The sequence below is a fragment of the Cydia splendana genome, chromosome 24 (genome assembly GCF_910591565.1).
Source record: "Cydia splendana chromosome 24, ilCydSple1.2, whole genome shotgun sequence".
In the NCBI taxonomy this organism is placed as follows: domain Eukaryota; kingdom Metazoa; phylum Arthropoda; class Insecta; order Lepidoptera; family Tortricidae; genus Cydia; species Cydia splendana.
Genome location: NC_085983.1, coordinates 150,916 through 290,628, shown reverse-complemented (window position 1 = coordinate 290,628; position 139,713 = coordinate 150,916). Strand labels below are relative to the sequence as shown.

Here is a 139,713-nt window from a genome sequence, read left to right as displayed (position 1 = left end):
CGAGCTTGTTGCAACAGTTACTCATGTAAGGTTCTAAAAAATGCAAAGCTTTTTCTACGATAGGTACAAGAAACTGATATAAGAAAAGCAGGTGTCTTTCGCATTGAATAGAATAATTCTTTATTATTATAAGTACGTATTAGTACAATAATTACTTTTTGAACAACATTTTAGTATAGGTACCTAGAAATTGTAATCTTCACAAAATATCCAACATGTACGTGAATAAACACATGCTAATATTATTACTCCGTGTGCAAATACAGAAAAGAGCTACTGAAAAGTGAAATGTTTTTTTTTTTGAGTTTGATAAAACCTCGCATTCCATAATTTATATAAATAATAAGGTAAAAGTATATTATAATTGGCTAACGATACTTCGTTAGCCAATTCTCATGTTCTATCATAATTTTGAAATATATAATGGATGATGGTACATACAATATTTTACCTTGAGATGTAAGTCCCCCCAGACACCGTTGACCGCTTACCATCGGACCATACATTGTTACCATCAAAGAGTAGGTAGTGAAAAAAAAAATTATAATGAATTACATATTTTATTTTAGTTATTAAAATCGTTTAATTACATGTCACATATCCCATACACAATAAACTAGATGAGGTAACAAATTTACAAACATAACATACACTTTACACAACTGTTTAAATCTAGGGGCCTATTCGACTATATATCACATCATATATCCTTGACGTCACGCAAGTGGTCACTAAATCACGGCGTTCTACCAGTTGAATAGGCCCCTGCATGGATACCCACACACGTACATACCAAAAATTCGACGTATTCTATTATTATATTATTGCTTAGGGGCTGTCCATAAATTACGTCATCGATTTTTGACGATTTTGGACCCCCCCCCCCCTATAATCATCCAAAAATCATGCATCAAATGACCCCATTTCCTCCTACTTCATGCTACCGTCATCCGATGTCCAGACCCCCCCCCCCCTAATTTGAAATGACGTAATTTATGAATAGCCCCTTATCAGTCAAAAGCGTCGTGTTTTTTGGAAAAAAATATGCTCTAAACGAAAGCTGCCGTAACCATTCACAGCATGACTAGCGTGAGCAATTCAAATGTCAAAAAAAAATGTGTGTTATAGTATGATTCAAATTATAAAACAGCTAACATATTAATTTAGTCAGACTTTTGACCTACTATTAAATTATAACTTCAGAACTGTGATGTCTTTAGTTAGGCGAGAGTTTTTGTTGAGGCTAAACTATCGGTTTGGCACAGTAAGGTGTATTCGGTTATTTCCGAAGACTGTACACTAAAAAAGGATTTATCAAATTTGAAATTTTACGTTTATACGTGAGCAACTAAGTTTTTAATGATGAGAATAGCCCATTTATTGCAAGTTATTGCAAGTCTAAGACGATAGTTATTCTAAGCACTAGCTAGTAGGTACAGCCTTGTATATTCTTAATCGCGCCTCGGACAATGCTGCCAGCAAGGTATCTCCGTTCAACTGGACCGAGCACACGTCTATCGCGGGCTCCGCTGCCGGCAGCGAAGCCCCGCGTGCCCCGTCCAACCCGTGGAGAACTAAAGCACCAGCGGACTCAGAGTGAGACGCCATCCAAGTCGCTCCTTCAGCGCGAACCCAAGCAGACCTCGACATTATAGAACTCCTAACGGATCCTTGAAACGTCTGCTCAACATGGCACGTCACATCATCGTCATTCCTAAACTGACATAAGGACAGTTTCGCCCGCTCGCCATTCGCAGGCCTACACGACACTAAAGCTCTACGAGTCTCGTAATCATAACACATCGACATAAAGGGACCTTCCACAGGCAACGCCCGCGGCTCCCACTGCCCGTTACCCCGCCACGACCACAACCAGCACGAATTTAAATTACAGGACAACAGACCGAATTCTGTAGGACATAAGGACACTACTGGTGACATGTCTCCCGGCGCTGATAACTGCTGAATGTACGAACTAGGATTCCTAATATCATATTGCTGGATGAAACCTCCGACACCACCCACGTAGAATTCATTAGTTCTTAAACAGTCCCAAGCACAAGACCAAAGCTGAACACCCGCTTGGACAGTAGTACTCGGGATACCTCGCTCCACTATTCTCGCACAGCTATCCAAACCTACGCTTAGAAGCAAGTCCTTAGGTTGCGAATATGATATGTCCCTAATAGGTTTGGGGTGTAAATGCACGAATTGTCCCTGCTTATAGTCCACGCAACTCACTTTCCTAATGCCGTAACCGGGAAACAAGCCATTAGTGCTTTTCTGAGACACGTACAGCTCATAAGTCCGGCAGTTGTACGTCATAACTCTACAGCCACCATCTTTGCAGATCTCTAAATTTTTCTCCAACGCGAAGCGCCAAGATCTCTTCACCTGTGGTTTAACTTGTGCTTTTAACAACTTATTCCTAAGAGTTTCTAATTGCTGAAGACATGCACGATGCGCTATTTTAGACTTCTGCAATTCTAGTTCCATTCTGCTCTTTTCTGCCGTCGCATGTTCGACTTGCTTCTGCATTGTTGTGATCTCTGAAGTGTCAACAGCTATGATCTTCCTCGCGTAGATGTTTCTCACGTCTCTCATGGTGGCTTTGCTTTTGCAAGTTGGGCAGCAGCGTTCTTTATTAGTTTGAGCTTTAAGCCAGCGCTCGACGCAGCGTGAACCGAAGAGATGTCCACATTTTAAAGCTACTAATCTATGGTCGCCTGAGGTACACCAAGAATCCAAACAGATTGGACATGTTTCTCCATCTCCATCGTCTTGCTGAGGTGATCGTTTAGGGGAACTGACCTTTCTGATCTTCGCTGGCGGTTCATCTGTATCCTCTCCGCGTTCGCTGCATTCCCCACGTACACTCACCTCAGGTAATGAGTTAGATTCTTCAGTGGACATGGCTGTGCTGAACATGCTGTTTTCATTGGAAACGAAAGGGCTTGGGGCTGCATTGTCTCGCCTCGGCCACTGCGCTAAACTGGAATCGCTCTCTTCAGGATCGAAGGTGTAAGTGGATGGTGACGGGAACACTCCGTCTATGGAGTTAGAATTGTTGTCATCGTTGGGAAAGCTGCCGTTGCTGTTTTCCCGGGGGGTGAAGGTGCCGGAGTGCTGGAGCCGCATGGGAGAGGGGGCGCGGAGGACGGGGGAGGGGGTGCGGGGCGGGGAGGGGTCCTCGGCGGGCTCGAGGATGCTGGGGCTGTCCCGCGCGGGGAAGTAGGGCGGTGACGAGCCCATGGTCGAGCATAGGGACCTGAAATTAAATTGCTCATATTTTTACCAGCTCAGTGATTTAGATTGATTAGGTATGTTTATGGAACAAAGATTTTGATTTAGGGTAAATGGCTGTTTGTTTGGCAGTCAGCTCTCGTATTAGCCACGTGGCAGATCAACAACGTCCTTTAAAAAGCAACTGTATTGTGGTGGTTTTAAGGTTCAAGTCTATGTGCTTCTAACATGTTTTGGTAATGTAGGACGATCAACCATCTCAATGTAGGCGAGCGCTCGTATTATTACATGAATTTGAACCTTAAGACCAATATGATACAGCAACTTTTTAAACAACAAAGTTGCTTTGCCACGCGCTTAAATCGGGAGCTGACCGCTTGCACATTGCACAAAAAAAAACAATGGCTTTTGTCTTAGGCTTGGCTTCTGTCAATCATCACTTGAGAAAATTCATACTTAGGTCAATGTGACTAATTCCGTCCTAGGGGGCTATTCCGTTCACTAGCGTTTTCTTCAACAATGAACAAAATTGATATGATTTCATAGACAAAGCAGTGATTGCTTTTAGGCGGAGGCGGGGAAACCCTCCCTCCAACTTTCCCCCCGAGGAAATGCTTGGTTTCTGAATTATTCATAATTTCATAGTTATAATTTGAGGTTATGACAGTGCCAAAGATTGGGTTATTCACAGACGGTCTAGAACGCAAAATGACTAGTGTAATATTTTGCCTATATCACTTTTAGTCTACATTGCGAACAGTCCAGAACGCAAAATGCCTACATCATTTTCGTCGTTTTATCTTTACGTTGGCGATGTCGATGGAGCCCCGCTGTCGCGGGGCTCCTATTCTGTGCTATATGACCTTCGGCCTTTTGAAGATAACTAACGAACCTAACCTACCCTAGTGATATAAAAAAGTGGTAATTTTGCGTTCTAAACCGTTCGCGATGTAGACGATAAGGGATATAGGCAAAATATTCACTAGGTAGTCATTTTGCGTTCTAGACCGTCTTAATATTCAATGATCACCCAAAAAAAAACTTTTCCTGCGGCAGCTAAAATTTAAAACAACCCCTCACAGCGTCAGTTATCCTCAAATAAGGCGACTTATTTTAAGATCCAACCCATTTAAACGTGTGTTGAAGTGAATGAAATAGTGAAATGTATGAAAGTGCGACCAAAACAGCAATGTCAGAAACCAGTTTAGGCAAATAACATGAGTGAACTAAATCATGATTCTGATCATCTCTTCAGTAAAAATAACATCGATCACGCTGGATAGCTAAATGATAGTCATTAAAAGCAATGTTAAAGAGAAACTTACCTTTATAATAATGTTATATATAACAAGCTTTCCAATGACTCCAATTCGACGCTACGGTTTTCTCCATAAAATAGCCGTCTTTAACGCTTCTTTGCAATAGAACGTATATCACTAACACTGAATAAGGCTTTCTCTCAATAAATCGCATAAAATTGTCACAAAACGTTTAATTGAAATAAATTAACTCGAAAACAATCGCGAAAACGCGTACATTACATACATTTGATTTTGCATGACAGTCGGTTGCGGTTGCAGCTGTTTAGGATAGTCGCCTTTTGATTAACTTTTGCTGTTACTATTGGTCAGGAAGGATGACAATGAAAATTTATTCAATCAGCAGTAAACGTCATTTTAACTCAACCAATAGCAAGCAAGTGCAAACAATATGCAATCATTGTTTACAAAAAATTTAATAATCAGAAAGAGTACTACTCATTTTTTAGTTATTGTTAAATCAACAATTTCTTTTTTATTATTTTAAAATAGAATTTTGTAAAGGTTTCAAGCAATATTTTAATGAAAACACTCCAAGAAACTTTTCTAATCGATCAAACGTCATCTATCCGTTGTCTATGGTATTTATTTATATTTTTGTGCAGTTGGCAGCAGTGTCGAAATAGCAGAGGACGAGGAAACATAACGGGTCTCGTTCGTCCTGCTTTTTTTTATCAATTTACAACTCGACGAGCTTATTATCGTGATCTGTTTGTGTAAAACGTAATCGGTGAATATTAATAAGTGTTTAGCGTTAATATTTCAGTGCCGTGCGCGTTTCATAGTGAGTGAAAACGTATTACAAGTGATCGTCCATGATGGCGGAGTGTTTTAAGGAAATGTTTGTTTAGGATTATAAATCCGTCGTGTTTTCGTCCGTAATGACTTTATTAAACGGTAAGCATGGATGAAAACGCATTTCTAACTTAAATACCACTCTAATGTACCTTGATCAACATTTAAACATACAAAAAAAGACATACATTTTTTCATGAACAAAAACATATAATAGTTTGTAAATGCTTAAATGGGGGGTTGTATGTAGGTGAGCGTTGGTCAATAGGTGCTGTAGCTATGGGGCAGGCCTGGCCTGTTGACATTTGGCTGGTGTTACAACAGTGCTAAGTAGGTCAAGTCGGGCCGCGGCGCGCGCAGCGGCGACGTCACGAGCTGACGAGGGAGGGGTGACACTATCACTTTCAGGTACATGTGACCCATATATCTATTTGGGACACCTAAAACCTAGGTCAGTTCTAGCATGCCTAGAAAGCTATTTATACTTGCCTTTTGAATCAGGGCTTGAGGGCTAAAGCAACTCAAGATGTCTGAAAGGTACTGAGGAAATGATGTTTTTCTGTCAATTTTAGTTTCAATTTAAAATTATGGCACAAAATTAATTATATGAGTTCTATAGGAAATAAAACCAAGTATAATTATTATAGAAACCTGTATTTGCTGTGGAATTTGTTGAGACAAGACAAATTAACTTAATAATAACAACTTAATTTTTCATAGTTTAATTGCTACAGGGTAAAAAAATTTAAAAATTGAATTCAATCCCTGCGGCCCTGTTACAATTTAAATAGGTTAAAAGCAATGATTCTTATACAAGACAACAGTTTCAAGGCCTATTTACTACCCAAATATCTTTGTACAAATATCATGTTGTATAATATAATTACAATATTTATAATATGGAGAATATTAATATGGACATAATATATATACATACATATCATTACAATGAATAATAAAACAAGGTATAGTATATCATATTAAAATAAGTTTATAAAGTTATAAACATTGATAATCTGCATAGTCAAAGTTTTTTTATTTTCAACTTAACACATTCCCTGTGTACCTAGGAACCAGAAATTGAGTCCTCATGTGCAATGTGTTTTTTGTCAGAAGGTTCATAGCCAGCATGTGCATGCAAATAAAAAAGACCTAGCTCACACTTGTAAATTTTGGCAATTCTTTAAGTTTATATGGGGTTGTGCATCATTAGTGGTGCATGCATGTATCATATGTACCCTAAAATGCTACACATATGATGCATGCATGGGGAACGTGTTAAATCTGCAATTGGCTGTTCTAGCCATAATCAGATGGTTTGTTTCTTTTTTTTTTTAAGTTGCTATTTAGGAGTGTATATCATAGTTTCGGACACGTACTCTCGGAGTATCCTGCTGTCGAATGTTCGTTGATTTGACTGTCGCTGGATCGAATGTTCGCTGGGTCGAAAAGCGTAGAAAAAAATTTTTTTTCAGGGTACCTCCCGAACATGTGAAGCTGAAGAGGGGGTATTTTTTTTCAGTTAACCCTTAAGGTAAAAACCTTTTTTTTAAATCGGTCCAGTCATTTTGGAGTTCATTAGTTACAAAAAGAAAAATTGTAAAATACAAATGTTTTCTCTTTAATATTAGTATAAATATAGCTTTGTTTTTTAATCTGAACATGACACTAAAAATCATTAGAAGTAAAAAAGGATGATAAAATAAAACTCTTGATTACTCAATCATTTTAAATTTACTATGCCATACCCAGCGAACATTTGATCCAGCAACATTCGAATCAACGAACATTCGATACACAACAAATCGAACCCATACAATTATAGATTACGATTTTTCGATTATGCATAATTCGGCCACAAGTATTTCGACCCAGCGAACATTCGATCCAGCAACATTCGAATCAACAAACATTCGACAGCGGGATACTCCGAGAGTACGTGTCCGAAACTATGATATACACTCGCTATTTAGGGTGGTGTTCCACTGAGCACCATCACCAGTTTACGTGGGGGCTTATTGTCTCTGGTCTAACACTAGGATGTGCCATCTTTTTAGCCTCGGTATGTAGTCTTGTTTGTTTAACAGGTTTCTGGCTAACTCGTTGCAGTGGTTTTGCAGTCTTTGCTTGTACTTTCTGCAGTATTCGTTTACCTCTTGTTTTATAGTAGGTATTTCTGTGTATTCATGTGTTTCACTATTTCTAACCAATAATGCACACGTGCATAGTTAAAGTAGCTCTTCTTTATTATTATTTTTCCTAACCTATTTGAGTGTCCCACTGCTGGGCAAAGACCTCTCCAATTGATTTCAAAAACTCCCATTTTAGTGTTTCCTCCTAATGAATGAAAATACATCATGTTTTATTTGTTGTTGTTCATTTCAAACCAAAACTTAGTTCTCTCTCTCTTCTCCAGTGCGTATGCGCCCACTGTTGGGCATACGCCTCTCTAATTTTCCTCCACACAGCCCTGTTTGCTGCTTCTCTCCTCCAGAGTGGGTCTGCAATCATTAGGGTTCCGTACCTCAAAAGGAAAAAAACGGAACCCTTAATAGGATCACTCGTGCGTCTGTCTGTCTGTCCGTCTGTCACAGCCCATTTTCTCCAAAAGTACTGGACCAATTAAGTTGAAATTTGGTACACATATGTAAATTCGTGACCCAAAGACGGACATCTTACGTAAACAAATGAATTTTAAACATGGAGGCCACTTTTGAGGGGTAAATGAGAAAATTGAAAAAAAAAAAATGTTTTTTAAACTGTAATAACAAAATATTAGAAAAGTAAATTACTATTGATAAATCAAATCATCCTGATATATTCCTATTAGAAAAATAGCACAATGTAAGCAGCTTCGAGGTTACGTTGAGTACGTATTCATATTACTTAGAAAAACTTGAATATTCTTGCTTCTTGCCTTATAAAATACCATATTGTGGTTTATTTACATTTTGTTAAATACGTAAAGAAATACACTATAGCATAATATCACATCGCCGGCGCGCACGCCTACACCTATACCTAGTCTTTTTGTTGTTGAATTTTGATTATTAAGTGCAATTTTTGGTAGCTATAAATTTGTCATTTGTTTGATTATTGATCTTACCAACGACTCCCATGAGTCTGATTTGTAATAAAGCAAAAAATTGAAAATGACATGGTGTTTTTTGAAACTTTCAAAATTTCTCGAGATACTCGAGAAACTCGAGAAATCCTGGTCGAGAATTCCCGTGCCTCGAGAAATAAAAAAGGTCAAGAAACCAGAAACCCTAGTCATAAATCGTAAATCGCAATTTTATTATGTTTCTTGCTGCTACAGAACCCTTCATGGGCGAGTCCAACTCGCACTTGGCCGCTTTTTTTATTATCATCCTCCCATCTGGTTGGAGGTTTGTGATTCAGCGTTTTAGAACGAGGCTTCCATGCTAGGACACTCTTGCTTGCTCCACCCACCTCCCATTATATCGGCGACATATGTGTCTGGCCCAGGCCTTTTGAGTGTAGCTATCCACCGACAGATTCTTTGGTCCGTCGTTGGATCTCCTCATTTCGTCGGATTCTATCACAGAGAGATATAGAGAATCGTGACATCATGTCCTTTTGAAGATTTCTACATAGGCTGTATAGTCTATTCCTCGTCAAGTGCAAGGCCTCATGTAGTTATAGAAGAAATAGAAATAGAAATATTTATTTGCTTAAACATGGTAAATGCGTACAGATGTCAAAAGTAAATTAATTTAGTATCACATGTTTAGCCAAATCTGGCATGCAAACTTAAAGCTAAATAAAAAAACCCTTTATGACAATGTCAAAACTAGGTAAACAATACTAAATCATTAATATTACATGCAGTCAAGTAGAGTTTAATTATTACATATTATATATTATAAGTTTCTTTAACAATGAATTTAAAGTCACTATAATTAAAATACATTTAGTTAATAGAGTAATCCAGAAAATCTTTTAAAGAATAAAAGCATTTATCTTTTAACCATTTGTGTAATCTGGTAGTAAATAATTTGTCAGGTAATTGTCTTATCTCATATGGCAACTTATTGTACACAAGAATACTCATCACATAACAGTTTTTCCTAAATAAAGAGGTCTATAGTTATCTGGTAAAAAAAAGGTCTGGTCAAATTCCTCAAAACCCCTCACGTAATTAATGGACGCCCCGGCCCTTTCTTACTCTGGTACGAAATGACAAATGACAGTACACTGACCATGTTGCAGAGACTCGCATTTTTAAAGCTATTAAATCATCTTGTTACAAAATCATCTTGACATGTCTTTTTTTTAAATATGCTTTAAAAAACTGCTACTAGTACTTATGAAACCTTTTGGAATGTAAATATATGTCGAACGTCAGAGAACGCCACTGATGTCTTTTTTTTTTAAGGGGTTTTGTCACGCAGTGACAATGTCACCCCCGTAATGAGATCTAATAGTAATAATGATGTAGTAGTGAAGTATTACCAACACCACTACATCACATTTAAGTATAGTTTGCACATCAACCTGGCCTCGTCCGATAGTGGCGATGCCAGGACGATGTTGCAACTACCTATGTTACTCGTAATTGTTACATATTAGCTGTAACTTATTTTTCAAGTGTTTTTCAAAAAAAGACATGTCAAGATTGTTTACCATTTTTCTAATGCTAAAAAAACTAGGTATAGTGCAGCTCTATACTCTGTATCTTTAGGTATTTTAATAAAAGTAAACAAAATCTACCCTCAAATGGCTCCTTATGCCAGTTGAGGGTAGGCGAAAACATTCCACAATCAAATAATGTAGGTTAAAGTCTGGACGTTCAGTGACTGATCCAGGCGGTTTTGTATTTGGTCGGTTAACCAATAAATGTTACAACTACCCGAAAATGTACAAATTGTTTGTTTACTTTTATTTAAATACCTAAAGATACAGACTAAAGTTGTCAATTTTCTATTGGTTCTTAACAAACACATCCCTCGTTAACATCCTGCGGAAATGCAGTTTTAGTTTAGACGAGCTTTAGCCTATAACACTGAAGTTGCACGTTTCCAATGATCTTCAAGATATGTGTATGTGTTTGTTGCAGAGGCAGCATGGGGCGGCACAGCGCGGTGATGCCGGGCTGATGAGCCTCCTCTGCTGCCGCCGCCACCGCGCGCGCACAGACATGGGCGCCGCGCTCTCGCTGCACCCCCAGGTGTGTACTTGAATAATGGACCTGACAAAAGTCACCCTAAAATATGACATTTCCTGCATGGTCATTAAATGTGACCCACAATAAAAACCTTATTCCAAAACCCTTATTTATCTAATGAAAAGTTCCTAAGTGGGTGAGGTGTTCAAAATTACCTTGACACGCTCTCATTCTCTTAATAATAAAGTCGCGTCAAGATCATTTTGAACACCTCGCCAGCTTAGCGACTTCTGCTTCTGCTGCTGACTGTACTGAGAAAAATAATTGCCAGTAATTACCACCACCACCAGCATTGTGTGGTAAAAGGTGAGATAAAAATTCCCAGTTGTTACCACTAGTAGTAACTAGTGGGAATAACTCCATTTAACTAGTGATAGCCATTAACGTATATATCTATGGACTGGCCTTACGGGCACTAAAAATGGTACTAGTTTAGCGGTGTGACTCACGAATTCCAGCCAATCGTGCAGTCTAACGCAACTAGTTGCGACCAATAGCGCGCGTGATGCGAACTCATCAACCAATCCCGTTGTACCGGTGTCACACCGCTGTACCGGCCCCTGTCATGCCTCATTATTATTGTCCGTAAAGCCAGTCCCTAGATATCTATGTCAATGGTGATAGCATTCGGCCGCGGCCGCGAGTCATAAGACATCGGTTACACGCTAATTCTGGCGTCAGTTCAGTCCATCATTCTGGTCAAAATGACGAGAGAATTATCCTGTAACACTCGGACTGATGGACTTATGGTCTGGACAGTCTGGACTGATGAAAATTTAATATTTTAGATAATATTCGTCAGTCCATTTTGAATGACAGAAAACTGATAGGAGACTGATCGTGTAACCTGTTCGTGTCATTCTCGCGTCAGTCACCATATTAGACAAGACTAAATGACTGTGTTGCGTTCTGTGTCCAAACGGCGACTGTGTCGTAATTTTATCAGTCTGTTGTCAGTCTGGACTGATCGTGTAACCGTGTCCATTTTCCATCATTCTGGCATCAGTCAAAACTCGAATGGACTGATGGACTGAACTGACGCCAGAATTAGCGTGTAACCGATGTCTAAGGAGTGTCATAATTAATGTTTACAAAGACATTAGAGCTGATGTTCTCTAGAGGACCTTGTTTACGTTGACGTTGACGTGAAGGTTTATGTCCGCAGGAGGGCGAGGGCTGCGACGGCGCCGGCGCGCCGGCCGCACCACCCACCATGGCTGACGTCATACGGTCCGTATTGTTGTACATCACGACATCAATTTAAACTGTCACCATTTTGTTTTTTTTAGACTTTATTTACGAAAACGGGACTTGGGACATTTTATATTTAAAGCTATACACTAGGCTTTTTCTCCAAATATTTGCCCTAAAAATTCCATTCAGTTACCGCCATACAAAGTCTATGAAAAATGAACGGAATAGCCGGGTCCACACAGAGCGAGGCATGCGCGCGAGGCAATTTCTTCGCGCACAAAACGGCATGTGTAGACGTGCCTCGCGCGGGCCGCCTCGGCCGCTCTGCGTGAACCCGGCTAATGGAATAAAAAATTAAGGAACATTTTTTCTCTCGTGATTCTGAGTAGAAATGTGTCCAAAAATATCTGAAATAAAAAAGAAACACCATAACAGACAGGCATAAAATGTGAATGTTTTGCAGAAACTTTAATGTGTCAATCAGATCTACACTACAGTCACCTGCAATAATATATTATTCTTCGAAGGCCGCAAAAATATCTGACACGACATTTTTTGTAGAGTAATAAAATAAGAGCGTGTCACATATTTTTGCGGCTTTCGAAGAGTAATATATTATTGTATTGCAGGATTTGCAGGTGACTGTAAATAATACATAACACAGATAATTATATGCATACTCGTATTGAACAAGTCAAACAACAAAGAACTGTTTATGCTAACCTTGTGTACCATGATGTATTGTGTTGGTTATAGGGAGAGGAAGAAGAAGGCGGGTGGTGCGGGGCTCGGCACGCTGCGGCGCCGCATCGCCGCCGCCGCGCGGCGCCCGCGCGACCGCCCCGACAGAGGTACGACACCTCTCTACACTCCTACCGCGGTTTCCATTCCACACTGCAGCGCCAGCATGGACCTGCCTACCACTTACCTACGGGCCACGGAACGCATGCCCCGAGCGTGCACGCCAGACGTATGGGGCTCGACGTCAGTGCGTTCCATGACCCGTGGTGAAGAGCCTATAATAATGCACGCGGTTAGCCGGCTCCAGGCCTCTCCGCGCGAGGCAATTTCCTCGCATACATAACGGCCAGTGTAGACGTGCCAGAGGGTATTGCCTCGCGCGCACGCTCGCTCCATGTGAACCCGGTTGTTGCATGATCGGAAGACTGCTACTTCTCCTAAAAGCTAACCAGAAAGAAAATGAATAAATGAAATATTAATCGTCTGTTTGTGTTGTTGTCCCAGGTTGCGAGCACGCGCGCTTCATCCGTGGCGTGGTGAGCTCGTGGCGTCTGGCGGAGGTGTTCCTGCTGTGCGAGGAGCTGGAGGCCGGCGCTGCGCTGCGGGACCTGGTGACGCAGGCCGAGCTGGCCCGCGAGCCCGCGCCGGCGCTGCACGCCCAGCTGCACGCGCTGCAGCAAGACAGGTACCTGCAGCCGTGGCCACAGACAGAGTTGGCGAGGTAACCTGATCCGGTCTGCAGCAGGACAGGTGACGCACTTAGACCGAAAATACATACAACATCGATATTTCGTCAATCGCTCAAATATACAAGAGCAATGAAAAAGAAAGAACAAAATTTAATCGATGTTCGCTGTAGGCCCGCTGAAGGCACCAGGGACCTGGTCAATTGGTCATGCAAGCTGGCGATAGGATAGGAGCATCTCATGGTGACACTAATTACTTAATTACAAATCAACTGACATGACAAAAGCCTTTGACAGGGTATGTCACAAAAGACTTTTGGATAAACTATACCACAACGGCATTAGAGGTAACTGTTTAAATTGGTTTAAAACGTATCTTAAGAGCGCTATTACATTTCGGCGTTGAGCGAGTTTAGGTATTTTACGCGCTGCGGCAGGCCGTGCGAGCTCAGTACGCCGATCCCTTCTACCACACTCGCACTACAATGATGGATTAAACATTCTTGATCCTTCGCGAAGCATATTGAAATCAACCATAACAACACTAACTGTACTTAACTTTTAAAGTTCTAAAACTGTTATTTGGTAAGTACGAAAATACTAAATGCAGTGCAAATGTACATAGGGGCTGTTCATAAATTACGTCATCTATTTTTGACGATTTTTGACCCCCCCCCACCCCTCAAATCATCCAAAAATCAAGCTTCGGATGAATCTGTTTCCTCCTACGTCATGTTACCATCATCCGATGTCCAGACCCCCCCCCCACTCCTCCCATTTGAAACGACGTAATTTATGAATAACCCCATACTTGTACTTATGAAGGTATATTACTCGAAAGAAATTATAGGTACCTACTCGCTTATTTACATGTTTCGTCATTGCATTTGGTACCTATAGGTTGTAAAGTTTGTATCAACGAGGGTTTAAAAACGAACTGGTACTGAGGATCTGATGATGATTAAGGTGGTCACGGATACCAATCAACCATGTAGTAACATGATTAGGCTCGTTTGATTCGTCTCAACAAGATCTTTGACACTGAAGATACACAGGGTCTGATGATGGAGCTGGAAGGTGGCCACGGGTACCAGTCTATCATGTAACTAAACAACTTCGTGTTTGGGCTCGTTTGATTCGTCTCAACAAGATCTTTGACACAAGACAGTACTCAGGCTCTGATGATGGAGCTGGAAGGTACCATTACCAATCAACCATGCAACTAAACCACATCGTGTTTAGGATCGTTTGATTCGTCTCAACAAGATCTTTGACACTAGGTGATACTCAGAGTCTGATGATGGAGCTGGAAGGTGGTCACCGGTACCAATCAACCATGCAACTAAACCACTTCGTGTTTAGGCTCGTTTTATTCGTTTCAACAAGATCTTTGACACAAGATAGTACTCAGGGTCTGATGTTGGAGCCGGAAGGTGGTCACCGGTACCAATCAACCATGCAACTAAACCATTTCGTGTTTAGGCACGTTTTATTCATCTCAACAAGATCTTTGACACAAGGTAGTACTCAGGGTCTGATGATGGAGCGCGAAGGTGGCGACGGGTACCTGTCTATCATCATCAGCTCCATCATCAGACCCTGAGTAGTATCTTGTGTCAAACATCTTATTGCGACGAATCAAATGAGCCCAAACACGAAGTGGTTCAGTTACATGGTAGACTGGTACCCGTGGCCACAGTCCAGCTCCATCATCAGACCCTGAGTACTAACTTGTGTCAAAGATCTTGTTGCGACGAATCGAACGAAGCCAAACACGAAGTGGTTTAGTTGCATGGTTGATTGGTACCGGTGACCACCTTCCGGATCCATCATCAGACCCTCAGTACTACCTTGTGTCAAAGATCTTGTTGCGACAAATCAAACGAGCCCAAACACGAAGTGGTTCAGTTACATGGTAGACTGGTACCCGTGGCCACAGTCCAGCTCCATCATCAGACCCTGAGTACTAACTTGTGTCAAAGATCTTGTTGCGACGAATCGAACGAAGCCAAACACGAAGTGGTTTAGTTGCATGGTTGATTGGTACCGGTCACCACCTTCCGGATCCATCATCAGACCCTCAGTACTACCTTGTGTCAAAGATCTTGTTGCGACAAATCAAACGAGCCCAAACACGAAGTGGTTCAGTTACATGGTAGACTGGTACCCGTGGCCACCTTCCAGCTCCATCATCAGATCCTGAGTACTATCTTGTGTCCAAGGTCTTGTTGAGACGAATCAAACGAGCCTAAACACGAAGTGGTTTAATTGCATTGTTGATTGGTACTGGTGACCACCTTCCGGCTCCATCATCAGACCCTGAGTACTATCTTAAGTCAAAGATCTTGTTGAGCCGAATCAAACGAGCCCAAACACGAAGTGGTTTAGTTGCATGGTTGATTGGTACCGGTGACCACCTTCCGGCTCCATCATCAGACCCTGAGTACTATCTTGTGTCAAAGATCTTGTTGAGATGAATAAAACGAGCCTAAACACAAAGTGGTTTAGTTGCATGGTTGATTGGTACCGGTGCCCACCTTCCGGCTCCATCATCAGACCCTGAGTACTATCTTGAGTCAAATAAATACATATAGAATGTCAGGTCGTTTCAAATATTTTTAATCCTGTCCGGTAGTTTATTAAACTGTACCATTATAAATTATAATACTATAAAAACGGTGCTAGGATCAAAGTCTCTCGTTGCGGTTTACACGCACACAGTATAGCGTTTTACACGGCGCCCGCCGCACACAATGATAAAAAACCTCGTCGTCGCCGTTGAAAATGTGCGGAGCCGAGCGACACACGTCCTGCCTCTACAAGCTCTGCCGCGGCACTGAGCTGGCGCAGCGCGCGTCATCGGTAATATAGAGTAGTTTTCAAAAAATTGCCAAAAAATTATAGTAGAATTTCATAAACACTAATGTATACCAACAGTATAAGCAAACGTTGCAGATTGCTTGAGTATGAAAATGACTTCGATATTAAGTAGATTTTCGTAGGAATTGACACTTGTTTCGGAGAGAAAATCGAGTTCGTTTTACTTTGATTTTCTCTTTCTCAAAGGTATGTAGGAAAAATATAGTTTGATATGCCTAAAGTACAGGGTATTAGTAATACAAAATAGCCAGGTTTAGCAGAGTAAAATTCTCAACATTTCCAAATAAGAGCTCGCCATTCAGTGCTTCACGGGGTTTTTCGGAAACGACCATCAGAAAAAAAATCATTACTAATTTAATAAGTCCTTTTTCTAATATTTACAACGACATTTATAAAGATAAGAAGACGCTTTTACTGAAACAAGTACTCATTGTTTCTAATAATGAGCGCAAAGTCCTGAATTTCGTCGACTAGTATCATCAATTTTGCATTATTTCGACTTTTCTTGTAAGAGCGCTCTTAAAAATAGACAGCAAAGAACTGAAGTAATGGCCTATTCCGAGCACACAAAAACTTTTGAAACCTACAGATCCTCATACAGGATAGTAAAAACGGGTGTCCCACAGGGCAGTTTACTTGGACCATTACTATTTCTCCTTTACATCAACGATTTGCCAAAAGTTACTGATAAACACAAAATTCTTCTGTTTGCTGATGACTGCTCAATAATGGTAAGAAATGATAATACTACACAGTATAAAGAAGAACTAAATAAAGTATTCAGAGATGTCAACAAATGGCTAGAAATAAACAAACTTCAAGTTAACCTAAATAAAACCAAATGCATGGAATTTTACGCTACCCAGGGAAAACCAGATCAAATCAGTATAAAGTACAAGGACACAGAAATAGAATATGTTAACTCCACAAAATTTTTAGGTATAATGATAGACTCTAACTCCAATTGGCTTAACCACTCAGAACTTATAATATCAAAATTAAGTAGATTTGCCTATGCTTTAAAAAGACTTCGGGAAGTATCAACAGAAAATACAGCACTTCTTGCCTTCCACGCCTATGTCATGTCAAATCTACGGTATGGAATAATTTTATGGGGTAATGTTGGGAATAAAGACCAAATATTTAGATTACAGAAAAGATGCCTACGTGCTATATATGGTCTTAATCAAACTGAATCGTGTCGTACGCTGTTTCTCGAGAACAAAATACTAACTTTTCCAGCCCTGTACATATTTGAAATCAGTATTTTTGTTAAAAAAAACCAGAACATGTTTGAAGGTAGAAATCCAAGACCACGCCTTCAGTCTAAATATGGTTATGATATTGGATATCCTGGGTCAAATTCGGCATTTTTTTCAAAGAGTGTTATGGTTATGTGTCCAAAAATATATAATAAATTACCAATTCACCTAAAAAAATTGATGCCTATGGAATTTAAAAAACAGCTTTTTAATTGGCTAGTGGAGAAATGTATTTACAGTATTTCTGATTTTTTATCGGAATAAAAATGAAAATGTTAACTAATTTGGTTTTGTGTAGAATAAGTTAATTTACATATTAGTGATCTCTGATCTCAATTAGATTTAAGTTTCCATATTGTACGCCTCTCTGAGGCAGGACATGAAGACCGTTGTAATTTAGAATAACATCCTATGTAACTCATGACCAACAATAAATAATTTGATTGATTGATTGATTGATTGAACTTCTTGGCATTTTCAGAAGTATTTAATGTTAAAGTAGCTTTGGGTTTGTTAAACATTACACAAGTTCCTTATAAAATACAACTCTTACCTCGAATCGCGTCGATATTTTGAAGACATACCTATTGCATACCTACACAGTGAGATTATTATTATATTATTATATTTAGCTTTATTTTCCACACAACTTCTTGTATTATATTTTTTAGGTATTTGTTTTAATTTTTGTTATGTGGCCCCTCTATGGGTAAGAGCCTCCTCCATTCCTTTCCATTTCTCCCTGTCTTTCGCTTTTAGCATCCATCTTTCTCCTGCAATGTCTTTTATGTCATCGGCCCATCTTTTCTTTGGTTTTCCCACCCTTTACTTAAAACACTTTGTTGAACTATTTGCAGGCGTTGGTGCGACGTGGAGCTGGTGGGCTCCGGCTGGGTGTTGCCGGCGCATCGCGCGCTGCTGGCGGCCCGGTGCAGCTACTTCAGGGAGCTGCTGCTGCACTACCCCAGGTATACATGTAGTTGTGGATGACACGACTTGGCAGCCACTGAGGAACAAACACCATCGCCCACACTGTTCACTGTCCATTGGTGGACCTTATTACTTTAATCTCTTTAAACAGCATAAGGTCCACCGATGGACAGTTAAGAGTGTTGCTGTTTGTATAGTCACCAGACTGACGACCGGTCTGGTCTAGTGGATAGTGACCCTGTCTGCTAAGCCGATGGTCCTGGGTTCGAATCCCAGTAAGGGCATTTATTTGTGTGATGAACACTAATATTTGTTCCTGAGTCATGGTTGTTTTCTATGTATATAAGTATGTATTTATCTATACAAGTATGTATATCGTCGCCTAGTACCCATAGTACAAGCTTTGCTTAGTTTGGGGCTAGGTTTGATCTGTGTAAGATGTCCCCTAATATTTATTTTATTTATTTATTTATTATTTATACAAACCACCACCAACACACACATCGTCACTCGTCGACTCGTCGTCGTACATGGCGACTGGCAGGGTCGCCATGTACGGATGGACGTTTTAATAAATAAAATAGAATATTGATTACATGTGTTTATTGGTCAAACACAACTTACAGACTAACTCGATTACATGATTGATACATAGCTTATATAATAAGAATAAGTACATAAGTACACATACACCACAGGGATTGTTATGTCATTTAAGGTTCTTGCTAAATTGGAAATTCTATAGTGTAAGTATTGAACAACTAATTTAGCTAGGACCCTAAATGGCGCAACAATCGCGGAGCGTGGTGTTACACAAATGTTTAAGGTTGTTTTCAAGCAGGACATGCAATAGTTACTGTATACTTCGGGCCACTTACACCATTCACTAACCCGGGGTTAACCGGTTACACTCATGATGTAATATGTTCCCCGCAGCGGTCCATGCCGCGTGCCGCTGGAGGGCGCGATGGCGGAGCTGCCGCGCGGGGACGTGGAGGCGCTCGTGGCGGCGCTGTACGCCGGCCCCCACGCACAGCACTACAGCGGGACGAGGCACGACACCCGTAAGTATATCCCCAGTAATATGTTCCCCGCAGCGGTCCATGCCGCGTGCCGCTGGACGGCGCGATGGCGGAGCTGCCGCGCGGGGACGTGGAGGCGCTCGTGGCGGCGCTGTACGCCGGCCCCCACGCACAGCACTACAGCGGGACGAGGCACGACACCCGTAAGTATATCCCCAGTAATATGTTCCCCGCAGCGGTCCATGCCGCGTGCCGCTGGACGGCGCGATGGCGGAGCTGCCGCGCGGGGACGTGGAGGCGCTCGTGGCGGCGCTGTACGCCGGCCCCCACGCACAGCACTACAGCGGGACGAGGCACGACACCCGTAAGTATATCCCCAGTAATATGTTCCCCGCAGCGGTCCATGCCGCGTGCCGCTGGACGGCGCGATGGCATGGCATAACAAAAGAAGAAAAATGGTATACAAATTAAAATAAAATTGTCCTCCTGAGGCGCAGCCGTGCGTGCTTAGGCCTGGTAAGACCATTAGAGAAAGACAGCTGCTAGACTACTAGACTAGAGTACTATATGCTATGCCCAAGTCATAATTGTCATCAATAAATATAAAATAGTTATTTGTTTTACAAGGGAGCAAAGTTGTTGTTTAACCTCTCGTGCTAATATTGATACATGAGCAAGCGAAAGATTCCAAAATTCGTTGCAAGGGTTTCAAGGCACGAGGGTTAAACAAATTTTGCAACCACTTGAAACACCAAATTTTTCACCACACCAACACAAGGAAAATACTGACTGTAAAATATCAAACAAAATCAAAGCAAATCGATTCAAAATGATTGTTAAATATTCATCATTCATAATCATCATTTCAAAGTAAATTCTACCAGAAAACAACTCAAAATTTGCATTTGATTACTTTGCCTCACATGTGAATAAAATGCAAATTTCTTATCAGTTTTTGAACAATCAAGAGATCATTTACCAGCTGGTGTGGTGAAAATGCATTTTTTATTTTCATGGTCGTATCACGACAACGTGAAAACGCTCTAAGGCATGTCTGCACATAGGTACCAATCTGCTTACGCTTGATAGTGTATATGTTTGTCTGTCTGTCAGATTGCGAGCGCGGGTTCAGCTCGGACGGGAACCTGGACATCATCAACGTGGAGAGCGGCGGATGTGAGTTTTACAAATTTATCTTGTACCAATTATTGTTAACCATATCTATTCACACTCTTTGAACAAATTGTCTTTAAAACAGCATTTTAAATAGGCAAGAAAATTGATTACTGAGGCGTTTTCAAACTTAAAAAACCGGACAAGTGCGAGTCGGACTCGCCCACCGAGGGTTCCGTACTTTTTAGCATTTATTGTTACAGCGGCAACAGAAATACATCATCTCATCTGTGAAAATTTCAACTGTCTAGCTTTCGCGGTTCATGAGATACAGCCTGGTGACAGACGACGGACAGTGGAGCCTTAATAGTATTGGACCCTATTACTAAGACTCCACTGTCCGTCTGTCTGCTTTTACCCTTTGGGTACGGAACCCTAAAAATCGTATACTTATATAAGCAAACATAATCCATTCTTTAAAGGGACCGTCTACTTATTATGGTTCTTTAAAAATGGATTCAATAGATTTGTGAACAGAGAGAGAAGCTTTCTTACAGTGAATACACACACATATTGACGTATATGACGGAGGGCATGGGTTGTACAGGATGGCGGGTGGGCGTAGTACCTCGATGTATTACTTCACAGCTAAACCAGTATGCTACCGGTGCATGAAATAAACTTTCGGACTTGTTAACCATACTAGTGCCTACTATATTTCAGTACTAAATTATTAGAATATCTAGTCACTGTTGGAATGTATTTGGATTGCACTCAAATAAAAGGATCACATAAAATCGTTCAAATCTTTATTCAAGTCTATCTAGACCGGCTCCAACCCTACACCTCTGACCCGAGAAGATTTAATTCCTTCTCAATTTGAGAAGGGTATCCCAATAGGGACCGGTAACAAACTCGGCGGGACACATCTTTTCAAAACAACACTTCTTCTCTTTATTTTACAAAGGCAAGCTTCTAATCACGCGTAAGAAATCAAAATAACACTTGGAATAAAACACTTAGCTCAAAGGTTAAAGAACGTTAGAATCTATAAGCTTTCAGAATAATCCTTCAGGTATAAGCCTTCAGGAACGTGGCGAATTAGGCACGAGGTTGGCTAACGTTCGATCTCTAGCGCGGCTCGATCAATTCTGCTGGCGGAGTCTTACCGCTCCCGCCTCAAAGTAAAGTAGGCAAACCTGCTTGACCGGTCCACCAACATAACGACAAAACTGCCAACTCGTACCTAACTTCACCCAAGTTACATCACTCGACGTTCCAAAGCCTTCTACCTGTCATCTTGAGCTGTGGTCACCTATAAGTGGCTAAGCATCTGTTATTGTTAAATGTCCTTGTTTCTATGTAATTGTGTAGATGTATTATCCGTTGGTGATCCTTAAATAAATAAAATAAAAAATAAAATCTTAGTTCAACAATACGCCAATAGAGGGCGTTACGAGTACTCTTTACGCAACTTTATGAATTTCGTTACAACCAAGTAATACGTAGCCAAACATTGCTAATCGACTTTATACAGGCGTCTAAAACAATGAACTGTAACGCTGCAATACGTTCTTCTGGAGTCACGCTCCGACATATATATAATATTTCCAGCATGCTCGTGCTCGCTGGGGTCGGCGGGCAGCGTGCGGCGGCTGGCCGAGCGGCTCGGCGCGCGGCTCGGCGACCTGCACCGCGACATGCGCTACCTCCTCGACTCTGGTCAGTATCCACTTTATTACACACACAAGAAAGTACAGTCAACTGTAAACATATGCAGTGGCGGATTTGCAGACTTTGCCGCCCTAGGCCCCAGGCCTTGTAGCCGCCCCTTTCTCAGCATCAGCACCCATCATATTAACTACATTTAGGTCAGGCAACGAAAAGGTATAGAGGGAAATGCTTGGGACACATTTTTAACTTAGTAACTTTATTTGGACTCGTTAGGAGGTGAACATATCAAAAGTCCCCTTGAGCGGGGGTAGGGGGGTTTGGTTTGAAGGTCACATTTTTCGGGTTTTCGTTTATTATATCTCAGAAACTATACGTCCTTGTGACATGATAATAGGAACATAGGTTCTAGGAAAAAAATAAGCAAATACTTATTCATTTTAAGTGACAGTTTTACCAATAACATTGACTTTTTATGTACCTACAAAAACATTAAAAAAAAAATAAACATATTTAAGAAAAACATTTTTTGTTGCCTATTTCCTTGAATAACTGCTAAACTATTAATCTTAAAATTATTAAAAAAAATATTTGAGATTCTTACAATGAGCTCTTTGATTTAATATGTAACACGATATAGTTTGAAAAACTTTATTTTTAAATTTTCTCATTTACCCCCCAAAAATGGCCTCCATATTTAAAATTCATTTATTTACGTTACACGTCCATCTTTGGGTCACAAACTTACATATGTGTGCCAAATTTCAACTTAATTGGTCCAGCAGTTTCGGAGAAAATAGGCTGTGACAGACGGACAGCCAGACGCACGAATGATCCTATAAGGGTTCCGTTTTTTTCCTTTTGAGGTACGGAACCCTATAAACGGGGAACAAGGCGCGATGATTATGTCGTTAGGGGTCATCCATTAATTACATCACACGTTTAGGGGGAGGGAGGGGTCAAGATAATGTGACATTTTGTGACAAGGGGGGGGGGGAGTCACAAACTTTGTGACGTCACTTTAACTTCATCAGTAACCGAAATTTATTTAGATTACTTTATCCGCTATACAGTGAAATAACAAGTTTTTGGAACGATAATCGTTTTTATTCATATAATTTTCTTACCTTATCAGTTTTCCGTTATGAAATTACTAATATTTAGTTTGTCAAAAATATTTTTATAAAATATTAATGGTAACACTTAATTCGATTTGCCGATTTCGTTGTGAAAATGTGACGTCACACCAGGGGGGAGGGGTTTGCCAGATGTGACCAAGTGTGACAAGGAGGGGGGGAGGGGTCCAAAAACTTAGAAATTCGTGTGACGTAATTAATGGATGACCCCTTAGAACGCATAGTTTCCGAGATATAAGCGAAAAACTGAAAATTGTGACCTTCAAACCCCTCTCTCTACCCCCGGCGCAAGGGCTACGGCCGGGGACTTTTGATATGTTCACCTCAGTGTGGGCCGAAAGTTAATTCAAATTGAAAATGCTGGCCATTAACCATTATAAATTGAATCGTAAACTGTAATCGTCCGGTTACGGTGTAAGGTTCAATTTATAATGGTTAATGGCCAACATTTTCAATTCGCATTAACTTTCGGCCAACACTGTTCACCTCCTAGATAGTCCAAATAAAGTTAGATACGAAGTCAAAAATTGTGTTTCATGCATTTCCCTCTATAGATACCTTTTTTTGAGAATTCGTTGCCTGGCCTGATTTTGAGTTATTTTTTGTTATCATCAGCGAATTTTTTGTCACAATTTGCCGCCCCTAATATCTCGCCGCCCTAGGCCCGGGCCTACTGTGCCTTATGGGAAATCCGCCACTGAACATATGGGTGTAGCCAACTTATCAAAAATATGACCCATAGTTCTTAATTCGCTGACATAAGAGCTCTGGGACATATTTTTGAGATGATTTGTGCACCCATATTTTTACAGTTGACTGTATATATATGTATATATATCGATGACGGCGACCCTAAATAAACATCATGGACGTTGTCTAGCGTGAGCCCTTATGTGGCTGGCCAGGCCGAACTTGGTCTTAAATACTCTATTGCACACACTGTTGCTGTTGTTGTTGTTGTGTAGTTCACTGTACACAGTGGGCAAAAGGGGAAAATGCGGTTTGGAAGGTTATAATTTTTTTTGACAAAATTGGTAAAATTGCTCTCATGTGTGTGATGGCCTCTCGTTCTATGTGTAGTGCGACATAAAATTGTAAAAATTAAACAAAATGGAAGAAAAATTTCCATACTGAATTGTAGCCATGTTTAGGCATTTTACGTCGAAACTGTGACAGTTACTTAGGAAGTGGCGCCCTCAATAATTTTCTACAATTTATTGTCGGACTATAAACCTTTCCTAATGCCGTGTAAGTAAATATTCTTTATTGTGCACCATAAAGTTAAAAAATACACAGAAATCGAAATACAAGCTTAAGACTAGGTAACAACACGCGGTCGCATCGCTAAAAAGCGATCTCTTCCATACAACCTTTGGGTAGCAGGAAAGTTGAGTACTTACAACTTCCGACCTGTCGTGTCTGATTAGTCTGTGGGTCAAGCCTTTATTTCAATTCGGTTTTGTGAGCAGGCGAGTACGCGGACGCTCGGCTGGTGTTCGCGGCGGAGGGCGGCGCGGCCTTCGGGTTCCGCTGTGCGCTGGAGCTGCCCTGCCACCGCGTCATACTGGCCGCCAGGAGTCGCTTCTTCAGGTCAGTCATTTGCAATTGCGTCTGTTAAAACGAAATTCCTATGTAAAGGTTTTCACATTATATGATGGACGAAATGTGAGACCCGTCTTGTGTATCCACAGGTCCGTCTGTCCACAGGTTTATTTTTGATTCGATTACGGCGCAGTTGTCAGAACTTGAGCACTAGAATCTACAAACTAAATTCAGTTATTGTAAAACTGGGTCGCTATTGTTCCCCAAAAAGTTTGAAGTCATAATGTATTGTTTGTCCGCATTTTCGTTAGTTATAATTCATTTGGTTCAGAAACGCGTCACTTTTCAGGATTACCAGAAAACAAACCTAACCTATCTATAGGATAACCTTACGAAAATCCTGAAAAGTTAACGGTTTCAGTTTTATGACTAACTAGACGGGCCCGCGGCTCCGCTCGCGTAAATGAAATGAAGAGTTTGTCTTAAGTTTAGTTAAATACCGACATTATTATGTATTCAATCCTGCCAGGGTTCATAACTGTGATAGGGACTTCTTATTTGTAACCGTTATTTGGATAACTTAATTCGCAAAATGATGTGATTTGATCAAAGGCAAGATTGTATTTTTTCATCTACGTAGGTATTTATTTAAAACTTGTTTCAATAATATTCTTTATTTCTATAAGCCCAGTCCATTCAGCAAAAACCTTCATAAGATTAATTTCCGCCTTAAGACGAATGTGGACGACCACCGCCCATAAATCGCCTTTTCATACAAACGTAGGTAGTCCCTATTTTCCTTTCTGGATATTTTTAACATTACTTACTACGGTGACGCAGCGACCCAAAAAGAGTCCTTGCCTCCGACACCAGATCACGCCATGTTTCTCAGTCTTGCGATAGCTCTCGCCAGTCGCCATGGCCGAGGTTGAGCAGGTCTTGAGCAACTACGTCGTTTCAGCGGTACCTAGGACGTCCACTCGGGCGTCTTCCATTTTCTTGTCCCAAGTACGCTCTCTTCACGGGACGATCCTCTCCCATTATCTCTAAGTGCCCGAGCCACTGAAGCTTAGCCGCTTTGTTCTCTCCAATACCCAAATATATCGGAACACATCCTTATTTCTATAGCAGCAAAGTTATATTACGATATATTTGGCCACTTTAGCTGTCACTATCTATTTGATACTGACTGTACATTTGCTTCATGAATGTGTAGTCGCCATTAGATAAATATCGTAGCCACCAAGGTCGCTCAAAAATATCTGAACATGCACTTTAACTACATTATAATTTACATTGTTCAGATATTTGTGAATACCTCAGCCGCTCCGATATATCTGACGGTGACTGTTCAGCAAGAAGAAAAATCCTACCTGGTCGAGTCGTATCGTATTACGCGAGAAAACAGTTCCCGTCATCCCTTGAACTGATGGTGAAGCCCATGTGAAGCCCATATTAACTTGCTATCAACTTTGTATTTATGGCCCTTCTCGGCAGCCCGTTCCCCGAACGAATGGCTTCTTCTTCTTCTTCTTCTTCTTCCTCGTTCCCTCAATGCTGAGGATCGCGACCACATGCAACATGTCCCCACTGATTGCGGTCATAAGCCAAGTGAACTGCACGGTGCAGACTGCCGCCACTCGCCTTCTTCATGGCGTCAGACCATCTCTTACGAGCCCCACCCCGAGCGCGTTTACCATTCATTCGCCCCAAGATGATACACTTCTCCATATCATGCATTGATGATCTCATAATGTGTCCGAAAAATCTAAGGGTTCGTTCATGGCATGCTTCGGAGAGCCGTGTGGTAATACTGAGTTCTTCCAAAATAGAGATGTTAGTTCTTCTAGCTGTCCAAGGTATACGCAGCAGTCTTCGCCAACACCACATTTCAAAAGCGTCAATCTTAGCCACATCACAGCTGTTCAGGCTCCAAGTTTCGGCACCGTACATAAATATCGAGAAGACAAGAGCTCGAACCAATCGCACCTTAGTCGTACGTCGAATACCTCTGTTCCTCCAGATCTTGTCAAGGTTAGCCATAGCACTCTTAGCCATACCAGCTCTACGGCGTATTTCGTCAGTGCTGCCACCGTCGCAGGTTATTAACGACCCAAGATACACAAACTCGCTGACTTTTTCGTACTGGCGGAGTACGTCGGTAACTGGAAGTATATTTGCCCTATCCACTACCATTATTTTAGTTTTAGAATGGTTTATCTTAAGGCCCAGCTTAGCGCTCTCATCCTCAATTCGCTTCAAAAGAGCCGCCATTTCTACTTCACTAGACGCAACTACTGTAGTATCATCTGCATACCTGAGGTTACTGACCAATCGACCTCCAACTGCAACACCTCCTTCCCAGCCGTCAAGTGCCTTCCTCATAATGTATTCGCCGTACAGGTTAAAAAGCTTGGGTGACAGAATGCAGCCCTGACGGACGCCCCGTTCTGTGTGGAAATCACTTGATTTGTGATTCTCCAGCTTCACGAAGCATGAACCCTCCAGGTACAAATTCTGTATTAGGTAAGCGAGATGTTCAGGCACGCCCATCTCCACCAGCACATTAAACATGATTCTCCATTGCACACAGTCAAACGCTTTAGCGTAGTCAATGAAGCATAAGACCATTGGCTTCTTATACTCGCGACACTTTTCGATAAGAATTCGGACGTTCAGTATTTGTTCGCGAGTACCCTTACCAGCAACGAAACCCGCCTGTTCACTGGGTATCTGGTGATCCACGAAGGGGGAGAGTCTAGCGTTGATAATGCGCAGGAGTACTTTGCTGGCATGCGACATCGGTGACAGTGTTCGGTAGTTTTCGCATTTCCTTGTGGATCCTTTTTTATGCAGGGGCACCACCGCCGATTGTGTCCATTCCTTTGGCCATTGACCACTTCTCCAGATCTTGTTGCAGACTTGGTACATGATCTTCGTACCCTCGCTGCCCATATTCTGCAACATAGCCGCGGAAACGCCATCAGGACCCACAGCTTTGTGCTTCAGTCTTTTTATGGCATCTTGCACTTCTGCGAGCAGTAGGTCAGGTTCCCTGATGTGATTATCCCATCTCCTCTCATAGCTGAGTCCCTCTTCATCCCGATAGAGTTCGTAACAGTAGGTTCTCCATCTCTCCAAAACCTTATCTAGCTCTGTTAACGTGTTACCTCTGCTGTCATCAACTATCCAACTCTTTGGTTTGAAGGTACCAGTAAGTGTTTTTACTTTCAGGAAGAGATCCTTGGTCTGCGATCTGTCAGCATGTCTCTCAATGTCATCACATATGTTGTTGATATGCCTGTCCTTGTCGCTTCGAGTGGATTTTTGGACTTCGGCATGCAGTTGGTTATAACGATACATCTTACTCTCAGAGTCAAGACCTTCACTCTTCAGCAACTTCCTTTCCTCAATCAGCTCCCATGATTCTTTGCTAATCCACTCTTCCTTCCTTTTCACGGTTTTAAATCGCTCCTGACTCTCCTTTGCGGTATCCAGAATGATCTTTTTGAGACCATCCCACTCGGCTTCGCTGGAGTCAAACGGGTCCCACTCTAGTGATTTGATCTTTGTGTCGAGTGCAACGTGAAAGTGGTCTAGAGCCGGTTTAGTAAGACAAATATTTTTCTGTGGTTTCTGTCGAGTACTCTTTAAGCGAAGTATGAAGTCCGCTATAACAAGTTGGTGGTCACTTCCGCAATCTGCTCCTGGGAGAGTTTTGGCATTAATCACAGACGATCGCCATCTAGACTTGATCGCTATAAAATCGATTTGATTTCTATAGCCTTGTGGGGAAGTCCAAGTGTATAATCTCCTTGGATGGTTTTTGAACCAGGTATTCATAACAACCAGCTGATTTTCTACGCAGTAATGAAGAAATTTTTCGCCTCTGTCGTTCCGCTTGCCCAGGCCAAAACCGCCAACAACTGTACCCAACAATGGATCTCCCATAGTGCAACCAACTTTCGCATTCCAGTCACCCTGCACAATAGCGATTTCTCTAGATGGTATCGTGCTCAAGAGGGAATCAATCTCTGCATAAAATTGGTCCGATGTTTCTTCATCTGATTGAGAGGTAGGTGCATATACCTGTATAATATTGTTCGGTACTGGGCTTGCATCGAGTTTTACAGCAATCACTCTATCACTTTGGGTCACATATCCTTTTATACAGTTCTGTAGTTTCCTCCGGATGATGAAGCCTACTCCATTGTTACTATGATCTTCAGCTCCGATGTAATACATGGTGTTCCCGTTTCTAGTAGTGAAATGCCCGCTACCGCGTTTATGTACCTCACTCAGCCCTAAGATGTCGATCTTACACCTTTCCATCTCCTTCTCGATAACTTCCAGTTTTCCTGGTTTCAAGAGGCCTCTGACATTCCAGGTCCCAATGCGAAGATGTTTACGTAATGGGGCCTTCTTTCTTCCTGTACCATGACCAGTAGCATAGTTTCCACTTACTGTCTGGTGGTCCGCAGTCAAGTGGCCGGTAGCAGACTTCCCACCATGCGACCCGGAATCACAATGGCGCCGAGGGTCAGTCGGATCACATGACATCGCACATCTATTATGGGGACTTTGCATAATGGTTTTCTTGGGAAAAATAGTGCAGTAGTTTCCCCTTGCTTTCTGCACCAGGCATTTTGAAGGATATTTGAGCCCTCAGGCCGCTGAGGCCTCTTCCAGCTGGTTGCCCGGCCAGGTGTATGGTTATACCGCCATTTGCTCGGTCGCCAGAGCCTCGTTCGTTATCTAGCAGGGGGCACCGCGATGATTGATGAACCATCGCCGTTGGCTATTCGTACGAACCACCAACGCGAGCAGGAGAGGTTGACAATTGGGTCGGTCGAGATGTTGTTACCGTTCGCCCCTTACCCCCCACGAATGGCAATGGTTGCCGAAGCCGTAATAGTCAGTCTGAATAATATAACTCGAAAAGAAATTTAAAACAACCAAATGCAAATTAGTAATATGTTAATAATAATATGAAAAGTCATAAATATGACATAAGTTTTTTATTTTACTTCGAGTAAAAAAACGCCGAAATAACTGCATACCAACATAACAAACATAATTTAGGTTACTTGAACTACCGAAACGAAATCAACCGAGAGTTGCCGAAAATGGCCGATCATCATAAAATGAAGATTGTTATAAAAATTTCTTTTGCTTATTGTAAATTAAATACGCATCGAAAGCGATAGTTTTTATGCTCTAGTTCTATTCTCATATTTAGATAATAGATTTGAACAGGTTTTTCTTATCATACGTGCGTCGTATTCGAGAAACGTGTCAAAAACTTTTTTAGAAATTTGTAAGGCGCCATTTCGCTTCTTCCCTCGTTTTTTATCCCGTTCTGGTTTTTCAATTTTATATGACTAATGATAAATATAACATACTGTAACACGGCTGTTTTGTAAGGGGGTAAAATAAATAAAAGAAAAGCTCCGGCTTGTCGAAAATTGGAAACAGCCATGTTAACAAAATAAAATTAAATCAAAATTAGATTAAATAGACTAAACGGAAACCTTGCTGCAGGAAAGCTAGGAGGAGAAACAATTAAACAAATTTATATCTAACAAACTTTATTAATCTAATCATTTATTGTTAAATGCTCAGTGGTAAGCTGGGTCGCTTCACAGGTTCTAGTTATAAGGGATTACACCCATTAATTAAAAACTAAAAAACTAAATTTCGAAATACCTAAGTTTTATGCACCAGAACTTTCAAAACTTCAAACTGAATAAAATTAAATTATAATTAACCATTTTAAATTTGTAGTTGGTGCCGGATGTCACTCAAAAGTTATGCAACAGACCGACCTCAAAAACTGCTGCTGGAACTGCAGCAGCGGGGGCGTACTCGCCTTTCCCCGGGAAGCTGGCCGCTAACCTGGTTGGAGCCGGCCGCTGCAGATGGCGTGGTACATATCCCACAGCCTCATTTTACAACTTCTAAACATCTTCAAATGAATTTCAAAAGAAATTGAAGGCTCTTCAAAAGAATTCGAAAGCTCTTCCAAAAAATTCACAAGCTCTTCAAAAAAAAGTTCACAAGCTCCCGGCTCCTGTAAACCGAGAAATGGATACATTAGCCGACGCCTTAATGGCCGCTAAAGAAAATATGAAACAATTGGAAATTTAGCTCACCGCACTGGAAGCTGTTAGGACTTCTGGCGGAGCACTCCCAACCCTCGAGCAGGAGTCAACTCTGTAAAGAACCAAAAACCTGGTTAAGGACGAACCCACAACGTTTCGCGCCATTGTGGAGTTGATCACACCTAAATTCCATTTGTACTTACTCAGTGGAGCACACCGAAGGACTCGAGCTGCTTCCAGCATTTCGACCAACATGGAGAATGTGTGCTCTCACCACAAATAGTACTCATGCGAGCGTGCGTCCCCGGAGGGGTCCACACATCAAAAGTGCATGTCATCTCAAAATGACCTCCTCATATGTTGAGTACAAAAGGCCAAAACAAAAGTAGGGTGCCAATCCCTTGAAGACACAAATCCTACGAAAATTCTGACTGATTTATTTAACAATTCACTCCTGAGCCTAAGAAATATATTTTATCAATAAATCTAATAAAGTTTCATTTCAGGGCCCCCTTTTTGGAGTCTGTAATTCCTATGTTTTATTTAACATCTAAATTCTCTCTTACCTAAAAAAACATATCTAAATCATACAAAGTTTTCCTGGAGTGACAACCTAAATATCTCAAGTTTTAATTATTTTTACTCGTATGACAACCCCGACAACAGATAAGCATAAAGAGGTGCATCTGAATGCAACAGATTATGCAAATAAGTGCAACCAATCGAGTTAGTTTGGGATATTGTTAAAATCATCGAAATAAGAAAAGGAATTCAACCCAAAAATATTAATTTAAAATTTAAGAAAATGTCTACGTTACAAACACATACAATACATTATTTGTTACCCCCTGCCCCCTGACCCCTGTAAAACTAGATGTCATAGAAAATATTTGAATTTATTACGTGACCATAGAGATTTGATTGCCTAATTCTAATTTCAGTCTGCACTGAAAAAAAAACCTGGTACTGGTAACCAGAATCTGGTTAGCTGTACTATATTGTCTTGTTGTATATGTGACGACAGGACACTTTGTAAACATAACCAGACCATTCTTGTTAAATTAAATTTGTTAATTCTATGAAGTGTATAGTAGTGACGACCGGTCTGGTCTAGTGGATAGTGACCCTGTCTGCTAAGCCGATGGTCCTGGGTTCGAATCCCAGTAAGGGCATTTATTTGTGTGATGAACACTAATATTTGTTCCTGAGTCATGGTTGTATTCTATGTATATAAGTATGTATTTATCTATACAAGTATGTATATCGTCGCCTAGCACCCATAGTACAAGCTTTGCTTAGTTTGGGGCTAGGTTTGATCTGTTATAAAAAAAAAAAAAAAAAGAAAAAAAAAAGTAGTGGGTATAAGACTTTTAGTAAACCCAACTAGCCGGTCTGTTAATGGTTACTAAATAATACAGTAACATATACATTCCTGTCCTGTTGTTATAACAAGGTATTCAGTATATGTAACTGAACGATTTGTGCGGTGTACTGGTTTTATATTGTTCACGTTACCAGAACGCACTGTGCTAATGGGGCTTCTAAGCGAGCCATATGTTCACTGCAATATGTGGCCGGCAACTATTGGTGTCCTCTTACTCACATGTTAGAGAGGGACACTAATAGTTGCCGGCCACATATTGCAGTGAACATATGGCCCGTTTAGAAGTCCCTTCAGCACAGTGGGTTCTGGTTACGTGAACAATATATAACCAGTACACTGCTCTTCTAGTAAATACAGACAAGTTTTACACACTTATTTTTTTTTATTTTATTGATCAAATAAGTAACACAGCATTACAGTAAAACCAAGGCACTGTGACACTACAAAAGAAAAAAACATTTTGTCTCCACAAAGAAAACAATAGACACAAAAATGACATACAAATTAAACATTGGATTTGGGCGACGACGTAACAGCGTGGCTCCGTAGCGTCGTCTGACTCGGCGTAGGATTCGGCAGGTTGCCCCGGAACCGCCGAAACACCACACCCTTCGGCCAGAAGTCCGCGCTTGCGATGGTGTCCTGCAGAGGCCGCGGCACGCGCACTACAAATGAACTGAAGTGCACATAGTGACGCGACTGTAGCTGGTGCACCCTCACCACCTCGTCGGCCCCGGCGGAGTAATGCAGGCGAGACACGTAGAGCGCCTTACTCGGTGTCGCAACTCGTAGGCCAGAATTAACCGGCTCCGCAGTGCCACACAGAGTTTTACGAGGCACCCTGCGCGCCTTGCGTTTCCTTTCCACCAGTTTGAATCCCTCCTTATCCACATCGGTGCGGGAGGACTTTTCCTTAATCGGAGCCCGCACATTTCACTGTGTCAGCAACACGCAAACAACACGCACTTATACTATACACTTGTACTAGTTTACAATAAAATTATGGACAGGATCTACGTAAATAAAACATCGTCCGGCCGGAACGTAAGACGCTGGCGTAATGGCTGCCGTTCTGTGAATTGCGCAATTCCTTTCTCCGCCCCCCGCCACCCGCGCATACACCGTGGTGTTGGCACAACTGTTTGATTCGTTCAGACTACAATGCATTATAGTAACCACAACATAATAACTTGTAACGTGTACACTCGTATCTTTATTTTTACATATCAATAGTTAGTGTTACGATGCATATATTAAACGAGACAAACGTTTAATATTTACAACACTTGCATCTTTACATATACAACGAAATTGTAAGCAGTACTAAATTGCATTTAACTAGAATTAAACAGTGATGTTTAAAAAACAAGTTTTACACGATACAACATTTTTTGTTATTACTACCGGATTTTAGTAGGTATAACTATATTTTTAATTACTATACGTTCTGGTAGTATTGTAGAAAATTAGTTTTTTCGGTGTGTCCGGAGTGCGCCTATGACATTTACGTGCCCTGAACACAACGGGCTATGAGAAATATGCTGATAGTATGTATGTTTGTATGTTTGTGGCAGGAGCGTGATGTCGCGGCGCACGGCGGGCGGCGCGGTGTGCGTGGACGAGAGGGTGCTGCCGCGGCGGTTCGCCAGGGCTCTGCTGCACGCCGCCTACACCGACCAGGTTGGTTGTCTCTCACTCTCTCTCTCTCTCTCTCTCTCTCTCTCTTATTAGTATCTCTAGTTCATAAATAATGTTAACATTTCTTGACAGGTGGACCTCACGCTAATCGGTCGAGCTTCCAACTCCCCCACAAACACCATCAGCAGTGCAGCGGTGAGTGTATTATATATTATAACTATGTACTACCAAATACATTTCAAACAGGATCAATCAAGTCATCAACTATATGCACTTTGATCATACATTATTTTAGTCACAAACAGATTTGTAAAGTTTTTATAGATGTTTTGTATACATACATACATAATTTTAAATATTTATTTATTTATTTATTACTATTCGGAGATCCAACAGCTGTTAACATGTTAATAGGTTTTATAAATGTGATACGAAAAACCAATTACAGGTCTCACCAGTAAATACAGATTAACAAAAACAATTGGTGGTTAGCACATTGTATTTAACATACATTAGAATTTATTACTTACATTTATTTTTAAGATTCTTAAGACACTAACCAAAAAATGGATCATTTGTTATCTGACAATAAATAAATTTTCACATCACCTATTCGAAAAAGGGCGTTTTCTTCCCCGCTAGGAGGGATCAAAGTGGCACTTTTCTTCCCTGCTAGGAGGGTTCAAAGTTGTAGTTTTCTGTTCTAGGACACATTTTTTTTCACTTTAAACTCTCGCGTTTTGTACACATATTTAATTACACAAACACATATTTAATTCAGCTGAAACGTCGGAATTAAAGGTAAAAACAATGAAATTATATCGCGGTAGACCCGTTTGTGTAATGAAATACATTTTGTTTTTAATTTTTAATTTTTTTAGCTTAAATAGTGTTTTGATACATGATAATTTCCTCATTTATTTATTTTTTTATTTTCCTCATAGTTGATGTGAAAAGCAGCAGTATGTGTCACACGGTATCAAAATTATTGCGTCTTGGGCGTTAACACTTGAATCCCTCATTACGCTCAGGAATCAATGTACGCCCTTGACGGAAATATTATTATTTTGATCCCTTGTAACACAAACTACTATTGTATTTGTATGACGTGTCCTCAGGCGTGGGCAGGGGTGCCGGGTGGGTCGCAAAATGAATTGCAATAAATATGTGACGTCCCACGGTCAAAGGTACCTTATGGCGGGTATGGAGTTATGCATACCCCAGTAATCTACAATAAATAAGCTATCGATAACACAAAAGATCAACCTTCTAGGTTGCGTAGTTACAGAGATATGATTTTTTGAAAATAATGTTGTGAAATGAGCAACTTTACGATAGAGAAGTTTTAAGTTTAGCCGCCTAAAAAACTATGTTCCTGAAGTAAGTTACATAGTTGACTACAAATAATAATGCCTTATATATCTGAGATTAAAAAAATATTGCGACTTGTTCTGTAATGCAAATAGAAACTTTTGATATCGACTGATTTATGTGTATACTAACCAATCTCTTGAAAATAAAGTTTTATTTCATTTTCACGATTGATTGCAATGAGCTCTCAAGATTTAAATTTTATCTATTAGAAAACGACACTGACAGACAGTTTAAGCAAAAAACAATACCGATTTAGAGGTGAAAATGTATTTTCTGACTTTTTCATATAAAATCACAAAATTGAATATTTTTACTTTTAATGTGACACACAATCAATTTTTCTGAGCACATATGAAAGAAATTCTGTCATTCAAATGAAATAAATCCTAAAACCCCAACTAAATACTATATTTAACCCCTTATGCCACTTTAAACTTACATAACAATAACAGTATTTGCTCCATACATTTACGAAAAGGTACCTTATGGAAATAAATCTAATAATACATCACTACAAAATATCAATCATATTATAGTTTATCTTTTATGAATAGAAAATATTAATTTACATTAAACTGCCCCCAATTTAATTAGGTCTTCGTCATAATAATCTTAAAAAAGACCAATAATTTGTATGTAATGAAAAGGTACCTTGTGGTCAAGTTACATGATGAGGCATGATGATGATGGAACAGTTAGGATAAACTAATAATATTTTGGGGTTAAGATGGTATAAATCGTCTATTTCTTATCAATAATATATTTCGGTTGCTATTGAAGATAAGCGGCATTGAGGTTCAATGACCTCAGATATTCCATAAGGTAATGCGTCGGGTATTGGCATTTTTCAGCAAACCAATGGCTGATTTACTGCATGCGACCAAACCAAATGAAGATTATTCTAGTTAAGAAAGACTTGACGAGAGTAACTTTGGTATAATAGCAGTCTACTTGGATTTGTGATGTCGGTCTATGTACGGTTATAATATTTGCGAGGCGCCCCAACCAGAACTGAAATTATCAAATTAGTTTTGCAGAATGCTAATACAGTTCTCTACCAAACTTCTTTTCCCGTATTGACTAGTTTTTTTGGGAATTTTCAATCTTTTTTCCATAAGGTACCTTTTCTACTAAACTCTGAGACGACATTACTAGGCTTATAACTAACTTATAACAAAAATAAAAACAGGTAAACAAACGTTACGCATTAAGGTTTCAGATCACACAATAAAAAAAAATTGAGCATTTTTTCACCTCTTTACAAAACATTTAATATCTCCGAAACTAGAAACCCTCATAAGGTACCTTTTCCCGTGGAACGTCACATATGTTATGAAATTGAATGTGTATGTGGTGTGTGTGCAGGCGTGGGCGGGGGTGGGGCGCGGCGCGGCGCGGGCGGGGGGCGCGCCCTCCACCGCCATGCTGGACGACGCCGCGCAGCTCTACGAGATCGCCAGGTCGGTACATAGCCACATGACATGACACACAAGCATGACACTTCGTTCGGCCAAACTCGATGCAAAATTAGCGTAGACAAACTATATTTCTTGTGTCACCTACTGCTCATCAATTTTTTGATCGTAATGTTATTAACATTTTGATTTATTGTTCATTAATTGATCTTCTTCTTCTTCTTCTTCTTCTTCCTTGCCTTATCCCTTCATTTGGGGTCGGCTCTCCTCGTCCTTAGGCGCCAGGACCACCTGTCCTGGGTTGTCTCTGTGTTCAGCTGTGCCCGTTCCAGATCTTTGGCTACGGTTGTCCACCACGTAGCTAGCGGGCGCCCTCTTCCTCTTCTCTCTTCCGGGATAGCCAAGGCCTTTTTGACTGGGTACTCTTCCTCCCTTCTCATAACATGGCCAAACCAACGCATTCGTCTCTCCACCAGCTTATCCCCTATGGGTGCTACTTTGTTCATTAATTGATCTTACCTCAATTACCTTAAGCAAATAAACAAAAGTACGGAACCCTCGGTGGGCGAGTCCGACTCGAACTTGTCCGGTTTTTTTATTTATATTTTGGTATTGACGTTTATTGAATAAAGTTTAATAGTCAAATCAAATAAATAACTTTCAAATTAGGTTTAGTTAGATTACATTTCTGACCGACGATTTTGAAAAAAACACATACAAACAGCATCACTGTTACCTGTCCATCAGTGGGCCTTATTACTAAAGGCATAAAATCCACCGATGGACAGTGAACAGTGTGGGCGGTGGTACGATCAAATGAAGTTATCAAACAAAATATATTGTATAGGTTGTGATAGGTAACCATTTTAGGCAGCCTCGAAGGATCGGACTTTTCTAATAACATGGTTGTTTCTAGGTTCCTGGAGATGCCGATAGTGGCTCAGGGTTGCGAAGACGCCATAGTGTCAGCTCTGTGCCCTGAAAGTCTGCCACACGTGCTGCGGTGGACCGCCACGCCCGTCGCCAGCCAGTGGGTGCACCGGTAAGTTTTTATATTTCCAAGCCCCAGCTATTAGTGATTAGTGTATTCTGGGATTTAACCCCTTGAGTTATGTGCCTAATTCAATGAGATTGTGTTGTGCTATCACAATTTCCAATGTCTACTTCTGATTTCTATCATCGGATCAGCTCTATGTCATCTTAAATATTGGTATAGGTTTTACATAATGATGTCACATTTCAGCTAAATAATAACACCTACACGTGGTTTAAAATTGGTTTGTTTAATTGGAAAATAACTTACACACACAGTTAGTTAAGCTTATAAAAGTGTACTATGGAATCATACAGTTGTACATAACTTATACGTTATACTACACATATTACGATCTCTAGCAAGAGCTCTACTACACTAGGCTCTGTTGCCAATTTGTAATAAAAAAAAGATTAAACATCTTCCCTACTCTACATGGCGACCCCGCCACAACAAATCCTCATAATCGTATGACTGTTCTAGACAAGCGATGCGCTACCTCCGCGACGAGTTTCCGACCATCATGTCGCACGCCGCCGCCGCCAAGCTGCCGCGCACCGCGCTGGCTGCCGCACTAGCGTCGCCCTTCACGCAGTGCAGCGAGGCGCAGGCACTGCGGGCGCTGCTCCGGCTTGCCGAGCGAGCTAAACAAGCCGGTGAGTCTAGAGTTCCCACCGCCATGCCGCACTCTAGCTGCCGCACTAGCGTCGCCCTTCACGCAGTGCAGCGAGGCGCAGGCACTGCGGGCGCTGCTCCGGCTTGCCGAGCGAGCTAAACAAGCCGGTGAGTCTAGAGTTCCCACCGCCATGCCGCACTCTAGCTGCCGCACTAGCGTCGCCCTTCACGCAGTGCAGCGAGGCGCAGGCACTGCGGGCGCTGCTCCGGCTTGCCGAGCGAGCTAAACAAGCCGGTGAGTCTAGAGTTCCCACCGCCATGCCGCACTCTAGCTGCCGCACTAGCGTCGCCCTTCACGCAGTGCAGCGAGGCGCAGGCACTGCGGGCGCTGCTCCGGCTTGCCGAGCGAGCTAAACAAGCCGGTGAGTCTAGAGTTCCCACCGCCATGCCGCACTCTAGCTGCCGCACTAGCGTCGCCCTTCACGCAGTGCAGCGAGGCGCAGGCACTGCGGGCGCTGCTCCGGCTTGCCGAGCGAGCTAAACAAGCCGGTGAGTCTAGAGTTCCCACCGCCATGCCGCACTCTAGCTGCCGCACTAGCGTCGCCCTTCACGCAGTGCAGCGAGGCGCAGGCACTGCGGGCGCTGCTCCGGCTTGCCGAGCGAGCTAAACAAGCCGGTGAGTCTAGAGTTCCCACCGCCATGCCGCACTCTAGCTGCCGCACTAGCGTCGCCCTTCACGCAGTGCAGCGAGGCGCAGGCACTGCGGGCGCTGCTCCGGCTTGCCGAGCGAGCTAAACAAGCCGGTGAGTCTAGAGTTCCCACCGCCATGCCGTACTCTAGCTGCCGCACTAGCGTCGCCCTTCACGCAGTGCAGCGAGGCGCAGGCACTGCGGGCGCTGCTCCGGCTTGCCGAGCGAGCTAAACAAGCCGGTGAGTCTAGAGTTCCCACCGCCATGCCGCACTCTAGCTGCCGCACTAGCGTCGCCCTTCACGCAGTGCAGCGAGGCGCAGGCACTGCGGGCGCTGCTCCGGCTTGCCGAGCGAGCTAAACAAGCCGGTGAGTCTAGAGTTCCCACCGCCATGCCGCACTCTAGCTGCCGCACTAGCGTCGCCCTTCACGCAGTGCAGCGAGGCGCAGGCACTGCGGGCGCTGCTCCGGCTTGCCGAGCGAGCTAAACAAGCCGGTGAGTCTAGAGTTCCCACCGCCATGCCGCACTCTAGCTGCCGCACTAGCGTCGCCCTTCACGCAGTGCAGCGAGGCGCAGGCACTGCGGGCGCTGCTCCGGCTTGCCGAGCGAGCTAAACAAGCCGGTGAGTCTAGAGTTCCCACCGCCATGCCGTACTCTAGCTGCCGCACTAGCGTCGCCCTTCACGCAGTGCAGCGAGGCGCAGGCACTGCGGGCGCTGCTCCGGCTTGCCGAGCGAGCTAAACAAGCCGGTGAGTCTAGAGTTCCCACCGCCATGCCGCACTCTAGCTGCCGCACTAGCGTCGCCCTTCACGCAGTGCAGCGAGGCGCAGGCACTGCGGGCGCTGCTCCGGCTTGCCGAGCGAGCTAAACAAGCCGGTGAGTCTAGAGTTCCCACCGCCATGCCGCACTCTAGCTGCCGCACTAGCGTCGCCCTTCACGCAGTGCAGCGAGGCGCAGGCACTGCGGGCGCTGCTCCGGCTTGCCGAGCGAGCTAAACAAGCCGGTGAGTCTAGAGTTCCCACCGCCATGCCGCACTCTAGCTGCCGCACTAGCGTCGCCCTTCACGCAGTGCAGCGAGGCGCAGGCACTGCGGGCGCTGCTCCGGCTTGCCGAGCGAGCTAAACAAGCCGGTGAGTCTAGAGTTCCCACCGCCATGCCGCACTCTAGCTGCCGCACTAGCGTCGCCCTTCACGCAGTGCAGCGAGGCGCAGGCACTGCGGGCGCTGCTCCGGCTTGCCGAGCGAGCTAAACAAGCCGGTGAGTCTAGAGTTCCCACCGCCATGCCGCACTCTAGCTGCCGCACTAGCGTCGCCCTTCACGCAGTGCAGCGAGGCGCAGGCACTGCGGGCGCTGCTCCGGCTTGCTGAGCGAGCTAAACAAGCCGGTGAGTCTAGAGTTCCCACCGCCATGCCGCACTCTAGCTGTCGCACTAGCGTCGCCCTTCACGCAGTGCAGCGAGGCGCAGGCACTGCGGGCGCTGCTCCGGCTTGCCGAGCGAGCTAAACAAGCCGGTGAGTCTAGAGTTCCCACCGCCAGGCCGCACTCTAGCTGCCGCACTAGCGTCGCCCTTCACGCAGTGCAGCGAGGCGCAGGCACTGCGGGCGCTGCTCCGGCTTGCCGAGCGAGCTAAACAAGCCGGTGAGTCTAGAGTTCCCACCGCCATGCCGCACTCTAGCTGTCGCACTAGCGTCGCCCTTCACGCAGTGCAGCGAGGCGCAGGCACTGCGGGCGCTGCTCCGGCTTGCCGAGCGAGCTAAACAAGCCGGTGAGTCTAGAGTTCCCACCGCCATGCCGCACTCTAGCTGCCGCACTAGCGTCGCCCTTCACGCAGTGCAGCGAGGCGCAGGCACTGCGGGCGCTGCTCCGGCTTGCCGAGCGAGCTAAACAAGCCGGTGAGTCTAGAGTTCCCACCGCCATGCCGCACTCTAGCTGCCGCACTAGCGTCGCCCTTCACGCAGTGCAGCGAGGCGCAGGCACTGCGGGCGCTGCTCCGGCTTGCCGAGCGAGCTAAACAAGCCGGTGAGTCTAGAGTTCCCACCGCCATGCCGCACTCTAGCTGCCGCACTAGCGTCGCCCTTCACGCAGTGCAGCGAGGCGCAGGCACTGCGGGCGCTGCTCCGGCTTGCCGAGCGAGCTAAACAAGCCGGTGAGTCTAGAGTTCCCACCGCCATGCCGCACTCTAGCTGCCGCACTAGCGTCGCCCTTCACGCAGTGCAGCGAGGCGCAGGCACTGCGGGCGCTGCTCCGGCTTGCCGAGCGAGCTAAACAAGCCGGTGAGTCTAGAGTTCCCACCGCCATGCCGCACTCTAGCTGCCGCACTAGCGTCGCCCTTCACGCAGTGCAGCGAGGCGCAGGCACTGCGGGCGCTGCTCCGGCTTGCCGAGCGAGCTAAACAAGCCGGTGAGTCTAGAGTTCCCACCGCCATGCCGCACTCTAGCTGCCGCACTAGCGTCGCCCTTCACGCAGTGCAGCGAGGCGCAGGCACTGCGGGCGCTGCTCCGGCTTGCCGAGCGAGCTAAACAAGCCAGTGAGTCTAGAGTTCCCACCGCCATGCCGCACTCTAGCTGCCGCACTAGCGTCGCCCTTCACGCAGTGTAGCGAGGCGCAGGCGCTGCGGGCGCTGCTCCGGCTTGCCGAGCGAGCTAAACAAGCTGGTGAGTCTAAAATACAGAAGTCCAGCCCGCGAGTAAAATCTTCATAGTTCAGAGACCTCTGGTATAGTTGAATGCGAAATAATCTCGCCGCGAAGTATGTGACACGACAGTATTTCCATATTCGCGTGTGGTGTGGTGTGGTGGTGGAAGCTGAAACGATCACAGCGTTTGCTGCGGTTAAAAATAAAACTAATGATGCTAGCATGAAATTTACTGTCTTTCTGCAGTAAATATTGATTGTTTTTAAGATAAATATGGCTCTAACAAGATGGGTTGTTTTGAATTGTAAAAACATTATATACACGTGCCTTTGTTCGCTGTCTCCGGGTGGGAAATGATGATTATTTGTTTTATTGACAGAACCGGCATTAGTGTGGAGTGGCGGAGGGTCCCGACGACGGAGGTCGCTGCCCGACGCGGCGCTGTGCGGAGCCCTGGGGTCTCTAGCGGCGCATGTTCGTACGGAGCACCTAGGGGCCGCGCCGCTCGCGCCGCAGCTGCACCAGGCCATACGGAGAGGTGTGTACTACGTGTGTACTACGTGTTAGTACGAGTCGAAATTAATGAGTGCGTTATCTGTTTTTGAAGTGCAAAGTAAGCCTTTCCGAGCTGGTGTGGAATAGTTATTTGTACAACAAGAGATCAAAGTTTGATATTTCTTCGAGTGCTTATTTCGAGTCCCGTGCAAGCGAAAGATTCTATAATAGATTCACGAGCGTAGCGAGTGAATCTAATTTAGAATCTTGAGCGTAGTAAGGGATTCAAAAGCGCACGAGATGTACATAACTTTGATCTCGTGTAGTACACAAAAATTTTCACCCTAAGCAGTGAGAACATACCTAGAGGGACAGAGATAATAGAACCCAAGTATATCGAACTTGTATTAGACCCCGCATGTTGAAATGACATTTGACTATAAAGGTCACTTGAATGTCATTTTGTCTCACTCAGTGAGCAAAATCGCATTTTGCTCACTGTTTTTAAGAAGCAAAGTACCCCTGTTCGAGCTGCTAAGGTGAAAAACAAATTGAATTATAGTGTGTTATGTGTGCCCGCAGGCATCGTGCCGGCGCTGGCGCCGGCGCCGGCGGCGGAGGGCGCGCGCGCGGCGGACGCGTGGCTGGGCCGCGGCGCCGCCCGCCCGCCAAGATACTTCCTGCCCTACCTCGACGAGCTCAAGGTACGTGCTACACCTCACACTCACACCCGTCCCCTCCTCGCTGAGGCCGAACCCGGTTCCGTTCGGCGAGGCGTCGCTACACAGACGAGACATCCTCCAGACTGATCATAGTAGCTCTACCCCCTCTGCCACGCATACGGTAGTTTTACTCCATTTTCGAATCGAAAGTGTCTTTGTGTGACGTCCGTGTCTTTGAACGGACCAATCACGGCACGGGACTCGCTCACCTCGTCCCCCGCGCCCCAGTATTTTTGTCAGCATCGGTTTCATGAAATAATTGCTCTAAACTCCGTCTAGAGGATTCCTAGTCTATGCGTCGCTCCGACCGGTTATGAGGGTTGACGCGCCTCGACGTGACGTCCCTTTGCGTCCCCGACCGGAGATAAGATGATCGCTTGAATTTTGACAACCCTCCACGGCCGAAACGGATGGTGCCGTGAGTTAGAAAGAGATATCACGATTCGGCCCTGAGTCGCTGTCAAACTTCGGTTTTGTAGGAAGTGTAACTACGTCCTTTCTGTACGATAGTAGTATTACTTATTCTGTGCCGTACTTGGCGCCTGGACGAGCTGAAGGTCCCGCGGGTGTAGCCAGTGAGGGGGTTAGCATAGCGCGCGGTGTAGCCGGTGGGGGGTTAGCATAGCGCGCGGTGACGTGCGTGCGTGACCAAGTGTGGCAAGACCGCCCAACTGGCTGACTTCTGTACCGCCGACGGGACGAGATTCGTTGGCGTGAGACAGTTCCATAGGCCTGGTGATGTTGCCCGAGCTCAACGGGTGTGCGGAGTGTTGGGTCCATAGGCTACGGTCTCTGCTTACCATCAGGCGGGCCGTATGCTTGTTTGCCACCGACGTAGTATTTAAAAAAGGTCTAAATAGATTGTACTCGTATTTACAGGCGTTGTTGGAAGACCAGGCGGTGCCGGAGGCAGAGGTAGCGAGAATTCGGCGCTCGAGGTATCTTCACAGGATACCGGACACCCTGTATATGGTGAGTTCATTCTAGAGAATACCCCGCGGCCCTGCCATTCAATTTGTATGGCGAGAAGGTTCTGTCTTTTTTTCAATCGCGTTAAAAAGTCACATGAATGTAGCCATATTAACGCGCTGAGTATGTAAATAAAAACTGTTTTTTAAAAATTTTACAAGTCATAAAAAACACTGTTTTTTGAGCTTAGGATTGCAACCACACAACCTAGCTGGATGCCAAATTTCAACTTATTAGGTCATCTGGAAGTGGGTTAGGTTTTTGATGTTAGGTGAGTCAGTACGTCAGTCAATAAGTCAGTGAAGAAAATCCCGATTTTTAGATGTCGGTATCTTAATTACCGGTTTAGCTATATTCATGAAATTTCGGGCTCTAGTTAGCCTTAGGGGTCTTAATAAATGAACTAAATTTCATATGTTTATGTTAAATAGATTTTGAGTTACGCAGGGGTCAAATGTGGCTCGAAATGGTTCCTGTAATAACACGGCCGATGCGTCGCCAGTTCTCTCCTTTAGAACTTGGCTTGACACGCTGCCGCGTGTCTTGAATATCTGTATATTTATCTGTTTATTTATGTATATTTAGACGACCGGTCTGGCCTAGTGGGTAGTGACCCTGCCTATGAAGCCGATGGTCCCGGGTTCGAATCCTGGTAAGGGCATTTAATTGTATGATGATACAGATATTTGTTCCTGAGTCATGGTTGTTTTCTATGTATTTAAGTATTTATATATGTCGAATAAGGATGGTCTCAAAGGCGGTGGGCGCGTGGGGTAGTACGATAATGTATTACTTCACAGCTAAACCAGTATGCTACCATGCTACCAGTGCATGAAATAAACCTTAGGACTCGTTAACCATACTAGTGCCTACTATACTTCAGTACTAAATGTTTAAAAGAACTAATTGCTATGTTTAACTCAAGGGAGCGATATGAAAGTAAAAAGAAACCGTTTAAATCTTTATTCAAGTCAAACTAGGCCGGCTCCAGCCCTACGCCTCTAACATGAGAAGATTTAGCCCTATATGGGACCGGCAACAAACTCAGAGGGACAAATCTTTTCAAAACAAGTTAAAACAACACATAACACATCATTTCTTTATTTCACAAAAGTAAGCTTCTAATGAAACATAAGAAATCAAAATAACACTTGAAATAAAACACTTAGCTAAATGGTTAAAGAACGCGGGATTTTATAAGCTATCAGAATAATCCTTTAGGTATAAGCCTTCAGGAACGTAGCGAGTTAGGCACGAGGTTGGCTAACGAATACGTCCGATCTCTAGCGCGGTCCGATCAAGAAGAACTACCAGCGGCGGAGCCTCTCTGCTCCCGCCTCAAAGTCAAGTTGGCAAACCTGCTCGACCAGTTTACCAACATACCGACACAAATGCCAACTCGTGCCTACGCTCACTCGAGAGAAACCTCTCGACGTTCCAAAGCCTTCTACCTGTCATCTCAGTTCAACAACACGCCAATAGATGCCGTTACTCTCTACGCAACTTTATTTCAACAATGCGCCAATAGACGGAGTTACTCTCTACACACCTTTATTTATTTTGTTACAACCAAATAATACGTAGCTCAACATTGCTAATCGATTTTATACAAGCGTCTAAAATAATGAACTATAACGCTGCAATACGTCTTTCTGGTGTCAGGGTCCGACATATATTATATACAGGGTGAAATTTAAATCACTGGCCATATTCATTCCAGGCACTAGGTTACACTTAAGGAATCTATTTAGCGAAAAAAAAGAGTACATTTTTTTTAATTTTCATTTTTCAATTTTTAAATACTTTCCACGAGTCGTGGTCACCCTATTACCACAAATGTAAACAAACCTAATAGTAGGTTTTAACAACAACATCAGCAAAACCCTTATCTGACCTTCACTAAACCTTATAATCGTTGCAATAGGGTCCACCTAGTTAGTGTTGGCGATGGTAGGCAGGTTTATCAATTTCGAGGGTAGTCTAAACCATTCCGCGCTAGCGGTAAACATAACGGTTAGCATAAATGATTAGTCACTCGTCACTCGCCAACCTTAAAATAATAATCGCGCGCGTACTAAGGTTTAAAAAAATGTTTTCGAACCGGGAATATTAGGAAATGGTACGGTGTTATTTATTAAGTGGTGAGTGTTTACGTGGTGCACAAAGACTATACGAAATGGAATCAGTTCCACGCCTTCGCAGACAAGGATTGAATCCAAGAGTACCATCTCGTGGGACTTTCGTTAATTGCGTCGACTTTTAATCAAATGTAAGTACATAAGATGATTCAATTTTTTAAATACGCCTGAATGCAAAGATTCCTGACCTAGTTTTTACTCATTGTTTTTAAGCCACGGACGTTTTGTTAATAATCATTAGTCAGAAATAATATTTTAGATTAAAAATGGGTTGCCTTTGCATTTTGACGGCTCTAAGCCCGTTAAAGTATGAAGGAAAAATTAGCAACTTATGTAGGTAAGCGTCTTATCTCGCTGCAATAGGGTTCATAATTGGTGACGCTATTGCAAACAGCGGGAGGGGCGGGGTGTCAATGACCTTAACTGATAAGAGAGAAGCGGGTGTAGTGGGTAGTTGTCGGTTCACCATAACGTACGAGGTTTTTAGGACAACTTGATGATGAGTTATTTCGAAAAAAATGTACTGAGCGGTATTAAAAGAAAAAACACGTGTTTAATATTTTTTCGAGTTCTTTCGGGTGTTTCAATTTGGCCAGTGAATTAAATTTCACCCTGTATATCGTTGTCTGAGTACCCACAACACAAGCCTTCTTGAGCTTACCGTGGGGCTTAGTCAATTTGTGTAAAAAATGTCCTATAATATTTATTTATTTATTATTTATTTTATCATTGACGACACCGATAGGTGATACTTGTGCCTGGTACGTTGCAGGTGGCGGCGGAGCGCGGCGGCGTCCCCCCCGCGCCCTCCCCCTCGTCGTGCGCCGCGGAGAGCGCCTGCGTCTCACCCCGCGTGCTCGCGGCGCTACGGGCGAGAGTGAGAGAGCTGCGCGCCTCCCCGCCCGCTGCCAGGGCGCTAGCGTTGCAGGCTAGCGACAGGAAGGCGTGCAGTCTACAGGTGAGCCACTAGTGTGTCATGTATCCCCCTCCCCCACGTCGTGCGCCGCGGAGAGCGCCTGCGTCTCACCCCGCGTGCTCGCGGCGCTACGGGCGAGAGTGAGAGAGCTGCGCGCCTCCCCGCCCGCTGCCAGGGCGCTAGCGTTGCAGGCTAGCGACAGGAAGGCGTGCAGTCTACAGGTGAGCCACTAGTGTGTCATGTATCCCCCTCCCCCACGTCGTGCGCCGCGGAGAGCGCCTGCGTCTCACCCCGCGTGCTCGCGGCGCTACGGGCGAGAGTGAGAGAGCTGCGCGCCTCCCCGCCCGCTGCCAGGGCGCTAGCGTTGCAGGCTAGCGACAGGAAGGCGTGCAGTCTACAGGTGAGCCACTAGTGTGTCATGTATCCCCCTCCCCCACGTCGTGCGCCGCGGAGAGCGCCTGCGTCTCACCCCGCGTGCTCGCGGCGCTACGGGCGAGAGTGAGAGAGCTGCGCGCCTCCCCGCCCGCTGCCAGGGCGCTAGCGTTGCAGGCTAGCGACAGGAAGGCGTGCAGTCTACAGGTGAGCCACTAGTGTGTCATGTATCCCCCTCCCCCACGTCGTGCGCCGCGGAGAGCGCCTGCGTCTCACCCCGCGTGCTCGCGGCGCTACGGGCGAGAGTGAGAGAGCTGCGCGCCTCCCCGCCCGCTGCCAGGGCGCTAGCGTTGCAGGCTAGCGACAGGAAGGCGTGCAGTCTACAGGTGAGCCACTAGTGTGTCATGTATCCCCCTCCCCCACGTCGTGCGCCGCGGAGAGCGCCTGCGTCTCACCCCGCGTGCTCGCGGCGCTACGGGCGAGAGTGAGAGAGCTGCGCGCCTCCCCGCCCGCTGCCAGGGCGCTAGCGTTGCAGGCTAGCGACAGGAAGGCGTGCAGTCTACAGGTGAGCCACTAGTGTGTCATGTATCCCCCTCCCCCACGTCGTGCGCCGCGGAGAGCGCCTGCGTCTCACCCCGCGTGCTCGCGGCGCTACGGGCGAGAGTGAGAGAGCTGCGCGCCTCCCCGCCCGCTGCCAGGGCGCTAGCGTTGCAGGCTAGCGACAGGAAGGCGTGCAGTCTACAGGTGAGCCACTAGTGTGTCATGTATCCCCCTCCCCCACGTCGTGCGCCGCGGAGAGCGCCTGCGTCTCACCCCGCGTGCTCGCGGCGCTACGGGCGAGAGTGAGAGAGCTGCGCGCCTCCCCGCCCGCTGCCAGGGCGCTAGCGTTGCAGGCTAGCGACAGGAAGGCGTGCAGTCTACAGGTGAGTGTATCATGTTGCTTGCCCTTAGAGTTGGTCAAAGACGCCTAGTCTTAGTAAGATGGCATATGGTCGAGAAATTGGGATGGGTTCCGCCGTGGCGGGGTGGCCCAGGGGTTCAAGGCGTTAGCCCGGATTGCTAAAGACGCCGGTTCGAATCCGGCCTTCACCACTGGAGGGCTTCGTCACTTCTTCTTTAATATACGACATCTATTTCAGTTTATGAAAAACTATGAACTAAAAGGAATACAATATGTATATAAGTATAAATGTATGATTGTAGATCGCGCTGCGCGCCGTGCGGGAGGTCTCCCTGCCGGACTCGTGCGCAGAGCTGCTGCTGGCCGAACCCGACACCGAGCCGGACACCAGCGACCGGTGCGTTATATATACTTTGTCAAAAGACTGTCTCACAGTCTCAAACATAGACAGAGAGAATCATACTATCTTTGTCTTACACTAGTACTAGCAACCAAAAGAAAAGGATGAGTGTAGTTTTTTTTTGTTCTTATTTACTGACAAATAGGTTTGAACAACTATACTTTTTCTACTCCAGCATTGTACTATATCAATTAAGTGACAGGTGTATTATAAGGGTCTATAATATTCTATTATACAACTGTACATAATTAGACCTAAAAACACCTACGTGATCTTGTTACTAAACTCGCATCGCTCATTTCATAAAACCACTTATGTTTTAAAGTTTGAATGTTTGCAATGTTGTGGATTATTAAAGGGTGTGTAATGATCCGTATAACAACTTTTGATATATTTTCAAAAGATATAACAACTTTTGATATAATTTCATGGTGTATAATCACTTAAGCGGTATAATGAACTTTTGATATAACAATAAAATAACTATTTTCATGGGGTATAATGCTTAATCGATATAAAAGCTATTCGATATAACGTTTACTGGAGGATATAATGAATATTTGTTATAAGTATTCATGGTATAATGTATTCAAATGTATAAAAATAAGTTGAGGTTATAATAAAAAAAGTCGGTTCTGGCGTTCTGGCGCTTCGCCGGCCACTACCGCGGCACGCTCGCTTCGCTCGCTCGGCTCTACCTAACACTCCTCCTCGCTTCGCTCGTCGTCGTACCTAACTGAGACCTGCCTTAAGTTCGAATACGTAGGTTGTTATAATAGTAGTAAATATTACAAATTATACCAGTACTACATTATGCCAACTGAGCGTTATATCGAACATTATTATATCACATATACGTTATACGGTGTTAATGTTAGATTAGAAGTCGTTATATTACAAGTTCATTATACTTGACGATAGTTAGACTCTCTAAGAATATACCATGTATTGTTATAGCAAAAGTGCATTATGTCCCTCAATCGTTATATCGACTAAAAATATATCAAAAGTTGTTATATGGACCGTTACGCACCCATTATAAAATTATGTTACGCTTTTAGTACAATAATAGTGACTGTTAATAGTTGCTGTTTTCTGAAGTATTTCTCCCACCGCACCCACATTCGATAACTTCTGTTTTGCCTTTTGGTTGACTGGTAGAGAATGCCTTAAGGCATTAAGTCCGCAATGAGTAGTTAGTTTAAATAAATAAATAATTGGTTTGTGTGCAGACCGGGCGGGTGGGAGTCCCCCGACGCGGAGCGCGAGCCGTGGCCCGACCCCGACTGCTGCAGGTGAGCCTCGGTAGCCTAGTCGTAGGTCCTAGTCGGGGAAAGAGTTGATTGTAATGGTTGTACAGCTATAGCCGGGGACTAGGCCCGGAAATTCCTATATAATTTGGGAGAAACAGACTAGTTCGGTCGTCGAACTAAACCATTGTTTATATATTATCCTCTAGCCGCCCATACGTCAAACCTTGCCAAGCAAAATGAAATTTTATTTGTTCAACACAAAGTTCAAATTAGAATGGAACGGGAGACCTTTTTATAGGTCTCTGGGCGGCTAGAGGATATATCATGTAGCTATTGCGTCGAATAGGTAGATAGGTACATCAATGAATATAGAATAAGTCGCGTAGACGCTAGAGCTAAACACAAAAATCCATTTTTTTGTATTAAAGTAAAGGCAAAATAGAAAAAATTTGGGCGTTTAAAAAAAATCCTATACTTAAAAAACAAATAAGTAGAGTGTATCGTTTTCGTCAGGGCGACCGGTTCGCTGCGCTGCGCGTCGGCCGGCAGCCTGCGCGGCGCCGGCGCCTCCGCCTCGCACGCAGGTACCCGCCTACACCCTACACCCTACACCTACACCCGCCTACACCCTACACCCTACACCCGCCTCACTCACCTCACTACAGCTGCCTACAATACATTCTATATCACATTAACCACTAAAATGGCGGCTCCCACTGCATACAGGTGTCACTCGTGCAATAAAAGATCGTACATTCCATTGTTGGCAGCTGTCGTGAATCAACCTGTACCGTCGACCACACTGTTCACTGTCCACCTGTCTGTCTGTAGACCTTATTACTAAAGGCATAAAGTCCATCGATGGGCAGTTAACAGTGTTGCTGTTTGTACATCCTGTCCTGCAAGTTGATATACATAGATATTCACTTTTTATTCGGTCCTCAAATTATAAAAATATTTACAAAAATTTGCTTAATTTCATGATATTTTGTGTATATTTATTTTGAAATATTGAAAATTTGTCTTTACTAGTTTTCATATGGGCAGCTAATGGTTAAAATATATGAAATGATCATAAAAAGTAATATATGTATGATATTTACAGAACGCGCGGGCACGTGTCGACGAGAGCCGTCGCGGCTGGACGCGCAACACAGGTACCATACACACACACACACACACACACACACACACACACACACACACACACACACACACACACACACAAACCTATGCGGTCTATGGGGTCTTTCAATATTTAAGGGTGGTTTCAAACTATCTATAACTAGCCATCTTTTCGAGCGATGGCGCCATACCTTTGGCCTAGTCTCGAGTAGATGGCGATAGTTTTTGATATTTAACAAATTTAATACATTTAGTGAAAGAATAAGGGGTAAACTCAAATGGCGTTTTAAAAATGTTAAACATTTGTGTCGAAAGATGACAGTAAGGGCCAGTTGCACCATCCACATTGGACAGACTGATCAACGTCAGCCGGCGCGCCCAGGCGCTTTACTATGAAACTTTCCATACATAAAAATTTAGCGAACTCTTTAACGATACGAACAGTTTGGTGCAACCGACCCTAAATGTACTGACTACATTATTTACTTTGACAATCCGCCTCTATTTCAAATTATCTTTGGCACTTTGTCTTTTTTTTTTTAAGGAAAACACGGAATCTTTATAGGACCACTTTGTTTCCGTCCATCTGTCTGTCTGTCAAGTCAAATCGAGGTGTCCAGTTGAAATTAAAACCTCAGATCTACAGTCCCTTGAAGCTGTGAAAAAAATTAAACTTCTAAGTTAACCTAAAGAAAATATACGGCGCAAGAACGTATATTACAACGTTGAAGGCTTGTGTACGTTGTATATACGTACACAAGCCTTCTTGAGCTTACCGTGGGGCTTACTCAATTTGTGTATAAATGTCCTTTAATATTTATTTTTATATTATATTTCGACACTCTCAAGGGAATCAAATTTATAGGGTACTTCCCGTTGACCTAGAACTACGAAATTTGACAAGTAATATTGTCTTACACTACAAAATTGATTGATTGAATTAATTAAAGGGAAAATTCTAAAAACTGTAAATTTGTAAAAAATTAAAATAAATTAAATTTGGACACGGCGCGGATTCCTCTCTCTGCAGCCCTGACCACCGGTAGCTTGGGCCTTGCCCCGCTGCTGGCGGCACTCTAGGTTAGGGTTTTTATAATGTGTTTATATGTATTTTTTATTGTATTGTAAGTGTTTTTATATTTTACTTTTAAATTCATATTATAAAAACCCTAGCCTAAGAAGGATGATGAATAAAGAGAATTAAATTTTAAGTAACCCTCGGTGGCCGAGGGCGAGTCCGACTCGCACTTGTCCGGGTTTCAATCTGAGCTCGCAATATTCGTTTAAAAGTTAATTTTGACATTATTGTAATGAACTTAGACGGTGGGAGGGAGCGGACGGGCTGTCGGCCGCGGTGCCCGACGTAGCGATGGCGCCCAACGGCAACACGCACCTACTCACGGCGAGGGACCTGGCTCGCCTGCCGCACAAAGGTAACATAACTATACAGGGTGGAAAGGCACTGTGACTAGTCGTATGCCTATTGCCTAGTATTAACCACATTTTTCATTGAAACACAGAAAATAAAAGGAAATACCTTGTAAAACTAAAGACCTCTTCAGTCGCATATTTCATTCATGATTCCATCGAATATTCGGACAGTTGAAACTTGAAGCAATTCCATGGTAATCCATAATAGGTATCACGTGTCTTTCTTTTTTTTCTTTATTTTAACTTAGAAATAAACAAAGTAAACCCTCAGGAAATAATCAACAACAAATTAGTATTGACGTTGACAATAAAACTGATGATGACAGCTCGACGTTCCGTTACGCTGATGCTCTAGTGCAATTTCGAAACATAAAATCTAAAAATTCATAAGATAAATAAAAATATTAAAATAATTAATTCTCTAAATTCCGGATATTCTTAAATAATATATTAGATACTAATAAACATAAAAAAAAACTTCAATACAGGAACGTTTTTCAGAAGTAAACTAAAAATATCTCAAAGTAAAATAATGCTTACAAATTCGTACGTGATGAGTTTTCGAACGTTCCCTTTTATCATAATTTAGTCTACTCCAACTGACTACTCGACTATTGCCTATGAATGTGTGCGTGGATGTCATTAAAAATAGCTCCGTCTTTCTCTAAACTGCGTGAGTAAAAAGGACATGATTTATATTCTGAAGTAAGCAATAGTGAACTTTGATATTTAAGACATATGGTTTAGTAAACAACCTGGAACTTATGATCTTTCTTCTTGAATCAAACCTTGTTACACGCCACGAGGTTAATGACATCTTCCTCAGTTCTGGTATCCTGGTACTTTTGGTAAACGTTTCTCAATAAGACACCTGTTGTCGGTTACCCGCCCGAGGCAAACGACCTCTTCTGCAATTCTGCCATCCTGGTACTTTTGGAATAATGTTTATGCCATTATTTCGCCGTTATGTCGCCAGTATGTCGCCAATATGTCGCTGTTATGTCGCTATTATGTCGCCAATATGTCGCCGTTATGTCGCTAATATGTCGCCGTTATGTCGCCAATATGTCGCCGTTATGTCGCTATTATGTCGCCAATATGTCGCCGTTATGTCGCTAATATGTCGCCAATATGTCGCCGTTATGTCGCTAATATGTCGCCGTTATGTCGCTGTTATGTCGCTATTATGTCGCCGTTATGTCGCTATTATGTCGCCGTTATGTCGCCAATATGTCGCCGTTATGTCGCCAATATGTCGCCGTTATGTCGCCAATATGTCGCCGTTATGTCGCCATTATGTCGCCGTTATGTCGCTATTATGTCGCCGTTATGTCGCTATTATGTCGCCGTTATGTCGCCGTTATGTCGCTATTATGTCGCCGTTATGTCGCCAATATGTCGCTATTATGTCGCCGTTCTGTCGCCATTAAGTCTTTCTAGGTAATGTCGCTATTATGTCGCCAATATGTCGCCGTTATGTCGCCAATATGTCGCCGTTATGTCGCTATTATGTCGCCAATATGTCGCCGTTATGTCGCCAATATGTCACCGTAATGTCGCCGTTATGTCGCTATTATGTCGCCAATATGTCGCCGTTATGTCGCCGTTATGTCGCTATTATGTCGCCAATATGTCGCCGTTATGTCGCCATTAAGTCGCCGTTATGTCGCCAATATGTCGCCGTTATGTCGCCGTTATGTCGCCATAGTAAAAAGGTATAAAAGGCCGGTGCGGAGCGTTGGGGAAGCATTCATTCTTCGACCGGGCTAGCAGTGACTCTGGTTTTCGGGTGTAACGTAGTGCGGGGAAGTGAAGTTTCTCCGCGACTTTTTCTGTGTTTGTTTTTACTTGGAATTATCCTAGTGAATTTAAACTTAGAATTTGTGTCTGTGCTTGGTTTTGCGGGGATTTTAATCGTCGTAACGCTAAGTTTAGACTGTTGTGGAGATTCTTTACTGCCATGTGTGGGTTTTTAGTTATTGTGAAGTTTTCTCTACGCTGTGTGTTCTAAGTGCCGTCATGTTATGCAGGGACAATGTCAATGCATGGCCGGGGCTTGGAATTGTGTCTGTGTTTGGTTTTACGGGAAGAAATTCTCGTAACGTTAAATATAGATAACGGTGTTTAAGGGAATTTCACTTATTTGTTTAGTTAATTTAATTGTGTAATAACTTAGTTATATTAGTGCTTTCTATGGGGTATTTTTGATATTTTAAAAGCCAGATCATTGTTTGGACTGACAGTTTGTCCAGCTAACCATTCACTCCGCCTATCGGTGCCAAAGGATTGGATGGTTAGGAGTCTATTGCTCCAAGTTTGAGAGGACTTGGCGTCTCTTTTATATCAACATAAGAGACGAATTATCTCACTAGTCTCAAGACCCAGCTGTTTAGATGGATGTGGGGACGTCACGTGCGCGTCATCCGGAGTAATCTGGGCCTACTGAAGTCGACAGTAATTGAGACTAGGTCTCCTATTAAATATATTTATATATTTCGGTGCTCCGGTTCATACTAGTGCTGGTTGCGGGGACAGACTTCTGTCGTGACTGATATTACACTTAGTCTTTGTTGTGGCAGAGTTTCCCTCGTGATTAGTGCGTGTGTGTGCTAGGGTACTGATCCACTTATATACACGGAATAGGGCGACTTATTCTTATCCACCATGCCCGCGGGCGATAAGGAGGGAGTCAAATACACTGGCCTGTAGGTTGCCTTATCGGTCTCGCCTGCCGAACTTTACAGCCTCTCGTAGGGACTACACTTGCGTATATTACAAAGCATTAGGTCGATGGTAAGAACGAACTATGCTTTGAATATACTAGATTAGGGACAAAGGGTAGGATTAGGGTAGAATCACACACTTGTTTGATGTCTATTAACGTTCTTTTTTAGTTAGGGTCTATAAATTGATATGGTTGATATATATTTCTCTTTAAGGGTTTAAAAATATGGTTTCTTTATCCTAAAATATGCGTGTTTAAAAGGTAAAGGTTCAACTGCCTAAATCTTCCTAATTTCTAATTTATATGGGGAAAGAATTAATGCTTCTATAAAATTTTATTTCTACTTTTCATTTCTGGTTGTCTGGTGTGGGAACGAGGTACTGAGTAATAAAATCAGGTATTTACAACATAATCTCTTAATTATCAATCTGGATTTAGGAACGCAGACTATTCTGGGATTGAAGAACGGTTTGCTTTAGGGAACCTTTGTCAGGCAAGAGCAGTACAAAGCATTTATTGAGTGAATACTCAATTTCGACCTCTACTAAACATAATAGTTAACAAATAAACTCGGTGCTTCGTTTATACATCTAGAGAACTAGGAATTCTGTCTAGATTATCGGCTTTGGGGAATGGGACTATGGGATTAGCATCCCTAGCTTTTGAATATAAAAAAAGATAAGTAATTATGATGATTGATGGATACTTTGACACTTCTTTTCATCATCATCTAGGTGCGCTTAGGTTACGAAGTGTTGGTCATAGCACGTCTGGCTAAACTGGTAGGGTAGGTGTTCCGATTAATATTTGCAAATCGGACTAAGAGCTTCCAGACCTGCATCGGGCGTACGGAGCAGCACGTGTGATTAAATCACACATCGTTTAGAAGATGATAGTTAATTATAATTAACCTTGAAATGCTAGGGTGTAAAAGAGCTTATCTCAGGAGTGCTGCTTCTATGTTATCCCGGAAGCTTAATAGGTGTGGCAGGATTTTACTAACAACATTTTTATATATTTATATCATCATATATGCTGTAATACTTAAATACATTATAGTAAATTTTACACCATCATTTACATTGCACTAATAAATTCTAATAATTTTCTATTTTTGTAATTCATTTTTCTTTAAATTATTTCTTACTTGCATAAATACTTATTTTATTACCATAAATATCTGTTCTCAAAATCTAGGTAATAATAAATAAAGTCAGAGTCCAAAATTTAGCTGATACTCATTAAAGAATTTGAGGTTGCCGCGGTTCACTTCAAGGGGTCCTAATCACTAGCTAGACGATCACATGGCCATATTTTAAGGGTAAATCGAAAGGGGGTGTTTATATTATGTATATTAAGGTAGGTTAGGTAGATAAGTAAGGGGGGAGTTACAGCACGACGATCCTTCCCGGAAGTATTAGGTCGTTTAAGTGATACAGAGACTATTGGTAATTGTAAGAATCGTTAATTGAGTAAAAAATAAAAATTGCAAAATACTACTTTTTAACTGTGGTGATAACCCTATAGCATGTGCACATGACGGCTAGATTAAGGATCTCCGTCGGGAAAGCTCGGGACTTTACACTTTTTTCCGATCGTTGACAGTATCGCAATGATGTATGAATGACGCATAAATGTCAAATAAATCAAATGCATGCAAAAATATTACAAACAATTTTATTACTTTCTTAGATAATTACTTTTTTCCAATATTTAATACTATCTTCTTTTCACATACGGTGTTCAAATGTACCTCCGTGTATTACAACGCCGCCGCAGCCCGTACCCGAGTATGTCGATGCACATGCGATATAGTGTATGCTCTTCGTCATTTATCCTCCGCAGAAAGCACCAATTAGCCTTTGTCTCATGTCGTCCGCAGTTTCACATTCCGTTTGGTTTGGTACACCATATCTTTTACACAGCCCCACAAATTTAAATAGCCACGAGCATCTAACATTTTTATTTGAAGAATATGACATTCAATAAGTATAGTTCAATGAAAATTTAATTTCAAACATCAGACGTCTTGTCTATTTCCTACCACGCAAGAAGGTTTGTTAGTTTGGTATTGAAGAAGTATTTATTCTTGATTTATTCTTAGTATTTCATTTTTGCAAGTTCATTTGGTGCAACTAACACAACCTACATGTAATTTTTTATTATTTTAAATAGTTTCCAATTATTCGAAAATAATTTTGTGAAACGTGTTAAGAAACTAAAACCTTTTTATCAGTCAAGGAAACCAGAGATATTTATAAGACGATTGCGTACTTTTGAGTGGTTGTCAATGTCACCATTTGAACTGTCGTTGTAAACAATGTTGTGGTTAGTATTATTAATATTAAGGAATAACATAACTATTTCATTCAAGTATTGAACAAGTGGAACCACTAAGAAAGCGAAAATCCTGCAATGATTCTTACCGTGCAGTGTAAGCAGACCTAAAAATGGTTAGATGGCAACAAATTAGCATAATTTCCTGTCGAATACTGATTGTTTACAAGTAAGTTCATTGACCCTGTCACCTGTTAGGGTTAGAACAAAGTAGTTTTTTGCGTGGATGTTTAAAAGGTCATAATTTAGAAACGGTTGCCCATATTAACATAGTTTCTATGGAGAAAATTTAGAGCTTAGGCTAAACTATCTCCCATTTCCGGAAAGGATCGTCGTGCCTTTCCACCCTGTATACTCGTGATGGAATACATAGAGAGGTAGAGAGGCATTTTATACAATCTATATATAATAGAGAGTTAGAGAGTGTACGCTCGAAAGAAACCCACTCAATGTACAGTTACACACAGCGCATGAAGAAACACAGAATATTTACATACAACGAGCTATTTACACATAATAAGTACAGAAAATGTGGAAAGAAACAGTTGTCGCTTATTGACAAGAAAAAACTATCAACATATAAAACAAAAGCCAAGCTGCCAGCGTAAAGTCCCGTCGCCTACAGAGAGCCTTCAGTCGAGTATCGTGTTGAGACCACGAAGCTTGCTGAGTGGCCTAATTAAGGTACGAGATTGATATGCTTGATTATATCACTATTGTGTATAACCTCGTAAGGACCACCATACACAGTTTCCCTATTCTCAATTTGAACCTTGTCGTATAGTAGATTAGGGTGAGTTTCGTTTGTTTTACAAAATAGTTAAACAATAGAAATGCTACTTTATTTAGTTTTTGCAACGTTCAAATGAGATTGAAACAAAGTGTACAATAAGTAAACAACATTAGGTAAGTGCCTGTCTACTAACGAAGAGGCTCGTTCATGTCTTTTGTTCTGCCCTTTGGTTTTGTCCTCTCGACCAGGGACGTTGCGAATATTCGCATCCGCATCTGCATCCGCGTCCGCATAAAATCGATGCGGAGCATCCGCATGATGTGGATGTCGACCAAGTCGGTAACAGGAACGTATTAGCGGCGGCGCCGGCGGCGTAAGTGCTAGGTAATTTCGTCATTATATATAACGAAATCGTCTAGATCCCGAAAAGTCGGCCAAGTTACTGTTTATTAAATAAAACGCACCTATATTCTTGCTCAAATACTAAACGTTTTAATAAAAAATGGTAATAATGTAATATTTGACGTTTTTTAAGTACCAACGTGGTACCAACTCTTGACATCCGCATCCGCATCCGCGCAGAGTATTTATAGGGACCGTGCGCGTTGGAGGGTCTGCCATCTTGTGGCCTGAATCTAAAACATAAACATATACATTGCATAAGCAAGTGCGGCCATCTACCGTTCTCGTACGTTTTCTTGTCCATAGCAGGTTCTGCCATCTTGTGGGCTACATCGGAAGCATAAACTTCACATTTCCGCCTCGCGCGAAAAATCTGACGGCTCCTGTGCTGCCCCCTATAGTTGGCGCACGCTCCCTGTACCGAGTTTGAGTTGTGTGCGTGTGAGATGTTGAGTTTATTGTTGTTGTTGCAGAGTACGGCGTGCTGCAGCTGGACCTGGGCGACGGCGCCACGCACACGCCCCGCCCCGGTGAGATCACATTTACACTACATATACTCTGTCAAGCCGTTTCCGTCAGTAGAAAAGAGCGGCAAATACATAGTGTAATAAAACATGGTCTTCTCTTCCCAGAGTGACACAAGCCTACGTCACAATAACATAACATTGCCACTTTGTATAGCGCTATTGCATACTATTATATAGCGCTGTCGCATGATGACGTAGGCTTGTGTCAGTCACGTGGTCGGAAGAGAGTACCAGGCGGAGTATATTATTATACCATGGGCAAATAAAAAAAAAATGTACGCGCGAAGGGTTATCGTATTCACGTCATCGTATCTTTTTTAATGACAAACTTGCTTGACCGGCTATAGTGTCATTGTTTGTATTTTTTTTGTCTATTATTTTGATAATGTAATAAGTTTATACTAATAGTGCAACTTGCGGTAACTTTACAAACTGTTGAAAAATAAATGGAATATTTCTAACGAAAATTTCCATTTTGAAAATTGTAAAACTTGTCGACCGGTGTGGCCTTGTGGGCAGTGACCCTGCCTATGAAGCCGATGGTCCTGGGATCGAATCCCGGTAAGGGCATTTATTTGTGTGATGAGCGCAGATATTTGTTTCAGAGTCATGGATGTTTTCTATATATTTAAGTATTTGTATATTATATATGTTGCAGTCAAAAGTGTGAACTGGTCAAAAGAACTTTTAACCGACAAAAACAGGCAAAACTGCTTTTGACTGAGCATGTTGGTCAAAAGTAGTTTTACCTGAAAATCATACCTATTTCTGGCAGCAGTTTCGTTTTTAGGGCGTAGCAAAAAAAATAACCCTAACCTACCTATCTCTGGGAACAGTTTCGTTTTAGGGCGTAGCAAAAAAAAATAACCCTAACCTACCTATTTCTGGGAGCACTTTTGACTGATAGTAACAGTCACAATTACTATTAACCAATGTTTTTTTTTTTAATGATTTATATCGTTGTCTGAGTACCCACAACACAAGCCATCTTGAGCTTACCGTGGGACTTAGTCAATTTGTGTAAAAATGTCCCTATAATGTTTATTCATTTTTTTTTCCCCATACAAAAAATGACAAGATTTCGACATTATTCCATATGTAATGTACATTTTCGTTGAACATGAATGATGTTGTGGTCGCAGGGTCCCGCGCGGCGCGCGCCGGTCGCCCGCCGCCGAGGGACGCTTCACAGGTTTGTAGTCAGCACCAATAGTTGCTAAGCGGGCGAGGCGCTCAAAATGATCTTGACACGACTTTATTGTTAAGAGAATAAGAGCGTGTCGCGGTAATTTTGAACACCTCGCCCGCTTAGCAACTTCTGCTGCTGACTGTTCTCAGGTTGTGTTGTTATTGCTTTAACCTTTGTGTCTTTTAATAAAACTGCATAAAAGTTTAGCGATTCTTTTTTTTTAACATAGATACTTTCATATAATACCTGTTAACGAGATTTACCATTTAATAATACCAATGACCAATTATCCAATATCGAGTTTTCTATAAAATTAATCAATTTAATAGTGAAATAATAAAGTATGCAACTTCTTTCTTTTTTTGCAATTAATGTAGAAATCGAGCCTTATCGAAAAACAGGGAGAAATGGCGAATCTGTAAGTGATCTCCATCTTGTCATCATAAACGTTATAAATGTTACAGTCGAGCTCCCGCCGGAGCGACGAGGAGGAGCTCCGCGCCGCCATCGAGCTCTCCGTCATGAGGGGTGAGTACACACACACACACACACACACACACATACACACACAGTCGAGCTCCCGCCGGAGCGACGAGGAGGAGCTCCGCGCCGCCATCGAGCTCTCCGTCATGAGGGGTGAGTACACACACACACACACACACACATACACACACAGTCGAGCTCCCGCCGGAGCGACGAGGAGGAGCTCCGCGCCGCCATCGAGCTCTCCGTCATGAGGGGTGAGTACACACACACACACACACACACATACACACACAGTCGAGCTCCCGCCGGAGCGACGAGGAGGAGCTCCGCGCCGCCATCGAGCTCTCCGTCATGAGGGGTGAGTACACACACACACACACACACACACACACAGTCGAGCTCCCGCCGGAGCGACGAGGAGGAGCTCCGCGCCGCCATCGAGCTCTCCGTCATGAGGGGTGAGTACACACACACACACAGTCGAGCTCCCGCCGGAGCGACGAGGAGGAGCTCCGCGCCGCCATCGAGCTCTCCGTCATGAGGGGTGAGTACACACACACACACACACACACACACACACACAGTCGAGCTCCCGCCGGAGCGACGAGGAGGAGCTCCGCGCCGCCATCGAGCTCTCCGTCATGAGGGGTGAGTACACACACACACACACACACACACACACACACATACACAGTCGAGCTCCCGCCGGAGCGACGAGGAGGAGCTCCGCGCCGCCATCGAGCTCTCCGTCATGAGGGGTGAGTACACACACACACACACACACACACAGTCGAGCTCCCGCCGGAGCGACGAGGAGGAGCTCCGCGCCGCCATCGAGCTCTCCGTCATGAGGGGTGAGTACACACACACACACACACACACACACAGTCGAGCTCCCGCCGGAGCGACGAGGAGGAGCTCCGCGCCGCCATCGAGCTCTCCGTCATGAGGGGTGAGTACACACACACACACAGTCGAGCTCCCGCCGGAGCGACGAGGAGGAGCTCCGCGCCGCCATCGAGCTCTCCGTCATGAGGGGTGAGTACACACACACACACACACACACACACACACACACACACACACAGTCGAGCTCCCGCCGGAGCGACGAGGAGGAGCTCCGCGCCGCCATCGAGCTCTCCGTCATGAGGGGTGAGTACACACACACACACAGTCGAGCTCCCGCCGGAGCGACGAGGAGGAGCTCCGCGCCGCCATCGAGCTCTCCGTCATGAGGGGTGAGTACACACACACACACACACAGTCGAGCTCCCGCCGGAGCGACGAGGAGGAGCTCCGCGCCGCCATCGAGCTCTCCGTCATGAGGGGTGAGTACACACACACACACACACACATACACACACAGTCGAGCTCCCGCCGGAGCGACGAGGAGGAGCTCCGCGCCGCCATCGAGCTCTCCGTCATGAGGGGTGAGTACACACACACACACACACACACATACACACACAGTCGAGCTCCCGCCGGAGCGACGAGGAGGAGCTCCGCGCCGCCATCGAGCTCTCCGTCATGAGGGGTGAGTACACACACACACACACACACACATACACACACAGTCGAGCTCCCGCCGGAGCGACGAGGAGGAGCTCCGCGCCGCCATCGAGCTCTCCGTCATGAGGGGTGAGTACACACACACACACACACACACACACACAGTCGAGCTCCCGCCGGAGCGACGAGGAGGAGCTCCGCGCCGCCATCGAGCTCTCCGTCATGAGGGGTGAGTACACACACACACACACATACACACACACACACACATACACACACACACACACATACACACACATACACACATACACACATACACACACACACACACACACACACACAGTCGAGCTCTCGTCGGAGCTTCGCGCCGCCATCGAGCTCTCCGCCATGAGGGGTGAGTACACACACACATACACACACAGTCGAGCTCCCGCCGGAGCGACGAGGAGGAGCTTCGCGCCGCCATCGAGCTCTCCGTCATGAGGGGTGAGTACACACACACACACACATATAACATACGTAAAACTTGATGAAATGTAAATACATGCTAAAGAGATCGGCTCTCTTTATATCTTGTCAACGCTACAAATCTTACAATGAGCAGAATTAAATTATCCGCAAATCAAACTGACGACCGAAGTCGGAAAACTTCTGATTGACATTTGCACAGGAGAAGCGGGGCGGGATTTTCGCCTAGGACCACGAGGCCCGGGCCTAGCGGCCCAGGCGACCTATGGAAAATACTGGGTAATCCCATGTTGACATGTTATTATTGTTGTCCCCCAGCGTACTCGTCGTTCGGTTGCCGCGCGCGCTCCGGCCCCTCGGGCTCCGCGCCCAGCGCGCCCGCGCCCCCGGGGCCCTCGGGGCCCTCGGGGCCCCCCGGCCCGGGCCCCGCCGCCCCCTCCCGAGCGCGCGCCTCCCCGTCCCCCTCCAACAGCGCGCACCTCTCCGCGCCGCGCCCCGACCCGGACCACTCCGGCACGAGGGACCCCGCCCGCCGCCCGGACCGTGAGTATAGTACCAGGGGGTATCCCCTCCGATACAGCGTTTTCACATTAGCCGGTCTGATATCTGCTGTAGGATCCTACACCCGCGTAGTCGGGCCGCGGATGCGCGCTCGAGCGCCGTCCCGCACCCTACGACGAGCATTTTACCTACACGTACGCACACAATAGTACATTATTGTCGAGGCTCGGAAGTAGCTACTTGCAGGCTGAGGATTCGTTTTAAACGGACGACCTTGGGAGTCCGATTAATTGAATCCGAAGCCAGCAAGTAGCCTTCCAGCCGAGTCATATATAGTGCTTTTCTCAAAAATGGTGCAACAAATATAAATATCATAGAAATATTTTACAAAAGCAACTTTCTTACGTATATATTTTCACAGAAAAAAGTAGAAACAATTGAAAAAATTAGCTTTGCCGCCTTTTTATTTTTTTAATAAAAAATAGAAGTGTATTTTTCTGCCGAAAATACGCCAACCTATTTGAGACAGCTAAATAGTCGCGGTACTAATCATCTGTTTGGCTGTTTAATGGGCCTGTGCCTTCATTTGATATGGCCATTTCAAATTTTAAAAAGTTTGGAACTCGACAAATAATGGAATTTGTATGCAACATTGCAGTCCCAAAATCGAGACTGCAATGTTTTTAACTTTTTAATTTTTGACTGACCATAAACTACGCGCTTCGCAACCTATTTTTTAAACGGCAAAGTCGACTTTGCCGTCCATTTTTGAGAAAAAGAGTGTTAATGTTATATATTTGTTATAATGTGAACAGCTCGGTGCTCGCCGTCGGCGTCGCTGGCGCCGGGCGCGGGGGCGGGCGCGGGCGCGGGCGCGGGGGGCGCGCGCACGCCGTCGCCGCGCCGCGCGCGCGCGCTGTACCGCGCGCCGCCCCAGCACCAGCACCAACACAGCGCGCACAACGCGCACCCGAGCCATTCCGCACACCAAACGCACGACTACAGGTACCGACTTCCTCTATGCTAGACCATATTCAACTCTATTAGGAACGAATCAAATTATTTTTTGAAAAACTTTTATATAAAAAATTATATTATACTCGCGTCTTCGAGAAACACGGAAGGGAAGCGGCATTCGCAATATTTCCCCTCTGCCTAGGTACAAAATCGACTAATCTAGCGCGGGTAATAAAACTAGTCGCGCTCGGATTTTCAACTAGACTGAGTCGAGGTGCGCGCGTGAACACAGCAGTAGAAAAATACCTAATTGCTCGGTTTTTTGTTGTAAAAAGAGGTCGGGGACATCAAATTTACAAAAAGAAAGGGTTACATTTCACATGTAATATTTTTTTTTTACACATCATACGGTTAATTACATTTAAACACAATTATTATATTTTAGTCTCATGTAATTGTTGGATTTATTGATTTTGCTCGCCCAGTACAAATTGCGGATCGGTCGAGCGACAAATCCGACTTCTCATCTCTCAGAATACAATAACATACTTCGACGAAAATGTGTTAGTGTGCGTGTTGTAACACTTGTGACTCGTCCGTACACAAAAAAAAATCGAGGTTTGCAAGATTTGTCTTTGACGTGTGTCATTTTCTATGTATTTGTGTCGTCGTTACAGATTGGATTTTGTATGTAAGTGTGTGAGAAGTGCGACTGTGTGCACCTTTCCCCCCGCGAAAAATGGCAGAAAGATTTGTACGGTAAGATATCGCTTGGGCCCCTCCCTTCCGACGTGTCGGAAGCCGGTGTTGCTCGAAGACTCGTGTATATATGTATATATTTTTAATTATTTTCACCCGGATGGCCGAGGGACACAGGCACCTGCCGGGATAGCAGAGGGACGCTGGTTCGATTCCAGCCCCGGGCACTGGAGGCGTCGGTCACTTTTTCTTCGTATATGTCATTTATTTCGGTTCATATTCAAGTTAGTTGATGATTTACATAGATATCAGTTAAAAACGTATGTGAATAGCAATAAATTTAGGGATGTACCGACTAGTCGGGAAAACCGACTATCCGGCCTCATTTGTAGTCAGCGACTAGTCGGCAAAAATGGCCGATTAATCGGCGCTTTATAAGTGACAAAAAAATAGGGCAAAAAGAAATAAACAGCTAATATTTACCATAATGTGAAGAATTTGAAAAAGAGGAATATTGTCAAAGCAAATTATGTAGTCAGCACATTAACAGCTATCTTTCGACACAAATGATTAACACTTACAGAACGCCATTTGACTTTGATCCTTATTTTTTCACTCGAGAGTAGGCCAAAGGTATGGCGCCATCGCTCGAAAAGATATTCCTCTAGTCTAAATTTTCTTTGCCATAAGCTTTTCACCTATTCTACCCAAATTTCAATTTAGGGTGCTTACGAAAACCTTTGTTCGAATTATTGACCGCTTGGTCGCTTCCTTGTCCGGTTGTCGTAGCCTTAGGATTTTTTTATGTTTCAGCGTTACTATTAGGGTTTCTGCTCGAGAATTCTCGAGGCGAGAAATCTCGAGAAATTTGTCCTTCGTCGAGACGGGAAAAAAAATGTCAATGCCTCGAGAACTCGAGAAATAAATCTCTTGTGATAAATAACAAGAAACACGCGTAAATTGCGTGATGTGTCTATAGTGTATTTCTATAAGTAGTTAAATAAATGTAAACTATGTTATTTTTTTTTACATTTTTAAGTACCTACCTAACACATTTATTAGTTGACCAACCAAGTAAACTGCTTTAATCCATTTTACTTTTAAACTACTACCTTTACAATGTAAAGGTAGTAAAGTCATGTATAGTTTACATGTCTAAATAATTTGTCTTGTTTTAGGTTTATTACTATAAAGCATATTTTTAGCCTTAGAAAAAAGGTCAACAATTTTGACGTGTCTTTTTATTGAAAAATGCTTTAAAAATTTAGTAAGTGTGACTTATGAAAGCAAAATGATATAAATGATCGTATATGATTTACTATTCTTATATATTTGTCGTGACTAATTTTTCAAAAGTGTTTTTCATTAAAAATACACGCCAAGATCGCTTATTTTCTTTTTACACTAAAAAACGAATTATATGGACATATTATAACAAAATATTACAAAACTAAATTACAATTGATAAATCAAATCATGCTGATATATTCCTATTAGCAAAATAGCACAATGTAAGTAGCTTCGAGGTTACGTTGAGTACGTATTCATGTTACATACTTAGAAAAACTTGAATATTCTTGCCTTATAAAATACCATATTGTGGTTTATTTACATTTTGTTAAATACCTAAAGAAATACACTATAGCATAATATCACATCGCCGGCGCGCACGCCTACACCTATACCTAGTCTTTTTGTTGTTGAATTTTGATTATTAAGTGCAGTTTTTGGTAGCTATAAATTTGTCATTTGTTTGATTATTGATCTTACCTACGACTCCTATGAGTCTGATTTGTAATAAAGCAAAAAATTGAAAATAACATGGTGTTTTTTGAAACTTTCAAAATTTCTCGAGATACTCGAGAAACTCGAGAAATCCTGGTCGAGAATTCCCGTGCCTCGAGAAATAAAAAAGGTCGAGAAACCAGAAACCCTAGTTACTATTTATAATATGGCGAATAGTGCGACGAAAGGGTTAAAACGGTTGTTTTTTTAAGTGGATCTGAACATTCTGAACCGAACGTACACGAAACTAATGATCCGGCCGACTAGCCGACTAATCCGATTAGTCAGCCAAATCAATAGTCGGTACATCACTAGCAATAATATGAATGTTACAGGGACAGTTACGGGCGCGGGGCTGGGGGTGGGGGTGAGGGGGGCTTCGCGTGAGGCGCGCGGGCCCCGGCTCGCGGCGGCGCCGGCGCCGGGGGTGAGGCACAACTAACTATTTATTATTTATATATTCTTCATTTGTAGAGTTCCGTACCTAAAGGATCACAACGGGACCCTATTACTGAGACTTCACTGTCCGTCCGTCCGTCCGTCTGTCACCAGGCTGTATCTCATGAACCGTGATAGCTACGCAGTTGAAATTTTCACAGATGACGTATTTCTGTTGCCGCTGTAACAACAAATACTAAGATCAGAATAAAATAAATATTTAAGTGGGGCTCCCATCCCATACAACAAACGTGATTTTTTTTGCGTAATGGTACGTACGGCTCCCTTCGTGCGCGAGTCCGACTCGCACTTGGCCGGTTTTTTAAAGTTCCTGACCAAGAACGTACAGAATTAAAGAACCCTTATGGTGCGACACTGTCCGTCTGTCTGTCATATCACTAAATATCTCGAGACCTGCCTATTAGCTATCGATTTTAAATAGTCATGAAGAACGCTAACCGAGACATTTAAGCGTTACCTTTTTTTTACTTTATTTTTGTAAAGGATAATGCCCAATTTGAATAGGGTACCGGCCTCCGCTAAATTATGGCTTTCCGACGCAGAAGGGTCCTTATTTATCAAGTGCAATAAGGACCTTTTTATCTAAAATTCCAACAGAAACTCTGATAGAATAGTCCTTATTGCGCATGAAGCATAAGGACCCTTCTCTGTGGCAAGCCACAATTGGGTATTTGACATTTTTTTATGAATGGTATCAATCGATCAAGTTTGTTTTAAAGATCAAATGTCTGTATGGAACCCATTATCTTAAAGCAATACAAAAGTCACAAATGATGGTCAAAGTGTGGCGCCCGCACTTTACTGACGAAACGCTTCTAACAAAATGGCAATACATCGTGACGTCACCATGTAACGTTAGCGGCCGTTTCGATGTAAGGAAAACAAGGAACTTGCGATTCTTTCGGTGAAATATTGCGTTTGTGTATATTGTTAGTATACAATATTTTTTTTAATGAAATGTAAGGAATCGAATGGTACCATTATTTTTTTCCTATTTAGAAGTTGAAAATGATTTTTTTTTAAACTTTGTGGTCTTGTATTTTTTTATTATTCCCATATATTATTTAAGTTTCAAATTTATTGTGACAAATTACTCATTTTCTATCTATTTAACTAAATTTAGTTATACAATTCAACAGCCCTATTGGTCTCAACATCCTGTGTAACATTTCCTATTCAACTCCTCGACAGAAAGTCGCCGTGCTAGAAGCGGTGACCCCTGATCTCACCCGTGTGGCGCGCCCACTAGTGCCCACTGCTGCCCACAAGTGGGCCCACTACCGCTCACTGCTGCCCACGAGTGGGCCCACTACCGCCCACAGCTGGGCCCACGCCGAGAGGGACGCGGTTTGTTCTGTACGCAATTCATTGTCAGTAAATTTCTGTTATATGTTTGTCATAATAGGTAAATATAAACAACTTGAGTAAAACCCCTCTTGCATGTATTATAAATACCATTACTTACTATTATTTACCGTTGACAGCTATTTATAATTAATAGAATACTGAATAGAAATGTTTATTTGCCAGAATACGTTACAATTAGGTTTTAATACATGTAACGGATCTTCATAATAATGTAATTAAAAGTGGACAGTTTTAAGTTTTAATTAAACTTGAAGATCTTGCACAATTCGACCCAAGAATGGGCACTAATTTTTACGAAAGCGACTGCCGTTGACCTTCCAACCCAGAGGGTAAACTAGGCCTTATTGGGATTAGTCCGGTTTCCTCACGATGTTTTCCTTCACCGAAAAGCGTAAATTTCAAATGATATTTCGTACATAATTTCCGAAAAACTCATTGGTACGAGCCGGGATTTGAAAGCGCGACCTTCGGATAGTCCGGATTGAAAGTCGCACGCTCTTACCGCTAGGCCCCCAACGCTTCGTATTACAAAGTTTTTGTATGTAATGCCTATCTTATCAATCAGTATAACTTCTCTAAATATTGTATACACATCAAGAGGGGATTTAGCTAAGTTTTTGACTAATATTTTTCATATCATATTTCCATTTTATTTCAATTAAATACAGACTCGTATTCCAAAGCAGTTAGAGAGAAAATCTGTTTAGTATATTTTTATTGGTCACATTAATTAATGTATATAATGTAAGATGGGACGCATTTAAAATAATATATAATGTATGTAAATGGTCAGTAAATATTCGGGCACTGGCAAGGGGGCTGCGAACCAAAATATATATAGTTATACATATTATATAAACACTATATATTATTGTAAATACTAGTGTAAGCGTGTATAATAAATATATACATTAATTACATTATAAATATATAAATAAGCTGGCGGCGGCGCGCGGTGTTATTTTCTTATTCTGTGATATTTTATTAGCTTTTAAATGTTTAATTAGTCAAGTTTTTATTTGGATTTTAACTAATGAATTGTTATAATATAATCCATATGACGGTTGCATTTTCGTTGCAATTAAATTTAAAGTATATATTATTACAGTCAATCAAAAATATTGACTTAAGTACAGGACAAAAATATGATTCTCAAGTTTCTACACGTGTGTAGATAATTTGACTATACATATTGTTCGAAATTGTACCCCTGAGAGGGTTGAGAGGGTTACACAAGGGTTGAAAGTGTGTACAGAGACAGAGGAAAGATTTATCACGACATTATTTTCTTTATAGTCCTTAATAGCTTAGAGTTTAGAGCTTATCGTGGGGCTCAGTCAATTCGTGTAATAATGTCCTATAATATTTATTTATTTAATAACAAAGCAGCGTTTTTGAAAATTCTTTAAGGGATTAAAAAATAACGTACTTGTCTTCTCTCTGAATAATATTCCCTAGTTATTAATTAACCTTATATTTGGCTGTATGTATAGGTAATAGGTATGTTACCGGAGTAACTAGCTACTTTTTGTAACTATTTTAAGGCGTTGGGATTAGTCAATTTTTCGCCAATCTGATTAAATTGCCCGATCGAATCAGGACGTGCTGACGCAAACGCCAATTTGGCTCGCCGAATTCAACCGCCGACAATGACTGATATTACCGATCAAATGAGGTGCGGACGCAAGAATACCAATTTGTGACGCCATATTTTCGTTCTGGGGCATTTTTACAATTTAGAGGGCTCTAATATCACCATCAATCTAAAATTGGTGGTTAAATTGGAAATTCCGCCAATTTCATTTCTGATCAAATTGGTCGATTTGATCACCTCTGTCTGGACACGCCTTTATTTTAAACCGGTTCTAGATAGCTGCCATGTGACAAGCATATCCTTGTGTCGCCGCAGGATATTGACAAATTTAATGCTAATAAGGTTTTGTCATTTACCTAAATAACCAATTGTTATTCTTGATATTTGGTTGCAACGAAAGGCACTAATACGTTAACTACGATACAATACTCTCTAGATACCCCCTAAGCCTGTACTCATAGAATACACCAGTGTTGTGTGTTGCCACTAGTGCTAGTGGGTAACTATAATAGTAACTACTGTAAACTATGTTGCGATTTTACTTTTTATTAATTGTTAACAGATAACAGATAAGTAAGACTGTTAATCTCTATACAAACTCGCGGTTTTTTAGAAAAAAAGTTAAATAACAAAATTTCTGTGACACAGACATACCGTCAACCGGGGTGAATAGGGACAAAACTTAAAATGTGATTTGCCTGGTTTTGTTTATGAAATAGTCAGGTAAATCTCATTTTATATTTTGTCCCTATTCACCCCAGCCATCCCTTTTCACCCCGGTTGACGGTATTTAATATATTAAAACGGGGCACTCACCTATTTTAAGTCGAACTCTATATGTTTCGCTCCATAACGAGAAGCTTGAACGGGAGCACGCGTTGTCGGACATCTCGGGCAATGTTAGACTTAAAATACGTGAGTGACCCGTTTTAATATTTTTAATCAACTTTAAAATAAATTTTCTTTTGCAAAGTGTATGAAACTGTAACTATGTAATGTAGTTTTTATTAAACCATATCTTTGTATGGAGATTACCACTTGAATTGTTACTGGTCTCTGATAAGTAAGTGTAAGGTGGTGTAAGTTTGTATATTTATTTGTATAATACTCTGAAAGACTTTACTAAGATGCCATACAGACGGCCGCCGCCGGTGAACTTACGTATTTCAGGACTAAGTTGTATATTTCCTTCGCTAATAAAACATCTCACTTATTAATAACATCACTTCCGTGAGGCACAGACGTATTAAATATAGTGAAACGGGTCACTCACGTATTTTAAGTCGAAAATCGCTATAAGTACATGTTTCACTCCGCTTGATGCTCCTCAAAACGGAGTGAAACATGTCGAGCGATTTTCGACTTAAAGTGCGTGAGTGACCCGTTTCAATATGTTTAAAATGTCACATATTGCACAAAAAATACTTTTTTGATGACGAAACCCTTTTGGAAAGAGTAATATTTGACGGAGCCCCAATTTATAAAAAAAATTGTAACATGTAGAAAAGCTGGGTTTTATGTTTTTTCTTATTATTACAAGTATTTTCGCGGAACCTCACAAAGGCTTTGTGGGGTATACACCCACTTGCCAGAATTTCATTTGCCATAATAGTCAACAGCCATTATATTGTTTCCCATAATTACATATGCAATACTTATTGTTTACTATATTAGTCACGTGCCAGAAACTTTGTTTCCCATAAAATCAATTTCAATAATATCATTTGTCATCATCATTGTAAGCCATAATTATCACTAGCCATAATATTTTTTTTTTACAGAAACCAAATGCCACTAGAAAAATGGGTTAGGTTAGGTTTGAACTGCGACCCTTACAGAAAAGTAATGCTACTGGAAAAGTGGGTTAGGTTAGGTTTGAACTGCGACCCTTACAGAAAAGAAATACTACTGGAAAAGTGGGTTAGGTGAGGTTTAAATATTCTATTAAATAATATTATTACAATTAATAATATGGACAACAACACGTATGGCACTCGTACGTTCTGGAATCTAATAATCGGGTAAACAAAGAGTATGTCACATAATTTTTATGGTAAACAAACAATTCGGGCAAATGAAATTCGGGCAAATAAAATTCGGGCATATGAGTATTATTTTATATAATTTTCGGACAAACAATAGACAACCCTTTGTGGAGCCCTAGGGCTAGGTAGGTAATAACGGATAGGTATTTTTAACCTCAAAACATGAACGGAGGAAGTTCGGCGCAAAAAATGATGTGAACCCTTAACCTAAAGGAATAGACTGTTGCCAAGGCAAGATATGACTTAGTCCCGAACCAAACTTAGTGGTGCTCGCATCACTGTAGCGCGTCAATAATATGTGTACACCACTACACCTGCAGTCGCCGTCAGATATATCCGAGCGGCCAGGGTGCTCTAAAACATATGTACGTGCTCTTTAGCCCTTAAATGCATGATTTTTTCTTTTTGCCCGAAATTTATATATGTATCACATAATTGTTTGTAGATTCTAGGAAAAATAGTAAAAAAAAATAACTTCGATTTTCACTGCGAAATCAGTGTTAGAAGTTGAATTGGCTAAATCATATTTATATAAATATGCAATTTACAGTAATATATAAATGATTTTTTTTACTACCATTAGAAAGGTACACTATTTGTGATATACCTATGATAAAGTTTTTAAATATAAAATAATTACATACCCCGAAAAATCTGCCCAAAATCACATACTAAAAATCATCAACTTCCAGGTTTTTCCAAGTTTTCCGACATTTCGTCTTTAAACAAATGTAATATTTATAAATTAAAATACTGCGTAAATTTATGTAATAATTCAGAAAATGGATTAGTTTTACTATTGAAATAATATACAAGAACAAATATAATTTGTTTAATTATGCATAAAATTTGATGTTTATGTCGTGATGTATAAATACATCACTATGCATTTAAGGGTTAACGTGTTGAGAGAGTGTTAATAACAAAACTTCCGTGAGACACTGACGCATTAAATATATTAAACCGGGTCTCTCACGTTTACTAAGTCGATGATTGCTCGACATGTTTAACATGCTCAAGGCTCGGAACCGGTTTTTACTTCATACAATAAATACCGGTATTATTACGTTCTTTTGTTTATAATTTCATTTTTAATGGGACAATCTAATAATACGAAGTTGTTACCTAAACACATGATTCAATCCTACGTCAAGAGCATAAAATAATTATAAATATTGGGCTATATCGGGTAGGGCTGTGGACATATGCAAAGTTAGGCCAGAGGTACAGTTGGAATTTCCTGAGGTGATTTTAGGGCTTAAACCCTACCTGTTGAACAAATATGGTATTCTTTTTTTATTCATCAGTTTGCTACTGTTATTTGTTAACTTCAAAAAAATACCCAACTTACCGCCCAGAGGCGGCCGATCGTCCTACATTACCCAAATCTCCCAATGAGCTGTTACATGAATTTGAACCATTTAATTAGGATGGTAAACCTATCTTCCTCGCGTTATCCCGGTATTTTGCCACGGCTCATGGGAGCCTGGGGTCCGCTTGACAACTAATCCCAAGAATTGACGTAGGCATTCATTTTTACGAAAGCGACTGCCATCTGACCTTCCAACCCAGAGGGGAAACTAGGCCTTATTAGAATTAGTCCGGTTTCCTCACGATGTTTCTCCTTCACCGAAAAGCAATTGATAAATATCAACTGATATTTCGTTCATAAGTTCCGAGAAACTCATTGGTACGAGCCGGGGTTTGAGCCTGCGACCTCCGGATTGAAAGTCGCACGCTCTTACCGCTAGGCCACGAGCGCTTTAATTAGGATGGTAAATATTCTTTTTAAACGGGTTTGTTTCCGCTAAGTAGCAAACCGCTGCTAAAATCAACAATAAATTTTGTTAAAAAACTAACTTGAGAAAATCCCAACTGTACACCCGGGAACAAAGGTCCCGCGACACGTGTCGGCGGCGACGTCGGCGGGAGCGGCGCGACGTTGCCGGACTTGGCTCGACATGTCAACATCGCGCGACACAGTCGGCACATGTCGCCAGTGTGTGTCATGACGTAAGTCGCCAGTTTGTATGGCGAAGTTTCGCGAAGTCCCACGACCTTGCCAGCCGGGCTAGCACATGACAGTATCTCGCGGCGAGATAGACTACCCGTCCCTCTTTAATTAACATAGCTAGAAAGTGACGGGTAGTCTATCTCGCCGCTAGATACTATCGCGCCAATCATGTGCTAGGCCTACTGACGTCGCTAACTTACTTATCAAGCAAGCTCGTAACTACCCTCCTCAGGAGTCACTCACACTTTTGTATTATATGTAGTGTGACCCAAATAATTTCGGTTTTCGTAATTGGCGGTATCAAAGAAAGATTTGACTATGAATTGTTAAATTGTATTTTCGTCAATGAGATTTTGAACAATTACTTATCGAAAAACCGAGCTTTTTTATACCCCAGATACTAAATTAGCATTATAGGTGATTTTAGGAATATAAAAAACTAACCCGATTACTATGAAATACTTTCAAACATAAACGCCGGCAACGCACTTGCAGCCTCCCTGGTGTTGCAGGAGTCCATGCGCAACGGTAATCGCTTACTATCAGGTGATTTAACTGCTTGTTTGCCTCGTATAGACGTATATCATTATAAAAAAATTCAGAAACACCTTAATACATTTTAGTATCTGCGATGTAAAACCACAGTTTAAAATGTATGTTAGCCGATGTCACGATGTTATGCTGTAAACATTGACGTATAAAATCTCAGGACTGGCCTTACGGGCAATAAGAATGGGGCCAGTACAGCGGTGTGACACCGCTACAACACGATTGGTTGATGAGTTCGCATCACGCTCGCGATTGGTCGCAACTAGTTGCGTTAGGCTGCGCGATTGGCTCGAATTGGTGAGTCACACCGCTGGACTAGTACCATTTTTACAATTTTTAGTGCCCTTAAGGCCAGTCCATAGATATAATACGTCAATGGCTGTAAACTAACACAAATGTATGTAAAATCAAGATCGGAAATGCTCTAAAATGTAAACACACAAGTACTGTTAGGGCCACGCCACACTAGCGTCTTTTAAGCGGCGGCCTCAGCGCAAAGGAAAATGGCGTCGCTGCGCAGTTGCGCCAACGTTCCGTCGAGCAGCGGCCACAGAGCTACTAGACGAGACTAGACGCCGACGCTGGAGACGCTAGTGTGCGGTGGCCCCTATGTGCCCCTTCAATGTATACCTATACCTAGGGTGAGCATGAAAACTGGAATATCGACAAACTTGCGGACATCAGCGTAAAAGTTTTGACATCTCCTGGACGATTATTACTACAAACACTCTTTTTAGAGTTCCGTACCCAAAGGGTAAAAACGCGGACCCTATTACTAGGACTCCGCTGTCCGTCTGTCTGTCTGTCTGTCACCAGGCTGTAACTCGTGAACCGTGATAGCTAGACAGTTGAAATTTTCACAGTTGATAGTGAACAGTGTTGCTGGTTGTACAATGCTTTTCAAAAGGGACTACTTATTTGTTTACATTGTTGAGTGCACGGAATTGAACATCACTCTAACTCGGTATTATGAGTGGAGGGTATCGTCTTGGGTCGTCCCATTCGTTTTTCGTCAAGTTCTTAAATTAGTCCTATTCTGCTTTCGTCACTCATTCTACATTCGTCACAATCGTCGGTGGCTTTCAATGTAGAATGAGTGACGAAAGCAGAATAGGACTAATTTAAGAACTTGATGAAAAACGAATGGGACGACCCGAGACGATACCGAGTGGAGTAATGTAGTGACATATGTCGGCACTCAGTTGTACGGTCACCGAAATTATGGCTCCTCTACACGATGGGCCAGCGCCGGCCACTCCAAGGGACGCAGCCATGCGGTAGAATGAGATAGCAGTATCAGTTGCTCCCTCTAACGCATAAAATACGTCCCTTGGAGTGGCCGGCGCTGGCCCATCGTGTAGAGGAGCCATTAATGGTTGATCCATCTATTTCAGTCTAATTTTAGTCACAGTCTGGTTTTAGTCACCAGTCTGAAAGGGCGTGGGTTCGGATCCCACCGCTGTCACCATGTGCTATTCAATGAAACACCACGACTCCTTGACAACAACTGATTTATTAAAACATAAGAGGGTACATCCCTAAACCTACAGATACCAACAGGTATGAAATGTCCAATGTAAAGTGAACCCCACACCCACAGCGAGTGGCTCAACAATCAAACTCCGCGACTGTACCAACTACAGCCTGGCAAAAAAGAGTAGAAATTAAAAAGTGGCAACACTGTAGTGTCGTCCCTTTCAAATCAATTAATATAAGAGAATGGGACGACACTACAGTGTTGCCACTTTTTAATTTCTACTCTTTTTTGCCAGGCTGTACCTACCTATACCTGTATACAGCCTACAGGCGCCGCGTATCCAATAACACCTAATGCTATAAGTAAGTTAGGTTTAACTTGTTAATAAAATCAAATTCATTATTACTTCTTGTTTTATTTCATATTCTAGCGGTATTTTTTAATATTTTATGTTTGTACTTCGGAATGTGTGAAATTGTGAATGTCCAGTCTGAATAGATATTCTCTCCAGAGTAGAGAAGGGAAGAGAAGATCGGTTTTATTGGGTCCCATACAAATTTCCCGCCCCCCTATTTCACCCCTTTTGGGTTTTATTTTTGGTAACACCTATCCTACGTCCTTCCTCGGGACTCAAACTATCTCCAAACCAATAATTATCTAAATCGGTTCAACTGTTATTGATTCCCCCTATACTATACAAACTTCCACCCCCCTTCCCTATGTCCTTCCCCGGGATTCAAAAACTCTCGGTTTAAGCGTGAAGAGGTAATACACAGTCAGACAAGCTTCCTTTTATAATATTACCATGGATTTATAAACATTAATAAGCCCCCAACGCAATAAAAGGATGACCCTGTTTTGATAAAACATATCTCAAAAACATGTTGCATAAAATACCTACTAAGAATATATCATATAACTATGCATGCATTCAATTTGAATATTTTTATCTTAATTATATCGTTTTAATAAATAATAAAAATTTTAATGATATGGGCAAGTAGTTAATTAGGAATCTAATTAAAGATAGCGTTTAATGTCTTATTACTAAATTATTGTAGGTACCTATATCACGTTATTACGCATATATTAATAATTGTATCTTCATGCAAGTACATTGCGGTACAAATCGGGATAGTTTTGAAAATGACTAATATCTAATAAGCTAAAAGCACTTGATACTATAGAACGTAAGTTGTGTAAGTGCTTGTCATATTTCTGCGGAAGTGCTTCTGGCTTCATAGATATTTGCCATTTTCAAAATAATCGCGTCCGAATTTACCCCACACGTGCACGATATATAAGTATTTTTCTATTTGTTTTGTAAGCCTTTAAATTGTACAATTTGGATATTTAAATGCTTACAAAACAAATAGAAAAGTATATATTTTAACAAAGGGTAGAAGAATACACCTATGTATCTAAGGACCTCCTTGTTGTTGGCAACATGTTTGTGCATTAGTAAGTACATATTCTTATATTAAAGGATAAAATGGAAAAATTTACAACTCCGGCAAAACTGGAACCTGCGACCATTGGAACGCCGCGCGCCCGGTCCAAGCGCTTCTGCCATTGAGCAACGGAGGCCTACCAGGATGTGCGCGAATCTTTCCATTCCTTCCTAAGTTAACTCCATTTGAAGCCTCATGCCCTTTTTAGGGTTCCGTACCCAAAGGGTAAAAACGGGACCCTATTACTAAGACTCCGCTGTCCGTCCGTCCATCCGTCCGTCCGTCTTGTCTGTCACCAGGCTGTATCTCATGAACCGTGATAGCTAGGCAGTTAAAATTTTCACAGATGATGTATTTCTGTTGCCGCTATAACAACAAATACTAAAAAGTACGGAGCCCTCGGTGGGCGAGTCCGACTCGCACTTGTCCGGTTTATTTGGTTACTTCCCGATTCGCCGGATTTACTTTAGTATTGTCACATTCCGAGTATACGAGAATACGAAGAATCCGGCCAATCGGGAACTCACCCCTTTTTTATGAATATACCTACATATAATCATGTTCCGATGTTGTAAATAATAGTACATTGTGCAACGAGGGGGGTAAGTGAGATACCTATTGTAAACGAGAGTGATAATTTTTTTTTTTTTAATTTATTGAGAAAACCAAACAGTCATATAAACATATCAAAAATACAATACAAGATGTACTGCAACAAAAGATACAATAAAAAAGACCTGGAGGTTCATAAATTATAAATTATGTTAACTGTGTAAGTACAATTATAACTACTGCATATTAATACCCGACAACTTACAATATCTCTCCTCGGTTGTGTTTTAATTTATCGCCACTCGTTGCGAACTTCCTATTTTTAGCACTTGTATCGTAATGTACTATTTCACCACATCATCTCGTAAAGGCCCGGCTTCCTTTATTTATCAAAAACTGATGAGAAAGTTGCATTTTATCCACAAGAGTGAAGTAACTTGATGTGAATTTGGACAACCCTAAATGGCCGAAAGGGATAGTGCCATATATCGTTACCGTTGGTCGTTATCGTTCGTGTTGTACATATATTTAAATTTAATTAATTTAATTTAATTTATTTATTAAAAGACAACAATGGCCCATAATGGTTAGTAACAATTAATATTAAAAACTAAGTGTTAGTGGAACAAAATCATAAATCGACAAACACACACACACACAGACAGCAATACAGACAGCAATAACAATAATAATATATGTCGTTAGTCGACGGAGTAGGTACACCGCCCACTGATGAGTTGATGGCGCGTTGGAATCAATTATACGAACCCAAGGGGCTGTCCATAAATTACGTCGTCGATTTTTGACGATTTTAGACCCCCCGCCCTAAAATCATCCAAAAATCATGCTTCGAATGACCCCGTTTCCTCCTACGTCATGCTACCGTCATCCGATATCCAGACCCCCCCCCCCCCTAATTTGAAATGACGTAATTTATGAATAGCCCCCAACGGATCATCAAAATAAATAGTATCAAGTAGTTTTTAGGTATTTATTACTTTTTAGGTTTGGTTTTTAGGTATTTATTCTTTTACATACAATATATTGAATAATTTGTATACACTAACATAGATATACCTAGGCAGCTAAATTATATTTTTGTACTAACACTATATGGGGTTTGTGCCTTAAATAAATAATTTCAATTTGAGTATATTAGAAAGAGACAGCATGATTCGACCCTAAACCGTTGTCAAACTTCGGTTTTGTAGGAAGTTTCCTTTTTGTACGGTAGTACTATTATTTAGTCTGTGGTAATTAAATAAATAAATAAAATAAAAATAACAATCGTTTATTTCAGATCATTGATCCATAGCGTTATTAGTAGGTATAAACTTAAAAACTATGTTAATTACTAAAAATAAAAGAACGAATGAAAAATATAATATAAAAATAAAAACTATAATGACTAAAAACTATATTTGGCATATGTGTGGCCATTGCGAGACGAGGAGCGCAGGGTGCCATGCTCTATTTAGCTCTCCCAATTGCCACCTCCACCCAAAACTTTGTAACCGGGCAGTCGAGGCGCTCGGCCAACACCCTGAGAAGACTGTTGCTGCTGCCGCGCACCCGCCTCAGCATGGAGGCGTGGAGGCCTAATGGCGAAAAAGTCATCTATTCGCGCCTCGGCGAACATGCCGGACGCACTACCAGTGGGGAGACACTCCGACTTCGGTCGAACTCGGCTCCGTTCGGCTCAGCATTGCTCCGAGCAATTATTAGGGTTGGCACCACTTGACTTCCTTGTTCGTGCACGACCACAGATAAGATAATCACTTGAATTTTGACAACCCTAAATAGCCGAAAGGGATAATGCCATATATTAGAAAGGGATAGCATGATTCGACCCTGAACCGCTGTCAAACTTCGGGTTTGTAGGAAGTGTCCTTTCTGTACGGTTACGGTAGTACTATTATTTCTTCTGTGGCACTACAGTGCTTCGGCAGCCGCAACAGCATTCTCAAGATGTTATTATATTGAACGCGCAACTGCGTTATAGGCTCGTTGTGTGAACTTCACCCACAGGCTGCACGTGTAGAAATTCTGGCAGTAGGTAGCCATGTCTTCAGGAAAATAAACGATTTCAATAATACAACCGACCTGGCCTAGTGGGTAGTGACCCTGCTTGTGAAGCCGATGGTCCTGGGTTCGAATCCCGGTATTAATGGCATTTATTTGTGTGATGAACACAGATATTTAATTGATCCTGCTGAGTCACGGGTATTTTCTATGTATGTATATCGTCGCCAAGTACCCAAGTAGAAGCTCTGCTCAGTTTGGTGCTAGGACTGCTAGGTCGATCTGTGTAAGATTGTCCGTAAATGGATCACAAACTTTCAGTGGCTACCCATCAATGTTTTTCCAACTCGACTGGCACGAATCCCGGATCCGATCCCGAAGACCCTAGAGAGCTGCTGTACCGCGAGCTGTCCCCGGAGGCCTACTTCAGCCTACCTTGTCACGATCCCGGGGACACCGCCCAGACCTTCCGACGCCAATATTCCGAGAAAGATCTTTCTGGTGAGCATCTAACAGACCCTGACCCTAGAGAGCTGCTGTACTGTGAGTTGGCTTTGGAGCCGTACCTGCGCGGAGTCCCCAGGGTCAGGGCATGGCAGTTTGATCAACCTGCCCCCAAGACCCTGGGGACTCCGCTCAGTTCTCCCGACATGCCGAGAACATGACCCTAGAGAGCTGCTGTACCGTGAGTTGGCTTTGGAGCCGTACCTGCGCGGAGTCCCCAGGGTCAGGGCATGGCAGTTTGATCAACCTGCCCCCAAGACCCTGGGGACTCCGCTCAGTTCTCCCGACATGCCGAGAACATGACCCTAGAGAGCTGCTGTACCGTGAGTTGGCTTTGGAGCCGCACCTGCACGGAGTCCCCAGGGTCAGGGCATGGCAGTTTGACCAACCTGCCCCCAAGACCCTTTTTTTTTTTTTTTTTTTTGACGGAGTGGGAATGCGTTTACGCACGGTGTGTGGGGCTCGCCACTCCTTTCCCCTCTCCTGACAAGAGAGGGGGAGAATTTGGCCCTACCCACTAAACCCACTCCGGCGTTTCACCCTCTCTGCCGTTCGTGAGGGCGCACTGGGATCGAAGACCCTGGGGACTCCGCTCAGTTCTCCCGACATGCCGAGAACATGACCCTAGAGAGCTGTTGTACCGTGAGTTGGCTTTGGAGCCGTACCTGCGCGGAGTCCCCAGGGTCAGGGCATGGCAGTTTGATCAATCTGCCCCCACGACCCTGGGGACTCCGCGCAGTTCTCCCGACACGCCGAGAACATGACCCTAGAGAGCTGCTGTACCGTGAGTCCTTTTTTTTTCTAAGACGGGAAATGCTTTACGCATTCCACCCGGCGCGGGGACGGGCCGGGATGGTTATGTGGGACTCCCTGTTGTGGGCTAATGAGACCCCAGGTTTACCCACTAAAACCCCTCTGTTGCCGCCTCGCTGCTATACGGCGAGGTCCCAGGAACGCCCAAGTACTCTTCCGCAACCTCGCCAGCGGCCGTCCGGACTCGGACCCGACTCTTGGGGAAATCACCCCTTCACCTCAGTGGGCGCGTCGATTACACATCGCGCCCGCCCACGCAGGGACCTTTGTGTGGGCGACAGACGTCCCCGAGCCTGCCGCCCACAAGTGCCCTTATGGGGGTAACCGGCGGTCGTATGCCAACCGCCACCGCCCCACGCACTTGCGCGGCATTGGCTCTATCCAAAGCGCAATCCCGTCACTATATTGACAGGATCTAATATTGGTGAATGCGATGGACTGATCAAATCAGTGACAACTCCGACAAGAAAGTTCACGAGGCCATTACACTGCCGAAGACCGAAACACGTGGAAAGCAATCGTTCAAAAAAGTAATTTACGATACAAGTGCGGAAAAGAGGAAATTCGAAACGAGTGGCGACTTAGTAGTAGTAGTAAAATACTTTATTGTACAAAAAGAAACATAAAACATGAAAGAACACACATCATTAGTACAAAGGCGAACGTATCCTTTTCAGGGATCTCGAATTACCTATTCGCACGTGTATCGTACAACGTTTTACAGTACATATGGCCCTTTAAACTTTTGACATACGCACGAATAGTGCTATATTACGCACTAGTGTGGGAAAATAGGATCATATTGTACAGTACAATTGAAAAAAATTACCGTTAGAGCATTTCTGAGAAGTAACCCTACGTGGGATTTCAGGGTTTGTCCAATGGCTAAGGTCACCCTGTCCTGTATATAATTCCGGTTTATTTTATACATATTTATATGTATATTTTTATGTATGTCTATTTGTATTTCTTATATGTGTATGTTTATTCAATGTAGTGTGTCTGTAAATGTAGGCTTCATAACGTTTTTGCAACACCTACTTTATCGAGTAATTTATCTGTTTCCGCTACCCAAAGGTTGTCTGGAAGAGACCGCTCTCTAGCGATAAGACCGCCTGTTGTCTGCCTCTATATTTAATCAATTGTTCTTTTCTTTTTGTATATTTTTACTGAGGTGTGCCAATAAAGACTATTAAATAATACGAGCAATGCTTGTATATATACAAGAATTGCTCGTTTTTTTTAAGGTATAATTTAGATATCGAATTATATACACTAATAAATATGTAAACAAGCCCCAAGGCAAGTGTACACGCTCGAAGGGGCCTTATCAGATAAAAATAAATAATGATTTATCAATGGATTATCTCCAAAATGGAGTTAATTAGAATACCGGTGCCTTTTTAGAAAGTTACTTAATTTAAGGTCTGGAATGCATCATTGAAGTTAAAGGACTTAAAAAAAAACACCGTGTACCTACAGTGCAGAAGTGTGCATCACATGTATGTATCTGTCCTGCATGTGTTCATCACATGTATGTATTCTGTCCTGCATGTGTTCATCACATTATTATTTTTATTATATATTTATTAACATAAAAATATACAGCTTATACAAGTACAGTGTCCCACAAAACAGTTACATGTACATATGTATCTGTCCTGCATGTGTTCGTCGGGAGTCCGCGCGGCGCTGGGCTCATGTTCATACACATTTTATTGTATGTTTAACTCGTTCGCGTCTTTCCTGTACAAATTACTTACAAACTTATTTAAAAGAATCCAAAGCTAATTTTTGAACTCGGTGTTGTACCTGGGTCGTTAATTTACAAGTTTTGTCCACATGAGTCACCTTATCTGAAACATGTTTGACCGACACACAGATATGTTAATTATAAGTTAATAACTTTAAATTGTTATTCAGAGAATAATTGGCTGAAAAAGGACGACATAGAATTCAACAAGCTGCACCGGCCGCCAGCTCACGCCGGGTCCGGGGCCTTGGCTGAGGAAGACGTGTACAATGATATGAAGCATGAAAACAAATTACCTAGCCATTTCAACCCTCAGGCCTACACTATATTCCATCTCTGTTACGCCATGTCGTATATATGGAGACGAGGGTACGTATACATATATCTGGCACACCCACTTTGTCAGTAGAAAAAGGCAAGTTAAAAAATACAGGCTGCGCGAACTTGATGGGTGTGTGTTGAGTTTAGGTTCATGATTCTCATCTGTTCATGTTAACATTTACTGGGCGGGTGCTCACAGACAGTGTTATGCTGTATGTTATACCTATACCTACACATATATACCTATAATACATTCACTGCCTGTTAATGAAGCACACAGCGCATTTAGGTATAGGCAGCGAATGCCGCCTCCACATAGTGTTTGCCACAATCACCCAACACAAATACGGCATCCCCATGCTTGGCGTTTGGATACCTACATCGGCTACATAGCAAACACGTTTGTCGAACACCCTTTGATTTGTGCACAAACTGACACCGACGCCGGCCACTAAGCAAGCACAAAATAAAACGGACGAGACCCAGGTATCCACACGTTCGTGTTTGTTGTTTCGTGTTCGGTGTTGCGTTGCCAAGCACGTGGAGGCGGCATTAATGATGACTCACGCTAGACCGGGCCGGAGCTTCCGGCGCTTCGTTTTCTATGGAAAGCACCACGTGATCACCGATCAGCCGTCATAGAAAATGACATGTCGGGCTCGGCCCGGTCTAGCGTCATCATTTATGGTGACATTCTACTATCCACTGTAGTGGCTTTGACGCGCCGCGCCGCTGTCACTGTCCATTCATTTCATGAAATGAGTAACAAATTTAATATTCTAAATTGGACGGATTGTCATTGGCTATCACGACGCTCCAGTACTAATCCTACGCGACGTAAGCGCCGAGCACCATCACCAAGGTAGCTTTACATACCCGTGGAATGTCACATTAAACCTTGTTCTCGTGAAAGTTTATAATTATGTTTACTTAAGATAGCCTAAGATACCTATACTTAGTCGTAAATTTTTTGAACTGAGCTCGTTCACTGTACTGTACCTATATTGACAATGGGATTGTATTATTACAATCCCATTGACTCTGGTTTTGTTTTCGTAACCGCTAACGAGCTGGTACATTGTATTATATGTGTGTTGTATATTGAATTTTAAACCTTCCCTATTGAATGAGGTTAAAATGATCTACCAAAAATAGCTTAATTCATTTTGTAGAGAATAAGAATAGAAGAAAGATAGAATAAGACGCCAAATGGTAATCAATGTTTTATTGGCTTAACTAGAACAATATTCCAAGTCATACTAAGTAGTGAAGTACCTAGCTATGAAACATTCAACGCGTGAGCTGGAAGCGGTACGCTGCGGCGTTCTCACTCCTTGCTCGATCCCATGGTATAATAATATACTCCGCCTGGTACTCTATTCCGAGATTCGCGTATGACCTAACTGACACGGGCCTACGTCATCATGCTGTTTACAGGTTCTCAAACTTTAAAATGTGGGAGAATTTTAACCAACGGTGAAAATTATTTTAACGGCATTAATTTTAAGTTATTCATGTAGAAACATAGTAAAATAAAACAAATCTAATGTATTGAATTTAACTTTATTTATCTATACAAGACAAACGTTAGAAAAACTAATTCACAGTTACACATTAATTACCAAGCTTACGACGTGAAAAGTTTGGAAAACACTGCGACTGCTGACACTGAGCGAGAAGGAAATAACAATTAACACGCGTTCGACAAGGATGACGGTCAGGGCATGAAGTTATCTAGATCCGAATTGTCAAATGTGACAGCGCTATCCTGTGTTGCCAGTAATGTAAACAGAATTACCCGAACGTCTGAAATTTCTTTCGTGAATCGGAAGATAATGCTAACGAATAATTAAAAATGACGTGTTATTGTAAAATTTAAGATAAAATACATATAAATGAAAATTATTAAAAAAATATTTCAACTTATTAACCATAGGTATAATGTACCCATGTAACATGTTATGTTGAAATAAAGTGGCAATGTTATTGTTACGTAGGCCCGTGTCACTCTGGGAATAGAAGACCATGTTTTATTAGACCATGCTCGATCCCTCAGGGATGTCCACTGCATAGACTAAAGGCCAACCGAGGATGAAGCTTAGGGCGGTACGTAATAGTGACGCTCACAACCCGTGCTCATTTATTGGTTCACCTTGAGGATAGCAGAGGCCGTCTCCCAAGCTAGACCGCTAGCTAACGAATGATTATCGGCGGCCACGCCGCGCCTTTTATATTGTGCCGTGCGCCGCTCGGTGACCTTCGCGCGCGCTCGGGTCGGTCGGTCCGCTGAGCGCAACAGGTAGTAGTGTGCGAGCGAGAAAGTATTCGGATCCGCGCGCCTCGCGAATACTAATGTTGTTCTGTCTAGCTACAATTTATAAAAAACCGGCCAAGTGCGAGTCGGGCTCGCGTTTCAAGTGATTAAATCCGACACACGCTTGACTGCACATTTCTAATAGGTTTTCCTGTCATCTATAGGTAAAGAACTTATGTGTATTTTTTTCAAAATTTTAGACCCAATAGTTACGGAAATAAAGGGGGAAATGGTAATTTTTTGGCTATTTTCTGTAATAACTTCTAACCTATGTATTTAAAAAAAATTAAAAACATAATTTAAAATTTTCAAGAGGAGCTCTTTCATTTGATATAGTTTGAAAAACTAAATTTTTTTAACTTTCTCATTTACCCCCCAAAAGTGCCCCCATGTTTAAAATTCATTTGTTTACGTTACATGTCCATCTTTGAGTCACTAATTTACATATGTATAGCAAATTCCAACTTAATTGGTCCAGTAGTTTCCGAGAAAATAGGCTGTGATAGACAGACAGAAGCACGAGTGATGATAAGGGCTCCGTTTTTTTCTTTTGAGGTGCGGAACCCTAAAAAAGCAGACTGACTGGACTGCCACGCGCATTTTAATAATGCGTGTCGATCACCCGCCACATATTATTACGAATCTACTGGCTAACACCATAGAGTTGATATTTGACAAACATGAAATGGCTCTTTGGACTTTTTTGATGGCCTCCCGTTTGCGTTTTTAAACACTGGAATAGATTATATTAATCAGCTCAGTGCTCAGTTCAAACAATTTACAAGTATACTTACACATCAATCAGAGTTGAGAGGAGGTATACTTTGTAGCGAAGAAGTAACAAATAATGTATACCTAGGTAGGGACCTACTCAAACACTTTGACTTACATTTTCAGAAGAAAAGGTATCCACAGATATTACAACCTCCGAGACAGATACATCAATCATTTGCCCTTTGAAGTAAGTACTTTTTACTTCGTTATAAATAATTCATACAGTAGCAGGAAATACCAGTTATAACAATCTGTAGACCTAGTAATAAATAATATATATCTAGGTACTTATAAGTACACCAAACCAACCTCGAAATCACAAAAAAAAATTGACTGTTTCATACAGTAGGTCCGATGCTGGTCCGATGTTGATATTTTCTATTAATTTTTTTTTCGCGATTTCGCAGTTGGTTTCATAGTTAACTGTGATCGCCATCGATAACTGAATAAAAAGTTGGTTCCTGATCACCGATTAAAAATCATCGTGTATATATAGTAATAAAATAATTTATAATTTGTAGACCTTAGCAATAGTTTTAATTTTATATAATAAAGGTAATAAAATAAATTCGCGATAGACCCGCCATCTACAAATGTGAGTTAATATCTGCTCACAAATTGTCACTACAATCGGTTGAGCAATGCGACCTGCAGAGGCGCAAGGATTATTGCCCAAGTTGAAACAAAGACCCTCGCTGACGCTCGGTCAATGAGGCAAGATCGGCCTGGCAAGATTTTATTGCGTCCTCGCCATTTTGCGAATTTTCAGTGGTGGCCGCCAGAGTGCATCACTAGTACTTATCGTAAGCCATAGAGTAACTTATACATACTGTGCTTTAAACGGTTTTTTGACAAGTTTTCAAAGAAAAAACAAATTAATTGTGTTTACTAAGATATAAATGAAAATTAATTAATATACCTGTGAAAAGTTAGATACCTTAAATCAAAACTGTAAACTTTAGATATGAGTCAGAATAAAAGGCTTTTTATTTAATTTATTTATTTTAATACTAAATAAATTTAATAAAGGTTACGCTGATTGGGAAGCTAAAGCTCCTTCAGATAAAGCTAGCTGTGTACCTATAGACGCGCTATGTCAGATCAGAGGGCCTACCGCGAACACGTTCGACGTTGCTTCTCTCTCCAACTTGTAAAGTCGTACGTAAGTGTGACAGGGAGGCAACACGTTGAACCTGGTTCGCGGTAGTAAATATTGTCTGGCTTTAGTGTTCGACTACACTACGAGTACCTGTCTAGAGCAGCGGTTCTCAATCTTTTTGTTTGACGGAACCCTTTTGGAAAGCGAAATACTTGATGGAACCCTACAGTGTGTTTTTTGCATAGTACAATTTTTCGAGGCGACTAAAGCATAGTGTTCTAAATTCTTGCGAAACCCCTGCAGGGGTGTCGCGGTACCCTAGGGTTCCGCGGAACACACTTAGAGTATGGCTGGTCTAGAGTAAAATGGGTAGTGACGTGACCCTATCCTGTCTATCAAGCCGATGATGGTCTCGGGTTCAAATCCCGGTTTCGGCATTTATTTGTGTGATGACACTGATGACTTGATGAGCACAGACATTTTTTCCTGGGTCATGTGTGCCTTATTCTATGTATTTAAGTATTCATAAATATTTATATATGTATTACGATCGTTGTCTAAGTACTTACCCACAAAACAAACCGTATTGAGCTTCCTAGTCAATTTGTGTGATAATATCCTATAATTTGTTTTAATACATAAGTTCCGAAAAACACATCGGTACAAGCCGGGGTTTGAACCCGCGATCTCCGGATTGAAAATCGCACGCTCTTACCGCTAGGCCACCAGCGCTTATGTTTTTAATTGACTATTGGATTATATAAATACAGTGAATAGGTATCAATTCTACCCAAGCAGTGGAAAACTAATATGATGTTATTATATATATTTGATGTTAGATATGACGAAAGCATACGACAAAATTTCACATTCTATCCTATTAAATAAACTTTATGGAATAGGTATTCGAGGCGGTGCACACAAATGGTTACAATCCTACTTAAAAGACAGGGCGCAATGCGTACAAACAAATCCAACATCACGACAAAAAAACAGGTGAAGTCTCAAACATACAATCAGACACCCTAATAACCAATTGTTCAATACCTCAGGGGTCAGTTTTGGGATGTATCCTATTTTTAGTTTATATTAATGATTTGCCCAAAATTACAAAATGTGCTTAGAAGCCCTAATAACCATAACTTTCAGAGCGATATCAACGATACCTTAACATAAATTACGAATTGGTTAAATGAACACAGTTTGGAACTTAATATTGAGCAAAACCAAATTAATTCAATTTCACCCGTACCAAAAAGACGATTTAGATTTATCGGCAACGTCAAAAGAACTTGGCATCGAAGAGGTTAGGTCATTCAAACTATTAGGATTAAACATTGACACGAGTTTAAATTGGAAAACGCATATTGAAGAGGTCAGGAACAAATTATCACGTTTTTTGTTTGCGTTAAGTGTATTAAAAAGGAACACAAACGTAGAATGTGCACTTTCGGCATATTACGCATATGCCTATGCATGGTTGCGGTATGGGGTAGTCTTATGGGGGAATAGCACAGACGTCGAAGATCTATTTATAGCACAAAAAAAATGCGTACGCGTTATACCTAGCTAACATCCGACAACCAGAAAGCTGCCGACCACACTTTATTAACCTAAAGCTTCTAACCTTACCATGTATTTACATACTGGAGGTTGGACTATTTGTAAGAAAACACATATCCAACTTCCAGTATGTTAAAAGCGCGCGTCGAAATAGACAACTAGTTCTCCCTGAACCTAAATTAACTATATATGTATAAAAACGGGCCCCATTACCAGTCGATAAAAATATATAATAATATCCCTGATTCTATTAAAGACGTGGAAACTTATAATATGTTTCGAAATAAACTGAAATCGTGGTTAATTGATAAATCATTTTATTCTTATCAAGAATGTATGGCATCTGACAATAGGCGTGTCCAATGCGCGCAGCGACATAGACGCATTGATGATTAATTAATCGAACGAGCGAGCGAAGCGAAGCGAAGTTCTTACATTCGACTTGGATCACGCGGCTGGCTAGCGGCACGTCCCGGCATTTCGATGTTTTTAAGCTGAACTGTCAAAAGATAGTTTGATACTCAAGAACTTAAGTAAATTTGTACTAATTCAAATGAAATTGGGTAACCGTGAAGTTGAGGGCATTATATTTTAGTCATTAAATTATGAGCAGGCTCGATCAAGGGATTATTGAGAAGAGCTTAGAAGGCCAAAAAGCTGTTTGTGAGAGGTCTTGCTATTCTGGTCATTTTATTTGCAAAAAACATGGTCGAATTTAGTATCAACTGAAAGTGCTCGGTTTGCACTTTTATAATATCGTTTTTAAATTTACCATTTTGAAATAATTAGCAAGATAAAAATAAAATAATATAAACATAAAATAGGTATTTGACATTTGACAGGAAATATTTCGGCTTAGCACAGATACAGTTTATTTAAATCTCTATGATTTCTATGATGACTAGGGAGGGACAGTCGTATATAAAGCACTTTATTCGAAAAAATAGCGACATCTATATTACTTAACGCTAAACTTTTTTTTTAATATGGCTTCACTTTATTTCGTCATAACGTCTTAAAAGTCTTGTATCCAGGGCATGGATCAAACAAAAAAACATCTGTTAGAACAAATTATTTATGGCCATTGTTGCCATGGAGGCGATTGTCACAAAAAAACAACTTTGTCAAATAAAACTCAAAATATTATAACACCCCATTTATTGTCTTTACTACGACATAATTCAGATAAATAAAAATACTTTCAGTTTTATAATGTTAAAAAAAAAACAAAGTTTTCATACGCCATCACAGTTGCTGAGAACTTTATTACCAAAAAATTTAGAAAAATATTCGGCGGGTAGATTCACAACCTGCTGCGTGTAATTGTGTTTCATGGTCAATTGTGTGTTATTCCAGCCGTGTATGATAGGTAATTTATTTACATCAACAGTCAAGTTAAGAGTGCCTAATCTGTTTCATGTATTAAATAAATATCCTGAAGCCTTTCTTCAAAGTCAAAAGTTTTTTACGTTCGCAACATACTTAGACGCTATTTATGCCCCTCCCCCCCTGATATTGATGTTGATATTTCTGGTTAAGAATTACAGATGGCACTTCAAAATGGATACAAAAAAGTTCCACGAGAGGGCTCTCTTTGTCCTATATGTTATACATACTAATCATTGCTTAAATCTATCAGTCAAGGGCTCCACAGACCTTGCAATAAATCCAGGCAATTTTTGATCCATTGCCGCCTATAGTGCGACATAAAATAGTAGATTTTAAATAAAATGGAACTCAAAAATGTCCATACTAAATTATTGCCATGTGTAAGCATTTTACGTCAAAAATGTGACAGTTACGTAGAAAGTGGTGCCCTCATTTATTTTCTACTATTTTATGTTGCACTATACGAGTACCTAAGTAGGTGCAACAAAGTCAATCGCTCTATAATATTTTTTGGTTAACTGTGAGTTCTGAGTTTGGGGCGAACTACTAGTTTAATTAATTGCGAAATTAGCGCGGCTCGGCCGCAGCTAGCGAAGTGACGCGATGAGTGCCTCCGGACAGAGTGCACCCATTGTGAACGAGCTCCTCGCCTTTCTGCAACAGAAGCTGCTGCTGGAAGGAGTGATGGACACGGTGTCTGCTGTCCAGATCTGTTCGTCGAGTTTTTCCGTCGAAGATATCTGGTCAGCAAAGAAGGTGCTGCACGAGTCCCTCGGGATCGCCGGTACGTATGTACCTCACCAGAGAGGAGATGAAACCGGGAAGAAGACCCTAGAGGACATCATCAGAGTTCTGAGGGAGAATGAAGACCGGATTCCGGAGTTTGCGACGACGGGTGTCTCCAGCCTGCCGTCCTATATTCCGGATCATGTCGACATTAGCTGCTTGTTGAAGGAAATCGTGGCCCTTAAAACAAGTTTAGCGGATGGCATTTCGAAGTTTGATGCGGCCCAGGTCACTATAACCGAGTTACGCAACGAAGTCCTCAGTTTGCGAAACAGTGCCCTTACTCGGTCGGTGGCGTCAAATGTCAAGTGCGACGACCGGCAAGCCACAAGCGCCGAGTCGGTCAGTTTGCGAGTTGCTGACACTGTAACATGTGTCGTATCAGCCGTGTCGCCGCGCCCTCCCCCCGCCTCCTCCAAATCAAGTCATCGTGTTTACGCGGATGTCGTCGCCGGTCCGAAAGTCGCATCGAACCGGGTGAGTGTACCTGTAAAGGGTACTGAAGAGCGAGCGGCTCCCAAGGAGAAGCTCCCTGTTGCCGGTGTGGATGAGGAGGATTTCACACTGGTATCAAGAAAGAAGAAGGCGCGCATGGCGCCTCGTAAGACTCAGTGTGGTACCGCCGAACCGGCTAACTCTGGTTTGCGAGTTGCTACACCGAGTAAGGCGCTATATGTGTCGCGCCTGCACTACACCGCCACGGCGGCTGAAGTGGTGGAGTACGTACACCAGAAGACCGGTTACTCGCTGAGGGTGTTCCAGCTTCGATCGCGCCACTACGTGCACTTCAACTCTTTTGTGGTGCGCGTGCCGCGACCGCTGCAAGAGACCATCGAGTGCGCCGACTTCTGGCCGAAAGGTGTCGTGTTTCGGAGGTTCCGGGGCAAACTGCCGAATCCGACACAAGAACAGCCGATTCAACGGAGCCACGCCGTTGTGTCGCATAAATAGTGTTTAGTTTTTAAGTTTATAATATATATATGTATGTTAGTCTGTAAGGTATTTGTAATATGGGCCTTGTTGCCTGAATTAAATTAAAAAAAAAAACAATATATTGTGATAACGACTGAGAATTATTAATTTTACTAAAACCAATAACTTTGTCTCAATGTAATGGAATGATTAAATGAATTATTATTATAAATGAATTGACATAATTATTATTATAAATAAATTGACATTATTATTATTATATAAGAATTTACATTATTAGTGGTATTGTATCGCTTAGTGTTAGTATGACTCACGACAGCTTAAATTCGATTATTAATATTTGACATCATTGCATTATATAAACAAGTATAGCATTTAAATTCGTATTGATTCTTATTAGTGTTAATTAGATTCCATAATTATTATTTACTGTGATGAAACTAACTAGATATTAAGCAATACATAATATGTTTTGTAAGGTAACTTTAAGTATTTAGCTATTAAGGTTAACTTGCCATACCCTATTCAGGGTCCATGCTGTACAATTCAATTTAAAATACCATCTGTAAATACCATGGAATGCAATAAATAAATGAAATGAATAAACTGGGAAAATTACCTAACTAATAGGCACTAAACTCAAGCATATCGCTTTTTTCTATAAAAATAGGATAACCGCCCGCAGACCTGTTAAAATCCTATAGCTACTAAATCACTACCATATTTAATTTGAATTTATGATTTATTCAATATTTTGCCAAAATTAACTATAAAGCTTTTCAAAAGGACATTCAAAATGAAATACCTAGTTTATTAAACTCAAATTTTAATCGTTAAAAACGAACAGCATATTCAATGCAAACCAACCCAATATAGCGGTAAAAGCAACCTATAAAAACCCTAAATATATTACGACCCACATGCCTTCCTATAGGTCTTCTAATTATTAATTGTTGTATTTACTTGAATATTAATTAAAACTAAAAAAATAATATGGTAAAACAAAGACGAACATATTAGATATTAATATTCACAACAAAAATACACAAGGAATCTGCCAAGATAGCAAAGAAAATCATCGATTAACTTACCACGTCCTCAACACGTCGTCATTGTTTTGGATATACAGATTGACATCTATTGACAACATCAAATGTGACGTATTCGTTCCGAAATGATCTAAATTCACTACGCGATAAATTTAATTTTTGTACGGCAAGTTAAAGTTGAAGACCTTTTAAAAGGTCATCGGGCGCGTATAAGTTATAAAAGTGTAATTATGCTTGGACGGGAACCACTACTCAGTCGGATACCTTTTAATAGGTCTTTGGGCGGGGCGGCAGGAGGTTAAGCAATATCGAAACTATATTTGAGTTGAGCTCTGTTTGTAGAATGTGTCATTATTAAATCAAAACTCTACTGTTTTCAGATCGGCTACATAACACAAACAATTATGGCAAAATACCAAAATGTTTTGGAGCTCTACGAGTTTGCAACAAGGATGGGTACATTTTACTCTTCTATAGTCTGTGCGGAAAGAGAAGAGTCGTGGAATGTATGAGGCCCAATACATTCCACGACTCTTCTCTTTCCGAACAAACTCTATATATATTTTTTATTTATATCTTAAAGAATAAGACACAGTACCTATTTTTACACAAGTTACATTAAGTCCGACCCACGCTTGACTGCACATTTCTAATGGTTTTCTTGTCATCTATAAGTAAAGAACTATTTTATGCATTTTCTTTTCAAAATTTTAGACCCAGTAAGTACTTTTGGGGATAAAGGGGGGGGGGGATTTTTTGGCTACTTTCATAAATAAATTCTAACCTATTTATTTCAAAATTATATAACATGATATAGTTATTGTTTAACTTTCTCATTTACCCCCCAAATGTGGCCTCCATGTTTAAAATTCATGTGTTTACGTTAAATTTTACATAATATATGTGTACCAAATTTCAACTTAATTAGTCCAGTAGTTTCCGAGGAAATAGGCTGTGACAGACGGACAGACGCACGAGTGATCCTATAAGGGTTCCGTTTTTTCCTTTTGATGTAAGTACGGAACCCTAAAATACATAAATACACAATGTCACACAAAAAAAAAGATGTCAATGTATACCTAGGTATGTACCTACCTACCTATGTTTGACTATCTATGTAGATAGCTAGGGCCAACCTGGGTATTGTCGAGTGTAGTGGCCGCTTGGCCCATCAGGGGTTTCTGTTCCCAGTTCTTATACGAAGGACGGACTTTTTAAAGAGATTGAGGAATACTTCCTCCGAAGTCGAGTCCGAAGATCGGACAGCCGCTGGCGGGGTTTCGGAAGCATGGTCTCGGGCGTTTCCCCCGCCCCGCCCCGCCTGAAAGCCTTGAGGCGGCCAACAGAGGTGTTTTAGTGGGTAAACCTGGGGTCTCATTAGCCCACAACCATCCCGGTCCGTCCCCGCTCCGGGTCGTATGCGTAAAGCATTTCCACTCTTAAAAAAAGGTATTGTCGAATGTCAAGAAAAAACACAAAACATACTAAATTATAAGTAGTAATAAAAGTGCACGGATGAGTGACAACACGCACCGCGCTAGTGCATGTACAGTTGTACCTCGGAGTACGTACCTGTATTCCAAAGGAGTAAGGTGCAAAAGTGTAAACAATCTTTGACGTCGACTGTACCCAAATGATGTAGTGTCGACCCGCGACCGTCGTTCCGTCCGTCTGTCTGTCTGTCTGCCAACTCTCTCTCTCTCTCTCTCTCTCTAGAATAATAGTACCTAAAGTAGGGACAATAGGCACGAAGAATTGCGTACATTGACACGCCTCTTGCCTCTTGCTATGCCGCGTGCGTGATGCCAACGATCATGATAAAATTAATGATCAAATTATTTATGTTGACATCGACTTTAATGTTAACTTGGTTTATATTCAATTGTTTGACATGTTTTTCTTTGTACATGACGATCCTTATTGGGAGACATAATTTTATTAATCTTAATATTTTTTTTTTTTGTTTTTTTTTTTTTTTTAATATATAATGTAATTTTTGACGATCATGATGAGAAGATAAACATAATTTTGACGAATGTAGCAAATTTATAGTGTAATTTTCATCTTGAAATAAAGAAATCTAAATCTAAATCTAAATCTAATCATGCCTCTACAGAGGTGCTAGCGGGAGCGGGACAGCAATATGATTATGCGCGTGCGAGGGAGACGGCGTGTCAACGTATGAAATTCTTCATTTGGGGTCGGCCCTCTGACTATGTCCCGCCATTTGGCTCTGTCAAAGCATAACACCGGCATACCTAGTCGGGAATACGGTGACAGAGCAAGAACTCTTGTACCTACGTCTACGTAGGTACGTACGTACGTACGTCGCATAGACATATACGAGTATATAACTAAAGGAAGAGCTTCTCTCCTTCTCTTCCGACCGGCTGTAGTATACCTCCATGTGTACAAACGCAAAACTTAGAAGCGGCGAACGAATGGTTTTGTAGACGATCTTGATAGACGGTCTTCACCACATCGTTCTCAGATATTTATTTATTAATCTCGTCCACCTGTCCACGCTTTACTGAAATATTTACAGAGTCAGAGAAGAAAGTAGGAAGATCGCACCTCTTCTTCTTCTATAAGAACATTCTGGAAGACTGCCGGACCATCATTCACCTGTGCAATATGTTACATGAGGTAAGTATGTACAGGGTCTGTTCATTGCCTCGCGTCGAGTGATGTTCCCTATGACAGTTTTTCTTTATTTATTTATTTTTTAACAGCGCAACTGTCACAGGAGCTTCTGAACTATAACTACTATTACTGACTTGAGTAGAATTATATTCCATTTCAGTTTATAATTTTTATTTTCAAGGTCACACGAAAATACCGGACAGTCCAATACTCTTATCGCGGTGAACAATGGTTGCCCGTGAAATACGACCCGGGCGCCAAGATGATGGATCCCGCGGGGTTCGAGTACATGCAACCGGTCTCGGTCAAGGACTACACGTTGTGGGACCATCGCCCCACGAGGGAACGCGAGTTCGGCGTGGAGGGGTTTGAGCATGATAAGATTCTGCATGAAGGTGGGTAATGGGTGCAATGCTAGTGGGAATACAGGGCTCACTCCCATCCATACAGCTGGCGCAGGCAAACATGGTCTGCCAAGTTCCAGGACCACGCGTATAACTACCATATATGTCCGAATCCAAGTTCACGGACCGACGGTCCACGGGGACACGCGAGTGGGGCGTGGAGGGGTTTGAGTATGATAAATGGAGGTAGGTAATGGGTGCAATGGGGAAAGCTAATCAATTTCATAGTTAACTACGAAAGTCGAGAGTCATCCCACCGCTGTCACCATGTAGTAAATCAAACACAGAGCTCAGATGACAACTGGTTTATTAAAATAATAACGGGTAGATATCTTACTTTATGGAACTACCTACAACAACGAACAACAGAAAACAAATTCTAGTTTGATAATTAATAATGAAACCGCGAAAAATAATTCCCTGCTCTTACGTAGTCAATTAGGAAAACTATACAACCTACCTGAATTATAGTAATTATCTAATTATACATACTACACCCAGAAGTCGATTCAAATTTAAGGCGAGGTATGCCCGAGGAAAATTTTCAGATTCTGTCAAATTACCCCATTTCACACACAAGCACACTTCACGCACACTACCTCACTTTACTGGGACAGGTCAGTGACCCATCCTGTTTTTTTTTTAAATGCAAATGAGAGTATTTTGAGTTTCGTGTTAACCACTAGCCTCCTTTGAGGAAGAGAAACTCTAAAAAAGTTCCATTGAAAGAAGGAAGAGAAACAATATATTTTATCTTACTCTCCTTGTCTGTTCATGTCACATGTGACGTATTTAAATGTAAATTAACTAAAATCGAATTCATTAGATACGCGTACTAAATAAACCGAATAAATACAGAAGTCGTCAGATGAAAAACGTTATTTAGGTACTACTCTATTCAATAGGGCTTTCGATAAGGCTCAATGACAATTTCATTGAAATCATATGTGTATTCCGATGATCTTATTATTATATAACTTACTTACCTTAGCGTAGCTTCAATCTGTATATATTTAGTTGTAGTACCTAGCTAATAAGAAAATTTTTCATGCTTATTCAAGTGAAATTTAGGGGAGAGCGGGGACAGACGTAACGGCGGGTGGAAAGGAAAGTAACTATTGCTCTGTAGGTTTATCTAATAAACAAAAATACCACTCCGCTGCTATTAGGTGATAGACAAAGGCGCCCCCTTCACTTGCATTTAGTCGAAACGGGCGCCACGTGGTTGTGTGAGAGGACGCAACGTGATTTTTCGAATCAAAAGTACGTTTTTTCGACTTTTAGTTATTTTATCTTTACGTTGTATTAAAATACATACATTTTCTGGGTATTTGCATATCTCCTAGAGTGGCATTGTCCGGCTCTCGGTCTCTACGGTAAGTGGCGGGGAGCCGGGAGACGGACAGACATAACGAGCCGTTGAATGGCGGCGCCTCAGATTTAACGGTGGGTTGAGGTTGAGTGGCGCGGCCATTTTGGAAAAATATACGTGAAGTGGTGGGGCCTCCAGGGTGGTCGCGCGTTAGAAATATGACCATTTCTCAAAAAATATGTATGAATTATATATATTAACTATGTATTATTGAATTCAGCATAAAATGGTTTATTTGATTGTATACCAATGAATTACATTCTATTTTATGTGAATTATGCTGGACTTGATCAAATCTCATATTATTACCAATTTTTTTCTACTTTCATGTATAAAAATACGTATAATTAGGAAATAAAACAATTGATTGTAGAAAAAGCAGTTTTTATGACAAAACAATACATTTAATATGATTCACACAGTTCTAACAAACTTTATTTTACGCGGGAATTCGACCGTTAAGGAATACCATCCTTGTTTATTGACGAATGCATCTTGCAAGAGTGAGCAAGCAAGGCATAGTTTTAACGGTTTTATTTTAGGCGCGAAATACGATGTCGCACAGAGGCCGGGAGACGGTCTCTGCCACTCACGGGCTTGTTATGACGGAACCGTCTCCCGGTTCGCCGCCAATTAGGGAAGTGTCCGGCTCCCGCCCTCTGCCACGCAGGGGCATATTTAAAAAAATGGCCGCGCCATTTCTCCTACTCTTCAACCGGAGGCCCTGCCACCAGAAGGGATATTGATTATTGATTAGCTTGATTGCAATTTATTTTCTCGAGCACGTTCCGTTTCAAAGATATCTTTCATGTTTTCAGAAAAATGCGGTCGGGTACAAAAGTAACAAAGCCGTACAGGTACAAAAGTAACATTTACATCCCATACAATATATACCTATATCTAATATGGTGTCACATGCTTAATGCGTCAATGATGATTTAAACGATGTATGCCATATTTGTGAGTGAAAAAACTCTGACCCTGAATTATCTGAGTAGAAAACATGTTTATAACAGAATAATTGATCTCATCACTTGAAATAAAAATTCGGGCAAGTGCGAGTCGGACTCGCGCACGAAGGGTTCCGTACCATATAAAAAAAAAAACAAAAAAAAAGCAAAAAAAAAACGGTCACCCATCCAAGTACTGACCACTCCCGACGTTGCTTAACTTTGGTCAAAAATCACGTTTGTTGTATGGGAGCCCCATTTAAATCTTTATTTTATTCTGTTTTTAGTATTTGTTGTTATAGCGGCAACAGAAATACATCATCTGTGAAAATTTCAACTGTCTAGCTATCACGGTTCGTGAGATACAGCCTGGTGACAGACGGACGGACGGACGGACGGACGGACAGCGAAGTCTTAGTAATAGGGTCCCGTTTTACCCTTTGGGTACGGAACCCTAAAAACAATTTCTAACGAGGACTTAATATTGATTTATTTTCTTAAAATGCTAATGTTTATGTAGTTAAAATGCAAATATTAAAGTGTGTGATCAATAATAATTTACATATTTAATTAGTACTTTTTTGATTTGATATAACTATCATATTATATTAATTACAGCCCACTGTGTCTTGTTACTTTTGACCCACACGTGTTACTTTCTGCACGCCAACGGGGTCATGAGTAACAAAAGAAGATTTTTTAGTCACTCTGGTACTTACATACAAAATACACAATTATAAGGTTAATCAAGATGTTAATGTACAGAACATGCAATGAAGTTATATATGACTACATTAATTTCATCAATATAATAACGGTTAATAACGGTGTCTTTCCGTGACCACAGCTGGTGCAACTCAGCTGAAACGTCGGAATTAAAGGTAAAAACAATGAAATCATATCGCGGTAGACCCGTTTGTGTAATTAAATATAATAACGGTTAGCCAGAAACTAAGGTCAAAGTACAAAGTGTTGCGTTTCTCTCCGCTCTCCCCTACGCATCCAAAATTACTGTCCACCTATGTTCATCACTACATTTTTGCAAACATATCGTTATCTTCATCAATAAATAATGTCCTGGCAGGGTGGAAATTTAATTTTGGCGGATTGTTTTTCTCTGCATCTGACTGTACAGCTACGCCAAATTTTTGGTAAACTTACGGTTATATGTTCAGAATCTGAATCTGTGTAGTTATTTAGTACGAAAATACTGAACGAAGATATATGGACATTCCTCTGGTCCTTGAACTACGTCCAAAAGAGAGGTATGGGCACTGTGAATTACATCTCGCTTTGTGTGGTAGGACACAGCACAGCGGATGTCATTCCAGATCTAGAGCAGAGCTCAACCTTACAGAAATCTGCAGCCAAATAACACTAGATCCTACTCATAGTATTGTTCCTGCCGGTGAGTATGGTTATCAACGAGGGTGCGGAGGGTTAGGCACGGCAACGCGCATGTACCTAACACCTCTGGAGTTGCAGGCGTCCATAGGCTACGGAGACTGCTTACCATCAGGCGGGCCGTATGCTTGTTTGTCATCGACGAGGTATAAAAAATAAAATTAAATATGCACAGAATATAATTTAACTAGAAACTTTGTTTTATTTTATAGTAAATTTGGATAACAATCGATACATAGACAATCACAGTAAACCAGTCCGCAACGGTATTGGCCTGTAAGCCTCGTAGGCAAGTATATCTCGGCCTCACGAGCCGCAAAAACTCACTAGGACTGAGGCTAGACCATAGTCGTTTATTTATTCTTGATTTCATGAAGGTTTGCAGAACAGCACGTAACCGCATTATATATCTGGGCGGATCTCACAGCAACAAAATAGGTGTACCGCTTCAAGATTTTCAAGTAGTACACGAAATATTTACATATCGTTCCGTATTATTTGAAGGTAATATTTGAAGATCAAAAGTTCTCTAACATAAATAAAAGATCACAAAATTGTCATCACAATCAGTTCATTGACGTTGACGTACAGAAGTCACATGGGTACGTTTTTAAAATTACGCAATATTAGGTAATACCAGCATAATGAAAATTAACTCCAATCAGTAAGTATTAGTCTTCAAACTTTTTTCATTTTAAGCGGGGTTTCAAGGAGCAAATTACTTAAATGATTTTAGAACCGTATTGTTTTAAGAGCCAACAGGAGTGGTCATTCCTCCATACAAACGTAGTCCTCGTTTTCCTCCGTGGTTTTTGAAGCTAGAGCAATGATTTTTTCAACACAGATTAATATTGTCAATATCTGTGTCGGACCGTTTTGCTTTTTTTGATATTTTTGTTTTTTAAGGCGCTAGAGCCCTTCAAAAACGGCCAAAATGGCCTAATAGACTATGCCGCAATGAGAGGCGTGGTATTCAAAACTGATATCAATTAGCCAAAAAAGCAAAACGGTCCGACACAGATAATTTCATAATCATTTAGATTTCCAAATTTGGTTACGATTGGTTAAGTTTTGGGGGAGGAAAAAGAGGACTACGAAACCTCGATTTTTGTCATTTTTACGCAGGATTTTTCGCCTCAGCTGCAGTTGTCCCTATCGCACTAATTTTAGGGGCGGAGTCAAGTTTCTAAATACGTACACAGCCAGAAAAGTGATGGGCAATAGTCGACATTTAATGTCGATAATCTAGTGATGTAAGAAGTTATCGATAAACCGTCTTGTGTGAAAATATCTAGATCCTAAGATACAAGGGGTTTTGGGTTGAGAGTAGGGAACACATTTTTGTAGTTATGATATACAATCTATTATGAACTTTTTGATTCTAATATTTCAAATTAGAAATGAAAATCAAAAATATTTTATTGCATGGTTAAAATGGGTTAACAAAATTTTTAGGTACAGGCACGCTTCGTAATTGTCGAGCAATTTAGGGTCCTAGCTGAATTGGTTGTTCCATACTTACTCGTGCTCTATGGAATGTCCAATTTAGCTAGAACCCTAAATGGCTCAACAATCACGGAGCGTGACAGTACAAATGATTCATGTTCTGTATATCCTGCCCTACAATGGCGTTAATATTTGGTTGTCATGTCTATACTTCGTTTTTAAGCATTATTGAAAAAAAAATAGTAAATACTAATATTAACCACTAAGTACATAACTATTACAAAAAAAGCTAAATAATTATACGATTGCACGTCACCTTCACTCTAATGCTAAACAAACGAAGAATAAGAACTAACAGCGATAAGACCGCCTGTTGCTACCTTTATCTACATTGTAAATCGGTTTTAGGGTTCCGTACCCAAAGGGTAAAACACGGGACCCTATTACTAAGATTCCGCTGTCCGTCCGTCCGTCTGTATCTCTGTATCTCACGAACCGTGATAGATGATTTATTTCTGTTGCCGCTATAACAACAAATACTAAAAACAGGATAAAATAAAAAATTTAGTGGGGCCTCCCATACAACAAACGTGATTTTTGACCGAAGTTAAGCAACGTCGGGCGGGGTCAGTACTTGGATGGGTGACCGTTTTTATAAATAATGGTACGGAACCCTTCGTGTGCGAGTCCGACTTGCACTTCGCCGGTTTTTTTTAATTTGTTTTTATGTTTGTGGTGTAATAAAGAATATTTTAGAGTCAGACCAAGAAAAGTCTACAGCAATTTTGATAGCACACGCAGTGCAAGTGTTATTTATATGTCATAATTTCATAGAAGCGACGTTTGAAATAATACTTGCACTGCGTGTTCTATCAAAATCGCTATGGATTTTTCTTGGCCTAACTCTACTTTAAATTACAAAGTAAGGCCTAAATTATAAAATAAGGCCCATCAATGTTTTTTTTTTGTGTTTATTAAACTTGATATTTTGTCTATAGTATTAGCGGACATGGCCTCAAAATTTAAACCCGCTTAAGAATCGGGCCTTATTTCGTGCATTATATACAATACTACCCATTTTTGTGTAGTCATTATTTATACTATAGAAGCATTGTTTGAGTAGCCAATTATTTAAACAGTATTTTTTTAAAGGGCAACGGTGGCAATATTTTAAGGTCTGGATAATAAGATACAGATCTTAATAAGGATATCAATGTAAGTGAATGTTACCATGACTACCAAACAAACAAATGTGATAGAATTTGCCAGCTGGCATTGTAACATTCAGACAGTTACCTATGTACCTAATCTGAAATATGAATAAATTAGTAATATTTTAAACAGGAAAGTAAACCGAATTTTGGCCTTTTGCTGGACACAATCACAATAGTAATTTGTTTTACAAGAGGGCAAAGTTTATCGCCACCGGTTGATGCATTTGCAGCACCAATGGTAGAAAATGCAAGCTCATCATCAACTGCATAATCGACGTTTGATATGACTATTGAATCCGAGCTTTTTGATCATGAATCATGATAAAACAAAATTTTAGAAGGTCGCAGAATAGTGGATTTAAAATATTTATTTTCTGTGATCTCAAATATCAGGCACGATCATACAAATTGTACATTTGCTGATCTTGCCTTTGTCATTGAAAGACGTAAGGGTTTACACAGAGAATATATATTTAAGTGTAATATGTGCAAAAAAAAGGAAACGATACACTCTGAAGACCCAAAAAGAAAATGTTAGTAAATACTGCTCCTCCCCATGGTTACTTGGTTCCTTATTCAACCTACCTGAAATTAAACGAGTAGGTTAGTAAATTATATCATTTTACATTATAAAGTTAAATGTTTAGGTATCTCAATCACTTACTCACTGGTGGACATGGACGCAAAATTTTTGCCCATCTACTTATACTATCTTATAAAAAATGAAATTTTGAAAGTTAGCACGCTTAAAGTTCGTTTTTTTTGCATTAAGGTAACAGATTTTGACATGTCTTATTAAAAATTACTATTGAAAAATAAGTCATAGCAAATATGTCAGAATTATAAATCATATTAATCATATTAATGAGCAAGAGCACCCTAAACCGGCGAGCGTGTATGAGGAATGTTATGAATGTGAAGGAAGCGAAAGTGGTATGTCAGGATCGTAGCAAGTGGAAATCCGTGGTCTCTGCCTACCCCTCCGGGAAATAGGCGTGATTGTATGTATGTATGTATGTATGTATTAATCATATACTTTTTTATATTCTTTTGCTTTCATAAGTAATATAAACTAATTTTTGAAAGCGTTTTTCAATAATTATTAATAAAAAGACACGTCATGATTGTTTACCTTCTTTCTAATGCTAAAAAATAACGAACTATAATAACCGGGCCTTATTTGGTACAGAACCTTGATTTGATAGGTACATCGGATATTCTGGGCCCCTGAGTTTGTTACGTAAAGGACAAAATGGTGACATGTGGTTAGAGCTGATACTGTTAAACTAGTGGTTCTGTGCGCTAAGTATAAAAAATAAGCTTCAGCGAACTCATTAAGCCTAGAAAAAACCCTACACCCTACTGCCACTTAAGTCAGTCTTGAGTCTTTGAATCAATTTCCGTAGTAGTACTACTACTACTAAGGTACTAGGAGGTAATAAGGCCTATAGTAGGTATAATAAGGCCTACCTGAAAAATAATGTTCTTACAACAGTGTAACCGTGTTAGTTATTTGAGTAACATATATGTAAAGTGATACAATTAAAAGCTAACAGCAAACCAGTACATAAATTATATCTTATGTACTTCTTATGAATTACACTCTTATAAAGGTTTCGGCTAATTACGCTTAATTACTTGAATAAAGGTAGATGAATTGCGTGCGGTCCAATAGGTAACCACAACTCACGGAGTCCAAAACAATAAGCTGATCAGCAAAGTCAAGTAAACAAAGCCAAGTCACAGTAGTAGAAAGATTATCGAGTTCCGTAAACGTAAGCCGGGTCAAAAAATTCAATCGCAACACAGTAAGTAATAAGTGAACGCCTCGTGGCAGTAACGCACGAAAAATAACATTGCAAATTGTCGGCAATGAGGCGCGCGCGGGTGCAAGCGTACGCATCTGTGTGCGTGCATTACACACACAAATACAGTCTCTCACGCCCCGTCAGAGCGACGGGTATATTCAGCTTGAAATCTCAAAATTGACTTTTAGCTCAGCTCCCGTTTCGTCTTAAGATAGTTTACTGCGTTTTTCAATAATTATCCCCCGTAAACAAGAACAAATCAAATTTAAGATGAGACTCGAGCTCTATGTGATGATAATTAATTTACCCTATTTTTTAAATACAATTTGTCTACTGGTATACTTTTTCGTATACGTATATGATTTAATGTCAAAATAATTGCAAAATCCAACTGTCAGTTTAGTGCGCCCCGCGATAGGACCGCCTTCGTTCAAGCCCAGCGGGCATCTGATCAAAGAAGTTGCGTGCACGGGACCGCTGATATCATGTTTTTGAACTTATTTATTTAATGTTAAATTAAAAAAAAAAGTAATCGCGGAATTCGCTCAAGCATAAAATTGCGCGTTATTAGAAGCAGTTTTCATATTTTTATCTTTTGTGCACAAATTGTTACGAATGTTTAAAGTCCGTTTTAGACCTATGTTCGTGATCGTTTTCTATCGAGCAAAAGTCAAAAACTTAGGATTCGAATCGCGGAAGTCACTAGAAAAAGCCCTCAAGATTGCTAATTGAATGTATGGCAGCCGTATTGTGAAGCAAAAAAGAGCTACGGCTTTTTAAAAACTTCGTTTTCTGAACCCACTGCACCTTAACAATATGTTATCAATTCCAACTGGATTTGACATTGACGATAGTGTTGGCGATCGCCATGGCGACGAGAGCATCTCACGTACGAATTCCACGTCATTGACGTAATGGTTGCTTTATTATCATCTTTGTCGAAAATATACGAAAAAGCTATGTGTGATAGGTTATACAATTTTTTTTAAACCAACAATGTGCGTCATGAAAATCAGTATGGTATGGATTTAGAAAAGACCGATCTACAGCTCTTGCTGTGACTAACTACATACAGAATGCTATAACAATCTTAGACAGGAAAAAACACGCCGTTGGCCTTCTATTAGACTTAAGTAAAGCATACGATAGAGTATCACACGAAATTCTACTCAAAAAACTTTATAATTCAGGGATTAGAGGCGTAGTCCACGATTGGTTTAGATCCTACCTGCAAAACCGTATTCACAAATGAAAAATATCCACAAGCCCCCTCCAGACTATACGCGTGAATCGCGGGCGAAGCCGCGAACGCGAGTGTGGCGTCGATTTCGCAGATTGTTCACGCCTTCGCGCCTTGTTCTCCGTTTTTTGTCGGTATTTCGGCCCGCGTCAAAGGAGACGCGAAGCGCGAACTTGCAAGACTCCACATTACACACTATTTTGGCTCTTCTGTGGCAAGATAAATATTAATTATATTATGATTATATTATATTAAGCAGCTATAAGTATTTTACGGTTTCACAAGAAAACAAAATGAAAAAACAGCTAAATCACGTATGATGCCATAGATAACGAACAGTTTAACTCGATCAGCCGATGCTTTTCCGCCATCTTGCCGCAAACCAAACTGCGAAATCGCCGTGAAGTGTGCGAGTGTGGAGTCATACGTCACCGATCTACACCACAAGGTAGTGTTTTAGGATGCGTGCTATTCTTGATATATATAAACGGCCTCCAAAATTTAGTTAATATACACAACATCTTATTTGCAGATGACATTTCGTTACTGTTTGAAATTGATAAAGGCGAAAGTCATAACGATACAATCAAAAAATGTCTTCACGAAATCAATAACTGGCTAGAAGTTCAAAATCTCGAAATAAATCTTAACTAAACTAAATTAATTCAATTCCATCACGGACTTAACAAACCATTAGAACTTGATATAATAATAAATAACATTGTGAGGAAGTTAACATGCTAGGAATATCCCTTGACAGTAACGTAAACTGGAAAAAACATGTAGAAATAACTAAAACCAAAATCTCAAGCTTCCTATATGCACTGTACAACCTTCGTCGGACAACAGACTTAAAAACTGCTCTGTCGGCCTATCATGCATTAGCGCACTCGCGGTTAAGTTATGGAATCATGCTGTGGGCAACAGCACAGATGCCGAGGATTTATTTATTATGCAAAAAAATGCGTCCGAATAATGGTTGGCATTCAATGCCCCGAAAGCAGCAGGCCCTATTTTGAGAAACACGGGATACTGCCATTGCCATGCCAGTATATCCTATCATTAGCAATATATGCATGGAAATATAAGTACTTATTTATTTAAGGAAACAAATAGTGCTAGGAGAAAATATCAGCTTGTTATCCCCTCTTCCAAAACAAAAACGCTATCCAATAGCCCACAATATACAGCAATTCGGGTATACAATAAACTGCCAAACAACATCATGTCGCACAATAAATTTGAATTATTTTATAAGGCAAAGGAATTTTTATTACAAAAATGCTATTATACCTTAAATGCATTTTTTAATGCTATTTCGGAATAAATTGAATCTAATAATATAATGTAAAAATGTAATATTTTATTTTGGATTATTATATTATATTAGGAAAACAGAATATCTCCAAATGAAATGGTACAAGAACACCAGAGTGAAAAGAGAAGACCTAGTAGTCGGAACAACCACCTACAAAGGTGTGGATCATTTTAGGTACCTTGGTTGCACAGTAACTGATACCAACCGAAGGGAGGAAGAGATAGATATTTGAATCCAAAACGCCCTAAGATGCTCGGCAGCTCTCCATCGAGTCTTAGTGTCCAAGCTGATCAGTAGACCGACCAAGATTCGAGTCTACAACACTGTTTTGATGTATGGGTGTGAAGCTTGGACGCTGACTTAAAAAGAAGAGAGCAAGCTCTTAGTGGCGAACTGGCGAAGAGGAAAATCTGGCGGAAGATTCTGGGGCCTATCAGAGAGGAGGATGGAACTTGGAGGCGAAGAAAAAATAGGGAGCTAGAGGAGCTGGTTGCGGTTGGTTGCTAGAGGAGGTGGTAAGTGTGACTAGTCGTATGCCTATTGCCTAGTATTAACCACATTTTTCATTGAAACACAGAAAATAAGAGGAAATACCTTGTAAAACTAAAGACCTCTTCAGTCGCATATTTCATTCATGATTCCATCGAATATTCTAACAGTTGAAACTTGAAGCAATTCCATGGTAATCCATAATATGTATCACGTGTCTTTCTTTTTTTTTTATCTTTATTTTAACTTAGAAATAAACAAAATAAACCCTCAGGAAATAATCAACAACAAATTAGTATTGACGTTGACAATAAAACTGTCATCAGTTGACATCAGTGACAGCTCGACGTTCCATTACGCTGATGCTCTAGTACAATTTCGAAACATAAAATCTCAAAATTCATAAGATAAATAAAAATATTAAAATAATTAATTCTCTAAATTCCGGATGTCTTAAATAATATATTAGATACTAATAAACATAAAAAAAACTTCAATACAGGAACGTTTTTCAGAAGTAAACTAAAAATATCTCAAAGTAAAATAATGCTTACAAATTCGTACGTGATGAGTTTTCGAACGTTCCCTTTATCATAATTTAGTCTACTCCAACTGACTACTCGACTATTGCCTATGAATGTGTGCGTAGATGTCATTAAAAATAGCTCCGTCTTTCTCTAAACTGCGTGAGTAAAAAGGACATGATTTATATTCTGAAGTAAGCAATAGTGAACCTTAATATTTAAGACATATGGATTAGTAAACAACCTAGAACTTATGATCTTTCTTCTTGAATCAAACCTTGTTACACGCCACGAGGTTAATGACATCTTCCTCAGTTCTGGTATCCTGGTACTTTTGGTAAACGTTTGTCTCAATAAGACACCTGTTGTCGGTTACCCGCTCGAGGCAAACGACCTCTTCTGCAATTCTGGCATCCTGGTACTTTTGGAATAATGTTTATGCCATTATTTCGCCGTTATGTCGCCAGTATGTCGTCGTTATGTCGCTATTATGTCGCTATTATGTCGCTATTATGTCGCCGTTATGTCGCCGTTATGTCGCTAATATGTCGCCGTTATGTCGCCGTTATGTCGCTGTTATGTCGCTATTATGTTGCCGTTATGTCGCCATTATGTCGCCAATATGTCGCTGGTATGTCGCCGTTGTGTCGCCGTTACGTCGCCATTATGTCGCCGTTATGTCGCTATTATGTCGCCGTTATGTCGCTATTATGTCGCCAATATGTCGCTATTATGTCGCCGTTATGTCGCCATTATGTCGCCAATATGTCGCTGGTATGTCGCCAGTTGTCTTTGTTTTGATTCATGTCGCCAATATGTCGCTGTTATGTCGCCGTTATGTCGCCATTAAGTCTTTCTAGCTAATGTCGCCATTATGTCACCGTTATGTCGCCATTATGTCGCCATTCTGTCGCCGTTATGTCGCCGTTACGTCGCCATTATGTCGCTATTATGTCGCCGTTATGTCGCTATTATGTCGCCAATATGTCGCTATTATGTCGCCAATATGTCGCTATTATGTCGCCAATATGTCGCTATTATGTCGCCGATATGTCGCCATTATGTCGCCAATATGTCGCCATTATGTCGCCAATATGTCGCTGGTATGTCGCCAGTTGTCTTTGTTTTGATTCATGTCGCCAATATGTCGCCGTTATGTCGCTATTATGTCGCTATTATGTCGCCAATATGTCGCCAATATGTCGCTGTTATGTCGCCGTTCTGTCGCTATTATGTCGCCAATATGTCGCCGTTATGTCGCTATTATGTCGCCGTTATGTCGCTATTATGTCGCCGTTATGTCGCCGTAATGTCGCCGTTATGTCGCCAATATGTCGCCAATATGTCGCCGTTATGTCGCTATTATGTCGCCAATATGTCGCCGTTATGTCGCTATTATGTCGCCAATATGTCGCCAATATGTCGCTATTATGTCGCTGTTATGTCGCCAGTTGTCTTTGTTTTGATTCATGTCGCCAATATGTCGCTGTTATGTCGCCGTTATGTCGCCATTAAGTCTTTCTAGGTAATGTCGCTATTATGTCGCCGTTATGTCACCAATATGTCGCCGTTATGTCGCTATTATGTCGCCAATATGTCGCCGTTATGTCGCTAATATGTCGTCAATATGTCGCCAATATGTCGCCGTTATGTCGCTAATATGTCGCCAATATGTCGCCGTTATGTCGCTAATATGTCGCCGTTATGTCGCCAATATGTCGCCGTTATGTCGCTGTTATGTCGCCAATATGTCGCCGTTATGTCGCCAATATGTCGCCGTTATGTCGCTAATATGTCGCCGTTATGTCGCTATTATGTCGCCGTTATGTCGCTATTATGTCGCCGTTATGTCGCCGTTATGTCGCCAATATGTCGCCGTTATGTCGCCAATATGTCGCCGTTATGTCGCCGTTATGTCGCCATAGTAAAAAGGTATAAAAGGCCGGTGCGGAGCGTTGGGGATGCATTCATTCTTCGACCGGGCTAGCAGTGACTCTGGTTTTCGGGTGTAACGTAGTGCGGGGAAGTGAAGTTTCTCCGCGACTGTTTCTGTGTTTGTTTTTACTTGGAATTATCCTAGTGAATTTAAACTTAGAATTTGTGTCTGTGCTTGGTTTTGCGGGGATTTTAATTGTCGTAACGCTAAGTTTAGACTGTTGTGGAGATTCTTTACTGCCATGTGTGGGTTTTTAGTTATTGTGAAGTTTTCTCTACGCTGTGTGTTCTAAGTGCCGTCATGTTATGCAGGGACAATGTCAATGCATAGCCGGGGCTTGGAATAGTGTCTGTGTTTGGTTTTGCGGGAAGAAATTCTCGTAACGTTAAATATAGATGACAGTGTTTAAGGGAATTTCACTTTTCATTAACTCATACTTTAATTTAGTGATAACTTAGTTATTTTAGTGTTTTTCTATGGGGAATTTTTGCTATTTTAAAAGCCAGATCATTGTTTGGACTGACAGTTTGTCCAGCTAAACATTCACTCCGCCTAACGGTGCCAAAGGATTGGATGGTTAGGAGTCTATTGCTCCAAGTTTGAGAGGACTTGGCGTCTCTTTTATATCAACATAAGAGACGAATTATCTCACTAGTCTCAAGGCCCAGCTGTTTAGACGGATGTGGGGACGTCACGTGCGCGTCATTGGGTGTAAATCCTGCCCACTGAAGTCGACAGTAATTGAGACTAGGTCTCCTATTAAATTTATTTATATATTTCGGTGCTCCGGTTCATGCTAGTGCTGGTTGTGGGGACAGACTTCTGTCGTGACTGATATTACACTTAGTCTTTGTTGCGGCAGAGTTTCCCTCGTAATTAGTGCGTGTGTGTGCTAGGGTACTGATCCACTTATATACACGGAATAGGGCGACTTATTCTTATCCACCATGCCCGCGGGCGATAAGGAGGGAGTCAAATACACTGGCCTGTAGGTTGCCTTATCGGTCTCGCCTGTCGAACTTTACAGCCTCTCGTAGGGACTACACTTGCGTATATTACAAAGCATTAGGTCGATGGTAAGAACGAACTATGCTTTGAATATACTAGATTAGGGACAAAGGGTAGGATTAGGGTAGAATCACACACTTGTTTGATGTCTATTAACGTTCTTTTTTAGTTAGGGTCTATAAATTTGAAATGGTTGATATATATTTATCTTTAAGGGTTTTAAAATATGGTTTCTTAATCCTAAAATATGTGTGTTTAAAAGGTAAAGAGTTTAACTGCCTAAATCTTTCTAATTTCTAATTTATATGGGGAAAGAACTAATGTTTCTATAAAATTTTATTTCTATTTTTCATTTCTGGTTGTCTGGTGTAGGGACGAGGTACTGAGTAATATAATCAGGTAATACATACAACAACATACAACATAATCTCTTAATTATCAATCTGGATTTAGGAACGCAGACTATTCTGGGATTGAAGAACGGTTTGCTTTAGGGAACCTTTGTCAGGCAAGAGCAGTACAAAGCATACATTGAGTGAATACTCAATTTCGGCTTCGATTAAATATAATAGTTAAAAAATAAACTCGGTGCTTCGTTTATACATCTAGAAAACCAGGAATTCTGTCTAGATTATCAGTTTTGGGGAATGGGATTAAGGGATTAGCATCCCTAGCTTTTGAATATAAAAAAGATAAGTAATTATGATGATTGATGGATACTTTGACACTTCTTTTCATCATCATCTAGGTGCGCTTAAGTTACGAAGTGTTGGTCATAGCCCGTCTGGCTAAACTGGTAGGGTAGGTGTTCCGATTGATACTTGCAAATCGGACTAAGAGCTTCCAGACCTGCATCGGGCGTACGGAGCAGCACGTGTGATTAAATCACACATCGTTTAGAAGATGATAGTTAATTATAATTAACCTTGAAATGCTAGGGTGTTAAAGAGCTTATCTCAGGAGTGCTGCTTCTATGTTATCCCGGGAGCTTAATAGGTGTGGCAGGATTTTACCAACAACATTTTTATATATTTTATATCATCATATATGCTGCAATACTTAAATACATTATAGTAAATTTTACACCATCATTTACATTGCACTAATAAATTCTAATGTAACAATACCACTTCAAATACGGAAAGTTTACCCAATTAGTCGCTAGATGTCGCTGGCGTCAAGATAGAACACGCTAACGCTTGTCTATCACAGTTTCATGGCATGTGTTCGACATTAGTATGCAAACCGCTCACTAGATGGCGGTGACATCGAAATAGAACACGCAAGCGTTTGTCTTTCGTAGAATAGTTAAGTTCTAAGTTTGATTTTTGTTTATTTGATAGATTCGATAGGTGACACGGTTATTATATGCGAAGTATCAGCTACTCTGAGTACTTTCTATCAAGAGATGCTCGGAGACTGATTACTACAGTATCTCCGACCGGTGGTTACGTTCGTGCTGAGGGTGTTTGTTCCTGCATATTCTTGTGGGTCTTCACCTTTACGCGGACAGTGTTACCTTTTTTGTGCACTGTTACAAACTGTAAACATAAATACGCCAAGTAAATAAATTACTCTTTCAAGAACTACTGCCTTTCGCTGATTGAAAACGCCCCATCGATCCCGCCACTTACAATCTGGCGTCCAACGCGGGCACTTCGTCGAAAAGTGACTACCTCATTACGAAGTCGGGGCGAGTAACATCGATAAAAATCAAGCCGAGGCCAGTCGTTGAGACTAAACAAAACAGAAGTATGGCAGTCAATATGTCCGAAGCTCAGTTTCAACAGCTGATTGGAGCCATAACTCACAGTCGAGCTCCAGCCACGGAGACCAGAGATGCACCGCGCACCACATCTTTCGCGACGGCCACCTTCACTTATGATGGAGAGAGAGACGCGACGCGTGTAAAGACATTCCTGACGGCTGCATCATGCTTCAAACGTGTCGAAAAGATGAGTGACAGCGATGCACTTGATAGCCTTCCTCTGATATTAAAGGATGACGCTGCCGTGTGGTGGAACGGGGTGTCTGATAGTGTTTCGACCTGGGACGACTTCAAGAATAGGCTGCACAGGGCTTTCTCTCCTAAGAAGCCTGCTCCTATGATCTATCAGGAGATCTGTGGAATTCACCAGAAGGACAACGAACTTACTGAAACCTTCGTCGCAGCGAAAAGGGACTTGATTGCTCAGCTGCCTACTCCACGTCCTTCAGAAAGTATACAACTCGACCTAGTGTATGGATCGCTGCATAAGAAAATCAGGGAGAAAGTTCTACGGGAGAACGTCACGACCTTCGACGATCTCCTAAAGGCTGCCCAAAGTGCTGAAGAACTCTTCGATACCAAACCTCAGCCAGCCACAAAGGGCCGCATCCGCTGCAGCTACTGTAAGAACCCAGGACACTCTGTGGACGTTTGTCGGAAAAAGAAGTTTGCCGAAAATAAATCAACCTCAGCGGCACTCGACCCAAGGAAACCCGTGGTGGCACAAACTCAAATGCCCTCACCATCTGCTCCGAAATTCTCGTGCTACGGCTGCGGTGCTCCAGGGGTAGTACGGACTAGCTGCCCAACCTGTTCCAAGCAACCACGTCAACAGCCGATTAAGAAGGAGGACTTAAGCTTCTACGCCATTGATGATGAGCTGGATAATAGGCCACGACCTGTCGTTTGCATCTCCATTAAAGAGATACAGGGCTATGCATATGTTGACTCCTGCGCCAAATCTAACGTGGCCTCGTGGCAGCTGTACTGTCAGCTCAAGGCAGAGGGATACGAATTCACGACTCAGACAGTAGTCCTTACCATGGCTGACGGCTTTCATAGGAAGCAAGATATACTGAAGGTCAGGGTAGAGGTGAAGCTCATTGATCGGGTAGTACCTACCCTATTTGTTGTGCTGCCGGATTCACGGGACAATCGTACGCTTCTGGGATCCGGATTCGTGCAAGACGCCCTTATGATATTAAATATTCCCCAATTCACGTGGTGGTTCTTGGATGATCCCGATGTTGTCTACGAGCTATATCAAGAGAACTTCTTAAAATTCGATGTAAACTCCAATGTTGAAGTATCTACGGAGATGATCACTTCAGATCACAGAGCGAAACATGTGACCACTGTTCGTGAGGTTGACGTCTCCGAAAATCAAGCGTCTAAGGTCCAAAAGGAGAGTAGTGGGTCATCCTATCGCCTGCACAGGTTAGAAGACACCATCGTCGACAGAAGATACAAGACTTTTGACGGGTATCTCCCACAATGGGACTATATGCTGCGCGATGCTGAAGTCAATGTGGAGGAAGAAGATGTGACTCTATCTCCGCGCTCGCAAAATCTTTTCCCTGGTACGGTGCAGTACAAAGAAATAAACATCGACTCGCTAGAAATCTGCAGCGTAATGACAGAGCCACAACAAGAAATGATGGGAAAACTACTAGATCGCTTTGAGGACGTATTCATGCCAAAGTCGCATCCAGCCAAGTACGTTGAGCATCGCATCGATACTGTGGACAGCCGGCCCACTACTGTACCACCCTACCGTCTTTCGCCTCCCCGAAAAGAAATTTTAAGAAAGGAACTTGATAAGATGCTAGACGAGGGAATCATAGAACCGCAACAAACACCATGGGCAGCGCCTGTGGTCCTTGTGCCCAAACCTAATGGTGAGACTAGAGTATGCGTGGACTACCGAAGATTAAATGCGGTCACAGTTCCGGATCCGTACCCAATTCCCCGTGTGGACGACTTGTTGCATGAAGCTAAACCAACGCCTTATATGTCCACCCTCGATCTCAAGGCGGGTTACTGGCAAATCAATGTTCGGGAGGAAGATAGACAGAAGACTGGGTTTATTACACCGTTTGGCATATTCATCTTTAAACGAATGCCCTTCGGCCTTCGAAACGCGCCTGCCACCTTCCAGCGCCTAATTGACAGGTTTCGCGTGGAGCTGAGTCACATCAAGATGTTAGCATACCTAGATGACTTGATCATCTTCTCGACTTCCTTTGAGACGCATCTACAGGACCTTGCTGCTGTGTTCGATTTAATGCGTGAATACAATCTTACCGTTAACCGACAGAAATGCCGTCTCGGATGCTCGACCATAAAATACCTAGGGCACTACATAACTCCAGAAGGAATACAAGTAGATCCAGGCAAGGTATCGGCAATCCTGGACCTCCCTACGCCTGCCAACGTTCGACATCTACTGACCTTTCTGCAGACTTGTTCTTGGTACCGCAGGTTTATCAACAACTTTTCAGCAATTGCGGAACCCCTAACTAGACTCACAAAAAAGAACACTGTTTGGAAGTGGGACTCGGAGCAAGACGCTGCATATAAAAAACTTAAGGAGTTGCTCACTACGGCACCCGTCTTAAAGCAAGCAGATGAAAACAAGCCTTACGTAATTAAAACAGATGCGAGCAGCTACGCACTTGGAGCAGTTCTGGTCCAGGGGGAGGGCCCTGAAGAGCACCCCGTGGAATTCGCAAGCCGGTTACTTACACCAGCAGAGAGGAATTACTCGACAACTGAGCGCGAGGCATTAGCTGTTGTCTGGGCGGTTACAAAATACAGAGGCTACATTGAAGGCTTGCCCACCATTGTCAAGACCGATCACCATGCACTGAAGTGGCTCTTATCACTTAAATCACCTACAGGCAGATTAGCTAGATGGGCTCTGATACTACAGGCTTTTGATCTGACCATACAATACACACCTGGCCGCACTAATGTGGTAGCAGATGCGCTGTCCCGCCCTCCTTGCACTGAAGACACTCAGAGTGACTGTGGCATATGTGGAGTTACTGTAAACATGCCTGTCCGCAGCTCAGCAGAGATAAGAGAGGAACAAAGAAAAGACGCGTGGATATCCAAGATCGTTGATACATTAGAAGGAGAAAATGACAACGAAAATGCAATGTACTGGAGTGGAAAAGGATATCTTATGAATAACGGATTACTCTATCGTCATTCACCTTACTCCGATTCAGAGGACGCTCAATTGGTGGTACCCGAACACGAGTGGGCCAACACACTCTGTGCCTACCACGATGACCCTTTGGCTGGACATTACGGTGTAGAGAAGACTCTCGAGAGAATCGCAAAAAGATATTTCTGGAAGGGGATGCGAAAATACGTTGAAAGTTATGTTAAACAATGTGTGCCCTGCCAGCGTTATAAACCAAGCAATCAAAAACCAGCTGGCTTGTTACAGACAACAGCCATGAATAAAAGGTTCGAGGTCATCTCATTTGATCTGTTTGGACCTCTTCCCACGTCACCACAAGAAAAGACATGGATATTCATTGTTGAAGATGTGGCCACTCGTTGGGTCGAGCTCTTCGCCTTGCAGACCGCAACCGCGGAGAACTGTGCAGAGATACTACTCAACGAGATATTTCTTAGATACGGTATACCCAGACGTGTCATCAGTGACAACGGGCCACAGTTTGTAAGCGCTGTGCTACAGCAGGTGACGTACTGTCTGCGAATAAAACACTCCTTCACACCAGTATACCATCCCGAAGCTAATCCCGTGGAACGTCGTAATCGTGACCTGAAGACTCAACTGGCTATACTAGTAGAGGAAGAGCACAGTAACTGGCCTGAGAAGTTGCCGAGCATTCGGTTTGCCATGAATACAGCGCAATGCTTATCCACAGGCCGTACTCCTGCCTATCTCACCTTCGGCAGAGAGTTGAGAACGCCTTCTGATAACGAACACGATTTCCGAGAAATAGTGCTTTCTGAGAATTTTGTACCCGAAATCACACCTAAACTGCTTCAAATCTCGGACACTTTGAAACAGGCACGAGAGGTACAGGAGCTGAAAGAAGAGGCACGCAAGGAATATGTGGACAAGAAGAGGAGGGAAAGCCCTTCCTATAACCCCGGAGATCTTGTTATGGCCAAACTACATCCTATAAGTAGTGCGTCCCGCGGATACAGTGCCAAATTTGCGCCGCGCCGAGACGGACCCTACGTGATCATCAAACGATGTGGTCCAGCCTCCTACCAGATCGCCAATCCGGAGCAAATCGAAACTCCGATGGGTACGTACCATGCCTCTGCGTTAGAGCCCTACAAGGGGAACGAGGAAACTTTACCCACCCCCGTACAACCACTGCGGAGGAGAGGACGTCCTCGAAAATCTACTGTCTCCGTCGCTAAACGAGGAAGGGGCCGACCAAAGAAGCACTAAATGTTACAGTTCCGTGGTCGAGCCGCCCTACGAAACTGAGGGGGAGATTGTAACAATACCACTTCAAATACGGAAAGTTTACCCAATTAGTCGCTAGATGTCGCTGGCGTCAAGATAGAACACGCTAACGCTTGTCTATCACAGTTTCATGGCATGTGTTCGACATTAGTATGCAAACCGCTCACTAGATGGCGGTGACATCGAAATAGAACACGCAAGCGTTTGTCTTTCGTAGAATAGTTAAGTTCTAAGTTTGATTTTTGTTTATTTGATAGATTCGATAGGTGACACGGTTATTATATGCGAAGTATCAGCTACTCTGAGTACTTTCTATCAAGAGATGCTCGGAGACTGATTACTACAGTATCTCCGACCGGTGGTTACGTTCGTGCTGAGGGTGTTTGCTCCTGCATATTCTTGTGGGTCTTCACCTTTACGCGGACAGTGTTACCTTTTTTGTGCACTGTTACAAACTGTAAACATAAATACGCCAAGTAAATAAATTACTCTTTCAAGAACTACTGCCTTTCGCTGATTGAAAACGCCCCATCGATCCCGCCACTTACACTAATAATTTTCTATTTTTGTATTTCATTTTTCTTTAAATTATTTCTTACTTGCATAAATACTTATTTTATTACCATAAATATCTGTTCTCAAAATCTAGGTAATAATAAATAGAGTCAGAGTCCAAAATTTAGCTGATACTCATTAAAGAATTTGAGGTTACCGCGGTTCACTTCGAGGGGTCCTAACTACTAGCTAGACGATCACATGGCCATATTTTAAGGGTAAATCTAAAGGGGATGTTTATATATTAAGGTAGGTTAGGGGAAGTTACATAAGCCTAATATAATTGGCGAGATCAAAGCCACACGACTCCGCTGGCTTGGTCACCTGGAGAGGATGGGGGAGGATCGTGCTGTGAGAAGAGCGTATGTGGGGCACCCGGGGGGAAAACGTCCGTCTGGGCGTCCCAGATACCGCTGGAGTGACGAAGCCCAAAAAGACCTGTCCGCCCTCGGAATACCCAACAGGCGTGAAGTGGCGCAGAATAGGGCAGAATGGCGCTCTCTTGTGACAGAGGCCAAGATCCTCTCTGGGTCACTGAGCCAGTGATGTATGTATGTATGTATATTATATTAGGATTATAGGATTATTATATTAAAAATTATAATTTAATAACATTTTAGGCGGTGAATAATGAATAGCTGTTAAGATATAATTTAGATTAGGTTATATTTAAGTACCAATGTTGCTATGCCCTTACGGGTGCATGTTGTAACCGAAGATGTTAATGAGACCTACTGTACACACATGTATGCAATAAATGATATGAATATGAATATGAATATGGGAGTGTGGAATATGAATTCCACTCCACGTCATGGACGTAATGGAAGTGAATATGAATTCCACTCCACGTCATGGACGTAATGGGAGTTAATATGAATCCCACGTCATTGACGTAATGGGAGTTAATATGAATTCCACGCCATTGATGTAATGGGAGTTAATATGAATCCCACTTCATGGACGTAATGGGAGTTAATATGAATCCCACGTTATTAACGTAATGGGGGTTAATATGAATCCCGTCATTTCGCATGCACCAGTCAGCGTGAGCGATGTCCAAGGCTTCAAGGTCAAGTATCAAAAATAAGATCAAAACCGTAACAAGTTGTTAAATCTGTAGGTATCGGGGCCCATCTATACATCATATATATTTGTATTACAATATGTATTACAAATTAAAGATATCTTATTGATACTGTTTTCACACCCCCTGGCACTGATTAAAATAACCGACTTGGTTTCACATTACATCTCAAAACTTTTTTGTAGTAGAAGCGTTGCTAGACTTGCACCTTTTTACATGTAATGTTTTTGATGGGATCTCATCTCTTTTTGTAGGCAGTCCTTCTTTTCGGGTACTCACACCCATACTATATATACACACATCATAACTAAACACATCTTCATTCATACTCACATCGTACATCGTAGTGTACCTTTACTTTACCTACTATTTGTAGGAACTGCAACAGTAACTTTGTAATAGCATATATTTATATGGAATTACAAACTTACTTATGCAGTTCTTAGATCTTTAAAACGTGACTGATATTGCAATATTTTTAGGTTTTCTATGGCTTGATAAGCTGAAAACTACTTATGTTTTAAAATTTGAAGCTTGTGGGTATGCTAGAAGTACCTTAGAATTGTGATGATCGGTGAGTGAGCGAGTGAGTGAGTGTGTCAGTGTCGAAACTAAGGAACTTGGACGTACAATAATTCTTAAACTACAAGTTCAGATTTGATGTTTTTGAGAATATATATATAAAGCATGTTAAGCCCTATATGTAACTGAAAATTCAGGGTTCTAGCTTCAGCCAGCACAAAATAACAGGCCGTCGAAAAAGGCCTGAATCGCTTCGAGAAAAGGATGGTACGGCCGTGCCTCTTTGTTTTGCTCGACTTGGCGGGGGCACTGCCGTGCTCCCAGATTATAGCCAGCCTTTTATGAATGTAGTATGATACCTTTGCGTATGGTGCTTTACGCACGCTAGCGTCCCCTTCCCTCCCCCTGCCGCAACCCCCCCTATTTGCATGAAATATGTCCCGGTTCAGTTTTTTTCATTTTTTGTCATTATATTTTAGTCATTAAATTATGAGCAGGCTCGATCAAGGGGTTATTGAGCTATAAGAGCTTAGAAGGTTAAAAAGCTATTTGTGAGGGATCTTGCTATTATGGTCATCTTTTTGCAAGAAAGTATGGTCGAGTTTGGTATCAAATGAAAGTGCTCGGCTTGCACTTTTATAATATCGTTTGTAAATTTACCATTTTGAAATAATTAGCAAGATAAAAATAAACATAATATAGGTATTTGACATTTGACAGGAAATATTTCGGCTTACCACAGATACAGTATCAGTTAAGGGCTCCACAGACCTTGTCCACACGATTTTTGATCCATTGCCGCCTATAGTGGGACATAAAATAGTATAAAATATTTTTTTTTAATTTCCATATTATAGTCGGTCAAACAAGTATGTCAGTAGAAAAAGGCGCGATATTCATGAGGAATCGAGGGACCTCCTCAAATCTTAAAGGCATACATATAGTCATTTATGTGTTTTATCAACAAATCAAGTATATACATTCAAAAAAGTGACATTTGATGAAGTGGAACTGCTGATGATGATCAGAACGGAACTCTTCAACGAAGCATAGTTCATGTTTGGCGATTTGTCCTCTTCGTTATGTTTGTTAAGCAAGTTAAGTTTTTAAGCCACATTTTTGTCAAGCTCGAGTTCTGATGATGGGATCCACGAGGAATCGAGGGAACTGCTCAAATCTTAAAGGCATATGCGTATAGAGATTTTTGTATTTTCATCAGAAAATCAAACATTTTCATTAAAAACTGTCGCATTTGATGAAGTGGAACTGCTGATGATGATCAGAACGGAACTCTTCAACGACGCATAGTTCACGTTTGGCGATTTGTTCTCTTCGTTATGTTTGTTAAGCAAGTTAAGTTTTTAAGCCACATTTTTGTCAAGCTCGAGGTCTGATGATGGTATCCTTGAGGAATCGAGGGAACTCCTCAAATCTTAAAGGCATGCCTATAGAGATTTGTGTATTTTCATCAGAAAATCAAGAATTTACATTAAAAACTGTCGCATTCGATGAAGTGGAACTGCTGATGATGATCAGAACAGAACTCTTCAATGACTACACGTTTGGCGATTTCGAATTTCGATTTTGACGGAGCTGGCCCTAGAGCCAGACCTGACCCGGATCCGGGCTCTTATCTGGACTTGAACCCGGACCTGGACCTGGTCTTGGACCTGGACTTGGACCTGGACCAAGACCTGGACCTGGTCCTGGACCCGGAACTGGACCCGGACCCGGACTCGGACCTTGACCCGGAAAACCACTGATACCTAAGCTAAATAAACCACTAGGATTACCTACCATAAAATGTAGGTATAAAGTATAACGATGCCAAACTTACTAGCCCCTCCCGCGCAAACCCCCGTACATATTATGATTAAAACCGTATTATATGATTTATGATTTTATTTACACCGCACCACACGCGCCGTTAAGTGGGTTAGGTTAGGTTTGAACTGCGATCCTCACAGAACCGAAAAAAAAAGATAAGTTTAGGTTAGAACTGCGAGCCTTACAGAAACGAAATGCTAGGTACTGGAAAAGTGGTTTTGGTTAGGTTCCAACTGCAATCCTCACAGAACCGAACTGCTATCAGAGAAGTGGGTTCGTGAGGCTAAAACTGCGACCCTTACAGAAACGAAATGCTACCTACTAGAAGAGTGGGTGGTTTTTCTTCCTTTTCTATACAGTGCACTATCTGTGTAAAATAATCTTTCACCGGCCCCCATAGAAGTCAGTTTTTTTTTGTTGAAAATTATTTTCTACTATTTTATGTCGAACTATACGAGTAAGTAGGTGCAACGAAGTCAATCGCTCTATATAATTGTTGGCGAACCGCGAGTTCTCAGCTCGGGGCGAACGTTCTACTAGTTTAGGATACTATCATTTAGTTACGTTTATTCTAGCTTATCGTTGCTGAATATATTATAGGGAGGTTATGATACTGATGGAGATAAATAAGTATTTAGTTATTTATTTCCTTGCAGGGCCAGCCATGTTGGAGCGCATCAAGTCAGTGGCCTCTCTCGGGTGGCACCAGAAGCAACGAGAGTTGATCACCATCAAGGATAAGAGGAACTACTACTTGGACCACGGGTCCTTCTCACTGCCCAGCCACACCCCCTCCACTAGGAGAACCAAGTAACATATTCAACAATTCAGCATATATTAATAACAGGGAAACGCACTAGGTCTTGAGTAAACGATTTAATCTGAACTGGATACACGACAATGCATAGACCGACGCTACCGTTCCTTTCGCGGGAATCCATCTTGACCAGTGTGTGGCCTGTCATCGGGACGCTGTCAGTTAGGGCACGTTCAAAACCCCGCTAACAGATTCGGCCATCTGACCATAACCGTCGCCCACGACGGTTTCTTCCACCTGTGCCGCGCTGAACATCACCACCAGTCTCTTCGCAGCTCAGCTCAGCAGCCGGACTCACTAGCTCACTAGCACTGTGAACCGATCAAATTAATTTGAATACGTAGCCCGTACGCAACGTTTTTGTTTCAAAAGGCTTTCCAACGATGTCAACAATAACTTTGTGTAGTTCAAGAGACTTTAAATAAATTAATGTTCACGTGAGATTACACTCCAGATGTCTACTTATTTTATCAAAATGAAAACAGACTTCCACAATTCACTTTACTGTTTACATACTTTTAATATCTTTCCTTATTCAAATCCAAGACTGAATAATAAATGTCAGATATTAGGTGCAGGAACTATTTATAGTCAATCGAATTCATCATATCATTAAATTTAGATCCTTCTGAAATGATGCATGACTGGCGTTGCTTGATCAACGGACCACAGAACAGAATAGGTAAAACACACCGCTCTATTAACGAAAATAAGGAACGGGCTCACATGTGACGGCAGTGTTGTAGATGTAGATGATGCGTGCTCCACGCAGGGCCAGCACAGGAGACATTGCGCTCGCTCGGCTCGCTGGGCCTCGGCCGAACAACAAGCGCACAGCTCCACGTCCATGGCTGCTACCAATGCAGCACATCTCTCAATTCTATAATCCATATAATACTTGAAAAGTTCCGTTTTACAACAAGGTACACTATGCCTTCAAAACAAACCATGTCTTTCGTAGACCAACCTAAACGGTGAAACATTAGGTATTACAATTTCGACATTTGCACCTTCTTAATAGGCTGTAGAACATTTAAACAGTTCACATTTCACAGTGATCTGAATTGATCTGATTTTCTAATTATGTCAAATTTGTATATCAAAACTCAAATTAAGTCAAACATGATTGGATCATCATGTTTACCGCTAAGCAGCTTTTATTACACTGACTTTTAAGGGAACACAAATGAACTAATATGAAGCCAATAGACGTATAATGGAACACATGTGGCGCAAAATACAGCTTATCGCTGAACGTGTTTACCGCTAAGCAGCTTTTATTACGCTGACTTTTTAAGGAAGCACGAGTGAACTACCTATTAGGAAGCCAATAGACGTATATAGTAGTATACCCTATAATGGACACGGAACCAGTAATGGGACAAAAAAACACAATTCCTCTAAAATAATTATATAAAAGTAGTTTATAAACACTGGATATATTTTTATCATAAATAAGAGTCCTAGAGCTGATTATGTTTGAATTTTTATTAAATTCGGTTATTTTTTAAGAAATGTGCGTCAACCCAAAAGTTGTCGTGCCACTGAAAAAAAATATCACTAAAAATTCTTAACAACTTCGCTAAGAGAGGTGAGTTAATTTATTAAATTTTAATTAATTAATACTTGATGAAAACTAGAATGCGTTTTGTTAATTGCATTTACCATGAGATAAGGTATACAACACACTATGTTGTGACTCCACAGATGTAAAAAAATAGTGGTATTTGGCCCAATCCCATTATAGGAGCTGTAAAACTGTATACCTCCTATGATGGGACAATTGACATAATGATGCTTGCCATGCCATAATTTCATGTTTTAAACAATACAGAAGTAAAATGTAGTTACGAAATATGTCAACCAGGAGGTATTCTCGGACTTAGGATAAATTAATATCGTTTTTCCAAACTTTTATTTAACTTGCCTTGTTAGTTAGTCTGGGTCAAATTTTGGTAGCTGAATTTGACCCACTTTTCGATTTCCGATTCAGTTGAAATTTTGTGTAAGTACGTAATTAAGTATGCAAATCGGATGATAATGCAATATTATGATAACATGGACTTGATCTGATGATGGAGACAGGAGGTGGCCATGGGAACTTTATCGCAATAAACCCTAACTAATTGTGTTTGGGTATATTAGAATTGTCTCGATGAATCTAATACAATAATAATTGGCTGTGGAAAGAAAAATACATTCAGCGATAAAAGCTTATACCAAAAATTGATTTTTTTGCCATAACTTATTCCCCATTTCAATATTTTATACTGATAGAAGTGATAGAGCAATGTCCATTATAGGGGGCCCATTACTGGATCCACGTCCATTACCGGGGGCCCATTACTGGAGCTTTGTGTCAGGGTAGGCGTCAATGATACTCGAGTTGGACTTCAAGACTGTTTATTCATAATCTAGGGTGGGTACACCTTTCTCAACTACCGACATCTTCCTTCTTGAAAACAAAAACAAAAATTAATAATAATAATATGCCATACCTAAAACAAGCATGCATTATCTTAATTTTATTATTACATACCTATAGTGTAGTGCTTTAAACAAACCTATGCTTTTACATAGATTGTAAAGGACATATACCTACAACTTTTTAAGGTTTTTTTTTTTTAGTTAATGCATTGAATACATTATTATATTTTTACAATTATAACAAAATAATTATTTATTGCATTTCGATATACAATTTAAAATGTTTTAAATTTAGGTATATACTTGTTTACAAAGCATATAATTATCTTATTTATATTTTACTAATTTTAGATACATTGTATAACTTAACTGTAACTTGCACATCTGTTTTATCTATACAATATTAAATGTGTTCTAATTTACAATATATGTAAATGCATATTTATTTTTTACATACAATGCATGCAAACCTAAATAAGAATCAAATTTAACATTTTAATTATTAAAATTGACAAATTAATGAACTAAACTAAACTATTAGCTCTTAGTAAATTTGAGCATTCCATTTTACTGGTTTTTACAACTTATACATGTATTATGATATATGCAAATACAGGTATCCAACAAGCAGGTAGACTTGCATTCCCGTTATGTACTCCAGTTGCCCCATCTATTGGGAGGTATCACTGTCCTGCCGGAACGAGTTACATAAGCATCAGTTTGGTTTGTATTTAAATTAACGATATTTGAATTGGGAGCCGAAATCGATGCGAAATGCATTTGTGTCGGGAGAATGTGGTCGTAATCGAAGCCACACTCCGGATCGGTTTCCGGGCGGTGTGGAGAATCCGGTATGATGTGACGTCTATTCCTTATTATTTTATTACCATTTCTCATCAATATTTGATATGACCGATTTCTTAAAATTTTACTAACCGTACCGCTTATCCAAACACTGTTATTGTCGTGCCTTACCTTTACTTTTTGTCCTACTATTAAGGGAGATAGGTTTTTTGCATTTAAATCGTAATATTTTTTATATTTATTTTGACGGTTAATTAATCTGTTCCTAATATTGTGGTTCACTGTCGCATCTAGGACTGTTTCGCGAAGTGGTAGAATGCTACGTAACTTTCTATTTTGAAGTAATTCTGCCGGAGAGGGTAAGTATTCGCTAATTGGAGTATTAAGATATTCTAGCAAGGCTAGGCGAAAATCGGTCGAAGTGTAGGTGCATTTTTTTATTATATTTTTTATTACTTGAATGCTACGTTCCGCTTGTCCATTGGACTGGGGATAGTGAGGTGATGAGCGTACGTGATTAAATTGCCATTCTTTTGCAAAATTACTGAATTCGCGTGAAACAAATTGAGGTCCTCCGTCGGACATAATTATCTCGGGTATGCCGTGACTACTAAATATACATTTTAACTCATCTATTATCGCGTGAGACAGTGTGCTACGCAATTCGCGTACCTCAACATATTTGGTGTAGTAATCAACAGTCAATAAGTAATTTTTTCGATTAATATGAAATATGTCAATACCTACTTTAGACCACGGTCTCTTTGGTACCTCGTGTGGAATGAGTTTTTCTTTTGTGTTGTTTTTTCTATATGTTAAACACGCTTGGCAATTAGATATATAGTTTTTTAGTTGATTATTTATTTCGGGCCAAAACAATAAATCTCGCGCTCTTAACATACACTTTTCAAGGCCAAAATGTGCATAATGTATTTTTTGAAGCATGTCACCGCGTAACTTTTTAGGTATTATTATTCTACATCCTTTCCATAGTAATCCATTTCCTTCTGTTAAATCCTCTCTGTATTGCCAGTACGGTTTCACAACGTCTTCTACGTCTTTTTTTTCTTCCGGCCATCCTTTTCTAATATACTTTCTTAACAGTTGCATCTCACTGTCAATATCTGTTTCTTTTTGTAGTATTAAATAGTGAGTATCAGTTAACTCGTTGTATGCACACACGGTGTGGACCGCCTCTGAAAGTTCATCTTGCAGGTCATGATGATCGCTGGAAGCGGCCGCTAGCGGCTCGTAGGCGCGCGATAGCGCGTCCGCTATATGCAACTGCTTGCCGGGTTTGTAAACCAGCTTAAACGAATATGGTTGGAGCCTTAACAGCATGCGCTGTAACCTCGGTGGGGCATCCACAATCGGTTTCTTTATTATACTCAAGAGGGGCTTATGGTCAGTTTCGATTGTTATATCTGTGCGCCCATAAATATAACCATAAAACTTTTCACACGCATGTACGCATGCATATAACTCTTTCTCTATTTGTGCGTACCTCTGTTCAGTTTTTGTAAGCGCTTTTGAACCATAACACACGGGCAGGCCATCTTGTAAAAGTACACATCCAAGGCCACTCTTACTCGCATCGACAGAAAGTATTATCGGCTTAGTCATGCTATAATATTGCAACACTGGTTTTTGAGACAAACACTTTTTAATAACATTCCATGTGTTTTCATGTCTCTCATTCCAGTGCCACTCTATATCCTTCTGTAACAATTCTCTGAGGGGTTCGGTTTTATTAGAAAGATTAGGTATGAAATTACCCACGTAAGTCGTTAGCCCTAACAAACGTTCGACGTCCTTACTGTTCTGTGGCCTAGGCATATTAATAATAGCCGAGATATGACTATCATCTGGGTACAGACCTTTCCTCGTAATTTTATGTCCCAAATATTTAATTTCCTCAAGACCAAACTTACACTTAGTCAAATTTAATTTTAAATTAATTTTACGACATCTCTCTAATACCTGTCTCAATCTCTCATCGTGCTCCCATTTGGTTTTGGCAAAGACTAAAATGTCATCTACGTACATACAAACTCCTTCGATATCGTCGAAATTCTCATATATTTTGCGATGAAAAACCTCACACGCTGACGATATTCCATAGGGCATACGTAGAAACTTATATCTCCCAAACGGTGTATTAAAAGTACAAAGGTCACTATTTTCTATTTTTACTTGCCAAAAACCATTAGTAGCAGCTAGTGTGCTAAAATACTGAGCCCCTGATAAATTCGAAACGATTTCATCTAATGTAGGCAACCTAAAGTGTTCTCGTTTTATTGCTTGATTTAGTTCTTTTGGGTCTAAACATATCCTAAGGTCACCATTTGGTTTTTTTACAATGGTCATGCTGTTGACCCAATCAGTAGGGCCCTCAACCTTCTCTATGATACCTTGTCGCTCCATGTCTTCTAACTTTGCCTTTAATTTTTCTCGCAATGGTATTGGTACCTTTCTTGGAGCGTGCACTACGGGCTTACATTCGCGATTCACTCTAATTTTATAACTGCCAGGCAAACAACCTATACCCTGAAATACATCTTTATATTCCGTAACAAAAGCCGGAGAATGTAATTGCTCCGTTTCACTCACCGCAAATACTCTTTTAACCAAATTCATGAGCTTGCAATCATTTTTACCTAATACAGGAGCGGACGGCACATCAACCACTTTAAATTCCAAAAAATATACGTTATCTTTATATACCACTTTCAAAAAACATTTCCCTAGAACATCCAAGTTCTTTCCAGAATAACCGTGCAGTCGCGATGTTGTAACCATTAAATTTTCTTTGCTTAAACCGACTTGAGATAAGTAACGTAATGGCAAAACATTAACTTCGGCTCCCGTATCAAGCTTAAACCCTAAGTTATGACTATTAACATTTAAAACAATCGTCCATTCATCTATCTCATTATTAAGACAATATATTACCTGTTGGTCCGACTCCTCAATTTGATACACACCACACATACGCGAAAAGTGATTCAAACGCGAACACCGTAAACAACGTTTTCCATACGCGGGGCACGCATAGTTTCCGTGCGTTGTGCCACATTTGTTACAACAACGACTGTTATTATACGCGTTATACGTCGCACCACGATCGCCAGCGCCGCTCCCGCCAGCGCCAGCCGCCGCTCGCGCCGACACGGTCGAGTCCTGCGCGCGCCAACCGCCCGCGCTGCGCCTGCTCCAAGCCCCGCGCCCGGCACCGCGGCCGCCTCGCGACCCCGCGAACCGTCCTCGGCCACGACCGTAACCTCCTCGTTGTGATATTTGCCATACGTTATTATCTTGCAATGAATCATCACCCGTCGTTATGTTATGTACCGATTTTTCTCGCGACTCAATTATTTTTTCTGAATACACTTTGGATACTATAGCCGCTCGACAAATCTCCATAGCTTGTTCTAAAGTCAAGTCGGCTTCACGTAATAATCTCTCCCGAATAGCTTTGCTCGCGATGCCACATATCAATCTATCCTTAATCAAGGAATCACATAAAGTTCCAAATTCACATGAAGTTGATAATTTCTTTAAATCAAACACATATTGTTCTATTGTTTCACTTTCTGCCTGACTTCGCGTAAAAAATCGATGCCTCTCGACCGTTAAGTTTTTCTTTTGATCAAAATATTTTTTAAACTCGGCCAAAACTTGTTCTACCGTTGTACACTTCACATTTAGTTGTTCATACAATTCTCTGCACTGCTCACCCACTACATGAAGCAATATATTTATTTGTATGGCCGGTGTTTTTTTAGAAAGTTCACACGCTTCGAAATATATTTTAAATCCTTTACTCCATTTATTCCAACTGTCACTCAAACTGCCCGTAGTAATGTTCAATAAACTTTGATCATAAGTAAACGGCAACGGAGGCGTAAGCACTGTTTCCATGTTTGTACATAAACAACTAAGTCCACTAACGAATTTCTTAAACTTTTTATACTATATTCTCGTTAATAAAAACATTTATATAATTTCCGGCTGCGCCATGTCAGGGTAGGCGTCAATGATACTCGAGTTGGACTTCAAGACTGTTTATTCATAATCTAGGGTGGGTACACCTTTCTCAACTACCGACACTTTGGTGTCCATGACTGGAGAAAAAAAGCATAGTTTTAATTTGTTAATTATGTGGAAACTCATTGCAGTATCTTTGATACAACACGCCTAAAACATGGAAGGCGGATAGGACTTTCATCTTTTAACACGCTAAGCGGAGAGAGTTTACATGTACAAGGGAAATATCATAAATACTCCAAATTTCCTCTTAAATGTCCCATGACTGGTGCTGTTACTATAATGGAACACATGGGGCACATAATACAGCTTATCGCTGAACATGTTTACCGCTAAAGCAGCTTTTATTTCGCCGACTTATTATAAGGGAGAACGAGTGAACTATTATGAAACCAATAGACGTATAATCGAACACATGTGGCGCATAATACAGCTTAGCGCTGAACATGTTTACCGCTAAGCAGCCTATTATACTACCATTGGGACTGTCTGCATAGCGGCTGTTCAAACGTTCACAAGATGCCTTATAACTGTTTAGAGGTTCACTAGTGTATCGAAATAACGACTTGGACTTTATAGTGGTTCACTTAAGTATCTTTATCAGATATATAACAGTCGTATGCTGCATATAAGAATTTTAACGATTCACGTTGCTTCTTAACATTGACCGCCATTTTATTGTATATAACCTACAAAATTGAAATTGCTTTTCCAACTTTTAAGGGTAACAATAAGGTTTTGTGCCTGAGTTCTTAACCTAAATCATTAGTTTAGTACTTCCTATAACGTATTATTAACTTTTTATCTCATAATTCTGTCCACACCACTGAAATAGTTTTTACACATAGCTTATTTATATCATTAATTTAAATAAATTCTGATTATTTTCGTGGCGCACTGAAATTTTCTTAGATAATGTATATATATAATGTCAATAAACTTGCATTCCCAAACATCTTTCTCGCATTAATATATAAAAGATCATGTACAAACATTTAACTAAACACTTTAACAAAATGACTTATGGTGTCGTTGCGCTTAACGTTTTTGCTTCCATATAAATATGTTCACCTCTGCGTTCGTCGTCACTATACTAAATATAATAGCTGATTTTTAAGGCAGAGGTGTAAAACTACGTTATTAATTATCTTTTATTCAGCCCAACGTCAATCTTTCCCGGTATTAGGGCGCACATGTGTTAGGTTACGTTATTTTTAACGTTAATATTTATCAATTTGACCAATTATTTATTTTCAATAGTCGTATTTAGTTAATGATTTATGGTTTACACTAGTAACATTTATGGTTTATTTCTGGCAACATCGCTATAACGTGATTAGTTGATGTCTTGGCGGGCGAATAATATCGTTCAACGATTGGTTGACGTCATCGAAATCACGCGATGTCGTCCACCAATCGCGAGGCTCTATTTTCCCGCCATATTGGCAACGGTTCTTGGTCGGGAGTGGATCAAACCGTGCATTCTGTTTGGAGCGTTCGTGGAAATAGGTAGCTTATTCGGAGTGACGTGCTCACGGCTGTGGGTAGCCTAGGTTGCCTAGGCTTGCTAGCTAGCTAAGTTAATTAATTGATGTGTAAACGAATGTTGAGTTTAAGTGTCTAGAGTAATAAAGTAAATGGATGTTGAGTTTAAGCGTCTAGAGTATTAAACAAGTGAATGTAATCAAGTAGTTTGAATAAACATTCCTAATCTAACCGTTTGGAGTTTTCCTTTGTTCCGGTGCCTAGTAGTTGGTCGTTCATACATGTGACATATTAGCTGAATAAAAGGTAACTGGTGGTCTCTTACCCAGTCAATATACACCTCTTATAACTCCTGTTACCCCTTATAATTCCGTTAAATTGCTGCTACAACGCTCTTAAGTAGCTATGTGAACTTAAGGCTGCCTAATTTGTGCCCATTTAAGAGTTATAAAAGCTGAAAAGACGCTTATACAGCTCTTATGCAGCTTTTATATTCCAGCTTCAAGCGTATTCGTACTTCATTATGCGGCTGCTATACAGCTAATCTGTGCTACTTGGGAAGGTCTCCACTCAGCTTAATGTCAAGATCCCACCTAAGGATCTCGACGCTGGCCTTCCCTTCCCCTTCCATGCTGGAAACCTTTCCAAGAGAGCGCAACTCATGAATCTAGTATTTTAACTGGATTAGGCATGAGTGGTGGAGATAAGTGACAGAACGGGATAGTCTTATGTATCTTTCAGTAGGAGTAGCAGAGAAAGTGCTATTACTGTTTGTCCTTATCACAGTCTCATTTTTTTTTGTTCCCCACCTTTTAAAAGGGTGGGATACAAACAAGTGCGCATACGTCAACTTCTTGTGAACCATGTGAATAGTGCAAAGTAAATATTGAAATCCGTGTTTTGTGTGAATGTATTTAAACTTAAGAATTCAAAAAGTATGTTTAATTCCTCAATTATGTGTTGTACGAGTGACTGTCGGCAAAAACAGGACAACGTACAACTTTTCACAGGTAAGTACAGTATTTTACACTTTGGTCACATTATCATGCTTAGTAACAACATATATGCTACAATCTATATCAATCAAAATCTGATTAGAAAAAGCATTTATAGTAAAAATATCTCAGGTAAAAGATCATAACCTCGAAAGTATTTCCTGATAAATTACCCGACCAAATTGTGTACGCATATTGACAGTAATCAGTCACCCTTTTAATAACGTGTATTCAATTTAGTCGCAATGCTATTATTCGAGGGATACCAGCCCGTGATGCATATAATTACCCCAAAATTGGGGTATTCTGTACTTTAATAACATTTTACATATTAATTGTAAATTATATTTATTTAAATAACTGCTGTACAACTGGAAATATATGAACAACAAACTTGAACTGTGTTTAAATTATTAACATATAAATTAAATTTAAGCATTACGGTTATCGCCATCTTTCTAGCGTTTTCGGGGGTTTTGCCACGACTCAGAGAATCTTATTCAAAGATATGGCGCAGGCACTAATTCTTATTTTGCAATAAGAGTAACACATTACAAAATGAATATTTCGTTTATTATCTCCAGATTACCACGACATACAGCCACGCGTAATAAATGGATATCAGCTACCGGAAGGAGAAACTAGGTTTTTTTTTGCACCGGAACCGGAACTGAAACTTCCGTCGGGTACTACTTTTTAGTGAAGTGAAGTGTAGTGTGTGTTTTTAAGTATCATTTGCTGATTGTGATTTATTGATATTAAAATCTGAACACATTTTAGTAATAAAAAAAAAACGTAGAATAAAAATGGTTAGTTTTGTACCACCTGCGCGAATTATAGATATTTCATTGTTCATACGCCTAAAAAGAACGGCCCATTGACATTTTATTCAACAATTTTAATACGGTCAAACTAGTTAGAGTCGCACCCAGAAAAGTCTGCAGAAGATTTGATAGCCCACGCAGTGTAAGTGTTATTTATACGTCATAATTTCATAGAACTTTGACGTTTAAAATGACACTTGCACTGCGTGGGCTATCAAAATCGCTGCAGACTTTTCACGGTCTGACTCTAATTGCCTCCAGGGTAATCGCACCAACGTGATATCAAATATTGGGGTAATTTTTACCAATATGGTATCCCCGCGTTTATGACGTCATCTATGTCTATCCCTTACGGGCGCACGCGGTAGACCACGTCTAGAGAATCCTACCGTCTATGGCGCAACTACACGCTAAACTACAAATTTTATATAAGTGCAAAAGTTTCAAGTAAATTTAATGAGGCGCTATAATTATTCAGTTTCGCACCATACTCCTCCGTAATAAGGCGAAAAACGTTAACATATTTTTGACGTTGACTGTGTATACCTACAATATACTTTTCTTGGGGATTTGTAAATTTTATTACTACTCAGTATCATCCAGCATATCCTTCGATCCTAAATAACTTCATAGCTACAGTCCAGAACGCAGACATATTCGCAGACAAGTGGCCATCCCTACAACGTAGTATCAGGATTTTTTAAACTCTACCTATGTTACTTAATATCAGGATTCATATTAACTCACGTTTGTAGACGGGTCTAACGCGAATTTTATTCAATTACCTTTATTTACCGACGTTTCAAACGCAAAAGGTTGTGTTCAAAACGCGAAAGTTTTAAATATTATAATATCAGGATTTTTTTTTAATTATACCTATGTAACTTAGTAATACATATGTATGTTTAATTTATATGTATTTGTATGGGAGCGGTGGTGGCCGAGTGGATATGACGCCCGACTTTCAATCTGGATGTCGCGGGTTCAAATCCTGGCTCGTACCAATGAGTTTTTCGGAACTTATGTACGAAATATCATTTGATATTTACCACTAGCTTTTCGGTGAAGGAAAACATCGTGAGGAAACCTGCATACATCTGCGAAGAAATTCAAAGGTGTATGTGAAGTCCCCAATCCGCATTGGGCTAGCGTGGGGACTATAGCCCAAGCCCTCTCGCGCATGAGAGGAGGCCTGTGCCCAGCAGTGGGACGTATATAGGCTGAAATGATGATGATGATGATGATGTTTAATTTAAGATTCTAGAGATAGTTCGAAAAGTGTCTATATGTTTATGATACTGACTATGTATTGACAGTATAAGTGTCTTGAAGAAAACATTTGTAGAAAAATAAGTCACAAAATGTCCATAAATATTTCCTTCGTTCTGTTCCGTTACCGTCGCGTCGTACGTACACCAATAGATATTTTATGATCTAGTCTTTGAAAACTGGTAACGGCATGGACTAATAAATAAATGGTAACGGCATGGAATAATAAATAAATGGTAACGGCATGGAATAATAAATAAATGGTAACGGCATGGAATAATAAATAAATGTTGGCGCACTTTTTTATCTCCTAATCGTGTCAGGATTGCAAGAGCTCGTGTCGTGATTCTGTAAGTTAACCTACTAACTTACAGGCCAATTCGAGGTTTAGTTATTCCATCTGTTTCCAATATGATACTGATCTGTCACTGTCAGTGTCAAAAGTGTCATTTCTTTAACCAAAAACGTTGACACTGACGGCACCTAAAATTCGATTATTTAAGGTCCTATTAGTAAAATACAATTTCATAATTAGAACCAGAATGCTTTATTTGTAAAACAGGTATACATAGGTGACATAGGTCTTAGGTATATACCTTCGAGCAACACCGGCTTCCGAAGGTATATACACTTTGAACACTGTTTTGCCGGTTCGCATACAAATGTCAAAGAGAACGAAAATCTAATTCGATATTGCAAAATGTTATAACTTATAAAATGAATAAATTACAGTTAAACTGTGATTACATTAGATAACATTAGTTTAATTTGTTTCAGGCGTTGGCAATATAGAGAAGAACGCCTGGACTACGGATGGGAACCAACAGAAATAACAACATGAATTTGAACGCCAAGAACGCCTCGCTGTGGGCACCACCACCACTAGTGACGACGACTCCTTAGTCGATAACTACATACTACCTACAGCGAGGCAAGCGCCAGGGACAACTACGTGCAACATATTTATTGAACCTTTTGAACGCTTAATGTCAAGTATTTACCACTCGTCGGCGTACGCTGTCGAAGGAAACTTCACAAGTATTTAAGTTGACATTAGCTCGCTTGCGCCCGGGACGTAGCGTAAAGTGACTTTACAACAAAAACGTCACTGACACGCCTAGGTCCCGGGCGCAAGAGAGCTAATGTCAACTTAAATACTTGTGAAGTTTCCTTTGACAGCGTACGACCACGAGTGGTAAATACTTGACATAGAGCGTTCAAAAGGTTCAATAAATATGTTACACGTAGTTGTCCCTGGCGCTCAAAAAGTACATTAAATGTTGCATACTTTTTATTAATTTTATTTGCGTTGCACTTCATGATATTCCCACTAGTTACTACCAAGTTCTTACCAGTGGTAACTACTGGGATTTTTTTTCCCACCTTTTACCACAGGTAACTACTGGAAAAAAAAAAATCCCACTAGTTACCACCAACTCGGCTTGGTATAAATGTAGCGTGCTGTAATAAATAATTATGTGTCAGTTAGTGATTCAGTAAACTGCTTTAAAAGTGATCAAAAATATTAAAACAGTTTTACCGGTATAAGTGTAAAAACTAAAATAGAAGAGTCTCATTCTAGTTAAGTAGAAATTAACTTATTATCCGGATTAAATTTATCTTATTAACTGTAAATTGAATTACATATTTATACAAACGAACAAACAAATCAGTCAAAAACTGACAGACTGATTTCGTTTTATTATTTACAGCTACTTCATTTCGTTCTATTATAACACGACGCAGAGCTGGAATATGTGGGTATTCATAAATTCAGGAATCACTAACTGAAGCGGGCATTACATTATACAATTTGCAGTGCGCTAGCTGAGTTAGCGCACTAATTTAGTATAGTGTAAAGACAGTTAGTCAGTTAGTGACCCAATCTAGTGCGATCGCATGTGCTCTGCCGCACTAACGCTATCTAGCGCACTAGAACGCATAGTGTAAATGGTTTTAGCGCGCTACTGTGTAAGGTCAGTTGTCGGCACGCCACCGACGCACTCGAACACGCGTATGATGAATGTTTTATTGTTTTAGTTATTGCATTTCAGTTCAAAATGACGCAGCCACAGACTAGGGAAAAGGAAGTACCTACTGCTAAAATCTTCTTCTTCAATCATGAACTTTATAAAGACATACCATTTTTATGGGATAAAAAACATAAAGATTACAAAAACTAAGACATTAGAAATTATGGTAACAAAGTGCTTCTCGAAATGTACAAAGAATTCGACCGAAACGCGACCTTCGACCGAGACGCGACGTTCGCTTCGAACGATGATCATTGCTGAAATGAAAAAAAGACACTAAACTAACTAGCGTCGCTAGCTGGTGTAGTGTAATGAACAAGCTCTTTTTTATCTCGCCGAGCAACACTTAATTAGCGCTCTGCAAATTGTATAATGTAATGCCCGCTTGACACATAATTATTTATTACAGCACGCTACATTTATACTATACTATGTATACTGTTTTTATTAGTATTGAATTCTAACAATATTTTGGTGGTAACTACTGGGAAAAAAAATTCCCACCTTTTACCAAGCCGAGTTGGTGGTAACTAGTGGGATTTTTTTTCCCAGTAGTTACCAGTGGTAAAAGGTGGAAAAAAAAATCCCAGTAGTTACCACTGGTAAGAACTTGGTGGTAACTAGTGGAAATAACCCCATGATTGGGAAAAAAACTGCCCCCTACCGCAAGTTTAGCATATCATGCTATAAATCGACTTCAAAGCATTAAGCCTAATATATTTTCACATGCCAGAGTGCCTAGCCAACGTGACAATCACTTGCACTACGATAACGAAACGCTTTGTGTCTCTATATCACCCTTCCATATTAGTGCTACGGAGCGTAAACGATTGGCATGTTGGCTACGCACACAGTTCGTATAAGATTTTTTTATTTTTTTCTTACCTTCAGGCGATTTGTCTGCTGGTTTGACTCTTATATGATAAAACTTAGCACTACCTAATCAACGTGTAAGTCGTGTCTACAGATATGTATGTATAGGCGTCGATAGTTTCCGTTCAGAATTGCAGATGGTGCTTCAAAAATGGTTTCAAAATAGTTGCAGGAAGGATTCGACTCTTTTTGGTCAATATATTATACTAGTGCCAAAGAGGGCGCTAATTTTCAATATAGACCTAATAATAACTTAAGGCTAATTAATAAAACTTCAGATTAAAAGGTGGCATGCATTCCAGCGCAAACGTTCCCTATAAGACTTCTCTTCCGTTCCCTATAAGCAGAGGCGTATTTACAAATTTGGCGCCCCGGGCCATTTTGATTTGCCGCCCCCCCTTCATCAGTGACGATAAAGTATTTTATTTAAGAAAAAAAAACCTGCAACAAGTACCTTTTTGGTGTGAAATAAAAAAAAACTAAACATTTACCATTTACTCACATAGGCATTTACATTGTTTTCCTATGTACAAATTGGTTGACAAAATCATCAATAACGCTGTCGTAATTTAAAACGTTTGTCAGCTCAGCTTCTATATTAAGAAGAGCTAAGCTATTCAGGCGCTCTCCGCTGATAGTGGAACGTAGATAATTTTTTATTCTTTTGAGTGCAGAAAGGTGACGTCACTAATGTCACTATTCTAGATACAGATTTATTTTATATGGGCCGTTTTTGTCACTCAATGACGATGCGAACTCGTTATATTTGCCTGATCTGATCGGTGACCGGTGGGTACTGCTGGGTTTTGGCCATTGAGAATCAAGGTGAGACATGGCAGTCAGGCTGGATATAGCTAAGGAGTTCGGTCGGGTCTGGCATCGAGTCTGCTCGAGGGACTATGTTATACAAATGGATCGCTAGCTTTTTTTCCGGTAGACGCACATGAGCCGTATAGTAGACGGAAGCTGCTCCGATAGTGTGGACATTACCGCTGGCGTTGCACTAGGTTATGTGCTGTCATTGCTGCATATCAATGATAATCATTGCTATGCAGACGACAGTAGTAGGGATGCGTATTTCACAGGCCGTACCATTATCCCTCATTCTGTGGTGCTGGAAAGTCATGAAAAGTATTGTATTTGTACCTGATATCGAGAGCACTCTATCTGTACTGAGTTTCGGCATGGGATCGGAACACTTTAGTGAGATTCAATACCACGAAGACACAAGAACCGCCCGTATGTATATAGTCAGATGGGTCACAAATAATGTTAGGTACGTAAGTGAAAACGCGAGCGTAGCGAGCGCGAAATTTTTTCGAGAAAATAGTAGGTAAATTTTTAGGGTTTCGTACTTTAAAAGGAAAAAAACGGAACCCATATAAGATCACTTTGTTGTCCGTCCGGCCGTCTGTCTGTCTCAATATAAAGGGTCTTGACATGACAGAGGTCGGCAAAATCGACAAGGCTTGTTATTTAAATTTTACAAATAAATAGGGGAGCGACAAAATTCTGGTCGACCCTATATGAACAGCTAATATAATATTTTTTTGACCCAAATTTGCCGCCCCCTAAAATCTGCCGCCATAGGCTTCAGCCTACTCAGCCTAGTGGTAAATCCGGCACTGCGCCGTACTAATACTTCTTGAACGAAAATGTTGCTTAATTTAGGTACTTGTTGGTAGATATTTTTAGCAATTGGTGGGGTTTGAAGCGTTCGTTTGTTTATTAATTTAAATGTCAATTAAAATATAATAAAAATATAGCTAAGTTTGATTATAAAAGGCGCCCAGAAAAAGCCGCAGGGGGGCGGCTTCGCCGCCCCCCTGCGGCCTGCCGCCCCGGGCCATGGCCCCCTTGGCCCTATGGTAAATACGCCCCTGCCTATAAGGCTGCACTTGCAGTCGTCATTGCTACGTTTTTAGGCTTCGTCCCAGCATATGATAGTAAATAGTTTGTTTATATCGAACAAATCTATTTAGAGCGTTAGAGTTTTTAGATGTAGTGGAGCGACTGCTCAACAAGATTAATGAATTAAAATATGATTGCGTTATAGTAGGTGATACTAATCTAATATACACTGTTTGACCTCAACCACCGACCATAAATCCTTGGTAGATATACTGTCCTCATTACGACTTTAAAATATTGTGAATTTTCCAACTTGGGAAACTCGGAAAATCACGTTTATATAAACCTAAGCGACAACACCCTTGTAACCGCATTTCCGGCAATCTTCTATACATATAATAAAGCTGAAGACGGTCGAAAGTCTGTACATGGAAGATATTTGAAAAAAAGTTGGCTGGGGATACTTAGAATCGATAACAGAACACGTTCCAAAAGTTTTTAGAATTTTTGTCTGTTTATCTGTTTGTCTGTTTATTTGAACGCGCATCACGTGAAAACGGCTGAACGGATATTGATGAAATCTTTACTAATCTGTCGAGAAAATCCCCGGCCAGGTTATAGGCTATAAAAATTCAACCCCTAAAAGGGGGGGTAGCCACAACACTCGATTGACTTAAGTTTGCCCCTGAATCTTATGGCGCTACTTAGGAAGGAGGGGCAAACTTTATTCAAATATGTGCTACCACTATTGAGTACCCTGGTAAACTAACAGATGGCGCTGAATTTAATACGTTGTGACATGAATAAGCCACCGAGGAAAGATTTTGCCAAATTAA

At 41.3% G+C, this 139,713-nt stretch overlaps 3 protein-coding genes and 1 non-coding gene across 6 annotated transcripts; 2 read left to right on the top strand and 2 right to left on the bottom strand.

Annotated features, from left to right (window-relative positions):
* Positions 1 to 998: 998 nt before the first annotated feature.
* LOC134802278 (E3 ubiquitin-protein ligase RFWD3-like) lies at positions 999 to 4,840 on the bottom strand. Its single transcript, XM_063774858.1, has 2 exons — positions 4,569 to 4,840; positions 999 to 3,268 (listed from the first exon to the last, which is right to left on the bottom strand). Exon 2 carries the CDS (start codon positions 3,250 to 3,252, stop codon positions 1,423 to 1,425), a length of 1,830 nt encoding a protein of 609 aa, XP_063630928.1. The 5' UTR covers positions 3,253 to 3,268; positions 4,569 to 4,840; the 3' UTR covers positions 999 to 1,422.
* A 43,397-nt stretch (positions 4,841 to 48,237) lies between these two features.
* On the top strand, positions 48,238 to 48,310 carry Trnas-gga (transfer RNA serine (anticodon GGA)). Its single transcript has one exon. It is a non-coding gene; the product is annotated as a tRNA-Ser (tRNA).
* A 28,904-nt stretch (positions 48,311 to 77,214) lies between these two features.
* LOC134802411 (uncharacterized) lies at positions 77,215 to 135,242 on the top strand. Of its 3 annotated transcripts, none has more exons than XM_063775066.1 (10): positions 77,215 to 77,274; positions 77,551 to 77,613; positions 80,499 to 80,678; positions 83,418 to 83,616; positions 86,780 to 86,843; positions 93,856 to 93,931; positions 96,021 to 96,121; positions 96,300 to 96,513; positions 122,109 to 122,262; positions 134,898 to 135,242. In XM_063775066.1, exons 2-10 carry the CDS (start codon positions 77,568 to 77,570, stop codon positions 134,959 to 134,961), a joined length of 1,098 nt encoding a protein of 365 aa, XP_063631136.1. In that variant the 5' UTR covers positions 77,215 to 77,274; positions 77,551 to 77,567; the 3' UTR covers positions 134,962 to 135,242. The 3 variants fall into 3 exon arrangements, with proteins under 3 accessions (XP_063631136.1, XP_063631138.1, XP_063631137.1); XM_063775067.1 differs by having other exon boundaries at positions 77,256 to 77,342; XM_063775068.1 differs by lacking the exon at positions 122,109 to 122,262.
* Positions 122,432 to 129,604, bottom strand: LOC134802270 (uncharacterized). The gene is made up of 4 exons (XM_063774852.1): positions 127,694 to 129,604; positions 126,537 to 126,808; positions 122,996 to 123,149; positions 122,432 to 122,506 (listed from the first exon to the last, which is right to left on the bottom strand). Exons 1-4 carry the CDS (start codon positions 129,419 to 129,421, stop codon positions 122,432 to 122,434), a joined length of 2,229 nt encoding a protein of 742 aa, XP_063630922.1. The 5' UTR covers positions 129,422 to 129,604.
* Positions 135,243 to 139,713: the final 4,471 nt, after the last annotated feature.

Excerpts from the sequence above, each read along its gene's own strand:
- LOC134802278 (XM_063774858.1), bottom strand. The coding sequence starts at position 3,252 with ATGGGCTCGTCACCGCCCTACTTCCCCGCGCGGGACAGCCCCAGCATC.
- LOC134802411 (XM_063775066.1), top strand. The coding sequence starts at position 77,568 with ATGTATCTAAGGACCTCCTTGTTGTTGGCAACATGTTTGTGCATTA. Across the intron at positions 80,679-83,417 it reads TTCCGAGAAAGATCTTTCTG|AGAATAATTGGCTGAAAAAG; the intron begins GTGAGCATCTAA and ends ATTGTTATTCAG. Across the intron at positions 96,122-96,299 it reads TGTGCAATATGTTACATGAG|GTCACACGAAAATACCGGAC; the intron begins GTAAGTATGTAC and ends TTTATTTTCAAG.
- LOC134802270 (XM_063774852.1), bottom strand. The coding sequence starts at position 129,421 with ATGGAAACAGTGCTTACGCCTCCGTTGCCGTTTACTTATGATCAAAGT. Across the intron at positions 126,809-127,693 it reads CTACTAATGGTTTTTGGCAA|CTGGTTTACAAACCCGGCAA; the intron begins GTAAAAATAGAA and ends TATTCGTTTAAG. Across the intron at positions 123,150-126,536 it reads GTAGAAGACGTTGTGAAACC|AATTGAGAGATGTGCTGCAT; the intron begins GTACTGGCAATA and ends TATGGATTATAG.